This window comes from Somniosus microcephalus, unplaced genomic scaffold (assembly GCF_052327205.1).
Source record: "Somniosus microcephalus isolate GS21.2 unplaced genomic scaffold, FLI_Smic_1.0 unresolved_chr1, whole genome shotgun sequence".
NCBI classification, from domain to species: domain Eukaryota; kingdom Metazoa; phylum Chordata; class Chondrichthyes; order Squaliformes; family Somniosidae; genus Somniosus; species Somniosus microcephalus.
In genome coordinates, this window is record NW_028225179.1 from 19,769,380 (window position 1) to 19,913,558 (window position 144,179).

At 48.1% G+C, this 144,179-nt stretch overlaps 2 protein-coding genes and 1 long non-coding RNA gene across 10 annotated transcripts; 1 reads left to right on the plus strand and 2 right to left on the minus strand.

The window, feature by feature from the left end:
• Positions 1–3,824: 3,824 nt before the first annotated feature.
• On the plus strand, positions 3,825–35,066 carry LOC147093865 (uncharacterized). Of its 5 annotated transcripts, none has more exons than XM_085974366.1 (3): positions 3,825–3,879; positions 30,096–30,505; positions 30,777–35,066. In XM_085974366.1, exon 3 carries the CDS (start codon positions 30,959–30,961, stop codon positions 34,160–34,162), a length of 3,204 nt encoding a protein of 1,067 aa, XP_085830492.1. In that variant the 5' UTR covers positions 3,825–3,879; positions 30,096–30,505; positions 30,777–30,958; the 3' UTR covers positions 34,163–35,066. The 5 variants fall into 5 exon arrangements, with proteins under 5 accessions (XP_085830492.1, XP_085830494.1, XP_085830491.1 ...); XM_085974365.1 differs by lacking the exon at positions 3,825–3,879 and adding an exon at positions 17,811–17,973; XM_085974368.1 differs by lacking the exons at positions 3,825–3,879; positions 30,096–30,505 and adding an exon at positions 17,439–17,474.
• An 8,161-nt stretch (positions 35,067–43,227) lies between these two features.
• On the minus strand, positions 43,228–70,152 carry LOC147093866 (uncharacterized). Of its 3 annotated transcripts, none has more exons than XM_085974370.1 (3): positions 69,915–70,152; positions 69,729–69,813; positions 43,228–45,251 (listed from the first exon to the last, which is right to left on the minus strand). In XM_085974370.1, exon 3 carries the CDS (start codon positions 45,140–45,142, stop codon positions 43,913–43,915), a length of 1,230 nt encoding a protein of 409 aa, XP_085830496.1. In that variant the 5' UTR covers positions 45,143–45,251; positions 69,729–69,813; positions 69,915–70,152; the 3' UTR covers positions 43,228–43,912. The 3 variants fall into 3 exon arrangements, 2 of the variants coding, with proteins under 2 accessions (XP_085830496.1, XP_085830497.1); XR_015074727.1 differs by lacking the exon at positions 43,228–45,251 and adding an exon at positions 45,938–46,188; XM_085974371.1 differs by lacking the exons at positions 69,729–69,813; positions 69,915–70,152 and adding an exon at positions 69,386–69,715.
• Positions 70,153–76,176: 6,024 nt separating this feature from the next.
• Positions 76,177–117,716, minus strand: LOC147093867 (uncharacterized). 2 transcript variants are annotated; one of them, XR_015074729.1, is made up of 3 exons: positions 117,390–117,426; positions 82,111–82,205; positions 76,177–76,644 (listed from the first exon to the last, which is right to left on the minus strand). It is a non-coding gene; the product is annotated as an uncharacterized LOC147093867 (long non-coding RNA). The 2 variants fall into 2 exon arrangements; XR_015074728.1 differs by lacking the exon at positions 117,390–117,426 and adding an exon at positions 117,694–117,716 and having other exon boundaries at positions 76,178–76,644.
• Positions 117,717–144,179: the final 26,463 nt, after the last annotated feature.

Here is a 144,179-nt window from a genome sequence, read left to right on the forward strand (position 1 = left end):
GGCCAATGGAATGTTGGCTTTCATTGCTAGGGGGATAGAATATAAAAATAGGGAGGTATTGCTTCAGTTGTACAAGGAATTGGTGAGACCGCACCTGGAATACTGCGTACAGTTTTGGTGTCCATACTTAAGAAAGGACATACTTGCTCTCGAGTCAGTACAAAGAAGGTTCACTCGGTTAATCCCGGGGATGAGGGGATGGACATATGAGGAGAGGTTGAGTAGATTGGGACTCTACTCATTGGAGTTCAGAAGAATGAGAGGCGATCTTATTGAAACATATAAGATTGTGAAGGGGTTGGATCGGGTGGATGCGGGGAGGCTGTTCCCGATACATAGATACATAGAAGATAGGAGCAGGAGTAGGCCATTCGGCCCTTCGTGCCTGCTCCGCCATTCGATGAGATCATGGCTGATCCTTTAATTCAGTATCCCGTCCCCGCCTTCTCTCCGTAACCCTTAACCCCTTTTGCCCGTAGAAATATATCTAATTCCCTCTTAAATATATTTAATGAGCTGGCGTACACTGCCCTCTGTGGCAATGAGTTCCACAGGTTCACCACTCTCTGAGTGAAGAAATTCCCCCTCATCTCTGTCCTAAATGGTTTAGCCCTTATCCTTAAATTATGTCCTCTAGTTCTGTTCTCACCCGCCAAGGGAAACATTCCTTCTGCATCCAGTCTGTCTAGACCTGTCAGAATTTTATACACTTCTATGAGGTCCCCTCTCAATCTTCTAAACTCCAGTGTGTACATCCCTAAACTACATAGTCTCTCCTCATAGGTCATTCCCGCCATTCCTGGTATCAGCCTGGTGAATCGCCGCTGCACCCCCTCCATGGCAAGAACATCCTTCCTCAGATGAGGCGACCAAAACTGTACACAGTACTCGAGGTGTGGTCTCACCAGTGCCCTGTACAGCTGCAGCAAGGTATCCCTGTTCCTGTATTCTAACCCTTTTGCTATGAAGGCCAGCATACCGTTTGCCTTCTTGACCGCCTGTTGCACCTGCATGCTCGCCTTCAGTGACTGGTGTACAAGAACACCCAGGTCTCTCTGTACTTCCCCCTCTCCCAATCTATTGCCATTTAAATAATAATTTGCCCTCCCGTTCCTGCACCCAAGGTGGATAACTTCGCACTTGTCCACATTATAGTGCATCTGCCATTTATCCGCCCAATCGCCCAGTCTGTCCAAATCGCTCTGGAGCTTCCTGGTCTCTTCCTCTGAGCCCACCCCCCCTCCTAGTTTAGTGTCGTCTGCAAATTTGGAAATGCTGCATCCGACTCCCTGATCCAGGTCATTAATGTAAATTGTGAACAGCTGGGGGCCCAGGACAGATCCCTGTGGTACCCCACTTGTTACTGCCTGCCATTCAGAAAATGAGCCGTTTATTCCAACTCTCTGTTTTCTATCTGACAGCCAGTTCCCTATCCACGCCAAAACTTTCCCCTTTATCCCATGAGCCTCAATTTTCCATGCTAATCTTTTATGTGGGACCTTATCGAAGGCCTTTTGGAAGTCCAGGTACACCACATCTACTGGCTCTCCCCCATCTATTCTACCAGTTACTCCCTCAAAAAATTCCAATAGATTAGTCAAGCACGATTTACCCTTTGTAAATCCATGTTGACTCTGTCCTATCCTGTCCCCATTTGCTAAGTGCTCCGCTATTTCATCCTTAATGATGGACTCCAGCATTTTGCCCACAACTGATGTAAGGCTTACAGGTCTGTAATTACCTGCTTTTTCCCTACCCCCCTTTTTGAATAGTGGGGTAACGTTAGCTACCCTCCAATCCATCGGCACTGTTCCCGAGTCTAATGAATTCTGAAAAATCATCCTTAGTGCATCCGCTATCTCTAGGGCCACCTCCTTCAGTACCCTAGGATGCATGTTATCAGGCCCTGGGGATTTGTCCACCTTCAATCCCTTTAGCTTCCTTAACACCATATCCTTAGAGATATTGATTTGCGTCAGTTCCTCCTTTGCCAATGTCCCTATTTTTCCCGATATCCCAGGGAGGTTTTTTGTGTCTTCCTTCGTAAAGACTGACCCAAAGTATGCATTTAGTTGATCTGCCATTTCCTTATTTCCCATTATATATTCCCCCGTATCTGACTGCAATGGACCAACTTTGGTTTTCACCAGTCTTTTCCTTTTGATATACTTATAAAAGCTTTTGGAGTTAGTTTTTATATTTTCCGCCAGCTTGTTTTCGTAAGCTATTTTGCCCCTCTTGATTATGCCCTTTGCCCTCCTTTGCTCTATCTTAAACTGTTCCCAATCTTCCGCTCTGGCGCTTTTTTTGGCTATTTTATACGCCCTATCTTTGGATTTTATGCTGTCTCTAATTTCCCCTGTTATCCACGGTTGAGTCACCTTTTTAGATTTCCTTTTATGCCAGATTGGTATAAACAATTTTTGCAATTTTGTCATTCTATCTTTAAATGTTTGCCATTGTTTATCTACCTCCAGTCCTCCCAGGAACGTTGTCCAATCAGACCTACTCAGTTCCCGGTGAAACTAGAACTAGGGGGCATAGTCTTAGAATAAGGGGCTGCTCTTTCAAAACTGAGATGAGGAGGAACTACTTCACTCAGAGGGTGGTAGGTCCATGGAATATGCTGCCCCAAAAAGCTGTAGAAGCTACATCATTACATAAATTTAAAACAGAAATAGACAGTTTCCTAGAAGTAAAGGGAATTAAGGGTTACGGGGAGCGGGCAGGAATTTGGACATGAATCTAGGTTCGGATTGGTCATGGCCCTGTGGGTAGCAGAGCGGGCCCAGGGGCCGTGTAGCCTGATCCTGCTCCTATTTTGTGTGTCTAATTCTGTTAGTTTCAGGAGATGGTTCTGTGATAGTAGATTGGTGGTTAGGATCAGATCAGCCATGATCTTATTGAACGGCGGAGCAGGCTCGAGGGGCCGATTGGCCTACTCCTGCTCCTATTTCTTATGTTCTTATGTTCTTAAGTCTTTGTTTCTTTACTGATCTCACCAGCGACCTCTTCTAGCTGATGATTTATTGACATTACAAGAGGATTTGAGTACAGGACTAAAGAAGCCTTACTCCAATCGTACAGGGCCTTGGTGAGACCACACCTGGAGTACTGGGTACAATTTTGGTCTCCTTACCTAAGGAAGGATATACTTGCCACAGAGGGAGTGCAACAAAGGTTCACGAGATTGATTCCTGGGATGGCGTGACTGTCGTATGAGAAGAGATTGAGTAAACTAGGCCTGCATTCTCTTGAATTCAGAAGAATGAGAGGGGATCTTATTGAAGCATACTCAATTATTACAGGGCTTGATAGGGTGGATGCTGGGAGAATGTTTCCCTTGGCTGGGGAGTCTAGAACCAGGGGCCACAGCCTCAGGATAAAGGGTCGGCCATTCAGGACTGAGATGAGATGAAATTTCTTCACACAGAGGGCGGTGAATCTTTGGTATTCTCTACCCCAGAGGGCTGTGGAGGCTCAGTCATTAGGTATATTCAAGGCTGAGATCGATTTTTGGACTCTAAGGGAATCAAGGGATGTGGGGATCGGGCCGGTGAATGGAGTTGAGGTGGATGATCAGCCATGATCTCATTGAATGGTGGAGCAGGCTCGAGGGGCCGAATGGCTACTCCTGCTCCGACTGGGGACAGCCGAGAGTCCGCGCATGCGCACGCGGGGCGGCGGTTTGGGCCGAGTCCGGCACAGCAACCCCTCCCGGTCACCAAGGGCAATAACTGCGCATGCCCAGAGGAGACCAGCCCCCTCCCCCACTTGGAGCTGCGCCTGCGTGGTCGGATCCTGCCGGACAGAGTCGGTGCGGGGCATTCCGGGGAGGGGCCTTGGTGTTGGGTCCAGAGTCGCGATCGGTGACGCAAAGTGAGTTTTCTCTGCTCCGATTGGGTGGAGAATCGCGCGGGGTGGTGGGGGGAGGGGTGGATCGGGAGAGAATAAAGCGAAATAGAAAAACCCCGGCGAGGCACCGGACCGAGCGGCGTCAGTTGGACGGTGCCAGTTGGACGGTGCACGTGATCTCCTCGGGGACACGTGACCCGGGCCCACGGGCTGAGTGACGGGAGCTTCCGACCAATAGGGAGTGAGCGGGGCAGGGCTGGAGGAGTGAGCCGGCGGCTGTTCCTCCAACCAATCGGGGAGCCCGAGGGGCGGGACTAGCGCAGGCTGACTGTCTGATCCGCAGGGCAGCGAGTTTCTCCAGTCCCTTGTTCAGGGCCCGGGGCCAGGGGAGGCTGTGGGCCTTTATTCCCCTCATTGGACACAAGGCTCTTTGGCTCACAACACACTGGCTCAGGTTTTAATGGAGACTTTTTAAATTCATCAATAAAAGCAGATAAAACCCGTGCTTCTGTGGAACAAACTTTCTTAATGTTTTATAGAATCAGAGAATGGTGACAGCACAGAAGGAGGCCATTCGGCCCGTCGAGCCCGTGCTGGCTCTCTGCAAGACCACTTCAGCTAGTCCCACTCCCCACCCTTTCCCCGTAACCCTGCAAATTTTTTTATTTCAGGTACGCGAGGGGGCGAATGGCCAGCTCCTGCTCCTATCTTCTATGTATCTATTATCCGAGGCGCAGGTAGGCCCCACAGTGGTGGCAGACCTGTGTGGAGCGAGGCGGTGATATAAAGAGCGAGGCAGAGCAGGTAGGCCCCACAGCGGCGGCGGACCTGTGAGGAGCGAGGCGGTGATATAAAGAGCGAGGCGGCGGAGCAGGTAGGCCCCACAGCGGCGGCGGACCTGTGAGGAGCGAGGCGGTGATATAAAGAGCGAGGCGGCGGAGCAGGTAGGCCCCACAGTGGCGGCGGACCTGTGAGGAGCGAGGCGGTGATATAAAGAGCGAGGCGGCGGAGCAGGTAGGCCCCAAAGTGGGGGCGGACCTGTGAGGAGCGAGGCGGTGATATAAAGAGCGAGGCGGCGGAGCAGGTAGGCCCCACAGTGGGGGCGGACCTGTGAGGAGCGAGGCGGTGATATAAAGAGCGAGGCGGCGGAGCAGGTAGGCCCCACAGTGGGGGCGGATGGTGATATAAAGGGGGGAAAACTCTCCATTGGTTGGAATCATATCTAGCACAAAGGAAGTTGGCTGTGGTTGTTGGAGGTTATTCATCGCAATCACATGACATCACTGCAGGAGTTCCCCAGGGCAGTGTCCTAGGCCCAACCATCTTCAGCTGTTTCATCAATGACCTTCCCTCCATCATAAGGTCAGAAGTGGGGATGTTCGCTGATGATTGCACACTGTTCAGCACCATTCGAGACTCGTCAGATACTGACGCAGTCCGTGTCCATATGCAGCAAGACCTGGACAACATTGAGACAGGCAAGTAAAATTCGCACCACACAAGTGCCAGGCAATGACCATCTCCAACAAGCAAGATTCTAACCATCTCCCCTTGACATCTCCTGCTGAATCCCCCACTATCAACATCCTGGGGGTTACCATTGATCAGAAACTGAACTGGACCAGCCATATAAATACTGTGGCTACAAGAGCAGGCCAGAGGCTGGGAATTCTGCAGCGAGTGTCTCACCTCCTGACTCCCCAAAGCCTTTCCACCATCTACAAGGCACAAGTCAGGAGTGTGATGGAATACTCTCCACTTGCCTGGATGAGTGCAGCTCCAACAACACTCAAGAAGCTCGACACCATTCAGGATAAAGCAGCCCGCTTGATTGACACTCCATCCACCACCTTCAACATTCACTCCCTCCACCACCGGCGCACTGTGGCTGCAGTGTGTACCATCTACAAGATGCACTGCAGCAACTTGCCAAAGCTCCTTCAACAGCACCTTCCAAAGCTGCAACCTCTACCACTTAGAAGGACAAGGGCAGCAGACGCATGGGAACATCACCACCTACAAGTTCCCCTCCAAGCCACACACCATCCTGACTTGGACCTGTATCGCCGGTCCTTCACTGTCGCTGGGTCAAAATCCTGAAACTCCCTTCCTAACAGCATTGTGGGTTTACCTACACCATAAGGACTGCAGTGGTTCAAGAAGACGGCTCACCACCATCTTCTCAAGGGCAATTAGGGATGGGCACTAAATGCAGGCCTAGCCAGCGACGCCCACATCCCATCAATGAATAAAAATTTTTTTTTTTAAATATAAAGAGTGAGGCGGCAGAGCAGGTAGGCCCCACAGCGGCGGTGGACCTGTGAGGAGCGAGGTGGCAGTGATATAAAGAGCGAGGCGATGGAGCAGGTAGGCCCCACAGTGGCGGCGGACCTGTGAGGAGCGAGGTGGCAGTGATATAAAGAGCGATGCGACGGAGCAGGTAGGCCCCACAGTGGCGGCGGACCTGTGAGGAGCGAGGTGGCAGTGATATAAAGAGTGAGGCGACGGAGCAGGTAGGCCCCACAGTGGCGGCGGACCTGTGAGGAGCGAGGTGGCAGTGATATAAAGAGCGAGGCGGCGGAGCAGGTAGGCCCCACAGCGGGGGCGGACCTGTGAGGAGCGAGGTGGCAGTGATATAAAGAGCGAGGCGACGGAGCAGGTAGGCCCCACAGTGGGGGTGGACCTGTGAGGAGCGAGGTGGTGATATAAAGAGCGAGGCGGCGGAGCAGGTAGGCCCCACAGTGGCGGCGGACCTGTGAGGAGCGGTGGCAGTGATATAAAGAGTGAGGCGACGGAGCAGGTAGGCCCCACAGCGGGGGCGGACCTGTGAGGAGCGAGGTGGTGATATAAAGAGCGAGGCGGCGGAGCAGGTAGGCCCCACAGTGGCGGCGGACCTGTGAGGAGCGAGGTGGTGATATAAAGAGTGAGGCGGCGGAGCAGGTAGGCCCCACAGTGGTGGCGGACCTGTGAGGAGCGGCGGCGGTGATATAAAGAGCGAGGCGGCGGAGCAGGTAAGCCCCACAGTGGCGGCGGACCTGTGAGGAGCGGCGGCGGTGATATAAAGAGCGAGGTGGCGGAGCAGGTAGGCCCCACAGTGGGGGCGGACCTGTGAGGAGCGGCGGCAGTGATATAAAGTGAGGCGACGGAGCAGGTAGGCCCCACAGCGAGGGCGGACCTGTGAGGAGCGAGGTGGCAGTGATATAAAGAGCGAGGCGACGGAGCAGGTAGGCCCCACAGTGGCGGCGGACCTGTGAGGAGCGGCGGCAGTGATATAAAGAGCGAGGTGACGGAGCAGGTAGGCCCCACAGTGGGGGCGGACCTGTGAGGAGCGAGGCGGCAGTGATATAAAGTGAGGCGGCGGAGCAGGCAGGCCCCACAGCGGGGGCGGACCTGTGAGGAGCGGCGGCGGTGATATAAAGAGCGAGGTGGCGGAGCAGGTAGGCCCCACAGTGGGGGCGGACCTGTGAGGAGCGAGGCGGCAGTGATATAAAGAGCGAGGCGACGGAGCAGGTAGGCCCCACAGTGGGGGCGGACCTGTGAGGAGCGGTGGCAGTGATATAAAGAGCGAGGCGACGGAGCAGGTAGGCCCCACAGTGGCGGCGGACCTGTGAGGAGCGGCGGCGGTGATATAAAGAGCGAGGCGGCGGAGCAGGTAGGCCCCGCAGTGGGGGCGGACCTGTGAGGAGCGAGGCGGCAGTGATATAAAGTGAGGTGGCGGAGCAGGTAGGCCCCACAGTGGGGGCGGACCTGTGTGGAGCGAGGCGGCAGTGATATAAAGTGAGGCGGCGGAGCAGGTAGGCCCCACAGCGGGGGCGGACCTGTGAGGAGCGAGGTGGCAGTGATATGAAGAGCGAGGCGACGGAGCAGGTAGGCCCCACAGTGGCGGCGGACCTGTGAGGAGCGGCGGCGGTGATATAAAGAGCGAGGCGGCGGAGCAGGTAGGCCCCACAGCGGGGGCGGACCTGTGAGGAGTGAGGCGGTGATACAAAGAGCGAGGCGGCGGAGCAGGTAGGCCCCACAGCGGGGGCGGACCTGTGAGGAGCGAGGCGGCAGTGATATGAAGCGAGGCAGCGGAGCAGGTAGGCCCCACAGCGGGGGCGGACCTGTGTGGAGCGAGGCGGCAGTGATATAAAGCGAGGCGGCAGTGATATAAAGCGAGGCGGCGGAGTAGGTAGGCCCCACAGTGGGGGCGGACCTGTGTGGAGTGAGGCGGCAGTGATATAAAGCGAGGCGGTGGAGCAGGTAGGCCCCACAGCGGGGGCGGACCTGTGTGGAGCGAGGCAGCAGTGATATGAAGCGAGGCGGCAGAGCAGGTAGGCCCCACAGCGGGGGCGGACCTGTGTGGAGTGAGGCGGCAGTGATATAAAGCGAGGCGGTGGAGCAGGTAGGCCCCACAGCGGGGGCGGACCTGTGTGGAGCGAGGCAGCAGTGATATGAAGCGAGGCGGCAGAGCAGGTAGGCCCCACAGCGGGGGCGGACCTGTGTGGAGTGAGGCGGCAGTGATATAAAGCGAGGCGGCGGAGTAGGTAGGCCCCACAGTGGGGGCGGACCTGTGAGGAGCGAGGCGGCAGTGATATAAAGCGAGGCGGTGGAGCAGGTAGGCCCCACAGTGGGGGCGGACCTGTGTGGAGTGAGGCGGCAGTGATATAAAGCGAGGCGGCGGAGTAGGTAGGCCCCACAGTGGGGGCGGACCTGTGTGGAGCGAGGCGGCAGTGATATAAAGCGAGGCGGCAGAGTAGGTAGGCCCCACCAAACTCAGAGCTCCGAGAGCGTGAGAGAGAAGTAAAAAGTCATCGAACTGTAACGTCACCAGAAAGCAGGTACGCGATTGGTTGGTGAGTATTTCTTGCTTTCTCCTTTTTTACAAACTTAAATTTTGTGGTTTTTAGTTTATCGGGTGTCTGTGGTGTAGCGGGGACTGCTGGTAAACAAGGGCCCTTGAGTATATCATTTAATTGTTGTGTAATTGGTGGGATTGATTTGAATTAATTTAATTTGAATTAATTAAAGGGTAAGTCATGGCAGGAGAGCTCGGCCCCGTGGTATGCTCCTCCTGCGCTGTGTGGGAAATCTGGGACACTTCCTGTTTCCCTGATGACCATGTGTGCAGGAAGTGTATCCAACTGCAGCTACTGACAGACCGCATTGCGGAGCTGGAGCTGCGAGTGGATACATACTGGAGCATTAGAGATGCTGAGGAGGTCGTGGATAACATGTTTAGGGAGTTGATCACACTGCAGGTAAAGGCTGCACAGGCAGGAAGAGAATGGGTGACCACCAGGCAGAGCAGTAGGCGCAGGCAGGTAGTGCAGGAGTCCCCTGTGGCCACCCCCCTCTCATACAGATATACTGCTTTGGATATTGGTGAGGGAGATGGCTTATCAGAGGAAGGCAGCAGCAGCCAACTTCCTGGCACCAGGGGTGGTTCTGCTGCACAGGACGGGAGGAAAAAGAGGGATGGAGCTATAGTAATAGGGGATTCTATTGTAAGGGGAATAGATAGGTGTTTCTGCGGCCGCAAACGAGACTCCAGGATGGTATGTTGCCTCCCTGGTGCAAGGGTCAAGGATGCCTCAGAACGGCTGCAGAACATTTTGGAAGGGGAGGGTGAACAGCCAGTTGTCATGGTGCATATAGGTACCAACGATATAGGTAAAAAACGGGATGAGGTCCTAAAAGCTGAATATAGGGAGTTAGGAGGTAAATTAAACAATAGGACCTCAAAGGTAGTAATTTCAGGATTGCTACGAGTGCCACGTGCTAGCCAGAGTAGAAATAGAAGGATATTTCAGATGAATACGTGGCTAGAGGAATGGTGCCAGGGGGAGGGATTCAAATTCCTGGAACATTCGAAACAGTTCTGGGGGAGGTGAGACCAGTACAGACCGGACGGTTTGCACCTTGGCAGGACCAGGACCGCTGTCCTAGGGGGAGTGTTTGCTTGTGGTCTGGGGGAGGGTTTAAACTAAAATGGCAGGGGGTTGGGAACCTGAGCAAGGAGACAGAGGAAAGGGAAACCAGGATAGAAGCAAAAGGAAGGAGAAAAACAAAGGCAGCAGTCAGAGAAATCAAGGGTTTAAATCAAACATGGCCACAGTAAATAATAATTCTAAAAGATGTAAGAGTGTTAAAAGAAACAAGGCTGAAGGCCTTGTGTCTTAATGCAAGGAGCATTCGTAATAAGGTGGATGAATTATCTGCGCAAATCGAGGTAAACGGATATGATATGATTGGGATTACGGAAACATGGCTCCAGGGTGACCAAGGCTGGGAACTCAACTTCCAGGGGTATTCAATATACAGGAAGGATAGGCAAAAAGGTGGGGTAGCATTGCTGGTTAAAGAGGGGATTAACACAATTGAAAGGAAGGATATTAGCTCCGATGATGTGGAATCTGTATGGGTAGAACTGAGAAATACCAAGGGACAGAAAACGTTAGTGGGAGTGGTATACAGACCTCCAAACAGTAATGCGGAGGTTGGGGATGGAATTAAATGGGAAATTAGAGATGCGTGCAATAAGGGCACAGCAGTTATCATGGGTGACTTTAATCTACATATAGATTGGGCTAACCAAATGAGTAACAGTACTGTGGAGGAGGAATTCCTGAAGTGTATACGGGATGGTTTCCTGGGCCAATATGTCGAGGAACCAAGTAAAGATCAGGCCATCTTACACTGGGTATTATGTAATGAGAAAGGATTAATTAGCAATCTTGTAGTGCGAGGCCCCTTGGGTCGGAGCGATCATAATATGATAGAATTCTTCATTAAAATGGAGAGTGAAGTAGTTGACTCAGAGACTAGGGTCCTGAATTTAAATAAAGGAAACTACGATGGTATGAGGCGTGAGTTGCGTAGGATTGATAGGGGAATGTCACTCAAAGGGTTGACAGTGGATAGGCAATGGCAAACATTCAAAGATCGCATGGAGGAACTGTTGTGTATGTAATATGTGTGCTACTTTGAACCTATGGACAGGACTGCACTACTTGTAGGGCGTAGTGATACGCAGTACCACTCCTGGCCATAGGGGTATAAATAGTACTGTGGGTACTGATCTCCCCTCAGTTCCCGCCTGTGGGCATGAAGTAAAGACCTACGTATAGTCCCTACCTCCAACCAGTAAAGACCTGTTTGAGTTATATGTTTAAGTCTTTGTGTTAATTGTTCAATACAATACACATACTTAACACTGGCGACGAGTCAGGTTCTTACCCTGCGGCAGTTGAAGAGAGGGTTCAAACATCACCACCCCACTAGAAGCGACAGGCTTTAGGACTCTGAAGCCTCCATCAGCGACTGAGCACTGGAGTGCAGCAGCCATCCTGACAGCTTCCAGCGACTGACAGAAGTCTTTCTGCAGTTTCCTTGTTCAACCTAGGTGGTGGGGTAAGCCGTGCAGCGTTGGCTGCAAAGACAGGGCTGGGGAAGTTGGAGAAGATAAGGGCGATCGCAATCCCTGATAAGAGCCGCGGTGAAACGCGCGAGCGGGTAAGCCAGAGCCCGGGAGGGAGCGAGCAAGAGCCGCGCGAGCGGGTGAGCCAGAGGCCGGGAGCCGCTTCAAGTGCGAGGCGCAGCGCGGGCCAGCGATCGGGACCAAAGATAAGGGCCGCACTCGGACTGAAAGGCACGGCGGCTGCAGAAGCTCAAGGTGCGAGAGCCGCGGTGCACAGCGCGGGCTATCGATCGCGGCGAAGATAAGGGCCGCACTCGGGGGCTGAAGGGAGACGGCGTCGGGGGACGGGTGAAGACCGCCAAGCGAGGGAAAACCGCCATTTTGTGGGCGGAGGACAACGGCAAGAGCGGGAAGCCGCCATCTTTGATAACAAGTAAACAAAATAAAATCTGAGAAATTGCAAATCTACAATGCCTAAACATGGGAATATTAGCACCTTTGATAGTGACCTCGAAGATTGGGCCATATATGTTGAAAGAGTAAAAAATTATTGTAAGGCCAATAAAATTCGTGACCAAGATAAAGCTCTAACATTATTAAATTTAATGGGTGCGAAGACATACGGGCAATTGAAACACCTGTTATCACCAGATGAACCGGCGGATAAGACGTTCGATGAGATTGTTACTGTCCTGAAAGATCATCTAAACCCCACGCCGCTGATGCTAGCGGAACAATTTAAATTTTACGACAGAAGGCAGCTACAGCATGAAAGCAATGCTGAATATTTGCTGGAATTGCGTAAATTCGCGAAATATTGCCAGTTTGGAACGGGACTGACAGATGCACTACGAGACAAATTTGTGTGTGGTTTATTTAAACAGGATACACAAAAGCGACTGTTCGAGGAGAATGAGCTGACGTTTGAGAAGGCGGTCACTATGGCAGCAGCACACGAAGCCGCAGCGAGAGGCACGGCAGTAATGCAGCTACGGTCACCGGAGCTCAGTGCACACAAATTGGGTGTGAGTTCTGGCAAATGTTATCGTTGTGGAAAGACAACGCATGATCAGAACCAGTGTTGGTTTAAAAACCAAGAATGTAGAACGTGTGGTAGGCTTGGACATATAGCTAGAGTATGCAGGTCAGGGAAGAAGACCAGCAACAAGAAGTCACCGCAAGGAAAATACGCAAAGTTACACAAGGTGACCGAACAGGAGTCCGATTCAGACGCTAGCAGTAATGAACTGGCTAGCTTAAGCTGTAATGAACTGGCTAGCTTAAGAGTACTCAACGCTGGTAAGGGTGCAGACCTCCAGACAATTTGGGTCACTCTTCAGATAGAAGGAGTCCAAGTAAAACTGGAATTGGACACTGGATCGGCATTGACAGTCATAAATAAGAAAGATTACGGAAAGTTATTCCAACATATTCCCCTACAGGATACGGGGATTATATTGAAAACATACACGGGGCAAAGAGTGTACCCCATCGGGAAAATAGAGGTTGCAGTGGTCCACAAGGGCGAAGACAGTCAAATAATGGACTTATATGTGATATCTGAAGGAGGTTCTCCACTACTAGGACGGGAGTGGATTAGGAAAATGAATATGGACTGGCATTTCCTACAAACAATGACGAGTGAGAACTCGGTGAAGATAGTCGGCCCAGACTCTGGAACGGACGATGGTAAGCCCAACTCAGGTGCAAAAGACAAAGTTTCAGCACAGAATTCCACTGAGCAACAACAACATAGTTTAACTGTGGATTCTGAGTCTGGCAAGTCTACTGATGTGCCCATTTCTGAGGGACACCGTCTCGAACTCAACTCCATTTCAAACTACAACAGCAATTAGAACAAATGCTTCGCCGTTTTGAGCAAGAGTTGAATGCAACGAAAGAGTTCTTTGATATAGAGTTGGAGAATCTGGAAAGACAACAGAAGCAGCTGATGGAGAAAATGGAGCAGGAGCACACAAAACGTCTGATGTCAGAGGAGTTAACGGTCAGCCAACTCCTGCATATGCTGAAGGACAGGACTCTGAAATGGGAAAAACTTGAACACGAACTTCAATATTCAAACGAAAGGGGTTCGGAGCTCTCAAAGGTTATTGGAAGAGCTGAGGTGGCAACACAGACTGAGATGACTGTAACAGAGCAGCCCTTGGATGCCAAAAGTACGCTGACTCACGTCAACGTAGAACAACAGACTGCTGAAACATCTGCTCCGGTAGAGGGAATGAATAGTCCGATCAATCAATCTCCAAAAGAAGTTGAAGTAGTAAAATCTCAAATGAGGTCATTAGGAAACGACTTGCTGAAAGCCCAGAAAAAGCTGGATGAAGAGGTACGCATGAAGAAGTCTCTTCAGGAAAGATGTCTGGACTTGGAACAAAAGCTGGGTATGGAGGAAATAGAAGACCCTCTCGCTGGCCTAGATCAGGACGACACTGAATATTACTATGTCCTGTCCTGCCCAACTTGTAACTTCGACTCCCACCATACAGAAATCATGGAGGAGCACCGAAAGTCTACGGAACATCGGGAGAAGGTGGCTCTACTACGGAAAAAGGAGGAAGAGAAGGAGGAACTGCGCATGCAGCTGGCAGCTGACAGTGGAGCCCAGAGAGTCTCCAAGAAGCAGAAAAGGAAAAGTCGAAACAGAAGATGACCCATCTGAACCATTATTACCTCTACCAGATCACACACGTGGTCCCTCCGAATGGAGCCAATTCAGTTCGGAAGTTCAAACTGTTAAATCCATGGAAGGACTATTGAATGAGTCACTCCAGCAACGTGAACCGACTACACCACAGAGATTGAATCTGTGAACTGTTTTCCGCAGAGACTGAATCTGTGATCTGTTTTGACATGAAGTTATCTATGTATCTATGTTATTCTGTTATGTAAACCTGAAGTTATATATGTATATATGTTATTACGTTATGTTAAATGGGGAGATGACTGTAAAGCTAGGAAGGGAGGAATGTTGTGTATGTAATATGTGTGCTACTTTGAACCTATGGACAGGACTGCACTACTTGTAGGGCGTAGTGATACGCAGTACCACTCCTGGCCATAGGGGTATAAATAGTACTGTGGGTACTGATCTCCCCTCAGTTCCCGCCTGTGGGCATGAAGTAAAGACCTACGTATAGTCCCTACCTCCAACTGTTTGAGTTATATGTTTAAGTCTTTGTGTTAATTGTTCAATACAATACACATACTTAACAGGAACTACAGAATTTGTTCATCCCAGTTTGGCATAAAAATAAAACAAAAAAGGTGACTCAACCGTGGCTAACAAGGGAATTTAGGAATAGCATAAGATCCAAGGAGAGGACATATAAATTGGCCAGAAAAAGCAGTAAACCTGAGGATTGGGAGCAGGTTAGGATTCAACAAAGGAGGGTTAAGGGATTAATTAAGAGGGGGAAAATAGAGTATGAGAGTAAGCTTGCAGGGAACATAAAAACTGACTGTAAAAGCTTTTACAGATATGTGAAGAGAAAAAGATTGCTGAAGTCAAGCGTAGGTCCCTTGCAGTCAGAATCAGGGGAATTTATAATGGGGAACAAAGAAATGGCAGACCAATTAAATACATACTTTGGTTCTGTCTTCACAAAGGAGGACACAAATAACCTCCCAAAGATGCTGGGGAACATAGGGTCTAATGACAGGGAGGAACTGATAGAAATCAGTATTTGTAGGGAAATGGTGTTAGGGAAATTGATGGGATTGAGGGCTGATAAATCCCCAGGGCCTGATAATCTACATACTAGGGTGCTTAAGGAAGTGGCCCTAGAAATAGAAGATGCATTGCGGGTCATCTTCCAAAATTCGATAGACTCTGGAACAGTACCCATGGATTGGCGGGTAGCTAATGTTACCCCACTGTTCAAAAAGGGTGGTAGAGAGAAAACGAGGAATTACAGACCGGTAAGCCTGACATCGGTAGTGGGGAAAATGCTAGAGTCCATTATAAAAGATGTAATAGCAGAACACTTGGAAAAAAGTGACCGGATTTGACAAAGTCAACATGGATTTACAAAAGGTAAATCGTGGTTGACTAAACTACTGGAATTTTTTGAGGATGTAACTGGTGAAATAGATGAGGGAGAACCAGTGGATGTGGTGTATTTGGATTTTCAAAAGGCTTTCGATAAGGTCCCACGTAAGAGATTAGCGTGCAAAATTAAGGCACATGGGATTGGGGGTAATGTATTGACTTGGATAGAGAACTGGTTGGCAGACAGAAAGCAAAGAGTTGGAATAAACGGCTCTTTTTCCGAGTGGCAGGCAATGACTAGTGGGGTACCACAGGGATCGGTCCTTGGACCCCAGCTATTCACAATATATATTAATGATCTGGATGAGGGAACTAGATGTAATATCTCCAAGTTTGCAGACGACACAAAGCTCGGTGGGCGTGTGTGCTGTGAGGAGGATACCAAGAAACTCCAGTATTATTTGGTCAGGTTGGGTGATTGGGCAGAAGCATGGAAGATGCAATATAACGTGGATAAATGCGAGGTTATCCACTTTGGTGTCAAAAGCAGGAAGGCAGATTATTATCTGAATGGCAATAGATTGGGAGAAGGGGATGTGCAACGAGACCTGGGCGTCCTTGTGCATCAGTCGCTGAAAGTAAGCATGCAGGTGCAGCAGGCGGTTAAGAATGCAAATGGTATGTTGGCCTTCATAGCGAGAGGGTTTGAGTACAGGAACAAGGATGTCTTGCTGCAGTTGTACAGGGCCTTGGTGAGACCACACCTTGAGTATTGAGTGCAGTTTTGGTCGCCTTATCTGAGGAAGGATGTTCTTGCCATGGAAGGAGTGCTGCGAAGATTCACCAGACTGATACCTGGGATGGCAGGAATGACGTATGAGGAGAGATTGGGTCGATTGGGCTTGTACTCGCTGGAGTTTAGAAGAATGAGAGGGGATCTCATTGAAACGTATAAAATTCTAACAGGACTACACAGACTAGATGCAGGAAGCATGTTGCCGATGTTCATGGATTCCAGAACCAGGGGTCGCATAGAAACATTGAAGATAGGAGCAGGAGTAGGCCATTCGGCCCCTCGAGCCTGCTCCGCCATTCAATGAGATCATGACTGATCATCCAAATTCAGTACCCTGTCCCTGTCTTCTCCCCATATCCCTTGATACCTTTAGCCTTAAGAAATATATCTAACTCCTTCTTGAATACATTTAATGAATTGGCCTCAACTGCCTTGTGTGGTAGAGAATTCCACAGGTTCAACACTCTCTGGGTGAAGAAATTCCTCCTCATCTCTAAGTCTAAGGATAAGGGGTAAGCCATTTAGGACAGAGGCCGTAGGCAGTAGGCCAATTCATTAAATATATTCAAGAAGGAGTTAGATATATTTATTGAGGCTAAAGGGATCAAGGGATATGGGGAGACAGCAGGGACAGAGTACTGAATTTGGATGCTCAGCCATGATCTCATTGAATGGCGGAGCAGGCTCGAGGGGCCGAAGCGCCGACTCCTCTTCCTATCTTCTATGTTTCTTCTTTGTTTAATCTGAAGAACACATGAGAGAGGGGGAGGGAGTCCCTTTAAATGTAGAGGAGGTGGGTGTCCCATTAAATGTGGAGGGGTGGGTTTCCCTTTAAATGTGGAGGGGGTGGTTGTCCCTTTAAATGTGGAGGGGGTGGTTGTCCTTTTAAATGTGGAGGGGGTGGGTGTCCCTTTAAATGTGGAGGGGGTGGGTGTCCCATTAAATGTGGAGGGGGTGGGTGTCCCATTGAATGTGGAGGGGGTGTGTGTCCCTTTAACTGTGGAGGGGGTGGGTGTCCCATTAAATGTGGAGGGGGTGGGTGTCCCATTAAATGTGGAGGGGGTGGGTGTCCCTTTAAATGTGGAGGGGGGAGGGGGTCCCTTTAAATGTGGAGGGGGTGGGTGCCCCTTTAAATGTGATGGGGGAGGGGTCCCTTTAAATGTGAAGGGGGGAGGGGGTCCCGTTAAATGTGGAGGGGGAGGGGTTGGGGGTCTCGTTAAATGTGGAGGGGGAGGGGTTGGGGGTCTCGTTAAATGTGGAGGGGGTGGGGTGTCCCTTTAAATGTGGTGAGGCGGGGCCGCGCATGCTCATTCGGCCCCCTCACCACACCACCAGGCTGCCAGTGCACCTGTGCGGGGCCTCGTGGGAGTAGACGGAAGGCCGGGCCCGGGGAAAAGGCGGAATCAGCGGCCGGGGTAAAGTCAAGTGTTGGGGAATCGATTTAAATCGGGGTGAGGGGGGGAGCGGAGAGCGAGATTATAAAGTAAAATACGAGAAAAACCAAACCTGGGAGTCGGGGCGGGCGGACCTCCGCGGACGCCGAGCGGAGCGGATTGACCCGCGCGGAGTGGCGGATTGAGCCGGAGCAATGTGATTCTGACTGACGGGAGTGCTGACCAATAGGAAAAGGGCTGAGCTGGGAGGACTGAGCTGGGCGGCCTGATCCTCCAACCAATGGCGGCGCGGCTAGGGGGCAGGACCTTCCGCCCCGGCGCTGAGGCTGGGGCCCGATTGTGACGTCTTCAGAAGAAGAGGCCCAATCAGGTGGATGGAGGCCCGACCCGGCCTGTGACTGACGGGAGCTCTGACCAATAGGACGAGGGGGGGGCCTCCAACCAATGGCGGCGCGGCAAGGAGGCGGTCCTCCTCTCCAGCTCAGGAGAGCTGGGCCCGATTGTGACTCGCTGACCCCAGGTGAGAGCAGCTCAGGCAGCACAGAGCTGGGGCTGGAATCTGGGAGAGGGGCCACAGGCAGCACAGAGCTGGGGCTGGAATCTGGGAGAGGGGCCACAGGCAGCACAGAGCTGGGGCTGGAATCTGGGAGAGGGGCCACAGTTAGAACAGAGCTGGGGCTGGAATCTGGGAGAGGGGCCGCAGGCAGCACAGAGCTGGGGCTGGAATCACGGAGAGGGGCCGCAGGCAGCACAGAGCTGGGGCTGGAATCTGGGAGAGGAGCCGCAGGCCGCGGGCCTGGCAATGGGGCACAAGCTTCACAATACAAGCTTCTTTGAAATGCAAAATTGTTTCCTACAGACAGCCTTGGTCACTCGGCAAAAAAACTGTTTAACAATTCATCATAACTCTCCTGCTTTAGGAGAGGGGTAGAGTGCAAAAGCAAGGAAGTTATGATGAAACTGTGTAAAAGACTGGAGTCAGCTGTGGCTCAGTGGATAGCAGAGTCAGAAGGTTGTGGGTTCAAATCCCTCTCCAGGAATTTGAGCATATCAAGCGAGGCTGACACTCCAGTGCGGTGCTGAGGGAGCGCCGCACTGTCGGGGGGGGCAGTACTGAGGGAGAGCCATATTGTCGGAGGGGCAGTAATGAAGGAGCGCTGCAGTGTCGGAGGTGCCGTCCTATGGATGAGACGTTAAACCGAGGCCCCCGTCTGCCCACTCAGGTGGACGTAAAAGATCCCGTGGTGCTATTTCGAAGAAGTTATCCCCGGTGTTTTGAGCCCAACATTTATCCCTCAATCAACATGACGAAAAAACATTGTCTGGTCATTATCACATTGCTGTTTGTGGGAGCTTGCTGTGTGCAAATTGGCTGCCGCGTTTCCCACATTACAACAGTGAATACACTTCAAAAGTACTTCATTGGCTGTAAAGCGCTTTGGGACGTCCGGTGGTCGTGAAAGGCAGTAAAGAAGGCAAATGGTATGCTGGCCTTCATTACAAGAGGATTTGAATACAGGATTACAGAACTCTTACTCCAATTATATCTTCTTCTTTCTTCTTAGGCAGTCCCTTGGAACCGAGGATGACTTGCTTCCACATTAAAAATGAGTTCTCAGGTGTGAGGGTAAACCGGGAGAGCTTCTTCTCCCCGAGACGGACCCTCTGATATAAAGGGTCGACTGGATCCATGTTTATCTGTAATTTAAACAGTGGTCTGGTCGTCTTCCGAGCTCTTTACCCTAGAGGAGAGGGTAGAATGGGGGTCTTTAGTGTTAAATGGTTTCACTTGGGTCCATTGCTTCCATCGCATACCCATCGGTTCCTGTAGACAAACACACGTATCACTTGTCATTAATACAGTACATGGCCCCATCCAACGGGGCCCATTCCCTTTCTTCCGATAACTTGCGTCATTACTTGTTGACCTATTCTGGGCAACTCGGCTGGTTTAAGTCCAGCATTCTGCCTTTCTAGATGTTTAATCTGTTGTTGGTTCCTTACTTCTTTATTTAGTGCTTGTACCTCTTGATTTAGTTGTACTAAGTATCGCCTTAATCTATCTTGCACTGGTCCTGGTTCTCCCACCCCTCCAGCCAAATCCTCTGGTAGTCTCATAGCTCGTCCTGTAATTAATTCATGGGGGGTCAGTCTGGTCATTCGTCCTGGGGTGGCTCACAGCCTCATTAATATGCTGGGTAATAATTCCGACCATCGCTTCCCTGTTTCTTGGATGGCTTTTGTCAGTGCATTTTTCAGTGTCCTATTCATTTTTTCTACCATCCCCGAGCTCTGGGGGTGATATGGTATGTGGTATTTTTGTGTCACATGTAGCAGCTTACAGATTTCTTTCATTATTTTGCTGGTGAAATGGGTGCCGTTGTCTGAGTCAATTTGCAGAGGCACTCCCCAACCGGGTATAACCTCGGTAGCCAATATTAGTGCAACTGTTTTTGCAGAGCAGTCTCGGGTGGCAAAGGCTTCCACCCACCTGGTAAATTGGTCAATTATTACCAGGCAATATTTCTTCCCCCGGTCCTGCGCTAAGGGGCCGGTGAAGTCAATTTGTAAGTTTTCCCAGGGTCCTTGGGGCCTGGGTTGGTTTGCTACTCTAACTCGACATCTCTGTCCTACATTATTCTTGTGCATATTATACAGCGGTGGCAATATTTCACTACTTCCTGACCTATCTTTGGCCACCACCAGTACTGTGTCAGTAGGTGCAACATGTTACTTCTGCCAGTATGTGTTACACCATCGTATAGCGCCATCAGTTGTTGTCTACAACATTCCGGTGCTGCCACCCTGGTTACGTGGGCCCCATTTCCAAATTCCATCTTGTAATTGCGCGCCAGCTTGTCTCCATTTCTCCTTTTGCTCTTTACTAGTATTTTCTTGCAGCTCCATTATATTCACTTCCTGTAACCCAATGACTATCATGACCATATTTATTTCATTTTTGAACGCGTCCTCTGGTTGCATTTATTCCGCAGTTACTTTTGCGGCTAGATCTGCATAACTATTCCCCATAGGGGCCTGGTGCTGGGGTTCATAGAAACATAGAAGATAGGAGCAGGAGTAGGCCATTCGGCCCCTCGAGCCTGGTCCACCATTCAATGAGATCATGGCTGATTATCCAATTTTGGTACACTGTCACTGCCTTCTCCCCATATCCCTTTAGCCTTAAGAAATATAACCAACTCCTTCTTGAATATATTTAATGAATTGGCCTCCACTGCCTTCTGTGGTAGAGAATTCCACAGGTTCACCACTCTCTGGGTGAAGAAATTCCTCCTCATCTCAGTCCTAAATGGCTTACTCCTTTTCCTTAGACTATGACCCCTGGTTCTGGACTCCCCGGCCATCGGGAGCATCCTTCCTGCATCCAGTCTGTCCAGTCCTGTTAGAATTTTATAAGTTTCAATGAGATCCCCCCTCATTCTTCTAAACTCCAGCAAGTACAAGCCCAATGGACCCAATCTCTCCTCATACATCATTCCTGCCATCCCAGGTATCAGTCTGGTAAATCTTCGCTGCACTCCCTCCATGGCAAGAACATCCTTCCTCAGATAAGGCGACCAAAACTGCACACAATACTCAAGGTGTGGTCTCACCAAGGCCCTGTACAACTGCAGCAAGACATCCTTGTTCTTGTACTCGAATCCTCTCGCTATCAAGGCCAACATACCATTTGCCTTCTTAACCGCCTGCTGCACCTGCATGCTTACCTTCAGCGACTGGTGCACAAGGACACCCAGGTCTCATTGCACTTCCCCTTCTCCCAATCTATTGCCGTTCAGATAATAATCTGCCTTCCTGTTTTTGCCACCAAAGTGGATAACCTCACATTTATCCACATTATAGTGCATCTGCCCAATCCTCCAACCTATCCAAATCATACTGGAGTTTCTCGGCATCCTTCTGACAGCACACACACCCACCGAGCTTTGTGTCGTCTGCAAACTTGGAGATATTACATCTAGTTCCCTCGTCTAGATCATTAATATATATTGTGAATAGCTGGGGTCCTAGGACCGACCCCTCCGGTACCCCACTAGTTACTGCCTGCCACTCGGAAAAAGAGCCGTTTATTCCAACTCTTTGCTTCCTGTCTGCCAACCAGTTCTTTATCCAAGTCAGTACCTTGCCCCCAATCCCATGTGCCTTAACTTTACACGCTAATCTCTTATGCTGGACCTTATCGAAAGCCTTCTGAAAATCCAAATACACCACATCCACTGGTTCTCCCTTATCTATTTTATCAGTTACATCCTCAAAACATTCCAGTAGATTAGTCTAGCACGATTTATCTTTTGTAAATCCATGTTGACTTTGTCCAATCCTGTCACCGTTTTCCAAGTGCTCTGCTATTACATCTTTTATAATGGACTCTAGCATTTTCCCCACTACCGATGTCAGGCTTACCGGTCCATAATTTCCCGTTTTCTCTCTACCACCTTTTTTGAATAGTGGGGTAACATTAGCTACTCTCCAATACATGGGAACTGTTATAGAGTCTATCAAATTTTGGAAGATGACCAGCAATTCTGTCCCTCTAGTGCTACTTGTCTCTCCCAGTCCTCTCTTCACCTTGTTTCTCCTCTCTAATGTTTCATCCTGGTGCCCATCCCCCTGTCTAATTAATTTAAACCCTCCCCCCACAGCACTAGTTAATCGTCCCATGAGGACATTGGTCCCAGCTCTGTTGTGGTGTAACCCGTCCACCTTGTACAGGTCCCTCCTGCCCCAGAACTGGTCCCTCCTGCCCCAAGAATCTGAAGTCCTGCAATATTTCTCTTTCAGGGGCTTATCCAATTCCCTTTTGAAAGCAGTGATTGAATCTGCCTCCACCACCCTTTCAGGCAGTGCATTCCATAAGCACATAAGAAATAGGAGCAGGAGTAGGCCAATCGGCCCCTCGAGCCTGCTCCGAAATTCAATAAGATCATGGCTGATCTGATCCTAACCGCCAATCTACTATCACAGAACCATCTCCTGAATCTAACAGAATTAGACACACGAAATAGGAGCAGGATCAGGCTACACGGCCCCTGGGCCCGCTCCGCTACCCACAGGGCCATGACCGATCCGAACCTAAACTCATATCCAAATTCCTGCCCGCTCCCTGTAACCCTTAATTCCCTTCTTGGAAACTGTCTTATTTCTGTTTTAAATTTATGTAATGATGTAGCTTCTACAGCTTTTTGGGGCAGCATATTCCATGGACCTACCACCCTCTGAGTGAAGTAGTTCCTCCTCATCTCAGTTTTGAACGAGCAGCCCCTAATTCTAAGACTATGCCCCCTAGTTCCAGTTTCACCCATCATCGGGAACATCCTCCCCGCATCCACCTGATCCAAACCCTTCACAATCTTGTTTGTTTCAATAAGATCGCCTCTCATTCTTCTGAACTCCAATGAGTAGAGTCCCAATCTACTCAACCTCTCCTCATATGTCCATCCACTCATCCCCGGGATTAACCGAGTGAACCTTCTTTGTACTGACTCGAGAGCAAGTATGTCCTTTCTTAAGTATGGACACCAAAATTGTACGCAGTATTCCAGGTGCGGTCTCACCAATACCTTGTACAACTGAAGCAATACCTCCCTATTTTTATATTCTATCCCCCTAGCAATGAAAGCCAACATTCCATTGGCCTTCTTAATCACTTGCTGCACCTGCATACTAACCTTTTGAGTTTCGTGCACCAGGGCCCCCAGATCCCTTTGTACTTCAGTACTTTTAATTTCTTGCCATTAAGATAATAACTTGCTCGATGATTTTTCCTGCCAAAGTGCATAACCTCACACTTTCCAGTATTGTATTCCATCTGCCAAATCTCTGCCCACTTACTTAGCCTGTCGATGTCCCCTTGCAGGTTTTTTATGTCCTCCTCACTCACTACTTTCCCTCCCATCTTAGTATCATCTGCAAACTTTGATATGTTACACTCGGTCCCCTCCTCCAAATCGTTAATATCGATTGTAAAGAGTTGGGGACCCAGCACTGACCCCTGCGGAACACCACTAGTTACTGATTGCCAGTCTGAGAATGAACCATTTATCCCAACTCTCTGCCTTCTGTTAGATAGCCAATCCTCTATCCATGCCAGAATATACATAGATACATAGAGATAGGAACAGGAGTAGGCCATTCGGCCCTTCGAGCCTGCTCCGCCATTCAATGAGATCATGGCTGATCTTCGTCTGAGATCATAGCTGATCTTACCAGTTCAGTACCCCGTCCCCGCCTTTTCTCCGTAACCCTTAATCCCCTTAGCCTTCAGAAATATATCCAATTCTCTCTTGAAAATATTTATTGAATTAGCCTTCACAGCCCTCTGTGGCAGGGAATTCCACAGGCTCACCACTCTTTGAGTGAAGAAATTCTTCCTCATCTCTGTTTTAAATGATTTGCCCGCTATTTTTAGACTGTGGCCCCTGGTTCTGTGCTCCCCGGCCATTGGAAACATTCTCTCTGAATTCAGCCTGTCCAGGCCTGCCATAATTTTATATGTTTCGATGAGATCCCCTCTCAATCTTCTAAACTCCAGTGAGTACAAGCCCAAACTATTTAATCTCTCTTCGTAGGTCATTCCCGCCATTCCAGGTATCAGCCTGGTGAATCGCCGTTGCACTCTTTCCATGACAAGAACATCCTTCCGCAGATGGGGCGACCAAAACTGTACACAATACTCCAGATGCGGTCTCACCAGCACCTTGTACAGCTGTAGTAAGGTATCCCTATTCCTATACTCGAACCCCCTTGATATGAAGGCCAACATACCATTTGCCTTCTTAATCGCCTGTTGCACCTGCATGCTCTCCTTCAGTGACTGGTGCACAAGAACACCCAGGTCCCTCTGCACTTCCCCATCTCCCAATCTATTGCCATTTAGATAATAATCTACCCTCCTGTTTTTACCCCCAAAGTGGATAACCTCGCATTTATCCACATTATAGTGCATCTGCCACGTATCCGCCCATTCCCCCAACCTGTCCAAATCACACTGTAGCCTCCTGACATCCTCATCAGAGCCCACCCCTCCTCCTAGTTTAGTGTCGTCAGCGAATTTGGAAATATTGCATCCAATTCCCTGATCCAGATCATTTATATATATTGTGAACAGCTGGGGTCCCAGGACAGATCCTTGCGGCACCCCGCTGGTCACTGCCTGCCACTCCGAAAACGAGCCGTTTATTCCAACTCTCTGTTTTCTATCCGCCAGCCAGTTCTCTATCCACGTTAATACTTTGCCCCCAATCCCATGAGCCTTAATTTTGCATGATAATCTTTGGTGTGGAACCTTATCGAAGGCTTTCTGGAAGTCAAGGTACACCACATCCACTGGCTCTCCCCCATCTATTCTACCAGTTACCTCCTCAAAAAATTCCAGCAGATTAGTCAAACACGATTTACCCTTTGTAAATCCATGTTGACTCTGTCCGATCCTTTCCCCATTTGTCAAGTGCTCCGCTATTTTATCCTTAATAATGGACTCTAGCATTTTGCCCACAACCGATGTAAGGCTTACTGGTCTATAATTCCCTGCTTTCTCTCTACCCCCCTTTTTAAATATTGGGGTAACATTAGCTAGCCTCCAATCCACGGGTACTGTTCCCGAGTCAATGGAGTTCCGGAAGATGATCCTTAGAGCATCTGCTATCTCCAGGGCCACCTCCTTAAGTACCCTAGGATGTAGTTTATCAGGCCCCGGGGATTTGTCGGCCTTCAGTCCCCTCAACTTACCCAACACCATATCCCTAGAGATACTAATTTCTGTCAGCTCCTCCCTCTCATTAGTCCCTATGTTTGCCGATATTCCTGGGAGGTTATTTGTGTCCTCCTTTGTGAATACAGAACCAAAGTATGAGTTTAATTGGTCTGCCATTTCCTTATTCTCCATTATATATTCTCCCGAATCGGACTGCAAGGGACCGACTTGGGATTTTACCAGTCTTTTCCTCCTGATATACCGATAAAAGCTTTTGCAGTCTGTCTTTATGTTTGCTGCAAGTTTACTTTCGTATTCTATTTTCCCCTTCCTGATTAATCCCTTTGTCCTCTTTTGCTGTATCCTGTACTGCCCCCAATCTTCCGGTCTGGTGCTTTTTTTTGCCAGTTGATATGCCCTTTTTTTGATTTTATGCTGTCCCTAATTTCCCTCGTTATCCACGGTTGAGTCACCTTTTTAGGTTTATTTTTATGCCAAACCGGTATAAACATGTTCTGGAATTCTTCCATTCTATCTTTGAATGCTTGCCATTGTCTATCCACTGTCAATCCCCCCAGAAACACCACCCAATCAATCTTACCCAATTCCCGTCTCATACCCTCGTAATTCCCTTTATTTAAGTTCTGGACCTTAGTCTCTGATTCAATTTCCTCACTCTCCATCTCGACTGAGAGCTCGATCATATTATGATCGCTCTGACCCAAGGGGCCTCGTACAAGAAGATTGCTGATAAGTCCCTTCTCATTGCACAATACCCAGTCTAAAATGGCCTGATCTCGAGTCGGCTCCTCGACATATTGGTCCAGATAACCGTCCCGAAAACATTCCAGGAATTCCTCCTCCTCAGAATTTTTACTAATTTGGGTAGTCCAATCAATATGTAAATTAAAGTCACCCATGATGACAGCTGTGCTCTTATCGCACGCTTCTCTAATTTCCCTTTTTATGCCTTCCCTCACCTCCATATTACTATTTGGAGGCCTATATATCACACCCACTAACGTTTTCCTCCCCTTGCTATTTCTCATTTCTACCCATACAGATTCCGTTTCATCCGAGTTAATATCCTTCCTTTCCATTGCATTAATCCCCTCCTTTACCAGCAATGCTACCCCACCTCCCCTACCTTTTTGCCGATCCTTCCTAAATATTGTATATCCCTGGATGTTAAGTTCCCAGCCTTGCCCACCCTGCAGCCACGTTTCTGTAATCCCAATCAAATCATACTTGTTTACCTCTATTTCCACAACTAATTCATCCACCTTGTTCCTAATGCTTCTAGCATTAAGATACAAAGCCTTCAGGCTTGCTTTTTTCACACTCTCATTATGAATTAGTTTGGCCCTTTGTGTTTCTCTCCTTTGCTTATTGCTTCTCACCTTTCTACCATCTATTTCTGACTTCATATGACTTCCCTCTTTTCCACTACCTAGGTTCCCATCCCCCTGCCAAATTAGTTTAAATCCTCCCGAACCGCCCTAGAAAATATTACCCCGAGGACATCGGCTCCCTCACAGTTCAGGTGTAGACCGTCCCCTTGGTACAGGTCACTCCTCCCCAAGAACTGGTTCCAATGCCTCAGGAATTTAAATCCCTCTCCCTTGCACCACTGCTCAAGCCACGTATTTAGCTTATCTATCTTACTCTCTCTAAACTTATTAGCTCGTGGCACTGGTAGCAATCCAGAGATTACTACCTTTGAGGTCCTACTTTTCAATTTAGCTCCTAACTCCCTAAATTCAGCTTGTAGGACCTCCTCCCTCTTTTTACCTACATCGTTGGTACCTACATGTACCACGACAACTGGCTGATCCCCCTCAATCCCGTGATTTTTTATCTTAAGCAATAATCTTTTGTGTAGCACCTTGTCAAATGCCTTTTGGAAGTCTAAATACACTACGTCCACTGGTTCATCTTTATCCACCCTATATGTTACTTCCTCAAAGAACTCCAGCAAATTTGTCAAACATGACCTCCCCTTCATAAAACCATGCTGACTTTGTCCTATTAAATTATGATTATCCAAATGTCCTGTTACTGTCTCCTTAATAATGGACTCCAAAATTTTACCTACCACAGATGTTAGGCTAACCGATCTATAGTTTCCAGCCTTCTGTCTACTGCCCTTTTTAAATAAGGGTGTTACATTAGCAGTTTTCCAGTCTGCCGGGACATTTGCCGAGTCCAGGGTGTTTGGGAAAATTATTACCAATGCATCCACAATCCCTACTGCCACTTCCCTCAAGACCCTAGGATGTAAGCCATCAGGTCCAGGTGACTTATTCGCCTTGAGTCCCATTATTTTACCGTGTACCACTTCCTTAGTGATTTTGATCGTGTTTAGCTCCTCCCCCCCTTTAGCCCCCTGTTTGTCCAGTGTTGGGATATTCTTAGTGTCTTCTGCTGTAAAGACTGATATAAAATATTCATTCAGTGTTTTTGCCATCTCCATATTTCCCACCATTAATTTCCCGGTCTCATCCTCTCAGGGACCAGCATTTACTTTAGCCACCCTTTTTCTTTTTATATAACTATAAAAACTCTTACTATCTGTTTTTATATTTTTTGCTAATTTACTTTCATAATCTATCTTCCCTTTCTTAATCAATCTTTTTGTTATTTTTTGCTGTCTTTTAAAGTTTTCCCAATCCTGTATCCTCCCACTAGATTTGGCTACCTTATATGCCCTTGTTTTTAGTTGAATACTATCCTTAATTTCTTTACTTAGCCACGGATGGCTGTCTTTTCTTTTACACCCTTTTCTTCTCAGTGGAATATATATTTTTTGGAAGTTGTAAAAAAACTCCTTAAATGTACATCACTGATCATGTATCGTCTTACCCTTTAATCTATTTTCCCAATCCACTCTACTCAATTCCGCTCTCATACCTTCATAGTCTCCTTTATTCAAGCTTAGCACGCTTGTTTGAGATCCAACCTTCTCACCCTCTAATTGAATATGGAATTCAACCATGTTATGGTCACTCATTCCAAGGTGATCCTTTACTAGGACATTTTTAATTAATCCTGTCTCGTTACACAGGACCAGATCTAAGGTTGCTTGCCCCCTGGTCGGTTCAGTTACTGCTCAAGAAACCCATCCCTAATACACTCAATGAACTCATCCTCAAGGCAGCCCTGCCCAATTTGATTTGTCCAATTAATATGATAGTTAAAATCCCCCATAATTATAGATGTTCCCTTATTACAAGCCTCAACTATTTCCAGATCCTAACCACTCGCTGCGTAAAAAGTTTTTCCTCATGTCGCCTTTGGTTCTTTTGTCAATCACCTTAAATCTGTGTCCTCTGGTTCTCGACCCCTCTGCCAATTGCAAGAGTTTCTCTCCATCTACTCTGTCCAGACCCCTCCTGATTTTGAACACCTCTATCAAATCTCCTCTCAATCTTCTCTGCTTCAAGGAGAACAACACCAGCTTCTCCAGTCTATCAATGTAACTGAAGTCCCTCATCCCTGGAATCATTCTCGTAAATCTTTTCTGCACCCTCTCTAAGGCCTTCACATCCATCCTAAAGTGTGGTGTCCAGAATTGGACACAATATTCCAGTTGAGGCTGAACTAGTGTTTTATACAGGTTCAGCATAATTTCAACACTTCTGTACTCTATACCTCTATTCATGAAACCCAGGTTCCTGTAAGCTTTTTTAACTGCTTTCTCAACCTGCCCTGCCACCTTCAATGATTTGTGCACATATACGCCTCGGTCTCTCTGTTCATGCACCCACTTTAGGATTGTACCCTTTAGTTTAGATTTCCTCTCCTCATTCTTGTATCACTTCACATTTTTCTGCATTAAATTTAATCTGTCACATGTCCGCCCATTCCACCAGCCTGTCTATATCCTCTTGAAGTCTATCACTATCTTCCTCACTGTTCACTATACTTCCAAGTTCTGTGTCATCTGCAAATTTTGAAATTGTGCCTTGTACACCCACATCCAAGTCATTAATATATATCAAGAAAAGCAGTGGTCCTAGAACCGACCCCTGGGAACACCACTGTGTACCTTCCTCCAGTCTGAAAAACAACCATTCACCACTACTCACTGTTTCCTGTCACTTAGCCAATTCCCTATCCATGCAGCCACTGTCCCTTTTGCTCCATGGGCTTCAACTTTGCTGGTAAGCCTATTATGTGGCACTTTGTCGAACGCCTTGGAAATCCATGCACACCACGTCAACCGCAGTGCCCTCATCAACCCTCTCTGTTACCTCATCAAAAAACTCCAAGTTGGTTAAACACGATTTGCCTTTAACAAATCCGTGCTGGCTTTCCTTAATTAATCCACACTGTTAATTTTGTCCCTGATTTTTGTTTCTAAAAGCTTCCCCACTACCGAGGCCAAACTGACTGGCCCGTGGTTGCGGGGTTTGTCCTTACACCCTTTTTTGAACAAGGGTGTGACATTTGCAATCCTCCGGTCCTCTGGAACCACCCCAGTTTCTAATGAGGATTTGGAAGGTTATGGCCAGTAGCTCTGCTATTTCTTCCTTCACTTCCCTCAGCGTACTAGGATGCTTCCCATCCGGTCCTGGTGACTTATTTACTTTAAGTACAGCCAGCCTTTCTAGTACCTTGTCTTTATCAATTTTTCTCCCATCCAGTATCTCGTCTACTTCCTCCTTCACTATGTCTATGGCAGCATCTTCTTCCTTGGTGAAGACAGATGCAAAGTACTGATTTAGTTCCTCAGCCTTACCCTCTGCCTCCATGCGTAGGTCTCCTTTTTGGTCCCTAATCGAACCCCTCCTCTTACTACCTGTTTATTATTTATATGCCTATTGTGCTGTCTCTCCCTCTAACTTAACCTTACAGTATGTACATAACCTACTTATATATGTATAACTTACCTGTTAGGGCCGTTGCCCCTTTAACTCACCTTTTAGGGCCATTGCCCCTTTAAGACGCGCCTTAGCGTGCTGACGTCACGTACGACGTGACGTGCGTGAGGCGGCTGCCGGCCCGACTCGGCCCTCCAGAAAGGTCGCCGGCACAGCCCGGCCTAGCGTCTTCGGCCGCATCGATCAGCCGCCGGGAGCGCCGCTATCTTCCGCTCCCGCGGCAAGCACCGGCTCAGCCTGGCCTCCAGCTCCCGCTCCCGACTTAGGCCCCAACGGCCAGCGATACAACGACCGGCAAACGTGATGACGTCACAACCCCGAGCGTGATGAGGTCATCACGCTCCCCACGGGACTGCGAGCTCATTCCTCGTGGAGCCTCCGCCGGAACAGGACCTGCGCCATGGTGCTCCTCAGTTGTATTGTCCCCATGCTTGAGTCTTGGAAATTGTTTGTCTGTAAGTATTTTAGAATGCTATAGATGATTAGCGTACACTGTATGTTGTAGAAAATGTTTAGTTGCAACTTTTCTCTGTCTAGCTGGTTAACTAGTAGCCGTATTCGATACACTATGTACAGGGCTAATTTAAAGAGAATGCCTTCCAGCTTGCTAAATGTATATTCATTGCCAGATGTACTGTGTTGCCCAGGCGTACCTAAATTTGTGTATACATATCAGTTATGCGTTTGTATACTAATGTGTGCTTCCATTTCTGTGTTGTATTACAGTTTTACAATAAGAATCTTTCAGTAAAGTTTTACAAGAAAAGTCAAGCCTTGTGATTTTTATGGGAAGATATCAAGTTGTTCGCTATCTGTCTAGCTCTGCATAGGATCGCGTTGCGAGGGCAGAATAGTAAAAAGACAACAGCACAGCGGGCTCAAGCACAAGAAGATACCACTCAGCTACCATGAGTCTATGCTCAGGAAGACAATATACCATAGAGGACGTCGACCAGCCAATCGAGAAGTATGAGCCTTTCCGAGCAAACGCTGCCAAGTCACAGTCCTCTAAAGTATTCTCTAGGTCATCTCGGCGGTCCAGCAGACCGTCATCATCGACAGCTTCTGCAGCCGCCAAAGCACGTGCCAAGGCAAAAGCTACCCAGGCCCAATTGTCCTTTGCTGAAAAAGAAGCTGACCTTATGAAGCAGAGAGCCGACCTCGACGCTAGTGTGATGAAGCAGACAGCACAGTCTTCTAAAGTATCCACTAGATCATCTCGGCAGTCCAGCAGACCGTCGTCATCGACAGCTTCTGCAGCCGCCAAAGCACGTGCCAAGGCAGAAGCTGCCCAGGCTCAATTGGCCCTTGCTGAAAAAGAAGCTAGTGTGATGAAGCAGAAAGCTGACCTCGACGCTAGTGCTACGAAGCAGAGAGCTGACCTCGCTGCCATTCTCCACATTCTCCAAAGCCAGAGAGCTGCCGCTGCCGCTAAAGCCGAAGCCGCAGCTTATGAAGAAGGTAAGGAGAGCGAACGTGGGGAGCCCAGCCATGAAGCATATGATCTGGAACAGCCCCTCAGTCCAGTGCAACGTACAAGTGAGTATGTCCAACAATACTCCGAATTGTTCTTCAAGGGAAGATCCAGGTACCCCGACGTAGGACCAGCTACTCACCACAGCAACAAACAGCCTGTTTACGGAGACACTGAGCTTAAAAGAGAAGAAACAAGTAAGACTTACCTGCAGAGACCTCCACAACACCCGACCAATCCAGCCAAGCATTCCTCACCCGAGCCACAAGGTGCACAAGACCTCGCTAGGTACCTTACTCGCCGAGAATTGTTAAGTTCAGGCCTCCAAGAATTTGATGACCGTCCCGAAAATTATTGGTCATGGAAAGCGTCCTTCCTGAGTACCACCAAGGACTTGAATCTGTCAGCCAGAGAAGAACTAGACCTGATGACAAAGTGGCTCGGAGCTGAGTCGTCCAAACAGGCGAAGAGAATTCGCTCAGCGCTCGTCAGCAATCCCACAGCAGGCCTCAACCTGGTTTGGCAACGTCTCGAAGATTGTTATGGGACACCAGAAGCCATCGAACACGCACTGCTCAAGAAGATTGAGGACTTTCCGAAGCTAACCAACAAAGATAATGTCGAGCTCCGAGAACTGGGCGACATTCTCCTCGAACTGGAGTGTGCCAAGGGAGAAGGTTACCTGACCGGCCTCTCGTATTTGTATACAGCTCGTGGGGTAAACCCAATAGTGGAAAAGCTCCCCCACAACCTTCAAGAGAAATTGATATCTAAGGGATCCAAGTACAAGGAGGACAATGGAATGGCATTTCCCCCCTTCTCTCTCTTCTCCAGGTTCGTCCAACAACAGGCAAAGGTGAGGAATGATCCAAGTTTCACTTTCTCCACCTCCAGCAGTTACGCTCCTTCGAGAACAGAGAAATCCACAAAGTACAGCAATAAAGCCTCTGTGAGTGTGCACAAAACAGATGTTCCAGCCGACCCCTCAGTCAACCAATCCAGTTCTGCTGGGAATGAAGTGGATGACCCAGATCGTCAGTGTCCAATACACAAGAAGCCCCACCCACTCAAAAAGTGTCGAAGCTTTACAGACAAGCCTATTGATGAGCGCACATCATACCTGAAAAAGAACCACATCTGCTTCAGGTGCTGTGGGTCGACTATGCACATGGCAAAAGACTGCAAGGCGACAATCAAGTGCTTTGAGTGCAACAGCGAAAAACACATCGCAGCCCTGCATCCAGGTCCTCCTCCGTCAACCGCGGTCGACAAAGAGGATAGCGGGGAGCAAAGCACATCTTCAGTCACCTCCAAGTGTACAGAGGTTTGTGGAAATGCAAGCAGCCCACGCTCATGCTCCAAAATCTGCTTGGTTAAAGCATATCCTGCAGGGAGAAAGGAGAAGGCAATCAAAATGTATGCAGTGCTCGATGAGCAAAGTAACAACTCTCCAGCGAAGACAGAATTCTTCAATCTCTTCGAAGTCAAGGCCAGCGCCGCTCTGTACACGCTAAAAACCTGTGCAGGGACAACAGAGACTACGGGTAGGAGAGTTGGGAACTTCATGATCGAGTCCATGGATGGGAAACTACAGCTTCCCCTCCCCACCTTGATTGAGTGCGACATGATGCCAGAGGATAGGACGGAAATCCCCTCCCCAGATGTCGCATGCCATCAGCCCCACCTACAGCCAATTGCCAACAAGATTCCAGCTGTGGACCCGGACGCTCCAATCCTCCTGCTCTTGGGAAGAGACATCTTAAGGGTGCACAAGGTGCATGAGCATATCAACGGGCCCCACGATGCTCCTTATGCGCAGCGGCTTGACTTGGGATGGGTCCTCGTGGGTGGAGTTTGCCTGGGAACAGTCCACAAACCAGCGGATGTCAGCGTCTACAAAGCAAACGTGTTGCACAACGGTCGCACATCCTGTCTCAGCCCATGGCCAAACAGGATCCAGGTAAAGGAGGACTACGATGACATGACGCAGCATCATAGGTCAACCGCCTCTGTCTGTGAGGAAGAGGCAGGCCCCACCGTGAGCACAGATGGCCTAGGATGCTCAGCGTTTGAAAGGTCCAAGGACGATGGACACAGCTGGGTGGCACCCATGCCGTTTCGCTCTCCTGGACGCCGTCTTCCGAGTAGCGGGGAGCAGGCTGCGGGGCGCCTCTGCTCGCTCAGGAGAACCCTGGTGCCGGTGTCCACCGACCCAGACATGCCTGCAGTCCTCACCCCAGCGATGCTCCTGACTCAAAAGATGAGTTCTATTTCAGCTCCCTCTGGAAACTTCGACATGGCCGAGCTGCACGGGAAGCTATGGAAACAAGTACAGTGTCTTGCAGACACTCCTTGGAAGAGATGGAGAGGAGAGTATTTGTCCACCCTACAGAGCCGTAGGAAATGGACAGAAGACAAGCCGAATGTCAAAGTGAGAGATGCCGTCTTGCTGAAAGACAGCCAAGCACACAAACGAATGGCCAGTGGGACTGGTCGTCAAAACTCTGCCGAGCAGGGACAAGAGGGTCCGCAAGGTGGAGGTGAAGATCATCAAGAAGGGGACTGTCAAAGTGTTTCCGAGGCCAGTCTCAGAGATCGTAGTCCTCCTTTCCGAAGAAAGCCAGAGAACGGACTCTGAGTATGTCGCTGCCGAAGGACGTTCTCTTCAGGTTTATTTTGTGTCTGTAGTGGTACAAATGGGATTGTACCAAGCGGGGAGTGTGCTGTCTCTCCCTCTAACTTAACCTTACTGTATATACATAACCTACTTATATATGTATAACTTACCTGTTAGAGCCGTTGCCCCTTTAACTCACCTTTTAGGGCCATTGCCCCTTTAAGACGCGCCTTAGCATGCTGACGTCACGTCACATACGACGTGACGTGCGTGAGGTGGCTGCCGGCCCGACTCGGCCCTCCAGAAAGGCCGCCGGCACAGCCCGGCCTAGCGTCTTCGGCCGCATCGATCAGCCGCCGGGAGCGCCGCTAGCTTCCGCTCCCGCGGCAAGCACCGGCTCAGCCTGGCCTCCAGCTCCCGCTCCCGACTTAGGCCCCAACGGCCAGCGACACAACGACCGGCAAACGTGATGATGTCACAACCCCGAGCGTGATGAGGTCATCACGCTCCCCACGGGACTGCGAGCTCATTCCTCGTGGAGCCTCCGCCGGAACAGGACCTGCGCCACGGTGCTCCTCAGTTGTATTGTCCCCATGCTTGAGTCTTGGAAATTGTTTGTCTGTAAGTATTTTAGAGTGCTATAGATGATTAGCGTACACTGTATGTTGTAGAAAATGTTTAGTTGTAACTTTTCTCTGTCTAGCTGGTTAACTAGTAGCCGTATTTGATACACTATGTACAGGGCTAATTTAAAAGAATGCCTTCCAGCTTGCTAAATGTATATTCGTTGCCAAATGTACTGTGTTGCCCAGGCGTACCTAAATTTGTGTATACATATCAGTTATGCGTTTGTATACTAATGTGTGCTTCCATTTCTGTATTGTATTACAGTTTTACAATAAGAATCTTTCAGTAAAGTTTTACAAGAAAAATCAAGCCTTGTGATTTTTATGGGAAGATATCAAGTTGTTCGCTGTCTGTCTAGCTCTGCATAGGATCGCGTTGCGAGGGCAGAATACCTATAGAAGACTTTTGGATTACCTTTTATGTTAGCTGCCATTCTATTCTCATACCCTCTCTTTGCCCCTCGTATTTTCTTTTTCTCTTTTGCTCTGAACTTTCTATATTTAGCCTGATTCTCAGATGTATTCTCGACCTGACGTCTGTCATACATGCTCTTTTTCTGCTTCATCTTGCTATCTATCTTTTTTGTCATCCAGGGAGCTCTGACTTTAGTTGCCCTACATTTCCCCTTAGTGGGAATGTACCTCGACTGTACCTGAATTATTTCCTCTTTAAAGGCAGCCCATTGTTCCTCTACAGTTTTTTCTGCCAATCTTTGATTCCAATTTACCCGGGCTCGATCCATTCTCATCCCACTGAAATTGGCCTTGCCCCACTGTGCAGTGGATGCACTCTAGACTGCACTCTCCCCCCGAGGTGTCATCACCCTCACCGGGATTCAGCACTGAAAACCGGTTTCAGAGCGCCGCACTCCCGGGGGATTCCTGCACTGCCTTGCCTCCTCAAACCCTGCTGGGTGGCCACCCAGTTAAATTATATAGAAACATAGAAGATAGGAGCAGGAGTAGCCATTCGGCCCCTTTAGCCTGCTCCGCCATTCAATGAGATCATGGCTGATCATCCAAACTCAGTACCCTGTCCCTGCTTTCTCCCCATATCCCTTGATCCCTTTAGCCTTAAGAAATATATCTGACTCCTTCTTGAATATATTTAATGAATTGGCCTCAACTGCCTTCTGTGGTAGAGAATTCCACAGGTTCACCACTCTCTGGGTGAAGAAATTCCTCCTCATCTCTGTCCTAAATGGCTTACCCCTTAGACTGTGACCCCTTGGTTCTGGACTCCCTCGCCATCGGGATCATTCTTCCTGCATCTAGTCTGTCTAGTCCTGTTAGAATTTTATAAGTTTCAATGAGATCCCCTCTCATTCTTCTAAACTCCAGCAAGTATAAGCCCAATCGACCCAATCTCTCCTCATGCGTCATTCCTGCCATCCCAATTCCCACGAACTCTCTGCGGCTGCGGGGTGACCACCTCCTGGAACGTGCGCTCCAGGAAACTCTCAGCCTCCCGTCTGCCCAGCAGTGACTCCAGCCACTCCCCAAGCTCAGAGACCCTGAGCTCGAGTTCCAGCCACTGGAGGCACTTCCTGCACCTGTGGTTCACCAGGACACGTGAAGCGTCCCGGAGTTCCCGCATGGCACAGGAATTGCAGACATCGGTCCCATCGTTTGGCTTAAAATGTGTCTACTTAAGCTATAGATATATATGACGTGAGGTTAGTGTCCCCTTACCCCTGTTTATTATTCAATCAGTGATTGCCTTTTTGCCAAGCCCACTGCCTGCGGCCCCTCTCCCAGATTCCAGCCCCAGCTCTGTGCTGCCTGCGGCCCCTCTCCCAGCTTCCAGCCCCAGCTCTGTGCTGCCTGCGGCCCCTCTCCCAGATTCGAGCCCCAGCTGTGTGCTGCCTGCGGCCCCTCTCCCAGATTCCAGCCCCAGCTCTGTGCTGCCTGCAGCCCCTCTCCCAGCTTCCAGCCCCAGCTCTGTGCTGCCTGCGGCCCCTCTCCCAGATTCCAGCCCCAGCTCTGTGCTGCCTGCAGCCCCTCTCCCAGATTCCAGCCCCAGCTCTGTGCTGCCTGCGGCCCCTCTCCCAGATTCCAGCCCCAGCTGTGTGCTGCCTGCGGCCCCTCTCCCAGATTCCAGCCCCAGCTCTGTGCTGACTGCGGCCCCTCTCCCAGATTCCAGCCCCAGCTGTGTGCTGCCTGCGGCCCCTCTCCCAGATTCCAGCCCCAGCTCTGTGCTGCCTGCGGCCCCTCTCCCAGATTCCAGCCCCAGCTCTGTGCTGCCTGCGGCCCCTCTCCCAGATTCCAGCCCCAGCTCTGTGCTGACTGAGCTGCTCTCACCTGGGGACAGCAACTGGAGCCTGAAAATCAGCTTCAATGCCCCTGGGCTGGGAAAGGGGGACATGAGGCAACATTCTCCCTCTTACTACTTTCTACACTCCTTTTACAAGGTTTTAGAAGTGGAGCATTTACAGGCAGGAAGCTCAGACCAAACATCACGTCAGGATCAGACAGAGTCGCTCGATTCATCAGGACCTGAATATCATCGGCCTTTGCACATGGAAGGAGAGCAATGATCGCAGCGCCGACAGACCGCACACGTGTTCCGTGTGTGGACTCGCCTTCAGCCGATTGCCTGCCTTGGCGAGACACGTGCACCGTCACACTGGGGAGAAACTGGGTAAAGGTGGGGATGGCAGGAAGGGATTCAGTTCCCTGTCTGCGTCAGATGTTCATCGGCGCAGTCACACTGGGCACAGTCTGTTCACCTGCTCCGTGTGTGGGAAGGGATTTGTTTATTCATTCCACCTTCTGAGACACCAGCTTGTTCACACTGATGAGGAACCATTTAAATGTTCTGACTGTGGGAAGAGCTTTAAATGCACTGGGGACCTGAAGCATCACCAGCAAGTTCACACTGATGAGAAACCCTTTAAATGTTCTGTCTGTCAGAAGAGCTTTAAATACGCCGGGGACCTGAAGCAACACCAGCGAGTTCACACTGATGAGAGACCGTTTACATGTTCTGACTGTGGGAAGAGCTTTAAAAGCTCTGGGGATCTGACCAGACACCAGCGAGTTCACATCGGGGAGAGACCATTTCCCTGCTCTGTGTGTGGAAAGGGATTCTCTGATTCATCCAACTTGCTGACACACCAGCACGTTCACACTGATGAGAGACCCTTTAAATGTTTTGACTGTGGGAAGAGTTTTAAAGTCTCCGGGGCTCTGACCAGACACCAGTGAGTTCACACCGGGGAGAGGAAGTTCACCTGCTCTGTGTGTGGGAAGGGATTCTAGCAGTCCACCAACCTGCTGGCACACCAGCTTGTTCACACTGATGAGAGAGCGTTTACATGTTCTGACTGTGGGAAGAGCTTTAAAAACTCGAATGACCTGCTGAGACACCAGCGAGTTCACACTGTTCTGTAACGCAGGGCCCTGCAGACAGCTGGGGTGACATGAACGTGGAATGGATGAATGTTTTATAAATTCTTGTACTGCTGTTTAATCTTTCAATCTGTTGTGCTGATGATTCCCTTGATTTGACTGTTAATGTTATTTTTGTTTTTCTCCTTATCACAGGCAATTGCCCATTAAAAAAGTCAACAATCGGAACCAATAAAACCTGTAACATAACAAAAAAAGTTTAAAGGAAACTTAAATTAAATTAAAATTCTATTTTCGGTGGGGATGATGCACGCCAGTCCCTCCGGTACCCACCGGTCACGGAAGGCCTCGAGCGCGCCGGTGGACTGTTCAGGTTATTACATCGAATGTACAGCACAGAAACAGGCCATTCGGCCCAAGCCGGGGTTTATGATCCACGCGAGCCTCCTCCGACATATACTCCTAATGTTTATCTGGCTTCTCCTTAAATACATATATGCCATTGGTCTCAACTACTCCTTGTGGGAGCGAGTTCCACATTCTCATCACTCTCTGGGTAAAGACATTTCTCTTGAATTCCCTCCTGGATTTATTAATGACTATTATATTTATGGCCCCATAAATATGATGAGATTCTGTTAAGCTGACCAGTATGTTGTTGTACTTTGTCTTTTTCTGATGAATGAAACATTACTGAGCCCCTCTACCCGTGTTATGGGATGAAGTGCCAGACAAGTAAAGACACAACGTCTGGGTGTGAATCTGATAACCTCACGGACCGTATAGGTGTGATAACCAGACGGGCTTGTGGTTATAGTCTGGTCACAGATGGACTAAATTCCCTGAATTAGCAGGAGTTCAGGAGGCAGTCAACAGACAGGTCCAAACAATCCCATTTCCTGAGTGGTAACCAAGCTTGTGTATAAGAACAGGCCACTTAAGCCGTTGTCAGTTGGAACAGACTCGAGAAGATCGCGCATGAATCCACTGTACTTCTATTCTCCAGATTGATGGAATTATCACCCGATCTGCGTTATGCAGCGCTCTTAATAAAGCCTGGAGAGACAATTTGTGTTCTTGTGAGCTTGATTATCTGGTATCCGAAACCCTGGGACTCCTGATCATTAGAGTCAACGTCAGTGTGTGGAAAGGGATTCCCTGGTGTATCCCACCCGCTGACACACCAGAGTGTCCACAGTGTGACTGCGGTGGGTCGATTCCACTGTTTCCGATGCCTTTAATCACATCCAGGACTGAACCATGTTAATTCAGGCAACTGGGGCTTGTTAATGTTAAGAGCCCCCAATAACTGGGCTGGATTTAAAGATTATTCCCTGTTCTCTCAGTACTAGTGAGCAGAGAGAAGCTGATGTTATAGAATCATAGAGCACAGTAGGATGCCTTTCGGCCCATCGTGCTGGTGCCGGCTCTCTGAAAGAGCGATGCAATTAGTCCCACTGCCCTGCTCTTTCCCCACAGCCCTGCAAATTTCTGCTTTTAGTATATATCCAATTCCCTTTTGAAAGTTACTATTGAATCTGCTTCCACCTCCCATTCAGGCAGTGCATTCCAGATCATCACAATTCGCTGTGTAAAAAAAGTCTCCTCATTTCCTCTCTCGATTCTTTTGCCAATGATCTGAAATCTGTGTCCTCTCGTTACCGACCCTCCTGCCCGTGACAACAGCTTCTCCTTGTTTGCTCGATCAAAACCCCTAATAATTTTGAGCACCTCGATCACAGCTCCACTTAACCGTCTCTGCTCCAAGTTGTATTGCCATTGTTTTGTGAATTTTTGCTGTGATCGAGGTGCTGGATGTCCGTGCCTGGGGAATGGGACATTCTATACTCGTGAGCACCGAGTGTCAGCATCCAGCAATCTCTGGTCAGGGACTGTCTTTTTAAACTGCCTCACCTGAGCTTTTTGCCTCCCTGATTTCATTCTTAAACATTTCAGTGTTTTTGCAGAGTGACCAAGGCTGAACAGATAAATGTGAGGTATTACATTTTGGTAGGAAGAATGGGGAGGTCACTTATCACTGGGAGGGTGCGAGTCTAGGTGGGGTAGAGGAACAAAGGGATCTCGGAGTACAAATACACAAATCACTAAAAGTTGGGACAGGTTAGCAAGGCCATAAAAAAAGCAAACCAAGCACTAGGGTTTATTTCTAGAGGGATAGAATTGAAAAGTAGTGAAGTTATGCTAAACCTGTATCGAACCTTGGTTAGACCACACTTTGAGTAAAGCGTACAGTTCTGGTCGCCATATTATAAAAAGGATATAGAGGCACTGGAGAGGGTGCAGAGAAGATTTACAAGGATGATACCAGAAATTCTCCTCATCTCAGTCTTAAATGGGTGACCCCTTATTTTTAAACAATGACCCCTAGTTCTAGATTCTCCCACTAGAGGAAACATCCTCTCCACATTCACCATGTCCAGACCCCTCAGGATCTTATATGTTTCAATCAAGAAGGGTAGTAGGGATAAACCAGGGAATTACTGGCTAGTGAGCCTAACATCAGCTGCGGTACACGACTGGACACAGGCTTCCAGTCACAAAAACAACCTTCGACCATCACCCTCTGCCTCCTGCCACTAAGCCAATTTTGGATCCAATGTGCCAAATTGCCCTGGGTCCCATGGGCTCTTACCTACTTGACCAGTCTCCCATGCGGGACTTTGTCAAAAGCCTTACTGAAGTCCATGTAGACTACATCAACTGCATTACCCTCATCCACACACCTAGTCACCCCCTCGAAAAATTCAATCAAATTGGTCAGACATGATCTCCCCTGGCAAAGCCATGCTGGCTATCCTTGATTAATCCTTGCCTCTCCAAGTGGAGACTAATTCTGTCCCTCAGAATTTTTACCAATAATTTCCCGACCACTGATGATTCATTGGGGCCTGACCAGAGTTTGTGAACAAGAGGCCCAGAAATGAGTGATTTCCTGACAAAACACCAGATGCCAACTTGTTGATCATCCAGGGCCCATTGTCCCACTTCCTCTCGCTGTCTTCCGCCCATTGTGTTGACAAAGTTGTGGTCAAACAGGCAGGGATCAGACATCCAGGACTTCAGCAGGAAGCAAGCAGCACTGTCGGCTCAACTGTGAACGGATATTATCAAACCCGGAAACATCCTGGGAATGGACAATTTAACCCTTTCATCATTTCTAGCACAGCACAAATCCACAAGTCAACAGAAAGCAGAAAAACCTTCATCACGAGATTAAACCAAACCCTAATCTTACAGATATATGTATACACGACCAGGGTATTTTACAGTGTAGAGGGAGCTTTACTCTGTATCTAACCCGTGCTGTACCTGCCCTGGGAGTGTTTGATGGGACAGTGTAGAGGGAGCTTTACTCTGTATATAACCTGTGCTGTACCTGCCCTGGGAGTGTTTGATGGGAGAGTGTAGAGGGAGCTTTACTCTGTATCTAACCTGTGCTGTACCTGCCCTGGGAGTGTTTGATGGGACAGTGTAGAGGGAGCTTTACTCTGTATCTAACCCGTGCTGTACCTGCCCTAGGAGTGTTTGATGGGACGGTGTAGAGGGAGCTTTACTCTGTATCTAACCCATGCTGTACCTGCCCTGGGAGTGTTTGATGGGACAGTGTAGAGGGAGCTTTACTCTGTATCTAACCCCGTGCTGTACCTGCCCTGGGAGTGTTTGATGGGACAGTGTAGAGGGAGCTTTACTCTGTATCTAACCCGTGCTGTACCTGCCCTGGGAGTGTTTGATGGGACAGTGTAGAGGGAGCTTTACTCTGTATCTAACCCCGTGCTGTACCTGCCCTGGGAGTGTTTGATGGGACAGTGTAGAGGGAGCTTTACTCTGTATCTAACCCGTGCTGTACCTGCCCTGGGAGTGTTTGATGGGACAGTGTAGAGGGAGCTTTACTCTGTATCTAATCCGTGTTGTACCTACCCTGGGAGTGTTTGATGGGACAGTGTAGAGGGAGCTTTACTCTGTATCTAACCCGTGCTGTACCTGCCCTGGGAGTGTTTGATGGGACAGTGTAGAGGGAGCTTTACTCTGTATCTAACCCGTGCTGTACCTGCCCTGGGAGTGTTTGATGGGACAGTGTAGAGGGAGCTTTACTCTGTATCTAACCCCTGAGGTACCTGCCCTGGGAGTGTTTGATGGGACAGTGTATCTGGAGCTTTACTCTGTATCTAACCCGTGCTGTACCTGTCCTGGGAGTGTTTGATGGGGCAGTGTAGAGGGAGCTTTACTCTGTATCTAATCAGTGCTGTACCTGCCCTGGGAGTGTTTGATGGGACAGTGTAGAGGGAGCTTTACTCTGTATCTAACCCGTGCTGTACCTGCCCTGGGAGTGTTTGATGGGACAGTGTAGAGGGAGCTTTACTCTGTATCTAACCCGTGCTGTACCTGCCCTGGGAATGTTTGATGGGACAGTGTAGAGGGAGCTTTACTCTGTATCTAACCTATGCTGTACCTGCCCTGGGAGTGTTTGACGGGACAGTTTAGAGGGAGCTTTACTCTGTATCTAACCTGTGCTGTACCTGCCCTGGGAGTGTTTGATGGGACAGTGTAGCGGGAGCTTTACTCTGTATCTAACCCGTGCTATACCTGCCCTGGGAGTGTTTGATGGGACAGTGTAGAGGGAGCTTTACTCTGTATCTTACCCGTGATATACCTGCCCTGGGAGTGTTTGATGGGACAGTGTAGAGGGAGCTTTACTCTGTATCTAACCCGTGCTGTACCTGCCCTGGAAGTGTTTGATGGGACAGTGTAGAGGGAGCTTTACTCTGTATCTAACCCGTGCTGTACCTGCCCTGGGAGTGTTTGATGGGACAGTGTAGAGGGAGCTTTACTCTGTATCTAACACGTGCTGTACCTGCCCTGGGAGTGTTTGATGGGACAGTGTAGAGGGAGCTTTACTCTGCATCTAACCCGTGCTGTACCTACCCTGGGAGTGTTTGATGGGACAGTGGAGAGGGAGCTTTACTCTGTATCTAACCCGTGCTGTACCTGCCCTGGAAGTGTTTGATGGGACAGTGTAGCGAGAGCTTTACTCTGTATCTAACACGTGCTGTACCTGCCCTGGGAGTGTTTGATGGGACAGTGTAGAGGGAGCTTTACTCTGTATCTTACCCGTGCTGTACCTACCCTGGGAGTGTTTGATGGGACAGTGGAGAGGGAGCTTTACTCTGTATCTAACCCGTGCTTTACCTGCCCTGGGAGTGTTTGATGTTGATTCCAGGTGCTGAGAATGTTAAAATGTTCCATTCCCCCACAATGACTTCCAGAACCTCGATTGTAGTAAAACACAGAAAGTAACAGAAGCTTCTCTCCTGGACACAGATATTGAAAGGACAGGGAATGTCTGTAACAAGTCATCAATTGGCTCTCGTCTTATCTTAGAAACAAGGACTCAATCGATTGTATGTATCAAACGAAGCTGATTTATTTGTACAGAATATTAAAATGCAGCTCAGTCATTGGGGTTTTAACATCCACAAAATATAAGATGGTCACTAATAAATCCAGGAGGGAATTCAGGAGGAACTTGTTTACCCAGAGAGTGGTGAGAGTGTGGAACTCGCTACCACAGGGAGTGGTTGAGGCTAAAAGTATAGATGCATTTAAGGGGGAGCCACATGAGGGTGAAAGGGAGGCTAGAGCCGTTGGGCCAGATGGCCTGTTTCTGTGCTGCACCTTCTATGTAATACCATGAAAGGTCAAATGAAGGGAACCATCAGCTCAACAGGCTGACAGATTAACTAGCAGTACAAAATTTATAAAACATTTTCCACATTCACGTTGCCCCAGCTGCCGGCAGGGCAGAGTGAACTCGCTGGTGTCTCAGCAGGTCAGAAGACTGAGTGAATCTCTTCCCACACACAGAGCAGGTGAACGGCCTCTCCCCGGTGTGAAGACGCTGGTGTCTCAGCAGGTGAGATGACCGAGTGAATCTCTTCTCACACATGGAGCAGGTGAACGGCTTCTCCCCCGTGTGAACTCGCTGGTGAGTCAGCAGGTCAGATGACTGAGTGAATTCCTTACCACACACGGAGCAGGTGAATGGCCTCTCCCCAGTGTGAACTCGCTGGTGAGTCAGCAGGTGGGATGACTGAGTGAATCCCTTCCCACACATGTAGCAGGTGAACGGCCTCTCCCCCGTGTGAACTCGCTGGTGAGTCAGCAGGTAGGATGACTGAGTGAATCCCTTACCACACACGGAGCAGGTGAATGGCCTCTCCCCAGTGTGAACTCGCTGGTGAGTCAGCAGGTGGGATGAGTGAGTGAATCCCTTCCCACACATGGAGCAGGTGAACGGCCTCTCCCTGGTGTGAACTCGCTGGTGAGCCAGCAGGTCGGATGACCGAGTGAATCCCTTCCCGCACACAGAGCAGGTGAACGGCCTCTCTCTGGTGTGAACTCGCTGGTGTCTCAGCAGGTCGGATGACCGAGTGAATCCTTTCCCACACACGGAGCAGGTGAATGGCCTCTCCCCGGTGTGAAGGCAGTGGTGTGCCTTCAGCTCTTGGGAACTATTAAAGCTCCTCCCACAGTCACAACATTTAAAGGGTCGCTCATCAGTGTGAACAAGCTGGTGTCTCAGCAGATGGTTGGACCGAGAGAATCGCTTTCCACACACGGAGCAGGGAAACAGCCCCTCTCCAGTGTCAGCACGCTGGTGATTCATCAGATTCCCAGGACTTTTGAAGCTCTTCCCACAGCCATAACATTGAAACGGTCTCTCATCAATGTGAACGTGCTGGTGTCTCAACAGGTGGGATGACTGAGTGAATCCCTTCCCACACACGGAGCAGGTGAACGGACTGTCCCCGGTGTAACTGTGCCGACGAACCTCCGACACAGATGTGGAACTGAATCCCATCCTGTTGTCCCCACCTTTACCCGGTTTCTCCCCGGTGTGACGGTGCACGTGTCTCACCAGGTCAGGCGATCGGCTGAATCCAAGTCCACACACGGAACACGTGTGCGGTTTGTCCGCGCTGCGATCGCTGCTCTCTCCTTCCATGTGAAAAGGCCAATGATATTCAGGTCCTGATGAATCGAGCGACTCTGTCTGACCCTGACGTGATGTTTGGTCTGAGCTTCCTGTCTGTAAATGCTCCACTTCTAAAACCCTGTAAAAAGAGTGTAGAAAGAGTAAGAGGGAGAATGTTGCCTCATGTCGCCCTTTCCCAGCCCAGGGGCAGTGAAGCTGATTTTCAGGCCCCAGCTGCTGCACAAGTTGGTTAGCCTACCATCAGTAGTTGGGAAAATGCTAAAGAGTCTATTATAAAGATTGTGATAACAGGACACTTAGAAAATATCAACGGGATTAGACAAAGTCAGCACAGATTTATGAAAGGGAAATCGTGTTTGACCAACCTACTGGAGTCTTTTGAGGATGTCACTGGTAGAATAGATAAGGGAGAACCAGTGGATGTGGCGTATTTGGATTTTCAGAAGGCCTTTGATAAAGTCCCACATAAGAGGTTAGTGTGCAAAATTAAGGCAATAGGATTGGGGGTAATATACTGGCATGGATTGAAAATTGGTTGACAGACAGGAAACAGAGAGTAGGAATAAATGGGTCTTTTTCGGGGTGTCAGGCAGTGACTAGTGGGGTACCGCAGGGATCAGTGCTTGGGCCCCAGCTATTCACAATATATATCAATGATTTGGATGAGGGAACCAAATGTAATATTTCCAAGTTTGCTGATGACACGAAACTAGGTGGGATTGTGATTTGTGAGGAGGATGCAAAGAGGCTTCAAGGTAATTTAGACAAGCTGAGTGAGTGGGCAAATATCAAATCAAATCAAATCAACTTTTATTGTCATTGTTAGTGCACAAGTGCAGTACAACGAAATGTAGGCTTGCGGCTCCTGAGAGTGTACAATTTGGATTAGGACACTTAAACATTTCAACATGTTTATTTGTGGAGTTCAGTAGGATGACAGCCCTGGGAAAGAAGCTGTTCCTAAATCTGGTCGTACGGGTGTGAATGCATCTGTAGCGTCTTCCAGATGGTAGGAGGCAGATGCAGTATAATGTGGATAAATGTGAAGTTATCCACTTCAGTAGGAAAAACAGAAAGGCAGAATATTATTTAAATGGTGATAGATTGGGAAATGTTGATGTACAGAGGGACCTGGGTGTCCTTGTACACCAGTCACTGAAAGCAAACATGCAGGTGCAGCAAGCAGTTAGGATGGCAAATGGTTTGTTGGCCTTCATTGCAAGAGGATTTGAGTACAGGAGCAAGGATGTCTTACTACAGTTATACAGGGCCTTGGTGAGACCACACCTAGAGTACTGTGTGCAGTTTTGGTCTCCTGACCTAAGAAAGGATATACTTGCCATAGAGGGAGAGCAGCGAAGGTTCACCAGACTGGTTCCTGGGATGGCAGGACTGTCGTATGAGGAGAGATTGAGTTGACTAGGCCTGTATTCACTAGAGTTTAGAAGAATGAGAGAGGATCTCATTGGAACATATAAAATTCTGACAGGGCTAGACAGACTGGATGCAGGGAGGATGTTTCCCCTGGCTGGGGGGCCTAGAACGAGGGGTCACATTCTCAGAATACGGGGTAGGACATTTAGGACTGAGATGAGGAGAAATTTCTTCACTCAGAGGGTGGGGAACCTGTGGAATTCTCTACCACAGAAGGCTGTGGAGGCCAAGTCACTGAATATATTTAAGGGGATAGATAGATTTCTAGACACAAAAGGCATCAAGGGGTATGGGGAGAGAGCGGGAATATGGTATTGAGATAGAGGAACAGCCCGGATCATATTGAATGGTGGAGCAGGCTCGAAGGGCCGAATGGCCTACTCCTGCTCCTATTTTTCTATGTTTCTCTGCACTGCATACAATGCAAGTATATCCTTCCCTAAATATGGAGACCAAAACTGTCCGCAGAACTCCAGGTGTGGTCTCACCAGCGCCCTGTAAAGTTGCATCAAAACTTCCCTACTTTTATACTCCATACCCCTTGCAATAAAGGCAATTCCATTTGCTTTCCTAATTACTTGCTGTACCTGCATGCTAACTTTCAGAAGTTAGCATGCAGAAGCAACAATAAGGAGGCACATTCATAGGACAGAAACATAGAAGATAGGAGCTGGAGTAGGCCATTCGGCCCCTCGAGCCTGCTCCGCCATTCAATGAGATCATGGCTGATCATCCAAACTCAGTACCCTATCCCTGCCTTCTCCCCATATCCCTTGATCCCTTTAGCCTTAAGAAATATAACCAACTCCATCTTGAATATATTTAATGAATTGGCCTCCACTGCCTTCCGTGGTAGAGAATTCCACAGGTCCACCACTCTCTGGGTGAAGAAATTCCTCCTCATCTCTGTCCTAAATGGCTTACCCCTTATCCTTAGACTGTGACACCTGCTTCTGGACTCCCAACCATCGGGAACATCCTTCCTACATCTAGTCTGTCTAGTCCTCTTAGAATTTTATAAGTTTCAATGAGATCCCCTCTCATTCTTCTAAACTCCATCGAGTATAAGCCCAATCGACCCAATCTCTCCTCATATATCATTCCTGCCATCCCAGATATCAGTCTGGTAAATCTTCGCTGCACTCCCTCCATGGCAAGAACATCCTTCCTCAGATAAGGCGACCAAAACTGCACACAATACTCAAGATGTGGTCTCACCAAGGCCCTGTACAACTGCAGCAAGACATCCTTGTTCCTTTACTCGAACCCTCTCGCTATGAAGGCCAACATACCATTTGCCTTCTTAACTGCCTGCTGCACCTGCATGCTTACCTTCAGCGACTGGTGTACAAGGACACCCAGGTCTCGTTGCACTTCCCCTTCTCCCAATCTATTACCGCTCAGATAATAATCTGCCTTCCTGTTTTTGCCACCAAGTGGATAACCTCGCATTTATCCACGTTATACTGCATCTGCCATGCTTCTGCCCAATCGCCCAACCTGTCCAAATCATACTGGAGTTTCTCGGCATCCTCCTCACAGCACACACACCCACCCAGCTTTGTGTCGTCAGCAAACTTGGAGATATTACATCTAGTTCCCTCGTCTAGATCATTAATATATATTGTGAATAGCTGGGGTCCCAGGACCGATCCCTGCGGTACCCCACTAGTCACTGCCTGCCATTCGGAAAAAGACCCGTTTTTTCCAACTCTTTGCTTCCTGTCTGCCAACCAGTTCTCTATCCAAGTCAGTACCTTGCCCCCAATCCCATGTGCTTTAACTTTGCACGCTAATCTCTTATGCGGGACCTTATGGAAAGCCTTCTGAAAGTCCAAATACACCACATCCACTTATCTCCCTTATCTATTCTACCAGTTACAGTCAGGGTAGACAGTCAGGCTGATGGGATGAAATCTGGGTGGAGAACTGTTCATACAATCAGTTTCAAAATTCTCATCCTGGTGCAAATCCCTCCATGGCCTCACCCCCCTCCCCATCTCTATCTCCTCCAGCCACCCCCCCCAAAGAGATCTCTGCGCTCCTCCAATTCTGCCCTCTTGAGCATCCCTGATTTTTAATCGCTCCACCATTGGCGGCCGTGCCTTCAGCTGCCTGGGCCCCGAGCTCTGGAATTCCCTCCCTAAACCTCTCCGCCTCTCTTTCTTCCTTTAAGATGCTCCTTAAAACCCACTTCTGTGACCAAGCTTTTGGCCATCTCCCCTAATATCTCCTTATGTGGCTCGGTGTCAAATTTTTTGTCTTCTCATACTCCTGTGAAGCACCTTGTGACGTTTTACTATTTTAAAGGCGCAATATAAGTACTACTTGTTGGTGTAGATTTCTGTATTGTGAACCTGTCCATTTTTAGAGACTTCAGGCTTTCTTGAACAGTCTCTCTGTTTTCTGAAGATGAAGTTTAATTCCATTTCCCCCCCCACAGTTTCCACATGTACGCTGATGACACCCAGCTCTACATCACTACCACTTCTCTCAACCCCTCCACTGTCTCTGAATGGTCAGACTGCTTGTCCGACATCCGGTTCTGGATTAGCAGAAATGTTCTCCAATTAAATATCGAAGACCGAAGCTATTGACGTATATGATATGATTGGGATTACGGAAACATGGCTCCAGGGTGACCAGGGCTGGGAACTCAACATCCAGGGGTATTCAATATTGAGGAAAGACAGGCAAAAAGGAAAAGGAGGTGGGGTAGCATTGCTGGTTAAAGAGGAGGTTAACAACAGTAAGGAAGAATATTAGCTCTGATGATGTGCAATCTGTATGGGTAGAACTGAGAAATACCAAGGGACAGAAAACATTAGTGGGAGTTGTATACAGACCCCCAAACAGTAATGCAGAGGTTGGGGATGGCATTAAAAGGGAAATTAGAGACACGTGCAATAAGGGCACAGCAGGAATCATGGGTGACTTTAATCTACATATAGATTGGTCTAAACAAATTAGTAACAATACTGTGGAGGAGGAATTCCTGGAGTGTATACGGGATGGTTTCCTGGACCAATATGTCAAGGAACCAACTAGAGATCAGGCCATCTTAGACTGGGTATTATGTAATGAGAAAGGAATAATTAACAATCTTGTTGTGCGAGGCCCCTTGGGGCATAGCGATCATAATATGATCGAATTCTTCATTAAGATGGAGAGTGAAGTAGTTGACTCAGAGTCCTGAATTTAAATAAAGGAAATTATAATGGTCTGAGGAGCGAGTTGGGTAGGATTGATTGGGGAATGTCACTCAATTTGTTCATCCCTGTTTGGTATAAAAATAAAACAAAAAAGGTGAATCAACCGTGGCTAACAAAGGAAATTAGGGATAGCATAAGATCCAAGGAGAGGAGATATAAATTGGCCAGAAAAAGCAGCAAACCTGAGGATTGGGAGTTTAGGATTCAGCAAAGGAATTAATTAAGAGGGGGAAATAGAGTATGAGAGTAAGCTTTCATGGAACATAAAAACGGACTTTAAAAGCTTCTATAGATATGTGAAGAGAAAAAGATTGGTGAAGTCAAGCATAGGTACCTTGCAGTCAGAATCAGGGGAATTTATAATGGGGAACAAAGAAATGGCAGACCAATTAAATATATACTTTGGTTCTGTCTTCACAAAGGAGGACACAAATAACCTCCCAGAGATGTCGGGGAACATAGGGTCTAATGAGAGGGAGGAATTGAAAGAAATCAGTATTTGCAGGGAAATGGTGTTAGGGAAATTGACGGGATTGAAGGCCGATAAATCCCCAGGGCCTGATAATCTACATCCTAGGGTACTTAAGGAAGTGGCCCTAGAAATTGTAGATGCATTGCTGGTCATCTTCCAAAATCCGATAGACTCTGGAACAGTTCCCATGGATTGGAGGGTAGCTAATGTTACCCCACTATTCAAAAAAGGTGGTAGAGAGAAAACAGGGAATTATAAACCGGTAAGCCTGACATCGGTAGTGGGGAAAATGCTAGAGTCCATTATAAAAGATGTAATAGCAGAGCACTTGGAAAACAGTGACAGGATCGGACAAAGTCAACATGGATTTACAAAAGGTAAATGGTGCTTGACTAATCTACTGGAATTTTTAGAGGATGTAACTGGTAAAATAGATAATGGAGAACCAGTGGATGTGGTGTATTTGGACTTTCAGAAGGCTTTCGATAAGGTCCCGCTTAAGAAATTAGCGTGCAAAGTTAAGGCACATGGGATTGGGGGCAAGGTATTGACTTGGATAGAGAACTGGTTGGCAGACAGGAAGCAAAGAGTTGGAATAAACTGGTCTTTTTCTGAGTGGCAGGCAGTGACTAGTGGGGTGCCGCAGGGGTCGGTCCGAGGACCCCAGCTGTTCACAATATATATTAATGATCTAGACGAGGGAACTAGAGGTAATATCTCCAAGTTTGCAGACGACACAAAGCTGGGTGGGAGTGTCTGCTGTGAGGAGGATGCCGAGAAACTCCAGTATGATTTGGACAGGTTGGGTGATTGGGCAGAAGCATGGCAGATGCAATATAACGTGGATAAATGCGAGGTTATCCACTTTGGTGTCAAAAACAGGAAGGCAGATTATTATCTGAATGGCAATAGATTGGGAGAAGGGGAAGTGCAACGAGACCTGGGTGTCCTTGTGCACCAGTCGCTGAAGGTAAGCATGAAGGTGTAGCAGGCGGCTAAGAAGGCAAATGGCATGTTGGCCTTTGTAGCGAGAGGGTTCGAGTACAAGAACAAGGATGTCTTGCTGCAGTTGTACAGGGCCTTGGTGAGACCACACCTTGAGTATTGTGTGCAGTTTTGGTCGCTTTATCTGAGGAAGGATGTTCTTGCCATGGAGGGAGTGCAGCGAAGATTCACCAGGCTGATACCTGGGATGGCAGGAATGACGTATGAGGAGAGATTGGGTCAACTGGGCTTATACTCGCTGGAGTTTAGAAGAATGAGAGGGGATCTCATTGAAACTTATAAAATTCTAACAGGACTAGACAGGCTAGATGTAGGAAGGATGTTCCCGATGTCGGGGAGTCCAGAACCAGGGGTCACAGTCTAAGGATAAGGGGTAAGCCATTTAGGAATGAGATGAGGAGGAATTTCTTCACCCAGAGAGTGGTGAACCTGTGGAATTCTCTACCACAGAAGGCAGTGGAGGCCAATTCATTAAATATATTCAAGAAGGAGATAGATATAGTTCTTAAAGCTAAAGGGATCAAGGGATATGGGGAGAAAGCAGGGATCGGGTACTGAATTTGGATGATCAGCCATGATCTTATTAAATGGCGGAGCAGGCTCGAGGGGCCGAATGGCCGACTCCTGCTCCTATCTTCTATGTTTCGGTCCCCGCCACAAACTCCGCTCCCTGGCCACTGACTCCATCCATCTCCCGAACAATGGGTGACCACCAGAAGGAAAAGGAGGACCAGGCAGGTAGTGCAGGAGTCCCCCCGAGTGCATCTCGCTCTGGTGAGGGCGATGGTTCCTCTGGGGAGTACAGCCAGAGCCAAGTTATCGGCACTAAGGGTGGCTCAGCTGTACCGGAGTGGGAGGAAATCAGGAAAAGCAATAGCGATAGGGGATTCGATAGTTAGGGGAACAGACTGGTGTTTCTGCGGCTGCAGATGTGACTCTAGGATGGTATGATGCCTCCCTGGTGCCAGGCTCAAAGATGTCACTGAACGGCTGCCGGACAGGTGAACAGTCAGAGGTCGCGGCCCATATCGGTACCGACGACATAGGCAGAAAGAGGAATGAGGTCCTGCAGGCAGATTTTAGGGAGCTAGGAGAGAGATTAAAAAGCAGGACCTCAAAAAGGTAGTTATATCCGGATTACTCCTGGTGCCACGTGTGAGCGAGGATAGAAACAGGAGGATAGAGCAGATGAATGCGTGGCTGGAGAGATGGTGCAGGAGGGAGGGATTTAGATTCCTGGGACATTGGGACCGGTTCTGACGGAGGTGGGGCCTGTACAGGTCAGACGGGTGTAAGATTCGCGAAATTTTCATTAAATAATCACGCAGGAAAATAGGGTTAATAAAACAGCTTTATTGACCAAAGAAGCTTATACAGAGAAACCTTTGATAAAAGGGCACACAAAAATGGCCGCCAGGCCTCGTGACCAGCTTCTGGGACCATTTGAATTTCTGTTGCTGCAAGCCAGACAGGCTTGAGGATTGAGGGCATTAAAAGCCGGCGAAAACCAGTTTCGGGAAGCTGAAACTCATGGAACTGAGCATACATATTGATTAGATTATAAGTACAGGACAGATTTGGGTGGCAGGATGAGACCCATCAAGAAATGGGTGGACAATTGAGCGAACGCTTTAACCCATTTACACTGTACAAAGAGAAGCCGTTTAACAGCCATCCAGGGCAATCTCCAGACCGATCAATATACAAACCAAGTTACGGTAACAAAGCAAAGACATTATCGGCCCAGGAAGGCCAGTTAAGCTATCACCAACTCCCGTTATGAAGACAAAGCACCCCTGCAGAGAGTTCTGCCTGCCAAAATTATTACAAAGACAGGACTATGATTTGGCGGGAGATAAGAATGTTCCAAAAAAGTATAACTGTGAATTGAGTAAAGTCCAAGGACGCTTGGGGACAGACTCTTCGGTTAAACGGCACTTCAGTTCGGAACGTGTTCAGTGTTCGGCCAGGCAAGGCCCGGCCACGACGAGAAGAATTCGGCTTGGAAGCCAGCTCGGCTAGGAAAGGCCCAGCCATGACGGGAAGAAGACGAGGGAGGCCCGGGTACTTTTGTCGGGAGATCATCGACGACCCAGGCCGGAGAAGAAGACACTCAGGTCCCGGAGCCCAGGATCCAGTTCTTCAACATCACATCGGTAACGGATTCATCCGTGTGCATCCAGTTCTTAAAAATCACATCGGAAACGGATCCATCCGTGGCGAGCGCTCACCAAGGCTGTGCCGGCTGCCTACATCGCAGGAGAACCAAGAGGAAAACAAGCTGCGCCAGAAGCTTCCAAACCCACGTGACGACGGAAAGCTGTGTCGAAAGGCTGCAAAGCCTTTTTCACAATTCTTAAAGTGGTGAGCATGATCCCGGGTCCCTCAAATCAAAACTTAGTTAGGTTTAGGGGAGGGGGTTAAGGGTAATTGTAATGTGTTACCCCTTTCACGATGTGCCGTGTGTTCCCCATTTCTATAGAGTTAAGTTTATAGATGTGTGCATGCTTGTAGTTGCTCTAATCTGTGCATATGACATGTATTTTATAATGCTGCAAACTGTTCAATAAAGGCATCCATTTCGTGCTATTCGACCTGGTCTATTGAGTTTTTCTGCACTACAGCTCCCTGCACCTAAGTCCAAGGTCTAGAACCGTAGGGGCGAGTGGGTCGAACCACTCACGGGTAATTATTGCAAGAAGCCTGGCAGGAGACCAGAGCAAGCAAGAGAAACCCCCTACACGGGTTACACCTCAACAGAGCCGGGACCAATATCCTCACTGGGGGGTTTGCTGGTGCTGTTGGGGAGGGTTTAAACCAATTGAGCAGGGGGATGGGCACCAGGATGGCTATGATAAATTGACCCTTAGTGTTAGGGGGATTAAATACGTGGGGTTACGGGGATAGGGTGGGATATGTGTTGGTGTAGGCGTTACAGGGATCGGGTGGGATATGTGTCGGTGCAGGCTCGATGGGCCGAAATGGCCTCTATCTGCACTGTGGGGTTTCTGTGATTCTGTGATGTAGCATTAGCCAGGACAAACATGGTGCACAAAAGAGTGGGAGATACAAAGAGCACTAGAGTAAGAAATAGTACGGTATTAGGTGGGGTCAGTCTAAGAGAATACTGTGGCAGAGCCACCAAGAGACTCTTGCAGTAATGTATATAATTGCCTTTAACAGGGGTTCGTTACCTTTAATTGTTTGCTTTGTATAAATAGCGCAGGTTCGGTAAAATATCGATCCAGCGCGATGACGTCATCACGCAGGTCACGTGACGTTCCCAACGGCGGGAAACGTGATGACATCAGTGGGGGGAGGCGGTCTCTCTCTGTCCTCGTGGAACCAGTTTGAGTACAGACCTGTTTAGAGTTTCTCCTGCGTTTTTGTTTGAAACTTTTACCAGTTTGCATTAAACCTCATTTGGTTGGCTGATAGTCTCGATCTCAGTACTTTCGTTAAGAATTTGACAATTCCTACAATACAAGAATTTTACAGTGCATGTATTTAAACGCACAAAGTGTGGTAAGTAAGGTTGGTGAGCTGCAGGCACTAATAGCCACATGGGAATGTGATGTGCTGATAACAGAGACCTGGCTCAAAAAAGGGCAGGATTAGGTATTAAAAATTCCTGGATATCAGGTGTTCAGGAACGATAGGGAAGGAAAGAAAGGTTGTGGTGGTGTGGCAGTATTGATTAAAGGAGTATATTACAGTGCTCCTTGAAAAAGCCTCCTTGAAAAGATACAACATCCCCACCGACACCTGGGAATCCCTGGCCCAAGACCGCACAAAGTGGAGGAGAAGCATCCGGGAAGGCGCCGAACACTGAGTCTCTTCACCGGGAGCAAGTAGAAGCCAAGCACAGGCAGCGCACGTCAACCCAAGCACCCCACCCACCCGCCCCTTCAACCACCGTCTGCCCCACCTGTGACAGAGACTGTAGGTCCCACATTGGACTCATCAGTCACCGAGAACTCATTTTTAATGTGGAAACAAGTCATCCTCGGTTCCGAGGGACTGCCTAAGAAGGAAGAAGGAGAATATTACAGTGCTGGAGAGAGAGGATGTCCTGGAGAGATCAAGGACAGAATCTATTTGGTTTGAGTTAAGAAACAATAGAGGTGCCATTACACTACTACGTGTATTCTATAGGCTACCGACTAGTGGGGACAATATGGAGGAGCACATTTGCAGGGAAATTGCAGAGAGATGCAAGAACAATAGAATAGTGATAATGGGGTACTTCAATTATCCTAATATAGACTGGGATAGTAATAGTGTAAAGGGCAGACAGTGGGAAGAACTTCTGAAGTGTGTTCAGGAGAACTTTCTTGATCAGTACGTTTCCGGCCCAACGAGGAAGGAGGCATTGCTGGATCTGGTTCTGGGGAATGAGGTGCGTCAGGTGAATCAAGTTTCAGTAGGGGAATATTTAGGGAAGAGTGATCATAATATCATAAGGTTTAGGTTAGCTCTGGAAAAGGACAGGGAGCAATCTAGAGTCAAAATACTTAACTGCAGGGGGGCCAATTTCAGTGGGATGAGAACAGAGCTGGCCCGGGTAAATTGGAATCAATGATTGGCAGGCAAAACTGTCATCGAACAATGGGCTGCCTTTAAAGATGAGATGGTTCGGGTACAGTCGCGGTACATTCCCACGAGGGGGCAAGGTAGGGCAAATAAAACCAGAGCTCCCTGGATGACAAAAGACAGAGAGTAAGAAAGCAGAAAAAAGGGGGCGTATGACAGATGTCAGGTTGAGAATACATAGAAACATAGAAGATAGGAGCAGGAGTAGGCCATTCGGCCCTTCGAGCCTGCTCCGCCATTCAATGAGATCATGGCTGATCATTCAAATTCAGTACCCTGTCCCTGCCTTCTCCCCATATCCCTTGATCCCTTAAGCCTTAAGAAATATATCCAACTCTTTCTTGAATATATTTTATGAACTGGCCTCCACCGCCCTCTGTGGCAGAGAATTCCACAGGTTCACCACTCTCTGGGTGAAGAAATTCCTCCTCATTTCAGTCCTAAATGTCCTACCCCTAATCCTTCGACTATGACCCCTGGTTCTGGACTCCCCGACCATCGGGAACATCCTTCCAGCATCTAGTCTGTCTAGGCCTGACAGAATTTTAGAGGTTTCGATGAGATCCCCTCTCAATCTTCTAAACTCCAGTGAGTATAAGCCCAATCGACACAATCTCTCCTCATACGTCATTCCTGCCATCCCAGGTATCAGCCTGGTGAATCTCCGCTGCACTCCTTCCATGGCAAGAACGTCCTTCCTCAGATAAGGCGACCAATACTGCACACAATACTCAAGGTGCGGTCTCACCAAGGCCCTGTACAACTGTAGCAAAACATCCTTGCGCTTGTACTCGAACCCTCTTGCTATGAAGGCCAACATACCATTAGCCTTCTTAACCGTCTGCTGCACCTGCATGCTTACCTTCAGCGACTGGTGCACAAGAACACCCAGGTCTCTTTGCACTTCCCCTTCTCCCAATCTATTGCCATTCAAATAATAATGTGCCTTCCTGTTTTTGCCACCAAAGTGGATAACCTCACATTTATCCACATTACAGTGCATTTGCCATGTTTCTGCCCAATCACCTAACCTGTCCAAATCGTACTGGAGTTTCATGACATCCTCCTCGCAGCATACCCTCCAACCCAGCTTTGTGTCGTCTGCAAATTTGGAGATATTACATCCAATTCCCTCGTCCAGATCATTAATATATATTGTGAACAGCTGGGGTCCTAGGACCGATCGGTACCCCACTAGTCACTGCCTGCCACTTGGAAAACGACCCGTTTATTCCAACTCTTTGCTTTCTGTCCGCCAACCAGTTCTCTAGCCAAGTCAATACCTTGCCCCCAATCCCATGTGCCTTAATTTTGCACGCTAATCTCTTATGCGGGACCTTATCGAAAGCCTTCTGAAAGTCCAAATACACCACATCCACTGGTTCTCCCTTATCTATTTTACCAGTTACATCCTCAAAAGATTCCAGTAGATTAGTCAAGCATGATTTACCTTTTGTAAATCCATGTTGACTTTGTCCGATCCTGTCACTGCTTTCCAAGTGCTCTGCTATTACATCTTTTATCATGGACTCTAACATTTCCCCCACTACCGATGTCAGGCTTACCGGTCTATAATTCCCCGCTTTTTCTCTGCCACCTTTTTTGAATAGTGGGGTAACATTAGCTACCCTCCAATCCATGGGTACTGTTCCAGAGTCTATCGAGTTCTGGAAGATGACCAGCATTGCATCTACTATTTCTAGGGCCACTTCCTTAAGTACCCTGGGATGTAGATTATCAGGCCCTGGGGATATATCGGCCTTCAGTCCCATCAATTTTCCTAACACCATTTCCCTACAAATACTGATTTCTTTCAGTTCCACCCTTTCATCAGACCCTATGTTCCCCGGTATTTCTGGCAGGTTATTTGTGTCCTCCTTTGTGAAGACAGAACCAAAATATGTATTTAGTTGGTCTGCCATTTCTTTGTTCCCCATTATAAATTCCCCCGATTCTGACTGCTAGGGACCTACGCTTGACTTCACCAATCTTTCACTCTTCACATATCTATAAAAGCTTTTACAGTCAGTTTTTATGTTCCCTGCAAGCTTACTCTCATATTCTATTTTCCCTTTCTTAATTAATCCCTTTGTCCTCCTTTGTTGAATCCTGAACTGCTCCCAATCCTCAGGATTATTGCTTTTTCTGGCCAATTTGTATGTCCTCTCCTTGGATCTTATGCTATCCCTAATTTCCCTTGTTACCCACGGTTGAGTCACCTTTATTGTTTTATTTTTATGCCAAACTGGGATGAACAACTTCGGTAGTTCATCCATTCGGTCTTTGAATGTTTGCCATTGCCTATCCACCATCAACCCTTTGAGTGCCATTCCCCAATCAATCCTACCCAACTCACTCCTCAGACCATCGTAGTTTCCTTTATTTAAATTGAGGACCCTTGTTTCTGAGTCAACTACTTCATTCTCCATCTTAATGAAGAATTCGATCATATTATGAGCGCTCCGACCCAAGGGGCCTCGTACAACAAGATTGCTAATTAATCCTTTCTCGTTACATAATACCCAGTCTAAGATGGCCTGATCTCTGGTTGGTTCCTCGACCTATTGGTCCAGGAAACCATCCCGTAAACACTCCAAGAATTCCTCCTCCACAGTATTGTTGCCAATTTGGTTAGCTCAATCTATATGTAGATTAAAGTCACCCATGATGACTGCTGTGTCCTTATTGCACGCTTCTTTAATTTCCCTTTTAATGCCATCCCTAACCTCCGCCTTACTGTTTGGGGGTCTATATACCACTCCCACTAATGTTTTTTTCCCCTTAGTATTTCTCAATTCTACCCATACAGATTCCACATCATCAGAGCTAATATCCTTCATTACAATTGTGTTAATCCCTTCTTTAACCAGTAATGCTACCCCACCTCGCTTTCCTTTTTGCCTATCTTTCCTGAATATCGAATACCCCAGTCTTGGCCATCCTTGAGCCACGTTTCCGTTATCCCAACCAAATCATATTAGTTTACCTCTATTTGTGCAGCCAATTCATCCACCTTATTACAAATGCTCCTCGCATTAAGACACTCTGGGCCAGATTTTCAGTATAGGCAGTTTTGGGGCGCTAACCTTAGCGCCCGCCCAAAGTTAGCGCCCGCCCCAAAGTAGCGCCCCGTTGCCGGAAATTCAGTGGATTCGCCCTAAGAGGTTGGTGGAGCGCTAAAAGAGGCGTTCCACAACTATCTTTAGGCGCTAAGCCGGCGGTCCAGAGGGATAGCGCCCAGGCGGGGCGCAGCGCGGGTGCGGTCATTTTTGGACTGGCAGCAGACCCCGTGGCGCCGACCAGCTCTTAAGGGGGAAGGGGCGAATTGTTCTGCTGCCACACCCTGCACACTGCAGCCTTGCAAAGAGGCCTCAACACTGCTGCTCAGCCCCAGGGAGTCATGGCAACGCCAGATTAGGCCCGTGAGCGTGCCCTGCGCTTCTCAGAGGGTGATCTGGACATAATGGTCACAGCTCTGCAGCTGAGGTGCAAGATCTTGTTCCCAGAGAATGGGAGGAATCCAACCCACCACGACTACACCAAAGCCTGGAAGCAGATCGCCCAGAGGGTGATGTTCACCGGCGATGCCGCCAGGACCCACAATGTCGTAAAAAATGCAATGACCTGACCAGGATTGTCAGGGTGAGTACCCTTTCCAGTCTCCTCCTCATTCTTGCATGTACACCTGACATGATGGACAAAGGGAGCTCAAAGTCGTAATGGCCAGCCCTCAGCCAGCAGCATTGGGACAGTCATGAGCATCAATTGGCCATTCGGCACTCTACACTCTGGCCAAGCTATTCCACCATGGGAGGCAGTGCACACTACATCAGGGCTTCACTCTGTCCAAGCTATTCCACCATGGGAGGCTGTGCACACTACATCAGGGCTACACTCTGTCCAAGCTATTCCACCATGGGAGACAGTGCACACTACATCAGGGCTACACTCTGTCCAAGCTATTCGACCATGGGAGGCAGTGCACACTACATCAGGGCTTCACTCTGGCCAAGCTACTCCACCATGGGAGGCAGTGCACACTACATCAGGGCTTCAATCTGTCCAAGCTATTCCACCATGGGAGGCTGAGCACACTACATCAGGGCTACACTCTGTCCAAGCTATTCCACCATGGGAGGCAGTGCACACTACATCAGGGCTACACTCTGTCCAAGCTATTCCACCATGGGAGGCAGTGCACACTACATCAGGGCTTCACTCTGGCCAAGCTATTCCACCATGGGAGGCTGTGCACACTACATCAGGGCTACACTCTGTCCAAGCTATTCCACCATGGGAGGCAGTGCACACTACATCAGGGCTTCACTCTGGCCAAGCTATTCCACTATGGGAGGCAGTGCACACTACATCAGGGCTACACTGCGCACTTACAGCCCGTCCTTTCTCTTGCAGGCTAAAGTAGCCTATAATCGCCAGGCCCGTGCCAGGGGTGGCCGCGCCAAGCTGCAGAAGCTCAGTCGGCTGGAGGAGCAAATGTGTGTGCTCATGGGAGCCCGTGTGATCGTCCCCACAGCGTGCGGAGTAGCCAACCCTCCACTGCCCGGCAATGGTAAGGACCTCACCTTTTGGCCCTCTCACGTCGCACTGGCCCATCCGAGCTACCTCCTTTGCCACTGTCCCACCAATGCGCTGAATGCCACCAGTCCTAACTCCCTCGCTGATGCCGTCTCCTCACTCTGAAGCAAATCTTGTGCATTCCTGCTTTCAGCTGGTGACGACCAGGACCCTGAAGCTGCCAGTGACACCACCTCCGAGCAGGAGGAGGAGGAGGAGGAGGAGGAGCACTCACGTCCTGCAGGAGAGGAGGAAATGCTTGGCACCTCCTCACTGGACGAGTGCCTGGAGGAACTGTCGCAGGGGAATGCAGCTTCTGGGACCAGTGGCGTCAAGCCACCCAGGAGCCGTGCGCGTGGCCCGCGGCCATCCCCCCAAAGGGGGGAAGGATCGGAGGGGAGTGCTGCTAATCGGCACACTCGCCGCCACCAACGTGGCAAGGGCTCCCCAGCGGGAGAGTCGCGACTCCAGTCCGGACACCTTCACCTCGGAGGAGGTGCGGAAGCTGGATAAGATGGCTGAGGATTTGGACCGGCGCCACACAGAGCTCATGAGTGTGGTGGGGCGCATGCCTGAGGCCATCGAGTCGCTGGCGACCAGTGTGCGCGAGATCGGGGCAGCAACTGCCGTGAGTGGCGGCATGCTGACTGATGCCATCAAGACCCTGGCGGATGTGATACGGGCGCACACCAGGACAACAGGGGCACTCATTGCTGTCACACGTGCTGTCTCAGGCAGGCATCGCCAGGGCAGCCACCGCGCTGGACCATCCCAGCGAGCCTCCCCTCGGCTGATTGTTGTTGATCCTGCAGTGCGGGCCCGGCCGAGTGCCAGCGCGCCACAGCACCAGCCAGCGCATCCCATACGCCAGCTGGCCCACATTGCACCATCCGTTGCCGCCATTCCCCCACTGGGGCGTCAAGGGCAAGCGGCTGCAGCTGATGGTGGCCAGGCTCAGGTGGGCCACTCAGCAGACGGCCCCTCGAGGCCCAAACGCCATGTAGGCTGCCCTCCAGCGGCATCTGGCGGAAGGGCATCTTAGCCTCAGGCGCCTTCCCCCAGCCTCGCAGCAGCCACTGGGCAGAGCTTGCGAAGGAGCAGCAGGCCGGGCAGGGGAGGCAAAAGGCTGGGCAAGGTCTTGCCCTCGCGGGCCACTCAATAGAGGGTGTGGCCAGCTTTCCTTTTATATGGCGGTGGCCATCTTTATTTTGCCCATGGTTGTTTTGTTGGAGGGCTTATTTTTTGCGTTAGGCCGACGTTGAGGCCCGGTTTGAAGAAATGTGGAGTGACTCCTCCCCAGTTTGTGGGAGTGAGTCGTTTGTTGGGCTTTTTGTGGGGCCCGTTTATTGTTTTTGGGGATTTATGTGGGAAGGGGTTTTCATTTTTGTGTAATAAATAATTATCTTTATTCATGCAGTCTCCATGGCTGTTCTTCTTAGTGTTTGTTGGCTTCGCCGGATGAGGGCTTGTGGAGCAGCTGCATTCATCTTCCCTCATGGTCCCAAGGCATTCCCTGACAGGGGGCTTAGAAGTACCGTGTAATAAGGTTGCGTCGCGCGGTCCTTGGCCCTGGTCGCTCCCTCCTGGGAACGTACTCCTGCTCCTCCTCCTCCTCCTCATGCTCCTCCTGCTCCTCCTGCTCCTCCTCCTGAGGTGCTGCTCCAACGTCAGGTGGCAGTGCCTGAGTCCTGCGGATAGCCAGGTTGTGTAGCATGCAGCAAACCACCACAAATTGGGAGACCCGGTCCGGCGAATACTGGAGAGCTCCTCCGGAGCGATCAAGGCAGCGGAACCGCTGCTTGAGGACCCCAATAGTTGCTCGATGATGTTGCGGGTGGTTTGATGGCTCTCGTTGTAGGCCTCTTCAGCAGCGGTCCTGGGCGCGCGGAGCGGGGTCATGAGCCAGGTGCACAAAGGATAGCCTTTGTCCCCGAGTAGCCATCCTCTTGGGGGAGGCTGTGGCTGGAACATGTCATGCACAGTACTCTGCCGCAGGATAAAGGCATCGTGGCTGCTGCCTGGGAAGCTGGCATTGACAGCCATGATGCGCTGCTTGTGGTCACACACCAGCTGCACATTCAGAGAATGGTAGCCCTTCCTGTTGCGATACTGCTCACCATGCTCCAGAGGGGCCCGCAAAGCCACATGCGTACAGTCAATGGCGCCTTGCACCAAGGGGAAGTCCCCGAGTCTGGAAAATCCCAATGCGCGCTGATGCTGGCTCTCCAGGGCCATGGGGAAGGAGATGAATTGGCTTCTCCTTCTGAACAGTGCTTCGGTCACCTGGCGGATGCAGCGACGCGCACCGTACTGGGAGATGTTTGCTATGTCCCCAGCAGCGTATTGGAAGGAGCCGGTGGCATAGAAGTTCAATGCCACCGTCACCTTCACTTCCACCGACAGAGACGTCCTGCACCTGAGCTTTGGCTGCAGATCTCCGCGAAGCAGGTGGCAGATCTCTGCAATCACCTCCTTTTGGAATCGGAGCCTTTTAACACATCGCGCGGCACTCATGTTTAGGTAGGAGCGCTGCTGGCGGTATAGCCTGACTGGGTAAGGCCTACGTGGCCGATGCCTGTAGCCCCCTCTGCCTCTAGCCAGGGCTGCCCTTCTCACAATGCGTCTGCGAGCCCTACGGACATGGAGCTGCAGCTCCGCGTTGGCACCCCATGCAACCCCCATCAAATCCTGGCAAACACTCAAATTTCCAAAAGCCCACTTGCAGCGCTCTGGCCCGAGTCCAAAAATACCTGAGCTCTTGCTGCTTGAAACCAGTTAGCTATCCTCCTTGTTGTGTCTCCAGAAATGCGTTGCACAAGAGTGTTTGCTGAAAAATGGCTGGCCTTTATACTGGAGAGCACGTCCCCTTTAATTTGCACACCCCGGGGCCCACGCTGGTTGTGTTGCGTTCCTTTTTTCAAATGCTCCGGCCGCCAGCCGCACAATGGGATGGTCTGACTAAAGTTTGGAATTGGGGCGGCCAAAGGGCATTGCACGAGGATGTGACGTCATTTGCTGCGTGCGCATCCGGGCGGGCGCTAAACTTTGCGCCGGCGCTAACGGGCAACGTAATTTGGGGCGGGGCGCAAACTGCGCTGCGCACGGGCACTACACGCATAGCGCCCGAAAGTCACTTCTCTTAAGGCGCTAACTGCTGGCACAAGCAACTGAAAATCTAGCCCATAGCCTTCAGGCTTGTTTTTTTAACGCTCTTAGGCCTATTAGAATTATTATTTACTGTGGCCATGTTTGATTTAAACCGTTGATTTCTCTGGCTGCCACTTTTGTTTTTCTCCTTCCAATCTTTTGCTTTTATCCTTGTTTCCCTTTCCTCTGTCTCCCTGCTCAGGTTCCCAACCCCCTTCCATTCTAGTTTAAACCCTCCCCCACAGCACTAACAAACATACCCCCTAGGACATCGGTTCCAGCCCTGCCCAGGTGCAGACCGTCCGGTTTGAACTGGTCCCACCTCCCCCAGAACCGGTTCCAATGCCCCAGGAACTTGAATCCCTCCCCCTGGCACCATTCCTCTAGCCACATATTCATCTGAAGTATCCTTCTATTTCTACTCTGAATTGCACGTAGCAATGGTAGCAATCCTGAGGTTACTACCTTTGAGGTCCTGTTTTTTAAATTTACCTCCTAACTCCCTATATGCCGCTTTTAGGACCTCATCCCGCTTTTTACCTACATCGTTGGTGCCTATATGCACCACGACAACTGGCTGTTCACCCTCCCCTTCCAAGATGTTCTGCAGCCGCTCGGAGACATCCTTGACCCTTGCACAAGTGAGAACCAGGCTGAATACAGAAAGTTCAGAGGGGAAGTGAAAAAAGAAATAAGGACAAAGAGAGTATGAGAATAGACTGGCAGCTTACATAAAAAGAAATCTGAAAGTCTTCTATAAGCATATAAATAGTAAACGGGTAGTAAGAGGAGTGGTGGGGCCGATTAGGGACCGAAAAGGAGACCTACGCATGGAGGCAGAGGGTAAGGCTGAGGTACTAAATCAGTACTTTGCATCTGACTTCACCAAGGAAGAAGATGCTGCCATGGACATAGTGAAGGAGGAGGTAGAGGAGATACTGGATGGGCTAAATTTTGATAAAGAGGAGGTACTAGAAACGCTGGTTGTACTTAAAGTAGATAAGTGACCATGACTGGATGGGATGCATCCTAGGATGCTGAGGGAAGTAAAAGGTGGAAATTGCAGAGGTACCGACCATAATCTTCCAATCCTCCTTGGATTCGGGGGTGGTGCCAGAGGACTGGAGAATTGCAAATGTTACACCCTTGTTCAAGAAAGGGTGTAAGGATAAACCCAGCAACTACAGGCCAGTCAGTTTAACCTTGGTAGTGGGGAAGCGTTTAGAAATGATAATCCGGGACAAAATTAACAGTCACTTGGATAAGTGTGAATTAATTAAGGGAAGCCAGCATGGATTTGTTAAAGGCAAATCGTGTTTAACCAACTTGATGGAGTATTTTAATGATGTAACGGAGAGGGTTGATGAGGACAATGCGGTTGATGTAAGTCTGATATCGGTAGTGGGGAAAATGCTAGAGTCCATTATAAAAGATGTAATAGCAGAGCACTTGGAAAACAGTGACAGGATCGGACAAAGTCAACATGGATTTACAAAAGGTAAATCGTGCTTGACAAATCTACTGGAATTTTTTGAGGATGTAACTGGTAGAATAGATAAGGGAGAACCAGTGGATGTGGTGTATTTGGACTTTCAGAAGGCTTTCGATAAGATCCCGCATAAGAGATTAGCGTGCAAAGTTAAAGCACACGGGATCGGGGGCAAGGTACTGTCTTGGATAGAGAACTGGTTGGCAGACAGGAAGCAAAGAGTTGGAATGAATGGGTCTTTTTCAGAGTGGCAGGCAGTGACTAGTGGGGTACCACAGCGATCGGTCCTTGGACCCCAGCTATTCACAATATATATTAATGATCTAGACGAGGGAACTAGATGTAATATCTCCAAGTTTGAAGACGACACAAAGCTGAGTGGGCGTGTGTGCTGTGAGGAGGATGCCAAGAAACTCCAGTATGACTTGGAAAGGTTGGGTGATTATACTGCATTTGCCATGCAGCTGCCCAATGTGGATAAATGTGAGGTTATCCACTTTGGTGGCAAAAACAGGAAGACAGATTAATATCTGAATGGCAATAGATTGGGAAAAGGGCAAGTTCAACAAGACCTGGGTGTCCTTGTGCACCAGTCACTGAAGGTAAGCATGCAGGTGCAGCAGGCGGTTAAGAAGGCAAATGGTATTTTGGCCTTCATAGCAAGAGGGTTCGAGTACAGGAGCAAGGAAGTCTTGCTGCAGTTGTACAGGGCCTTGGTGAGAACACACCTTGAGTATTGTGTGCAGTTTTGGTCGCCTTATCTGAACAAGGATGTTCTTCCCATGGAGGGAGTGCAGCTAAGATTCACCAGACTGAAACCTGGGATGGCAGGAATGACATATGAGGAGAGATTGGGTCGATTGGGCTTATACTCGCTGGAGTTTAGAAGAATGAGAGGGGATCTCATTGAAACTTATAAAATTATAACAGGACTAGACAGACTAGATGCAGGAAGGATGTTCCCGATGGTCGGGGAGTCCAGAACCAGGGGTCACAGTTTAAGGATAAGGCGTAAGCCATTTAGGTCTGAGATGAGGAGGAATTTCTTCACCCAGAGAGTGGTGAACCTGTGGAATTCTCTACTGCAGAAGGCAGTTGAGGCCAATTCATTAAATATATTCAAGAAGGAGTTAGATATATTTCTTAAGGCTAAAGGGATCAAGGGATACGGGGAGAAAGCAGGGACAGGGTACTGAGTTTGGATGATCAGCCATGATCTCATTGAGTGCCGGAGCAGGCTCGAGGGGCCGAATGGCCTACTCCTGCTCCTATCTTCTATGTTTCAATGATGTGGTGTACATGGACTTCCAAAAGGCATTTGATAAAGTGCCACAGCCATGGGCTTCAACTTTGCTGGCAAGCCCATTACTAAAAGGGACAGTGGCTGCATGGATATGAAATTGGCCTAGTGACAGGAAACAGAGAGCAGTGGTGAACGGTTGTTTTTCGGACTGGAGGAAGGTATACAGTGGCGTTCCCCAGGTGTTGGTTCTAGGACCACTGCTTTTCTTGATATGTTCTGGACGAGCAAATATTTTCTCCAATTAAATATTGGGAAGACCGAAGCCATTGTTTTCAGTCCCCACCACAAACTCCGTTCCCTAGCCACTGACTCCATCCCTCTCTCTAACATCTGTCTGCGGCTGAACCACACTGTTCGCAACCTTGGTGTCATATTTGACCCTGAAATGAGCTTCTGACCACATATCTGCAGCATAACAAAGAGCGCCTACTTCCACCTCGGTAACATCGCTCCGTAACATCGCCTCAGCTCATCCGCTGCTGAAACCCACATCCAGGCCTTTGTTCCCTCTAGACTTGACTATTCCAACGCACTCCTGGCTGGCCTCCCACGTTCCATCCCACGTAAACTTGAGGTCATCCAAAACTCTGCTGCCCGTGTCCTAACTCGCACCAAGTCCCGTTCACCCATCACCCCTGCTCGCTGATCTACATTGGCTCCTGGTTAAGCAACGCCTCGATTTCAAAATTCTCATCCTTGTTTTCAAATCCCCTCCTTGGCCTCGCCCCTTCCTACCTCTGTAATCTCCTTCAGCCCCACAATCCCCCGAGATATCAGCGCTCCTCTAATTCTGCCCTCTTGAGCAACCATGATTATAATCACTCAACCATCGGTGGCCGTGTCTTCTGTTGCCGGGGCCCTAAGCTCTGGAATTCCCTCCCTAAACCTCTCTGCCTCGCTACCTCTCTTTCCTCCTTGAAGACGCTCCTTAAAACCTACCTCTTTGACCAAGCTTTAGGTCACCTGTCCTAATTTCTCCTTATGTGGCTCGGTGTCAAATTTTTTGTCTTAAAATCCTCCTGTGCAGCGCCTTGCGACGTTTTACTACGTTAAAGGCGCTATAGAAATACAAGTTGTTGTTGATATATATCAATGACTTGGACGTGGGTGTTCAGGGCAGTATTTCAAAATTTGCAGATGACACAAAACTTGGAAGTATAGTGAACAGTGAGGATGATAGAGATAGACTTCAAGAGGACATAGACAGGCTAATAGAGAGGGTTGGAGTACAGGAACAAGGATGTCTTGCTGCAGTTGTACAGGGCCTTGGTGAGACCACACCGTGATTATTGTCTGCGGTTTTGGTCGCCTTACCTGAGGAAGGACGTTTTTGCCATGGAAGGAGTGCAGCGAAGATTCACCAGGCTGATACCTGGGATGGCAGGAATGACGTATGAGGAGAGATTGGGTCGATTGGGCTTATACTCGCTGAAGTTTAGAAGAATGAGAGGGGATCTCATTGAAACTTATAAAATTCTAACAGGACTAGACAGACTAGATGCAGGAAGGATGTTCCCGATGGTCGGAGCGTCCAGAACCAGGGGTCACAGTCTAAAGATAAGGGGTAAGCCATTTAGGACAGAAATGGAGGAGGAATTTCTTCACCCAGAGAATGTATTCAATCTTTCCTTGCAGCTGAAATTCTCTAGTCCTGGCAACATCCTTGTAAATCTCCCGTCTCGAGCAGTCACATCTTTCCTGCAATGGGGACGACCAGAACTGCACACGGTGGCCTAACTGGTGTTTTTGTACAGTTCAAGCAGAAACTCCCTGCTCTTACATGATACAGAGAGAGGCACTGCCCCTTTAAATACCTGGGGACACATGGAAACATAGAAGATAGGAGCAGGAGTAGGCCTTTCGGCCCCTCGAGCCTGCTCCGCCATTCAACGAGATCATGGCTGATCATCCAAATTCAGTACCCTGTCCCTGCCTTCTCTCCATATCCCTTGATCCCTTTAGCCTTAAGAAATACATCCAACTCCTTCTTGAGTATATTTAATGAATTGGCCTGTACTGCCTTCTGTGGTAGAGAATTCCACAGGTTCACCACTCTCTGGGTGAAGAAATTCCTCCTCATCTCTGTCCTAAATGGCTTACCACTTATCCTTAGACTATGACCCCTGGTTCTGGACTCACCGACCATCGGGAACATCCTGTCTGCATCTAGTCAGTGTAGTCCTCTCCTCATACGTCATTCCTGCCGTCCCAGGTATCAGCCTGGTGAATCTTCGCTGCACTCCTTCCATGGCAATAACATCCTTCCTCAGATAAGGTGACCAAAACTGCACACAATACTCAAGATGTGGTCTCACCAAGGCCCTGTACAACTGCAGCAAGACATCCTTGTTCCTGTACACAAACCCTCTCGTTACGAAGGCCAACATACCATTTGCCTTCTTAACCGCCTGCTGCACCTGCATGCTTACCTTCAGCGACTGGTGCACAAGGACGCCCAGGTCTCGTTGCACTTCCCCTTCTCCCAATCTATTGCCATTCAGATAATAATCTGCCTTCCTGTTTTTGACACCAAAGTGGATAACCTCGCATTTATCCACGATATATTGCATCTGCCATGCTTCTGCCCAATCACCCAACCTGTCCAAATCATACTGGAGTTTCTCGGCATCCTCCTCACAGCACACACGCCCACCCAGCTTTGTGTCATCTGCAAACTTGGAGATATTACATCTAGTTCCCTCATCCAGATCATTAATATATATTGTGAATAGCTGAGGTCCAAGGACCGATCACTTCGGTACCCCACTAGTCACTGCCTGCCACTCGGAAAAAGACCGGTTTATTCCAACTCATTGCTTTATGTCTGCCAACCAGTTCTCTATCCAAGTCAATACCTTGCCCCCAATCCCATGTGCCTTAACTTTACACGCTAATCTCTTATGCATGACCTTATCGATAGCCTTTTGAAAGTCCAAATACACCACATCCACTGGTTCTCCCTTATCTATTTTACCAGTTACATCCTCAAAAAATTCCAGTAGATTAGTCAAGCACGATTTACCTTTTGTAAATCCATGTTGACTTTGTCCGATCCGGTCACTGTTTTCCAAGTGCTCTGCTATTACATCTTTTGGACATCCTCGTAAATCTCCTATCTTGAGCATTCACATCTTTCCTGCAATGGGGCGAGCAGAACTGCACACAGCCGACTAGCCGGTGGCCTAACTGGTGTGTTTGTACAGTTCAAGCAGAACCTCCCTGCTCTTACATGATACAGAGAGAGGCACTGCCCCTTTAATACCTGGGGGGCACCCATTCCCCTTTAAATGGCCAAGCAATTGCTTTTGTTGAAAAGGGGCCGCAGTCCCCTTTGACTCACCCCCCCACCCACCACAAATACTCACAAGAGAGAGAGGAGGAAGATGCTGGTCTTTGTCTCTATAAAAGTGGCTGCCCACCAAAATGTTCACAGCACCAGGGCTCTTTGTTCTGGATAAAAGGGAAAAAGAGAAAAGGTTCACTTATTTTTAAATGAATGCAGTTGATGAATAGCCTTGCAATAAAGGTAATGCAAAGGAATAAACACTCACAAGCTGGGTTTTTATCCACCTCCTCCTCCCCTTCCCTTTAACAGCTCCTGCAGACAATGAAAACAGGAAATAACAACAGAAAATGCTGGAAAAATTCAGCAGGCCAGGCAACATCCGTGGAGAGAAATTAGAGTGACGTTTCGGGACTAACCCTTTTTCAAACTGGAAAGGAAATAAAATAAATAGGAAATGAAAGCAGGAACGCGGCCTGCAGCCCATCGAGGTCCCGCCCCACTCCCTCCCGCGCCACCATTGCTTGGAGGACCGTCAGCCCGTCTCGGCCTCCCAGCGTTTTCCGCGCTCCTGATTGGCGGGCGCCTCGCGTCAATCAACCCCCCACCGCTTACGAGCTGACGCATGCACACAACGCCCAGTGGTCAGTTGGATTGGCACGTGCAGCCCACCGAGGTCCCGCCCCCCTCTCGCGCTGCCATTGCTTGGAGGACCGTCAGCCCGCCCGGTTCTCCCAGCGTTTTGCGCGCTCCTGATTGGTGAGTGCCTCGCGTCAATCAAACCCCCACCCCTCCGCTTACGCGCTGACGCCAGCACGCAACGCCCAGGGGTCGGTTGGATCGGCGCACGCCACCGAAAGGTAAAAAAAAGATACCCCACACAAATGAGGATAAACAAGAATAATAATGATCGCACTTTAAGGGGGAGGAGGTTGGGGGAATTAATGAGTTTTCAATTTGTTTCGGAAAAAAAAATTTGAAAAGCATCCGAACGGTGTGAGGCGGGCTGCGCATGCGCTCCAGCCAGCCTTTGACTCCCCCACGTGGGCCGCGCCCGGACACGCCCACCAATCACAGCGCGGGCAGGCGCTTCTAGCAATCGTCATCTGTCAATCACCCTCCCCTCCCCCTCGTGGTGTCGATTGACAGCGGTGTCAGCCAATGACGTGCAGGAAGGGGCGGGACCAGTGCCAGGACTGACAGCAAGCCTGAACTAACTCAATTAAATACCTGCATGCAACCAAAAAAAACCTTTTATTTTAGTCAGCCAAAAAACAGCAAAGCAAGTAAGGTTTCCTGAGTCAGCAAAGCCTATTTTAAAGAATTATAGAGCGATATCGCAGGGATCGGTCCTTGGGCCCCAGCTATTCACAATATATATTAATGATCTAGACGAGAGAACTAGATGTAATATCTCCAAGTTTGCAGATGACACAAAGCAGGGTGGGCGTGTGTGCTGTGAGGAGAATGCCGAGAAACTCCAGTATGATTTGGATAGGTTGGAGGATTGGGCAGATGCAGTATAATGTGGTAAATGCGAGGTTATCCACTTTGGTGGCAAAAACAGGAAGTCGGATTATTATCTGAACGGCAATAGATTGGGAGAAGGGGAAGTGCAACGAGACCTGGGTGTTCTTGTGCACCAGTCGCTGAAGGAAAGCATGCAGGTGCAGCAGGCGGTTAAAAAGGCAAATGGTATGTTGGCCTTTGTAGCGAGAGGGTTTGAGTACAGGAACAAGGATGTCTTGCTGCAGTTGGACAGGGCCTTGGTGAGACCACACCTTGAGTATTGTGTGCAGTTTTGGTCGCCTTATCTGAGGAAGGATGTTCTTGCCATGGAGGGAGTGCAGCGAAGATTCGCCAGACTGATACTTGGGATGGCAGGAATGACGTATGAGGAGAGATTGGGTCGATTGGGCTTGTACTCGCTGGAATTTAGAAGAATGAGAGGGGATCTCATTGAAACTTATAAAATTCTGACAGGACTGGACAGACTAAATGCAGGAAGGATGTTCCCGATGGTCGGGAAATCCAGAACCAGGGGTCACGGTCCAAGGATAAGGGGTAAGCCATTTAGGACAGAAATGAGGAGGAATTTCTTCACCCAGAGAGTGGTGAACCTGTGGAATTCTCTACCACAGAAGGCAGTAGAGGCCAATTCATTAAATATATTCAAGAAGGAGTTACATATATTTCTTAAGGCTAAAGGGATCAAGGGATATGGGGAGAAGGCAGGGACCGGGTCGAGTTTGGATGATCAGCCATGATCTCATTGAATGGCGGAGCAGGCTCGAGGGGTCGAATGGCCTACTCCTGCTCCTATCTTCTATGTTTCTATGCAGTGCAGGAGGAGGCCATTCAGTCCCTCGAGCCTGCTCCGCCATTCAATAAGATCATGGCTGGTCTGCAGCCTCACTCCATATAGCCGCCTTTGGCCCATATCCCTTAATACCTTTGGTTAACAAAAATCTATCAGTCTCCGATTTTAAAATGAACGATTGATCCAGCATCAATTGCCGTTTGCGGAAGAGAGTTCAAAACTTCTACCACCCTTTGTGTGTACTAGTGTTTCCTAATTTCACTCCTGAAAGGTCTGGCTCTAATTTTTAGACCATGCCCCCAGTCCTAGAATCCCTAACCAGCGGAAATAGTTTCTCTCTATCTACCCTATTTGTTCCCCTTAATATCCTGAAAACTTCGATGAGATCGCCCCTTAACCTTCTAAATTCTAGGGAATACAACCCTAGTTTGTGTATTCTCTCCTCATAACTTAACCCTTGAAGTCTTTGAAAGAGCTCTCCAATTAATCCCACTCCCCTCATATCCCTGCAAATTTTTCCCCTTAAAGTACCGATCCAATTCTCTTTTGAAAGCTACTATTGAATCTGCTTCCACCACCCTTTCAGGCAGCGCATTCTAGATCACAACAACTCGCTGCGTAATAAACATTCTCCTCACCTCGCCTCTGGTTCTTTTGTCAATGACCTTATATCTGTGTCCTTTGGTTACCGACCCCCCTGCCACTGGAAACAGTTTCTCTTTATTTACTCTATCGAAACCCTTCATGATTTTGAACGCCTCTATTAAATCTCTCCTTAACCTTCTGCTCTAAGGATAACAATCCCTGCTTCTCCAGTCTTTCCACACAACTGAAGTCCCTCATCCCTGGAACCATCCTGGTAAATTTCCTCTGCACCCTCTCCAAGGCCTTGACATCCTTCCTAAAGTGTGGTTCCCAGAACTGGACACAATACTCCAGCTGGTGCGTAACCAGTGATTTATAAGGGTTTAAGAACATAAGAAACAGGAGCAGGAGTAGGCCATTCGGCCCTTCGAGCCTGCTCCGACATTCAATGAGATCATGGCTGATCTTCGGTCTCAACTCCATTCACCGGCCCGTATCACCATATCCCTTGATGCCCTTACTAGTCAGAAATCTATCGACTTCTGTTTTGAATATACCCAATAACTGAGCCTCCACAGCCCTCTGGGGTAGAGAATTCCAAAGATTCACCACCATCTGTGTGAAGAAATGTCTTCTCACCTCAGTCCTGAATGGCTTACCCTTTATCCTGAGGCTGTGGCCCCTGGTTCTAGACACCCCAGCCAAGGGAAACATTCTTCCAGCATCCATCCCTATCAAGCCCTGTAATAATTTTGTATGCTTCAATGAGATTCCCTCTCATTCTTCTGAATTCAAGAGAATACAGGCCTAGTTTACTCAATCTCTTCTCATACGACAGTCCCGCCATCCCAGGAATCAATCTCGTGAACCTTCGTTGCACTCCCTCTATGGCAAGTATACCCTTCCTTAGGTAAGGAGACCAAAATTGTACACAGTACTCCAGGTGTGGTCTCACCAAGGCCCTATATAATTGGAGTAAGACTGCTTTACTCCTGTACTCAAATCCTCTTGTAATGAAGGCCAGCATACCATTTGCCTTCCTAATGTCTTGCTGCACCTGCACATTCACTTTCAGTGACTGATATACAAGGACAGCCAGGTCCCTTTGATCATCTGCATTCCCCAATCTTTCACCATTTAGGAAATATTCTGCCTTTCTGTTTTTTCTACCAAAGTGAATAACTTCAAATTTATCCACATTATATTCCATCTGCCATGTTCTCGCCCACTCACTGAGCCTGTCAAGATCCCCTTGAAGCCTCTTCACATCCTCTTCACAACTGACACTGCCACCTAGCTTTGTATCATCAGCAAATTTGGAAATGTTACATTTGGTCCCCTCATCCAAATCATTGATCTAGATTGTGAATAGCTGGGGCCGAAGTACCGATCCTTGCGGCACCCCACTAGTCACAGCCAGCCATCCTGAAAAAGACCCATTTATCCCTACTCTTTGTTTTCTGTCTGTTAACCAATTCTCAATCCATGCTAGTATATTGCCCCCAATTCCATGTGCCCTAATTTTGTTCACCAACCTCTTGTGTGGGACCTTATCGAAGGCCTTCTGAAAATCCAGATACACCACATCTACCGGTTCCCCTTTGTCTACTCCACTAGTTACATCCTCAAAGAACTCCAATAGGTTTGTCAACAGGATTTCCCTTTCATAAATCCATGTTGACTCTGCCCAATCTTACTATTAGTTTCTAAGTGCCCAGTTATTGCATCCTTTATAATAGATTCCAGCATTTTCCCAACTACTGATGTGAAGCTAACAGGTCTGTAGTTCCCCATTTTCTCTCTCCCTCCTTTCTTAAATAGCGGGGTTACATTTGCTATCCTCCAATCTGCAGGAACCGTTCCAGAAGCTATAGAATTTTGGAAGATGACAGCCAATGCGTCCACTATCCCAATGGCCACCTCTTTCAAAACCCTAGGATGTAGGTCATCCGGTCCTTGGGATTTATCGACTTTTAGTCCCATTAATTTTGCTAGTACTGTTTTATTACAAACTAGCTGGAGTGCCAAGCGGTGCCGAGGGTTCTTTGAGGGCATGTTGTTGTTGGAAGAGAGAGAGAGAGAGACTGAGGGGAGCAGAGAGAGACGGGGGGGAGAGAGAGAGAGACTGGGGGGCAGAGAGAGAGAGACTGCGGGGGGAGAGAGAGAGACTGGGGGGAGGGAGAGAGAGAGAGAGACTGGGGGGAGAGAGCGAGAGAGAGATGGGGGAGAGAGAGAGAGAGACTGGGGGGGAGAGAGAGAGAGAGAGACCGGGGGGAGAGAGAGAGAGAGAGACAGGGGGGAGAGAGAGAGAGAGACTGGGGGGGAAGAGAGAGAGAGAGACCGGGGGGGAAGAGAGAGAGAGAGACTGGGGGAAAGAGAGAGAGAGAGAGAGAGACTGGGGGGGAGAGAGAGAGACGGGGGGAGAGAGAGAGAGAGACTGGGGGGGAGAGAGAGACACGGGGGGGGAGAGAGAGAGAGAGATGGGGAGAGAGAGAGGCAGGGGGAGAGAGAGAGACGGGGGGAGAGAGAGAGAGAGACTCAGGGGGAGAGAGAGAGAGAGACTGGGGAGGGAGAGACTGGGGGGAAGACAGAGAGAGAGACTGGGGGGAAGAGAGAGAGAGAGACTGAGGGAAGAGAGAGAGAGAGAGACTGAGGGGAAGAGAGAGAGATGGGGGAGTGAGAGAGAGAGGCTGGGGGGAAGAGAGAGAGAGAGAGAGACTGGGGGTGTCGAAGTCTCGACTGCCAAGTAAGACTCTTTAAACACAATGTATCGTTATAGACAGGCTTTATTTGCTTGCAAGGGAAGAGTTGTGTAGTCAAGGGCTACATCAGACCTCTTCAAAGAAATAAAGAAGTTGTTCATATTTATACAGTATAGAAACAAACCAAGCTTTCTATGCTACATGACATAGTATGGAATCATACTTGATTACAAAGGCACAGACCTTGCGAATTATTGAAACAGCGTATTCCGGGCTGCGTTAGAATAGCAAACAGAAATACCTCGGGATAATATTAACTAATCCTTTATTATGGGATCCCTCTGTTCCTTCTGTTCCCTCACTATACCAGCTGGACCTGTAGGCCAATGTTTAACTTATCATGTCCTTGGCTAATTGTTTGGTGAATGAGGCTCTTTGTAAGCTTATAATAGATAAGGAGTACGTATGTAGCATTCCTAACTTGTCTCATCCCCTAGAGACTGGTTAGTGAATCATGCTGTCGGCCATTTCAGTTTTTAGTCTATGCCCAGGAAGCCATGTTGTGTCTAAGTGAGAAACTGTACTTCCACATTCTTCCCTTTTGTCCTTACAAGGACAACATAACTGAAATTAACCCTTTTTTTTCGGTCCTCATACCAAATTTAGATTTTAGCCAAGGATACCGACTTCTGTTTTGAACCATCCTCGAGATATACCTGTATTGATGGTTGACCTTATCTAAGATCGTCTTTCGTTTTTGTTTATTCTTAGTGTTTGGGCGTGTATTCTTGTAGGGGTTGAATTGTGTTTGATTTGATTTCAGGTTTATGTCTTTGTGAAGTTCTGCAGCTTATATTAGCCTGCAGGGAAATTAGAACACTGCAGGCTAACATAAGCTGCAGAACTTCACAGAGACATAAACCTGAAATCAAATCAAACACAATTCAACCCCTACAAGAATACACGCCCAAACACTAAGAATAAACAAAAACGAAAGACGATCTTAGACAAGGTCAACCATCAATACAGGTAGGTATTCACGTGTAATTCTCGTTTCTTTCGGGATCTTTCCCCATCTCCTTGGCATATTAGACTCAGTAGTCTGATTAGTATACAAAATATAAGTAACGTCTTCATTGTTAGAGTCTTTCAAAATTCAATTGTCTCTATTCGGTGCCTTCTTGCAGTGGGATGCGTGAATCCAGGAAGATCTTTCCTTGACTTTTACGGCTGTGTTTGTAGTCAGGAGCACTTGATATGGTCCTTCGAAGCGTGGTTGTAGACCGTTCTTCCTTTTAAAAACCTTCACGTAGACGTCATCTCCTGGTTTCAAGTCGTGGCACTTTCCCTCTGCTGGACTCGTTTGAGCTTCTTTTACCTGTTGGTGAAAGCTGGAAATACATTTAGTTAATGCAATGCAATAGTTTAGCATAGTCTCGTCCATTTTATGAATGTCCATTTGTTTCACCGTAAATGGTGCTGAGAATGGCAGCCTTAGGGGTCGTCCCATAACAATCTCATATGGAGACAGTCCATTTGTCCTGTTAGTTGCTGCTCGCATTATCATCAATGCTAAGGGTAATAGTTCGACCCATTTAAGTCCAGTTTCATTGCAAAGTTTAGAAAGTTTATTCTTCAGCACTCCATTATGTCTTTCCACCAGTCCTGCGGATTGTGGATGATAACTGCAGTGAAAATGCTGGTTAATCTGCAAAGCTTTACATAGTTCTTTTATAATTGCTCCAGTGAAATGCGATCCTCTGTCGCTTGAAAGCTGCATAGGTATTCCAAACCTGGGTATGACTTCTTTTAACAAGCACTTTGCTACTGTTACAGCATCATTCTTTTTACATGGGAAAGCTTCAACCCATCTTGAAAACATACCTATAATTACTAACACATACTTAAATCCTAAACATGGAGGTAATTCAATAAAATCCATTTGTAAATGTACGAAAGGGCCTGGTGGATTTGGGTGGGAGGCAGCTTGTACCTTCTCTGTCTTGCCTGGATTCATTTCCTGGCAAATGGTGCACCTTTCACTGATTTGTTTTGCAATTGCCGAAATACCTGGTGCATACCATGTTTGATTAATATAGTCTGCCATCCCCCCTTTGTCCGCATGCGTGAACACATGAACGCATCGGGCAATCCATGGAAGTAAAGATTTTGGAGCCACCATGCGGCCGTCATGGTGAACCCATACTCCTTCAGGCGTTTTAAAACAAAAATCCCTTGCCCAAGCTAACACTTCGTCCGGGTTAGCCTGTGGCTGAAAGGCTAAAACATCATTAATAGAAGGTGGGTCATTATCTGATTTCTGTTGACGCAAAACAAAGGCTGAGACCAGTGGCCCTGTATCTGACAGAGCGGCTGATTTAGCAGCTCTATCTGATCGCTCGTTACCCAAGGATATCTGATCCTGACTGTCTGTATGAGCCTGACATTTAATAACTGAAATCTTAGTGGGGCACACTAGAGCCTTTAAAAGATTATTGATTTGCTCGGCATTCTTAATAGTTGATCCTGAGGAAGTTAGAAATCCCCTTAATTTCCAGATCTGTCCATAATCGTGAGCAACTCCAAAAGCATACCTGGAGTCGGTATAAATGTTAACAGTTTGATCAGTAGCCAATATACAAGCTCTGGTAAGAGCGAAGAGTTCTGCTTGTTGCGCTGAAAATGATTGAGGTAGTGAGAGCGCCTCCATGACTGAATGATCATCAGAAACGGCATACCCAGCCCTAGGTGATCCTTTATCATCCCTAAGGGCCGATCCATCTACGTAGAATACCAAGTCACTATTAGGAACAGGAGTTCCAGATAAATCTGTTCGGGGCTTAGTAGCCAACTGGGTAACCGTGTCACAGCAGTGTGGGATACCGTCCTCTTCTGTGGGTAGCAGCGTGGCTGGATTCAAAACTGAACATCTTTGAATTATGAGATTGGAGTTGGATAACAGTTCAACCTCACATTTGCTGCTACGGGCTGATGTTAGATGCTGAGTGGCGTATTTTGATAACAGTACTTCCACTGAATGTGGTACAAACAAAACAGTTCGGTGATTAAGCGTGATGCCTTGAGCCTGTTGTACAGCGTAATAGGCAGCAGCTAGAATTGGCAGGCATCCAGGCAACCCACGTGCAACGGGATCTAATTGAGTACTGAAATACGCTAAGGGTCGCTGTTTATCCCCGTGGGATTGAGTCAGGACAGATTGAGCAAAACCCGATTTATGATGGACGAAAAGGTTAAACTGTTTCTGATAGTCTGGTAGCCCTAATGCTGGAGCTGATGTAAGGGCTTGTTTAACATTTTCAAAGGCGTCTTCTGCCTTTTTACTCCAGACGAGAGGATCTTCCCCTGTGGGTGCGGAGATATCTAGCAGTGGGCGTACCAGATCTGAATATCCCATGATCCATTGCCTACAGTATCCTGACATGCCGAGAAAATGTTTCAATTGCTGTTTAGTAGTAGGCAAGGGTGCCTCACAAATGGCTTTAATTCTTTCTTGCATCAAAGTTCATGTCCCAAATATTGTACTGTCTCTGACACAAACTGCAGCTTAGAACGTGATATCCTATGTCCTTTTGCCGCTAGGGTGCGTAGCATGATAAGCGAGTCAGTCTGGCATAACTGTGCGTCAGGTGAAGCTATCAGCAAATCATCGATGTATTGGATAAGCGTGGACCCTCCGGTAAAGTGTATGTCTTCTAAATCGCGTTTCAGGCTTTGTGAAAAAATTGTGGGGCTTTCTGTGTAGCCCTGCGGGAGTCTCGTCCAAGTGTACTGTGTTCCTTTGAATGTAAATGCGAACAGGAATTGCGAATCTTGGTGGATAGGGAATACTGGTCAGGATAGTGGCAGGATTTGGCACAACTGGATAAACGGGTAATACTGATTCGTTCACTGCTCTAAGATCCTGCACAAGTCTCCACCTTCCACTTTCTTTCTTTTCTACTGGAAAAATTGGAGTGTTGCATTGACTCTGGGTTGGGACAATTATTCCTTGCTCCAACAAAGAGTTAATGACAGGCTGAATTCCTTGTTCAGCTGCTGCTGAGATCGGGTACTGCGGTCTACGGGGCAATCGAACGGCTGGCTTTAATGTGATCTTGTATGGCTGAGCAGTTAGCATTTTGCCAACTTCATTTGTGTGACTGGACCATACCTGTGGTGGGATCTGATCGAGCAGTTGCTCCGTCTCCCGTGGGATAACTTGAGGGGAGCATTCGCGTAAGGGATACATGGTGCATCTGTCAGTAGGTATATACACCTGTAATCCCTTCTCTGAGCAAATTATTGTTGCTTGCATTTTGCACAACAAATCTCTTCCCAAGAGATTCATAGGGGTTTCCTCTGATAGGAGAAAGACATGTTGGCCATGGGAATTATCTGCTTGTATCTCTCGTGGTTGCGACCACGTCATAGTTTGTGAAGATCCGGAGAGCCCTATACATGAGACATTCTGTTCAGTACACGGGGTTCCTCTGGCATATTGCTTTGTCAATATGGAACGAGTAGCTCCTGTGTCGACGAGAAAGAGAACGCTCTTGCCCTGCATTTGTATAGACAGATATGGCTCCTCTCTAGCATTTACTGACACTAAGGGTAACTGCAGGAGGTGGTTAACGTCTGGGGCTGCGTCATGCTGAATAATTTTGCACTCCCGTATTTTGAGTTTCCCAAGGATTCCCTGTAGTGAAATTTGCCTGCGGACGATTGTGAAGCTGAGCTTGGGTACTCATATTGTTGGGTGTACCTTCCCAACCTTGATTGTGCGGTGTTGGGTAAGGGCAATTGGCTTTCCAGTGGTCAATCAGACCACAATTAAAACATGTGCTTGTATTTCCTCCTCCGTTCCAGTGGCCCCTGCCACCACCACCTCTACCCCTGCCTCTGAATCTACCTCTGTTATATCCTCTACCTCGTCCCCTGTTCTGACCCTGGTAGTAAATAGTAGTCTGGGCGGTCGGGGCTGGAGAAGTTGCTTGCTCCATTAACAAAGAAACTTTATTCTTTTGATCTTTATTCCTTTCCTGTATTCCTTTCAAGATTTGTGTCAATTCAGGAATGGGTTTATGTCTCCAGTCAAGGCAAACTAAAGTCAACGGTTCCTTAAGTTCTGTTCTGAGGCCGTTTACAAGGGCATTAATTAAAGGGATTTGATCATTTTCTTTTGTCATACCCGAATGCTGTCCCATAACCGCTTCCATTATTTCCATATAATCCTCAACGTCTTCATCCCTTTTGTGAGTTGTCTCAATTATCTTTGTCCAATTCATCCTTTTTATGGAATTTGACATGCATTATTCTGTACAATTCAGTCCAGAATGCATCATCAGGTAAGGTTTCTGGATTCCAGCCTTGATTTGTTCTATGGTTTTCGAAAAGCTGAAACCTATCCTGGCCTACGCCTTCCGTCAAAAGGCGGTATTTGGTATCTTTTAACCAAGCTCTAAATAGCTGGTCAACATCCACAATGGTGGGCTGGTGGCAGATAATGATACTTTTGAGTTCATTAATTGCCTTTTCTAAGTTCTCTGTGGGATCGGGTAATTCATGAATTATTGTCCTAAGCTCACCAGCTGTCCATGAGCGGTGGACAGCGACTGGAGCTCCGTCAACATTGTGGACATTGGGGAAACGTCTGCATGGAAAAGCACCAATTCGTTCAGCTCCTCCTTGGTTTGATTGACTGGCAGTCACAGACCTAGTGTTGGGTCTGTTCTCCTGCCTTGCAGCACCGGGGTCAGGTGGTTCAGCAGCTGGTGCGGCTGGTTGTTGTGCTTCGTAGTCAGGAGGTGGGGCTGGTCTTCTGAACCATCCCTCATCCTCGTCATTACTGGAATGAGTCGTGGGAAGGGGAGGATATTCACAAGGAGGGGCGGTGGGCTTCGGGATTTGTCTTAAAGGCATTAGTGTAATCTCTTCTTGTTTAGTCAATTTATTCATTAGATCTCTTTTCTTATTTTTGTTCTCAATTTTGCTAGTTAATATGCTGCGCTCTTTACGTTTTTCTGCTTCCCTTTTCCAGTCTGAGAAGGCAGACCAATTTATTGATTTTGCACCCCTTCTACGTGGGTCTCTGCCTGCTAGGCAGTTTTCTAGACACGTGATTCTATCTAGATTGAATGTACCATCCACGGGGAAAGGGTGTCTATCTTTCTTTGTCCATCTAGCCCACTTAGGTAAATCATTTGTGGATATCTGACCATAGTAGGTAAAGACATAAGAAGCGGGAGTTCCCTTTTCTGGGATCTTGCTCTGTGCAGCTCCCATCTTAGTTTGTTTGGTGTGTTTTTTTTTAAAACTAGGCTCTCTTCTTCTAGATCGCAAGTTTCACCCCTTACCCCCTCACGATTATTACTGACTGTCCAAAGGACCACAAGTGATGAAAAATAACAAGTAATAACAACCGTCAAAGAAAAGATAAGCAATGCAGCTGCCCAAACAGGCAAACAGACCAAATATTCAGACATTTATCTTATACTTTAAACTAAACAAATAGCCAATTCTCAGTTTGCGTTGTACGCCACTACAAGCTGAGTCCTTAACGTTTAACTTATACTTTATGTGAGAGTTTTCTGTCTTAATGTTGTCAATAGTCAACAAAAATGGAAAACAATATAGAATCCTTATGCTTTATTGCGAGGGGCTTGAACCCTCGTAGAAGGTATCTCAACGGAGAAAAATCCTGAGCCTGATAATACAGATCTTAAAAAATTACAGTGACAATTCTCAAATGATACTTTCTGCCGCGGGACTCAGCCCCGGCTCAAGGGACCCACCCTTGATCAAGGGACCCACCCTTGATCAAGGGACCCACCCTTGATACTGCAGTTTTAATTTGGTACCTTATCTGTCTGCGACTCAGCCCTGTCGACTTTCCTTTTGCCTTCTTTGCCCGATACTTTTTCTTTAAAGACTTGAGTTGTCAGTATTCTCCTCCCTTCAGTGGTCAACAATAAAAGAAGCAAATGTTACAGAATTCAACTCAACTCTAAAACATGAGTCTTAACTAGATCGCAGTACTCCCGTCGGAAGAAACAGACCACACCAACATAATATCGAATGAGAAATTCTTTTATGTGAAAAAATCACTGTGGCCATTCAAGATCTGTCATTAGAGATTCACGATGCCCTTGTCCGTGATTTACCGAAAGGCAGCAAGCGATCTCGGTGGAACCTCCAAGTTATACTGTCGAAGTCTCGACTCCCGAGTAAGACTCTTAAACACAAAGTATCGTTAACAACAGGCTTTATTTGCTTGCAAGGGAAGATTTGTGTAGACAAGGGCTACATCAGACCTCTTCCACGTAATACAGGAGTTGTAGTATATTTATACAGTACAGAAGCAAAACAGGCTTTCTATGCCACATGACATAGTATTGAATCATAACTGATTACAAAGGCACAGACCTTGCGAATTATTGAAACAACGTATTCCGGGCTGCGTTAGAATAATGAACGGAAATACCTTGGGATAAGATTAACTAATCCTTTATTATGGGATCTCTCTGTTCCCTCTGTTCTCTCACTGTACCAACTGGGCCTGTGGGCTGATGTTTACCTTATCATGTCCTTGGCTGTTTGTTTCGTAAAGGAGGCTCCTTGTTAAGCTTATCACAAACAAGGAGTATGTATATAGCATTCCTAAATTATCTCGTTCCCTTGAAACATGATTAGTGAATCATGCTGTTGGCCATTTTAAATTTTAAATGGATTTCGTTCTATGCTCAGGAAGCCATTTTATGTCGAAATGAGAAACTGTACTTCCACATTAGTTTGGGGATTGAAACAGGGCTGTGGGGAGAGAGCGGGGCATTGGGATTAGTTTCGGATTGATACAGGGCTATGAGGAGAGATCGGGGCAGTGGGATTAGTTTGAGATTGATACAGGGCTTTCGGGAGAGAGCGGGGCATTGGGAATAGTTTGGGATTGATACAGGACTATCGGGAGGGATTGGGGCAGTGTGATTATTTAGGGATTGATACAGGGCTATGGGGAGAGAGCGGGGCAGTGGGATTAGTTTGGGATTGATACAGGGCTATGGGGAGAGAGCGGGGCAGTGTTATTTGTTTGGGATTGATACAGGACTATGGGGAGAGAGCAGGGCAGTGGGATTAGTTTGGGATTGATACAGAGCTATGTGGAGAAAGTGGGGCAGTGGGATTAGTTTGGGGATTGATACAGGGCTATGGGGTGAGAGCAGGGCAGTGTCATTAGTTTGGGATTGATACAGGGCTATGGGGAGACAGTGGGGCAGTGTGATTAGTTTGGGATTGATACAGAGCTCTGGGGAGAGAGTGGGGCAGTGGGATTAGTTTGGGGATTGATACAGGGCTATGGGGTGAGAGCGGGGCAGTGTGATTAGTTTGGGATTGATACAGGGCTATGGGGAGACAGTGGGGCAGTGTGATTAGTTTGGGATTGATACAGGGCAATCGGGAGAGAGCGAGGCATTGGGAATAGTTTGGGATTGATACAGGGCTATTGGGAGAAACTGGGGCAGCGTGATTAGTTTGGCATTGATACAGGGCTATGGGGACAGAGCGGGTCATTGGGATTAGTTTGCGATTGATACAGGGCTATCGGGAGAGAGCGGGACAGTGGGATTAGTTTAGGATTTATACAGGGCACTCGGGAGTGAGCGGGGCAGTGGGATTAGTTTCGGATTGATACAGGGCTATGTGGAGTGAGCGGGGCAGTGGGATTATTTTGGGGATTGATACAGGGCTATGGGGAGACAGCGGGGCAGTGTGATTAGTTTGGGGATTGATACAGGGCTATGGGGAGAGAGCGGGCAGGCGGATTAGTTTTGGGATTGATACAGGGCTATGGGGTGAGAGTGGGGCAGTGTGATTAGTTTGGATTGATACAGGGCTTTGGGGAGAGAGCGGGGCAGTGTGATTAGTTTGGGATTGATACAGGTCTATGGGGAGAGAGCGGGGCAGTTGGATTATTTTGGGATTGTTACAGGGCTATGGGGTAGAGCGGGGCAGTGGGATTAGTTTGGGATTGATACAGGGCTATTGGGAGAGATCGGGGCAGTGTGATTAATTCGGGATTGATACAGGGTTATCGGGAGAGAGCGGGGCAGTGGTATTAGTTTGGGATTGATACAGGGCTATTGGGAGAGAGCGAGGCATTGGGAAAAGTTTGGGATTGATACAGGGCTATCTGGAGAGAGCGGGGCAGTGGCATTAGTTTGGGATTGATACAGGGCTAAGGGGAGAGAGCGCGGCAGTGTGATTAGTTTCGGATTGATACAGGACTATGGGGAGAGAGCGGCGCAGTGGGATTAGTTTGGGGATTGATACAGGGCTATGGATAGAGAGCGGGGCAGTGGGATTAGTTTGGAGAATGATACAGGGCTATGTGGAGAGCGGGGCAGTGGGATTTGTTTGGATATAACACAGGGCTATGGGGAGAAAGCAGGGCAGTGGGCTTACATTGGGGTTTGATACAGGGCGATGGGGAGAGAGCGGGGCAGTGGGATTTGTTTGGGATTGATACAGGGCTATGGGGAGAAAGCAGGGCAGTGGGATTAGTTTGGGATTGATACAGGGCTATCGGGAGAGATCGGGGCAGTGGGATTAGTTTGGGATTGATACAGGCCTATCGGGAGAGAGCGAGGCATTGGGAAAAGTTTGGGATTGATACAGGGCTATCGGGAGAGAGCGGGGCAGTGGCATTAGTTTGGGATTGATGCAGGGCTATGGGGTTTTGTATATTCCACATGTCCTGTGCTTGAAATCTCTGACATTGGCCAGACAATTTTTCAGCATTTCATTGTCTTGGGCTGTTTACTATGAACACCTTTACCTGTTTCTGATCTACACAGGATGCAACAGATCAGAAAAACCTCCATTCAACCATGCGATTCCTGTCTCTGCAAAGACATCATACTGTTCCACAATGCAGGAATGTCGCAAAAAGCTTTTGATAGCTGAGAACAACTTTAACCATTCAAACCTTTCAGGTAAAGAAGCTTCTAGATTCCGAGCCACAAATTGAATCGTTTAAGGCATAAAGAATGTCACAGAAATGTGATTTATTGCTGTTACTTTACAATTTACAAATATACACACAATTTGTGTCACTGAATTATAAACAAAAAGCAGGCAAAGCTATGACTTAACAGAAAAAAACAATTGTTTTTCTTCTTGGACAGCAAAACCAGTCAGACTGACTTGCAAATGTTTACTGATATGTTGACATAAAGATTTATAATTTACCAATTTCGCTTCTAATGTTTTTCTCTCAAACATTCTCCACAATATTAATCCCTGCTCTTGTCACAAGGAGTGTTGAATTATTTTAGGTACTTCGCAATTAAAAGCAGGATACAAACTTCATTATACTCACAAATTTTAATCTCCTATTTCAAACATTCAAACCAAATCGAAGTGTACGTTATCACTTTAATCAAAGTATTTTCTGTGTCTCTCTCAATAAACAAAGAGTGGTTTCTTCTAAATTAGCTTCCGGCAATTTTTATACATCATTACATAACTCTTGCTTCAATTAACACTCCACTAAATGTATAAGAGGATATCTATATTTACGTTATTCCTGCGACTTGTTAGGACTATCGAATGACAGACATTATAAAATGGTTTGTGTTTTTCCCCTTTCTTGGTTCTCTTCCTAAATGTCTTAATGGTATATTTTTAAAAAGTCATTAAAAAGTAATATGTAACTCCTACAAATCCTCCCCTACCTTCCCCCTCCTCAACACCATGATTGCATGTTTGTGTAAAGCTACTCACTTCAGGCAATCACTCAAAATCAAATCTTGATATATTTCAATTTGAAAACATTTTAACCATTTCAGAGCGTTTGGACTTCAAGACCTGGTTGAAACTTGTTTAGATGAGGGGAAAATTGGCTTTTGCTTCAGTCTCTTCCAAAATCATGCTCGAAACTTAGGGGGAGAAAGTGTTTCTTACACTCATTTTTGGTGAAATGTTCATTAAAAATCTTTAAATTCTTTCAAGTCTCACTGCAGCTTTGACAGAAGAAGTTGCTCCAAGTTTCTCTTTCCCCCTTCAATGCTGTCGTTAAACATCCGACAAACTAAAGTCTAATTCCAAACGGAGCTCCAATCAGAAAGTGAATAAAGTGGTTAAACTTCCTAAGAAGGCAGCGAGGTTATCTATCCCCAGCCTTGGAGATGAGCTGGGATCAGTTTTTGGAGATGTTGTTTCCTCTTTTTCTGTTGCCGCTCCCTCCGTCTCTCAGACTCTGAGGTACAAACTGGGGCACAAACTATTTCCCTTTCTCGCAACATGATTTAAATAACCCTGGCTGATTTCCCTCTCTCTGTAACCCAGAGGTCACTGGGCAGTGATCAGGAGCATGAACCCTGGCTGATTTCCCCTCTCTCTCTAACCCAGGGCTCACTGGACTGTGATCAGGAGCAGGAACCCTGGCTGATTTCGCCTCTCTCTCTAACCCAGGGGTCACTGGACTGTGATCAGGAGCAGGAACCCTGGCTGATTTAACCTCTCTCTAACCAAGGGGTCACTGGATAGTGATCAGGAGCAGGAACCCTGGCTGATTTCCCTCTCTCTCTAACCCAGGGGTCACTGGGCAGTGATCAGGAGCATGAACCCTGGCTGAAATCCCCTCTCTCCGGGCGGCACGGTGGCATAGTGGATAGCACTGTTGCCTCACAGCACCAGGGATCCTGATTCGAATCCGGCCTCGGGTGACTGTCTGTGTGGGGTTTGCACATTCTCCCCGTGTTTGCGTGGGTTTTCTCCGGGTGCTCCGGTTTCCTCCCACAGTCCAACGATGTGCGGGTTAGGATGATTGGCTATGATAAATTGACCCTTAGTGTTAGGGAGGTTAAATACATGGGGTTACGGGGATCGGGTGGGTTATGTGTCGGTGCAGGCTCGATGGGCCAAAATGGCCTCTATCTGCACTGTGGGGTTTCTGTGTTTCTGTGTGTTTCTCTCTAACACAGGGGTCACTGGACTGTGATCAGGAGCAGGAACCCTGGCTGATTTCACATGTCTCTCTAACCCAGGGGTCACTGGGCAGTGATCAGGAGCAGGAACCCAGGCTGATTTCCCCTCTCTCTAACCCAGGGGTCACTGGACAGTGATCAGGAGCATGAACCCTGGCTGATTTCCCTCTCTCTCTAACCCAGGGGTCACTGGGCAGTGATCAGGAGCAGGAACCCTGGCTGATTTCCCCACTCACTAACCCAGGGGTCACTGGATAGTGATCAGGAGCATGAACCCTGGCTGATTTCCCTCTCTCTCTAACCCAGGGGTCACTGGATAGCGATCAGGAGCAGGAAACCTGGCTGATTTCCCCTCTCTCTAACCCAGGAGTCACTAGATAGTGATCAGGAGCGTGAACCCTGGCTGATCTCCCCTCTCTCTCAAACCCAGGGCTCACTGGACAGTGATCAGGAGCACGAACCCTGGCTGAGCTCCCCTCTCTCTAACCCAGGGGTCACTGGACAATGATCAGGAGTATGAACCCTGGCTGGTTCCCACTCTCTCTAACTCAGGGATCACTGGATAGTGATCAGGAGCTGGAACCCGGGCTGATTTCCCCTCTCTCTAACCCAGGGGTCACTGGACAGGGAGCAGGAATCCTGGCTGATTCCCCCTCTCTCTAACCCAGGGGTCACTGGGCAGTGATCAGGAGCAGGAACCCTGGCTGATTCCCATCTCTCTCTAACCCAGGGGTCACTGCACAGTGATCACGAGCAGGAACCCTGGCTGGTTCCCCCTCGATCTAACTCAGGAGTCACTGGATAGTGATCACGAGCTGGAACCCTGGCTGATTTCCCCTCTCTCTAACCCAGGGGTCACTGGACAATGATCAGGAGCAGGAACCCTGGCTGATTTCCCCTCTCTCTCTAACCCAGTTATCACTGGACAGTGATCAGGAGCAGGAACCCTGGCTCCTTTCCCCTCTCTCTAACTCAGGGGTCACTGGGCAGCGATCAGGAGCAGGAACCCTGGCTGATTCCCCCTCTCTCTAACTCAGGGGTCATTGGGCAGTGATCAGGAGCAGCAACCCTGGCTGATTTCCCCTCTCTCTAGCCCAGGGGTCACTGGATAGTGATCAGGAGCATGAACCCTGCCTGATCTCCCCTCTCTCTTTAACCCAGTGGTCACTGCACTGTGATCAGGAGCAGGAACCCTGGCTGATTTCACCTGTCTCTCTAACCCAGGGGTCACTGGAATGTGATCAGGAGCAGGAACCCCGGCTGATTTCCCCCTCTCTCTAAACCAGGGGTCACTGGGCAGTGATCAGGAGCAGGAACCCTGGCTGATTTCCCCTCTCTCTAACCCAGGGGTCACTGGGCAGTGATCAGGAGCAGGAACCCTGGCTGATTCCCCTCTCTCTCTAAACCAGGTGTCACTGCACAGTGATCACGAGCAGGAACTCTGGCTGGTTCCCCCTCGATCTAACTCCGGGGTCACTGGACTGTGATCAGGAGCATGAACCCTGGCTGACTTCCCTCTCTCTCTCTAAACAAGGGGTCACTGGGCAGTGATCAGGAGCATGAACCCTGGCTGGTTCCCCCTCTCTCTAACTCAGGGGTCACTGGATAGTGATCAGGAGCTGGAACCCGGGCCGATTTCCCCCCTCTCTAACCCAGGGTCACTGGACAGTGATCAGGAGCACGAATCCTGGCTGATTTCCCCTCTCTCTAACCCAGGGCTCACTGGACAGTGATCAGGAGCAGGAACCCTAGCTGATTTCCCCTCTCTCTAACCCAGGGGTCACTGGACAGTGATCAGGAGGTGGAACCCTGGCTGATTTCCCCTCTCTCTAACCCAGGGGTCACTGGGCAGTGATCAGGAGCACGAACCCTGGCTGATTTCCCCTCTCTCTAACTCAGGGGTCACTGGGCAGTGACCGGGAGCACGAACCCTGGCTGATTTCCCCTTTATCTCTAACCCAGGGGTGACTGGGCAGTGATCAGGAGCAGGAAACCTGTCTGGTTTCCCTCTCTCTCTAACCCAGGAGTCACTGGGCAGTGATCAGGAGCAGGAACCCTGGCTGATTTCCGTCTCTCTCTAACCCAGGGGTCACTGGACAATGATCAGGAGCAGGAACCCTGGCTGATTTCCCCACTCTCTAACACAGGGGTCACTGGATAGTGATCAGGAGCATGAACCCTGGCTGATTTCCCCTCTCTCTCTAACCCAGGGGTCACTGGGCTGTGACCAGGAGCAGGAACCCTGGCTGATATCACCTGTCTCTCTAAACCAGGGGTCACTGGACTGTGATCAGGAGCAGGAACCCTGGCTGATTTCCCCTCTCTCTGTAACCCAGGGGTCACTGGACAGTGATCCGGAGCATGAATCCTGGCTGATTTCCCCTCTCTCTAACCCAGGGGTCACTGGGCAATGATCAGGAACTGGAACCCTGGCTGATTTCCCCTCTCTCTCTAACACAGGGGTCACTGGACAGTGATCAGGAGCAGGAACCCAGGCTGATTTCCCCTCGCTCTCTAACCCAGGTGTCACTTGGCAGTGAACAGGAGCATGAACCCTCACTGATTTCCCTCTCTCTCTAACCAGGGGTCACTGGGCTGTGATCAGGAGCAGGAACCCTGGCTGATTTCCTTCTCTCTCTAACCCAGGTGTCACTTGGCAGTGAACAGGAGCATGAACCCTCACTGATTTCCCTCTCTCTCTAACCAGGGGTCACTGGGCTGTGATCAGGAGCAGGAACCCTGGCTGATTTCCTTCTCTCTCTAACCCAGGGGTCACAGGGCAGTGATCAGGAGCAGGAACCCTGGCTGATTTCCCCTCTCACTAACCCAGGGATCACTGGGCAGTGATCAGGAGCAGGACCCCTGGCTGATTTCCCCTCGCACTAACCCAGGGATCACTGGACAGTGATCAGGAGCACAAACCCTTGCTGATTTCCCCTCTATCTATAACCCAGGCGTCACTTGACATAGATCGGGAGCATGAACCCTGGCTGATTTCCCCTCTATCTCTAACCCAGGTGTTACTTGACAGTGATCAGGAGCAGGAACCCTGGCTGATTTCCCCTCTCTCTAACTCAGGGGTCACTGGACAGTGATCAGGAGCAGGAACCCTGGCTGATTTCCCTCTCTCTCTAACCCAGGAGTCACTGGGCAGTGATCAGGAGCAGGAACCCTGGCTGATTGCCCCTCTCTCTAACCCAGGGGTCACTGGTCAGTGATCAGGAGCAGGAACCCTGGCTGATTTCCCTCTCTCTCTAACCCAGGAGTCACTGGGCAGTGATCAGGAGCAGGAACCCTGGCGGATTTCCCCTCTCTCTAACCCAGGGGTCACTGGGCAGTGATCAGGAGCAGGAACACTGGCTGATTTCCCCTCTCTCTAACCCAGGGGTCACTGGGCAGTGATCAGGAGCAGGAACCCTGTCTGATTTCCCATCTCTCTAACTCAGGGGTCACTGGACAGTGATCAGGAGCAGGAATCCTGGCTGATTTCCCCTCTCTCTAACACAGAGGTCACTGGATAGTGATCAGGAGCGGGATAAGCTTGGGATTGATCCGGGGCTATGGGGCGTGAGCGTGGCAGTGGGATTAGTTTGTGTTTGATACAGGGCTAGAGGAGAGAGCAGGGCAGTGGGACTAGTTTGGGATTGATACAGGGCTACGAGGAGATAGCGGTGCAGTGGGATTAGTTTGGATATAACACAGGGCTATGGGGAGAAAGCGGGGCAGTGGGCTTACGTTGGGGATTGATACAGGGCTATGGGGAGAGAGCGGGGCAGTGGGATTTGTTTGGATATAACACAGGGCTATGGGGAGAAAGCGGGGCAGTGGGCTTACATTGGGGATTGATACAGGGCTATGGGGAGAGAGCGGGGCAGTCGGATATGTTTGGAAATAACACAGGGCTATGGGGAGAAAGCAGGACAGTGGGCTTAAGTTGTGGATTGATACAGGGCTATGGGGAGAGCGCGGGGCAGTGGGATTAGTTTGGATATGACACAGGGCTATGGGGAGAAAGCGGGCAGTGGGATTTGTTTGGATATAACACAGGGCTATGGGGAGAAAGCGGGCAGTGGGATTTGTTTGGATATAACACAGGGCTATGGGGAGAGAGCAGGGCAGTGGAAATAGTTTGTGATTGATACAGGGCTATGGGTAGAAAGCGGGGCAGTGGGATTAGTTGGTGATTGATACAGGGCTATGGGCAGAGAGTGAGGCAGAGAGATTAGTTTACATAAGAACATAAGAACATAAGAAATAGGAGCCGGAGTAGGCCAATCGGCCCCTCGAGCCTGCTCCGCCATTCAATAAGATCATGGCTGATCTGATCCTAACCGCCAATCCACTATCACAGAACCATCTCCTGAATCTAACAGAATTAGACACACAAAATAGGAGCAGGATCAGGCGACACGGCCCCTGGGCCCGCTCCGCTACCCACAGGGCCATGACTGATCCGAACCTAGACTCATGTCCAAATTCCTGCCCGCTGCCCGTAACCCTTAATTCCCTTTACTTCTAGGAAACTGTCTATTTCTGTTTTAAATTTATGTAATGATGTAGCTTCTACAGCTATTTGGGGCAGCATATTCCATGGACCTACCACCCTCTGAGTGAAGTAGTTCCTCCTCATCTCAGTTTTGAAAGAGCAGCCCCTTATTCTAAGACTATGCCCCCTAGTTCTAGTTTCACCCATCATCGGGAACATCTTCCCCGCATCCACCCGATCCGACCCCTTCACAATCTTATATGTTTCAATAAGATCGCCTCTCATTCTTTGAACTCCAATGAGTAGAGTCCCAATCTACTCAACCTCTCCTCATATGTCCATCCCCTCATCCCCGGGATTAACCGAGTGAACCTTCTTTGTACTGACTCGAGAGCAAGTATGTCCTTTCTTAAGTACGGACACCAAAACTGTACGCAGTATTCCACGTGCGGCCTCACCAATACCTTGTACAACTGAAGCAATACCTCCCTATTTTTATATACTATCCCCCTAGCAATGAAAGCCAACATTCCATTGGCCTTCTTAATCACTTGCTGCACCTGCATACTAACCTTTTGAGTTTCGTGCACCAGGACCCCCAGATCCCTTTGTACTTCAGTACATTCAGGTTTCTTGCCATTAAGGTAATAACTTGCTCTACGATTTTTCCTACCAAAGTGCATAACCTCACACTTTCCAGTATTGTAATCCATCTGCCAAATCTCTGCCCACTTACTTTGCCTGTCGATGTCCCCTTGCAGGTTTATTATGTCCTCCTCACTCACTACTTTCCCTCCCATCTTAGTGTCATCTGCAAACTTTGATATGTTACACTCGGTCCCCTCCTCCAAATCGTTAATATAGATTGTAAAGAGTTGGGGACCCAGCACTGACCCCTGCGGAACACCACTAGTTACTGATTGCCAGTCTGAGAATTAACCATTTATCCCAAATCTCTGCCTTCTCTTAGATAGCCAATCATCTATCCATGCCAGAATATTACCCCCAATCCCGTGATTTACTATCTTAAGCAATAATCTTCTGTGTGGCACCTTGTCAAATGCCTTTTGGAAGACTAAATATACTACGTGCACTGGTTCCCCTTTATCCACCCTATACGTTATTTCCTCAAAGAACTCCAGCAAATTTGTCAAACATGACTTCCCCTTCATAAAACCATGCTGACTTTGTCCTATTAAATTATGATTATCCAAATGTCCTGTTACTATCTCATTAATAATGGACTCCAAAATTTTACCTACCACAGATGTTAGGCTAACCGGTCTATAGTTTCCAGCCTTCTGTCTACTGCCCTTTTTAAATAAGTGTGTTACATTAGCAGTTTTTCAGTCTGCTGGGACCTTTGCCGAGTCCAGGGAGTTTTGGAAAATTATTATCAATGCATCCACAATCCCTACCGCCACTTCCCTCAAGACCCTCGGATGTAAGCCATCAGGTCCAGGTGATTTATCCGCCTTGAGTCCCATTATTTTACGAGTACCACTTCCTTAGTGATTTTGATCGTGTTTAGCTCCTCCCCCCCTTTAGCCCCCTGTTTGTCCAGTGTTGGGATATTCTTAGTGTCTTCTACTGTAAAGACTGATGTAAAATATTCATTCAGTGTTTTTGCCATCTCCATATTTCCCACCATTAATTTCCCGGTCTCATCCTCTAAGGGACCAACATTTACTTTAGCCACCCTTTTTCTTTTTATATACCTGTAAAAACTCTTACTATCTGTTTTTATATTTTTTGCTAATTTACTTTCATAATCTATCTTCCCTTTCTTGATCAATCTTTTTGTTATTTTTTGCTGTCTTTTAAAGTTTTCCCAATCCTCTACCCTCCCACTAGATTTGGCTACCTTATATGCCCTTGTTTTTAGTCAAATACCATCCTTAATTTCTTTACTTAGCCACGGATGGCTGTCTTTTCTTTTACACCCTTTTCTTCTCAGTGGAATATATATTTTTTGGAAGTTGTAAAATAACTCATTGAATGTACACCACTGATCATGTATCGTCTTACCCTTTAATCTATTTTCCCAATCCACTCTACTCAATTCCGCTCTCATACCTTCATAGTCTCCTTTATTCAAGCTTAGCACGCTTGTTTGAGATCCAACCTTCTCACCCTCTAATTGAATATGGAATTCAACCATGTTATGGTCACTCATTCCAAGGGGATCCTTTACTAGGACATTTTTAATTAATCCCGTCTCGTTACACAGGACCAGATCTAAGGTTACTTGCCCCCTGGTCGGTTCAGTTACATACTGCTCAAGAAACCCATCCCTAATACATTCAATGAACTCATCCTCAAGGCTGCTCTGCCCAATTTGATTTGCCCAATTAATATGATAGTTGAAATCCCCCATAATTATAGATGTTCCCTTATTACAAGCCTCAACTATTTCCTGATTGATACTCCGTCCAACAGAGTTGCCACTGTTCGGAGGCCTATAGACTACGCCCACTAATGTTTTTTCCCCTTATTATTCCTTACCTCCACCCAAACTGTTTCATTATCCTGATCTTTTGACCCAATATCATTTCTCTGTATTACAGTGATTCCTTCCTTTATTAACATAGCCACCCCACCTCCCCTTCCTTCCTGCCTGTCCTTCCTGATCGTTAAATAACCTGGTATGTTTAATTCCCAGGCATTGTCACCCTGCAGCCATGTTTCTGTAATGGCCACAAGATCATACCCATATGTACTTATTTGTGCCATTAACTCATCTATTTTGTTACGAATGCTACGTGCATTCAGATAGAGAACTTTCAAAGATGTTTTGTGACACTTATTTCCTGCTATTGCCCTTTTTATTACTTTACCTTTTACTCCATATCTTCTGCCCCTTCCTGACACGCTCTGGTTTTTAATTTCCCCACTGCTACCTAAGTCTATGACCTTCTCTGTTGTCATTTTTTTATTTGCTCTCTAGGAACCTCCCCCCCCGCTAGTTAGTTTCAAGCCCTCTCTACAGCCCTAGTTATATGATCCGCAAGGACTCTAGTCCCAGCACTGGCCAAGTGAAACCCGTCCCAACGGAACAGCTCCCTCCTGCCCCAGTACTGGTGCCAGTGGCCCAGGAAGCAAAACCCATTTCTACCACACCAGTCTTTGAGCCACGCAATTAACTCTCTAATTTTATTTGTCCTAGTTTGGAATTGATGCAGGGCTATCTGGAGAGAGAGAGGCATTGGGAAAATTTTGGGATTGATGCAGGGCTATGGGGAGAGAGTGGGGCAGTGGGATTAGTTTGGGATTGTTTCAGGGCTATGGGGGAGAGCAGGGCAGTGGGATTAGTTTGGGATCAAGATAGAGCTATGGGGGGAGAGCGAGGCAGTGGGATTAGTTTGGGATTGATACAGGTCTATGGGGAGAGAGCGGGGCAGTGGGATTAGTTTGGTGATTGATACAGGGCTATGGGGAGAAAGCGGGGCAGTGGGATTAGTTTGCTGATTGATACAGGGCTATGGGGAGAGAGCGCGGCAGTGGGATTAGGCTGTGGACTGATACAGGGCTATGGGGAGAGAGCGGGGCACTGGGATTACGTTGGGGTTGATAAAGGGCTAACAGGAGAGAGCAGGGCAGTGAGATTAGTTTGGGACTGAGACAGAGGGTTGTCAAGTAGCTGTTCCCAGCCCACTTTGGACAGATCCTGCCTTATCATATTAAAATCGGCCTGTTGTTTGCTAAATTTCCCCACTGAACTCATTGTCAGTCTGCTTTATCAAAACATGCCTGGATCTCCTGGCATGTTTCAATACTGAACCTCGGTAGATTAAACAAAAGTGTTCCCGTGATTTGAATAATGCAGAGGAGGGATTCACATGTGGATGAATGTTGGTCTGCAGATATCTGGGTACACCTTAGAAAAATGAAGCAAATAAAAGACAATTAAAGTCTATTCTGGGTATTCTTACTGAGATTTGAATGCATTTTAGGCCGTGAGACTCACTGTCTTATACACAGGAGTGAAGGATTACATCAAGCAAAGATAATGGATCTGAAATCATGGTCTCCGTATCAACAACTTAGGCCTTGGTAGAGGCCCCGCAAGTTGCATGTTTCCGTCTGCACTGTGTATGCGCTGAATCCGCGGACTTGCAATCTGTCAAGGATTGCTAGAGAATCGATAGAGTAAAGCTCTCTTTAAACCAGCACATCAAAAACTCCCAGGGCAGGAACAACACGCTTAGATACAGAGTGAAGCTCCCTCTACACTGTCCCACCAAACACTCCCAAGGCAGGTACTGCACGGGTTAGATACAGAGTAAAGCTCCCTCTACACTGTCCCATCAAACACTCCCAAGGCAGGCACAGCACGGGTTAGATATAGAGTAATGCTCCCTCTACACTGTCCCATCAAACACTCCCAGGGCAGGTACTGCACGGGTTAGATACAGAGAAAAGCTCCCTCTGCACTGTCCCATCAAACATTCCTAAGGCAGGTACCGCACGGGTTAGATATAGAGTAATGCTCCCTCTACACTGTCCCATCAAACACTCCCAGGGCTATGGGGAGAGAACGTGGCAGTGGGGTTAGTTTGGGAATGATGCAGGGCTCTGGGCAGAGAGTGGGGCAGTGAGATTAGTTTGGATTGATGCAGGGCTATCGGGAGAGAGAGAGGCATTGGGAATAGTTTGGGATTGATACAGGACTATCGGGAGAGATCGGGGCAGTGTGATTAGTTTGGGATTGATACAGGGCTATCGGGAGAGAGCGGGGCATTGGGAATAGTTTGGGATTGATACAGGACTATCGGGAGAGATCGGGGCAGTGTGATTAGTTTGGGATTGATGCAGGGCTATGGGGAGAGAGCGGGGCTGTGGGATTAGTTTGCGATTGATGCAGGACTATGGGAAGTGAGCGGGGCAGTGGGATTAGTTTCGGATAGATGCAGGGCTATGGGGAGAGAGTGGGGCAGTGTGATTTGTTTGGGATTGATACAGGGCTATGGGGAGAGAATGGGGCAGTGGGATTAGTTTGGGATTGAAACAGAGCTATGGGGAGAGAGTGGGGCAGTGGGATTAGTTTGGGGATTGATACAAGGCTATGGGGTGAGAGCGGGGCATTTTGATTAGTTTGGGATTGATATGGGGTATCGGGAGAGAGCGGACAGTGGGATTAGTTTGCGATTGATACAGTGCTCTCGGGTTTGAGCGGGGCAGTGGGATTATTTTGGGATTGATACAGGGCTATGGGGAGTGAGCGGGGCAGTGGGATTAGTTTGGGGATTGATACAGGGCTATGGGAATTGAGTGGGGCAGTGTGATTGGTTTGAGATTGCTACAGGGCTATGGGGAGAGAGCGGGGCAGTGTGATTAGTTTGGGATTGATACAGGGCTATCGGGAAATAGCAGGGGAGTGTGATTAGTTTGGGATTTATACAGGGCTATGAGGAGAGAGCGGGGCAGTGGGATTAGTTTGGGGATTGAAACAGGGCTATGGGGAGAGAGCGGACAGGGGGATTCGTTTTGGGATTGATACAGGGCTATGGGGTGAGAGTGGGGCAGTGTGATTAGTTTGGGATTGATACAGGGCGATGGGAGAGAGTGGGGCAGTGTGATTAGTTTGGGTTTGATACAGGTCTTTGGGGAGGGATCAGGGCAGTGAGATTAGTTTCGGATTGTTACAGAGCTATGGGGTAGAGCGGGGCAGTGGCATTAGTTTGGGAGAGGGAGAGAGAGAGAGGCACAGAGAGAGAGAGGGACAGAGAGGCAGAGCGACAGAGGGAGAGTGACAGAGAGAAAGAGGGACAGAGAGAGAGGGACAGAGAGAGAGAGGGACATATAGAGAGAGGGAAAGAGACAGAGAGCGACAGAGAGAGAGAGGGACATAGAGAGAAAGGGACAGAGAGAGAGCGAGAGAGAGAGGGACAGAGAGAGAGAGGGACAGAGAGAGAGGGACAGAGAGAGAGGGACAGAGAGAGAGGGACAGAGAGAGAGGGACAGAGAGAGAGGGACAGAGAGAGAGGGACAGAGAGAGAGAGAGGGACAGAGAGAGAGAGGGACAGAGAGAGAGAGGGACAGAGAGAGAGAGGGACACAGAGAGAGAGGGACAGAGAGAGAGAGAGACAGAGAGAGAGAGAGACAGAGAGAGAGGGACAGAGAGAGAGAGAGAGACAGAGAGAGAGAGGGACAGAGAGAGAGAGAGACAGAGAGAGAGAGGGACAGAGAGAGAGAGGGAGACAGAGAGAGAGAGACAGAGAGAGAGAGGGACAGAGGGAGAGGGACAGAGAGGGAGAGGGACAGAGAGAGAGAGAGAGACAGGGAGAGAGAGAGACAGCGAGAGAGAGGGACAACGAGAGAGAGGGACAGAGAGAGAGAGGGACAGAGAGAGAGAGGGACAGAGAGAGAGAGGGACAGAAAGGGAGAGAGAGACAGAGAGAGAGACAGAGAGAGAGAGGGACAGAGAGAGAGAGGGACAGAGAGAGAGAGGGACAGAGAGAGAGCGACGGAGAGAGAGCGACGGAGAGAGAGCGACGGAGAGAGAGCGACAGAGAGAGAGGGGGACAGAGAGAGAGAGAGAGGGACAGAGAGAGAGAGGGACAGAGAGAGAGAGAGGGACAGAGAGAGAGAGAGGGACAGAGAGAGAGAGAGGGACAGAGAGAGAGAGAGGGACAGAGAGAGAGAGACAGATAGAGAGAAAGACAGAGAGAGAGAGGGGCAGAGAGAGAGAGAGACAGAGAGATAGAGAGACAGAGAGAGAGAGGGACAGAGAGAGAGGGACAGAGAGAGAGAGGGACAGAGAGAGAGGAACAGAGAGAGAGAGAGACAGAGAGAGAGAGGAACAGAGAGAGAGAGGAACAGAGAGAGAGAGGGACAGAGAGAGAGAGGGACAGAGAGAGAGAGGGACCGAGAGAGAGAGGGACAGAGATATATATATATATATATAGAGAGAGAGAGGGACAGAGAGAGAGAGAGGGACAGAGAGAGAGAGGGACAGAGAGAGAGAGGGACAGAGAGAGAGAGGGACAGAGTGAGAGAGACAGACAGAGAGATAGAGAGACAGAGAGAGAGAGGGACAGAGAGAGAGAGGGACAGAGAGAGAGAGAGAGAGAGAGGGACAGAGAGAGAGGGACAGAGAGAGAGAGGGACAGAGAGAGAGAGGGACAGAGAGAGAGAGGGACAGAGAGAGAGAGGGACAGAGAGACAGAGAGAGAGAGGGACAGAGAGAGAGGGACAGAGAGAGAGAGGGACAGAGAGAGAGAGGGACAGAGAGAGAGAGAGAGAGAGAGGGACAGAGAGAGAGGGACAGAGAGAGAGAGAGGGACAGAGAGAGAGAGAGAGACAGAGAGGGACAGAGAGAGAGAGAGAGACAGAGAGGGACAGAGAGAGAGAGAGACAGAGAGAGAGAGAGACAGAGAGAGAGAGGGACAGAGAGAGAGAGGGACAGAGAGAGAGAGGGACAGAGAGAGAGAGGGACAGAGAGAGAGGAACAGAGAGAGAGGAACAGAGAGAGAGAGGGACAGAGAGAGAGGGACAGAGAGAGAGAGGGACAGAGCGAGAGAGGGATAGAGTGAGAGAGAGAGACAGAGAGATAGAGAGACAACATGTCACAACCTGAGGACTGTTTAAAATTAAGACTGTTTAAAATTAATATTGAACGTACCAAATGAAGTACAAAGACTGTTTAAATTAATATTCTTTAAAAGTAATATTGTATGTACCCAACAATGTCAAATCGATTGACACCTACAGAATGTTGGAAAACTGTACCTTTTTGCTATGTAAGCTTTGGCAATATGGTTCTCTGTAAACTTTCATGCCAATAAAGCATTTGAATTGGAATTGGAATTGGAATTGGAATTGGACAGCGAGAGAGAGGGACAGAGAGAGAGAGGGACAGAGAGAGAGGGGGACAGAGAGAGAGAGAGAGAGAGAGAGAGAGAGGGACAGAGGTGTGTAACTTTCATGCCAATAAAGCATTTGAATTGGAATTGGAATTGGACAGAGAGAGAGGGACAGAGAGAGAGAGGGACAGAGAGAGAGAGGGACAGAGAGAGAGAGAGAGAGGGACAGAGAGAGAGGGACAGAGAGAGGGACAGAGAGAGAGAGAGAGGGACAGAGAGAGAGAGTTGGACAGAGAGGGACAGAGAGAGAGAGAGACAGAGAGAGAGAGAGAGGGACAGAGAGAGAGAGCGACAGAGAGAGAGGGACAGAGAGAGAGAGGGACACAGAGAGAGAGGGAAAGAGAGAGAGAGGGACAGAGAGAGAGAGGGACAGAGAGAGAGAGGGACAGAGAGAGAGAGGGACAGAGAGAGAGGGACAGAGAGAGAGAGAGGGACAGAGAGAGAGGGACAGAGAGAGAGAGGGACAGAGAGAGAAGGACAGAGATATATATATATATATATATATATATATATATATATATATATATATAGAGAGAGAGAGAGGGACAGAGAGAGAGAGAGGGACAGAGAGAGAGGGACAGAGAGAGAGAGGGACAGAGAGAGACAGACAGAGAGAGAGAGGGACAGAGAGAGACAGACAGAGAGAGAGAGGGACAGAGAGAGAGAGGGACAGAGAGAGAGAGCGGGGGACAGAGAGCGAGAGGGACAGAGAGAGAGAGGGACATAGAGAGAGAGGGACAGAGAGAGAGAGGGAGAGAGAGAGACAGAGACAGAGACTATATAAATGCGTTCTTTCCACATAAGCTGCTGGAATATCCAGGGCCTCCGCTCCTCAACTTTTGGGATGAAGAGTACAGACCCTGAATTCCTAAAAGCTATAAAAGACATTGATATAATTGTGTTAACAGAAACATGGTGCCAAAAGGACGTGCCGACCCACTGTCCTCCAATGTACCATGAAATCATTGTGCCCTCAGTAAAGAACACTAAAACACGCAAGTGCAGAACCTCCGGGGGAATATTGGTGTTGTATAAGGGAGAACTGGACAAACACATCTCACCGGTAAAACAGGGAAAATCACACGTATGGCTAAAACTAGATAAAAATATAGGAATAGCAAAAAAAGATGTTTACTTATGTGCGATCTACATACCTCCAATAGAATCGCCATATTTCGAAGAGGAGTTATTTGATACTCTCCACATGGAAATCAGCCATTTCCAGGCCCAAGGAAAGGTGATAATATGTGGGGACCTAAATGCAAGGACCGGTTGTGAACCTGACTTCATAGACCCACAGGGAAACAACCATGTGTTTGGCCAGACCCCTTTAGATGTCACACCAGCCATCGCAAATCGGAACAACCTTGATCGTGAAATAAATAAAAGCGGTAGGGAGGTAGTGCAACTCTGCCGAGCCTTAGGCCTGTACATAGTTAACGGTAGGTTCAGAGGGGACTCCCTAGGGAGACTCACATACTCCTCAAATCTTGGGTCTAGTGTGGTGGACTATACAATCACTGACCTGGACCCCTGCGATATCAACTCATTCACTGTCAGGCAGCAATCCCCCCTCTCAGACCATAACCAAATAAATATGTACCTTAAACTTTCTGCCCAAACTACAGACACGAAAAAGGAACCCAGTAAGCTCCATAAAATAAACCAGACATACAGATGGGCCCCAGACAGTGGAGAAAAATTCATCACAGCACTAAAGTCACCTGATCTCACAAGTAAAATATCAAAATTTAAAGAAATCCCATACGAGATCACCAGAGATGGTGTAAACATGACCATGGAGGATATAAATATGATCTTCCATGAGGCAGCTGTAAAAGCCGACCTTGTGAAACAGAAGAGGAAGCGTCACAAAAGACAAAATAAAAATAAGAAATGGTTTGACCACGAATGCAAAAATGCCAGAAAAGACCTGAGAAAAATATCAAACCAAAAGCATCGCCAACCAAACAATCCGGACCTACGTACTAGATACAATGAAACCCTCAAAAGATATAAACACACCATTAGGAACAAAACACAAAACTATACCCACAAAATACTCGAAGAAATTGAAAACTCCACCAATCCAAAACAATTCTGGGAAATGTGGAATAACCTGAGTACAACACAATTGCAAGCATTACCAATCCAAGATGGCGACATCTGGAGAACACATTTTGAAAACCTCTACAAAGACATCCCAATAAACAAAACAAACCCAAGTCAACATCAGGTCACAGAAAAACTCCACACATTAGAAGCAACAATTAAAGACAACCAAAACCCTCTAGACTCCCCAATCACATGGAAAGAACTGGCCACAAAAACAAAATCTCTCCACCTAAAGAAAGCCTGTGGCCCAGACAACATCAAAAATGAAATGCTCAAGTTCAGCAATATGGAGATGCAGGGTGCGGTACTCAAATTATTCAACATCATGTTACGTTCAGGCTGTTTTCCCGATATCTGGTGCCAAGGACTAATCTCCCCCATATATAAAAGTGGAAACAAATCAGACCCAAATAACTACCGCGGCATCTGTGTCAACAGTTGTCTAGGGAAGTTATTCTGCAGTATTCTAAATAGTAGATTACTTGATTTTCTTAACAAACATAATATCCTCAGAAAAAACCAAATAGGCTTTCTTCCAAAACACCGCACCGCCGACCATATCTATACCCTTCACACCCTCATTGGAAAACATATACACCAAACAAAAAATGGGAAAATATTCGCCTGTTTCATCGACTTCAAGAAAGCCTTTGACTCTATATGGCACGAAGGGCTCTATTATAAACTTCTTCAGTGTGGAATAGGGGGCAAAGTCTATGACCTTATTAAATCAATGTATCTGAAAAACAAATGCGGGGTCAAAATTGGAGACAAACGCACCGATTTCTTCACCCAGAGAAGAGGCGTCCGGCAGGGCTGCAATTTGAGCCCGACCCTGTTCAACATATACATAAATGAATTAGCAGACATACTGGAGCAAAGCGAGTCACCAGGTCTCCGTCTCCTGGATGGAGAAGTGAAATCCCTGTTCTATGCGGACGACCTGGTTCTGCTGTCTTCCACAGAACAGGGATTACAGCAACAACTAGACCTACTCGACAAATACTGCCAAAATTGGGCTCTAACAGTAAATCTAAAGAAAACCAACATCATGATTTTTCAAAAAAGGCCCAGATGTCAGGAAAACAAATACCAGTTTACCCTCAGTGATACCACTATAGGACACACTATGAGCTACACCTACCTTGGTCTAACTATTACAGCATCAGGGAGCTTCAGCATAGCAGTGAATGCACTAAAAGAAAAAGCCCGAAGAGCCCTATATGCAATAAAAAGAAAATTCTACAACATCCAAATCCCAATCAAAATCTGGCTCAAAATATTTGACAGCATAATCCTGCCCATTGCACTGTACGGTAGTGAAGTATGGGGCCCGCTAAATCACCAAAGCTACACTAAATGGGAAAAACACACAACAGAAGCCCTACATGCAGAATTCTGCCGAAGCATCCTTCGCACCCACAGAAAAACGCCAACAAATGCATGCAGAGCCGAACTAGGCAGATACCCACTGATAATAAACCTCGACAAACGAGCACTAAACTTCCTAAATCACCTCAAATCTAGCTCCCCAGACACCCTTCATTTCAAAGCCTTTCAAACCCAAGAGCTAAACCCAGAAAAGAGACCCCTGAGTCAGCTGCTACTGAAACTAAGTACTCAGCCGGACCCTGACCAGCCCCAGACCAACACAGCCGTCCAAACACCAATCCGAGTGAACCAAATCATTAAAAAATGCAAAGAAACCTACCTGGAACATTGGAACAAAATAACCGAAAGCCAAAGCAGATTAGAATGTTACCGGGCCCTAAAAAGAGAATATAAACTGGCAGACTACCTCACGACCATCAGAGACACAAAACAGAGACAGACCCTCACCAGGTACAGACTAAGCGACCACCAACTGGAAATTGAAAAAGGCAGATACAAGAAATCCTGGCAGCCTAGAGAGAATAGAATATGCGATCAATGTCTGGCCGGCGAGGTTGAAACAGAGATGCATTTCCTCCTAAAATGCGAAAAATTCAACACATCAAGAAACATATTATTCAACAAGCTAAGCCAAACAACCCCAGATTTCAAGGAATTGGATGACCTGTCAAAATTGAGATTAGTCCTAGGAGAAGGAGACAGACCATACCTTGGGGCCAAATATGTAACAACATGTCACAACCTGAGGACTGTTTAAAATTAAGACTGTTTAAAATTAATATTGAACGTACCAAATGCAGTACAAAGACTGTTTAAAATTAATATTGTTTGAAAGTAATATTGTATGTACCCAACAAATGTCAAATCGATTGACACCTACAGAATGTTGGAAAACTGTACCTTTTTGCTATGTAAGCTTTGGCAATATGGTTCTCTGTAAACTTTCATGCCAATAAAGCATTTGAATTGAATTGAATTGAATTGAATTGAATTGAGAGAGGGGGGCAGAGAGATAGAGGGTGAGAGAGAGAGGGACACAGAGAGAGAGAGACAGAGAGAGAGAGAGACAGAGAGAGATAGGCAGAGGGAGAGGGACAGAGAGAGAGAGAAAGAGAAAGAGAGGGACAGAGAGAGAGAGGGACAGAGAGAGAGAGGGACAGAGAGAGAGAGGGACAGAGAGAGAGAGGGACAGAGAGAGAGAGGGACAGAGAGAGAGAGGGACAGAGAGAGAGAGAGGGACAGAGAGAGAGAGAGGGACAGAGAGAGAGAGAGGGACAGAGAGAGAGGGACAGAGAGAGAGGGACAGAGAGAGAGAGGGACCGAGAGAGAGAGGGACAGATATATATATATATATATATATATAGAGGGAGAGAGGGACAGAGAGAGAGAGAGAGACAGAGAGTGAGAGGGACAGAGAGAGAGAGAGTGATAGAGAGAGAGGGACAGAGAGAGAGAGGGACAGAGTGAGAGAGAGAGATAGAGAGACAGAGAGAGACAGGGACAGAGAGAGAGAGGGACAGAGAGAGAGAGAGAGAGAGAGAGAGAGGGACAGAGAGAGAGGGACAGAGAGAGAGAGGGACAGAGAGAGAGAGGGACAGAGAGAGAGAGGGACAGAGAGAGAGGGGGACAGAGAGAGAGGGGGACAGAGAGAGAGGGGGACAGAGAGAGAGAGAGACAGAGAAAGAGAGAGAGAGGGACAGAGAGAGAGAGACAGAGAGACTCTTGGGTCTAGTGTGGTGGACTATACAATCACTGACCTGGACCCCTGCGATATCAACGCATTCACTGTCAGGCAGCAATCCCCCCTCTCAGACCATAACCAAATAAATGTGTACCTTAAACTTTCTGCCCAAACTACAGACACAAAAAAGGAACACAGTAAGCTACATAAAATAAACCAGACATACAGATGGGCCCCAGACAGTGGAGATAAATTCATCACAGCACTAAATTCACCTGATCTCACAAGTAAAATTTCAAAATTTAAAGAAAATCTATATGAGATCACCAGAGATGGTGTAAACACGGCCATAGAGGATATAAATATGATCTTCCATGAGGCAGCTGTAAAAGCCGACCTCGTGAAACAGAAGAGGAAGCATCACAAAAGACAAAATAAAAATATGAAATGGTTTGACCACGAATGCAAAAATGCCAGAAAAGACCTGAGAAAAATATCAAACCAAAAGCATCGGCAACCAAACAATCCGGACCTACGTACTAGATACAATGAAACCCTCAAAAGATATAAACACACCATTAGGAACAAAACACAAAACTATACCCACAAAATACTCGAAGAAATTGAAAACTCCACCAATCCAAAACAATTCTGGGAAATGTGGAATAACCTGAGTACAACACAATTGCAAGCATTACCAATCCAAGATGGCGACATCTGGAGAACACACTTTGAAAACCTCTACAAAGACATCCCAAAAAACAAAACAAACCCAAGTCAACATCAGGTCACAGAAAAACTCCACACATTAGAAGCAACAATTAAAGACAACCAAAACCCTCTAGACTCCCCAATCACATGGAAAGAACTGGCCACAAAAACAAAATCTCTCCACCTAAAGAAAGCCTGTGGCCCAGACAACATCAAAAATGAAATGCTAAAGTTCAGCAATATGGAGATGCAGGGTGCAATACTCAAACTATTCAACATCATATTACGCTCAGGCTGTTTTCCCGATATCTGGTGCCAAGGACTAATCTCCCCCATATATAAAAGTGGAAACAAATCAGACCCAAATAACTACCGCGGCATCTGTGTCAACAGTTGTCTAGGGAAGTTATTCTGCAGTATTCTAAATAGTAGATTACTTGATTTTCTTAACAAACATAATATCCTCAGAAAAAACCAAATAGGCTTTCTTCCAAAACACCGCACCGCCGACCATATCTATACCCTTCACACGCTCATTGAAAAACATAAACACCAAACAAAAAATGGGAAAATATTCGCCTGTTTCATCGACTTCAAGAAAGCCTTTGACTCTATATGGCACGAAGGGCTCTATTATAAACTTCTTCAGTGTGGAATAGGGGGCAAAGTCTATGACCTTATTAAATCAATGTATCTGAAAAACAAATGCGGGGTCAAAATTGGAGACAAACGCACCGATTTCTTCACCCAGAGAAGAGGCGTCCGGCAGGGCTGCAATTTGAGCCCGACCCTGTTCAACATATACATAAATGAATTAGCAGACATGCTGGAGCAAAGCGAGTCACCAGGTCTCCGTCTCCTGGATGGAGAAGTGAAGTCCCTGTTCTATGCGGACGACCTGGTTCTGCTGTCTCCCACAGAACAGGGATTACAGCAACAACTAGACCTACTCGACAAATACTGCCAAAATTGGGCTCTAACAGTAAATCTAAAGAAAACCAACATCATGATTTTTCAGAAAAGACCCAGATGTCAGGAAAACAAATACCAGTTTACCCTCAGTGATACCACTATAGGACACACTATGAGCTACACCTACCTTGGTCTAACTATTACAGCATCAGGGAGCTTCAGCATAGCAGTGAATGCACTAAAAGAAAAAGCCCGAAGAGCCCTATATGCAATAAAAAGAAAATTCTACAACATCCAAATCCCAATCAAAATCTGGCTCAAAATTTTTGACAGCATAATCCTGCCCATTGCACTGTACGGTAGTGAAGTATGGGGCCCGCTAAATCACCAAAGCTACACTAAATGGGAAAAACACACAATAGAAGCCCTACATGCAGAATTCTGCCGAAGCATCCTTCGCACCCAAAGAAAAACGCCAACAAATGCATGCAGAGCCGAACTAGGCAGATACCCACTGATAATAAACATCCAAAAACGAGCACTAAACTTCCTAAATCACCTCAAATCTAGCTCCCCAGACACCCTTCATTTCAAAGCCTTTCAGACCCAAGAGCTAAACCCAGAAAAGAGTCCCCTGAGTCAGCTGCTACTGAAACTAAGTACTCAGCCGGACCCTGACCAGCCCCAGACCAACACAGCCGTCCAAACACCAATCCGAGTGAACCAAATCATTAAAAAATGCAAAGAAACCTACCTGGAACATTGGAACAAAATAACCGAAAGCCAAAGCAGATTAGAATGTTACCGGGCCCTAAAAAGAGAATATAAACTGGCAGACTACCTCACGACCATCAGAGACACAAAACAGAGACAGACCCTCACCAGGTACAGACTAAGCGACCACCAACTGGAAATTGAAAAAGGCAGATACAAGAAATCCTGGCAGCCTAGAGAGAATAGAATATGCGATCAATGTCTGGCTGGCGAGGTTGAAACAGAAATGCATTTCCTCCTAAAATGCGAAAAATTCAACACATCAAGAAACACATTATTCAACAAGCTAAGCCAAACAACCCCAGATTTCAAGGAATTGGATGATCTGTCAAAATTGAGATTAGTCCTGGGAGAAGGAGACAGACCATACCTTGGGGCTAAATATGTAACAACATGTCACAACTTGAGGACTGTTTAAAAGTAAGACTGTTTAAAATTAATATTGAACGTACCAAATGAAGTAGAAAGACTGTTTAAAATTAATATTGTTTAAAAGTAATATTGTATATACCCAACAAATGTCAAATCGATTGACACCTACAGAATGTTGGAAAACTGTACCTTTTTGCAATGTAAGCTTTGGCAATATGGTTCTCTGTAAACTTTCATGCCAATAAAGCATTTGAACTGAACTGAACTGAACTGAGAGAGAGAGGGACAGAGAGAGAGAGGGACAGAGAGAGAGAGGTACAGAGAGAGAGGGACAGAGACAGAGAGAGGGACAGAGAGAGAGACAGAGAGGGACAGAGAGAGAGAGAGAGACAGAGAGACAGAGAGGGACAGAGAGAGGAGAGGGACAGAGAGGAGAGGGACAGAGAGGGAGAGGGACATAGAGGGAGAGGGACAGAGAGAGAGAGGGACAGAAGAGAGAGAGGGACAGAGAGAGACAGAGAGAGAGAGAGAGAGAGAGAGGGACGGAGAGAGTGAGGGACAGGCGGAGAGAGGAGAGGCAGAGAAGAGGACAGAGAGAGAGAGGGACAGAGAGAGAGAGGGACAGAGAGAGAGAGGGACAGAGAGAGAGAGGGGACAGAGAGAGAGAGGGACAGAGAGAGAGAGGAGACAGAGAGAGAGGGACAGAGAAGAGAGAGAGACAGAGAGATAGAGAGACAGAGGAGGGACAGAGAGAGAGAGAGAGAGAGACAGAGAGATAGAGGGGCAGAGAGAGAGAGGGACAGAGAGAGAGGGACAGAGAGAGAGAGAGGGACAGAGAGAGAGTGACAGAGAGAGAGAGGGACAGAGAGAGAGGGACAGAGATATATATATATATATATATATATATATAGAGAGAGAGGGACAGAGAGAGAGAGAGGGACAGAGAGAGAGGGACAGAGAGAGAGGGACAGAGTGAGAGAGAGACAGATAGATAGAGAGGGACAGAGAGAGAGAGAGAGACAGAGAGAGAGAGGGACAGAGAGAGGGACAGAGAGAGAGGGACAGAGAGAAGAGAGACAGAGAGAGAGAGAGGGACAGAGAGAGAGAGGGACAGAGAGAGAGAGGGACAGAGAGAGAGGGACAGAGAGAAGAGGGATGAGAGAGAGAGAGAGAGAGGGACAGAGAGAGAGGGACAGAGAGAGAGGGACAGAGAGAGAGAGAGACAGATAGATAGAGAGACAGAGAGAGAGGGACAGAGAGAGAGAGAGGAGACAGAGAGAGAGAGGGACAGAGAGAGAGGGACAGAGAGAGAGGGACAGAGAGAGAGGGACAGGCAGAGAGGGACAGAGAGAAAGAGAGACAGAGAGAGAGAGGGACAGAGAGAGAGAGGGACAGAGAGAGAGAGGGACAGAGAGAGAGGAGGGACAGAGAGAGAGAGGGACAGAGAGAGAGAGGGACAGAGAGAGAGAGGGACAGAGAGAGAGAGGGGACAGAGAGAGAGAGGGACAGAGAGAGAGAGGGACAGAGAGAGAGAGGGACAGAGAGAGAGGGACAGAGCGAGAGAGAGACAGAGAGAGAGAGGGACAGAGAGAGAGAGAGGGACAGAGAGAGAGGGACAGAGAGAGAGAGGGACATTATATATATATATATATATATATATATATATATATATAGAGAGAGAGAGAGAGAGAGAGGCACTGTACGGCAGTGAAGTATGGGGCCCGCTAAATCACCAAAGCTACACTAAATGGGAAAAACATACAATAGAAGCCCTACATGCAGAATTCTGCCGAAGCATCCTTCGCACCCAAAGAAAAACGCCAACAAATGCATGCAGAGCCGAACTAGGCAGATACCCACTGATAATAAACATCCAAAAACGAGCACTAAACTTCCTAAATCACCTCAAATCTAGCTCCCCAGACACCCTTCATTTCAAAGCCTTTCAGACCCAAGAGCTAAACCCAGAAAAGAGTCCCCTGAGTCAGCTGCTATGGAAACTAAGTACTCAGCCGGACCTGACCAGCCCCAGACCAACACAGCCGTCCAAACACCAATCCGAGTGAACCAAATCATTAAAAAATGCAAAGAAACCTACCTGGAACATTGGAACAAAATAACCGAAAGCCAAAGCAGGTTAGAATGTTACCGGGCCCTAAAAAAGAGAATATAAACTGGCAGACTACCTCACGACCATCAGAGACACAAAACAGAGACAGACCCTCACCAGGTACAGACTAAGCGACCACCAACTGGAAATTGAAAAAGGCAGATACAAGAAATCCTGGCAGCCTAGAGAGAATAGAATATGCGATCAATGTCTGGCTGGCGAGGTTGAAACAGAAATGCATTTCCTCCTAAAATGCGAAAAAATTCAACACATCAAGAAACATATTATTCAAACAAGCTAAGCCAAACAACCCCAGATTTCAAGGAATTGGATGATCTGTCAAAATTGAGATTAGTCCTAGGAGAAGGAGACAGACCATACCTTGGGGCCAAATATGTAACAAAATGTCACAACCTGAGGACTGTCTAAAATTAAGACTGTTTAAAAATTAATATTGAACGTACCAAATGAAGTACAAAGACTGTTTAAAATTAATATTGTTTAAAAGTAATATTGTATGTACCCAACAAATGTCAAATCGATTGACACCTACAGAATGTTGGAAAACTGTACCTTTTTGCAATGTAAGCTTTGGCAATATGGTTCTCTGTAAACTTTCATGCCAATAAAGCATTTGAATTGGAATTGGAATTGGAATTGGAGAGAGACAGAGAGAGAGAGACAGAGAGAGAGGGACAGAGAGAGAGGGAGACAGAGAGAGAGGGACAGAGAGAGAGAGAGGGACAGAGAGAGAGAGACAGAGAGAGAGAGAGAGACAGAGAGAGAGAGGGACAGAGAGAGAGAGTGACAGGGAGAGAGAGAGACAGAGAGCGAGAGAGAGACACAGAGAGAGAGGGAGAGAGAGAGAGACAGAGAGAGAGGGGGACAGAGAGAGAGAGACAGAGAGAGAGGGACAGAGAGGAGAGAGGGACAGAGAGAGAGAGAGGGAGAGTGAGAGGGACAGAGAGAGAGAGGGACAGAGAGAGAGAGGGACAGAGAGAGAGAGGGACAGAGAGAGAGAGAGAGAGGGAGAGAGAGAGAGGGAGAGAAAAATAAACTACGAAAAATGGGTTTGACTCCGATTGCTAAAACATGAGGAAAAAACTCAGAAAATTATCAAACCTAAAACACAGACAACCAGAAAACGAGGGAATTACGCCTTACTTATTGTCAGGCACTAACACAATACAAACGCACACTCAGAACCAAGAAAGAGCAGTATATTAGAATACACTCATCTCCATTGAGGAATCCATTGATTCCAATTGTTTCTTTGACAAGTGGAATATATTACACAAAAAACAACACGATGAATTGGCAATTCAAAACGGAGACACATGAGGAAAACCATTTTGAAAAATTATACCAGAAAAACACACTAAGCCCAGAGCAATACCAAATATGCGAAAAAACTGGCAAAGCTAGAATCTTCCATAAAAGATAACCAAAACCCGATAGACCCCATAATATCTGAAAAAAGAGCTAATGGAAAAACTCAAGGACCTGCGACCAGGAAAGGCTTGCAGGCAGAAGGCATCCTAAGCGAGATGATTAAACACACGGACGATAAAATGAGATTGGCTATACTGAAACTCTTCAACTTGGTTCTGAGTGTCGGTTACTTCCCTGATATCTGGAACAAAGGACTCATAACGCCCATATACAAAAGTGGGGATAAAGGTGACCCAAATATCTATCGAGGCATCTGTGTAAACAGTAACCTGGGGAAGGTTTTCTGTAGTATCATAAACAAAAGACTTATAAACTTCCTTGAGGAGCACAGTGTCTTGAGTAAAAGCCAAATTGGATTCCTGCCAAACTATAGAACATCAGATCATATCTTCACCCTACAGACCCTAATTGACAAACACGTTCACCATAACAAAAGCAAAATCTACGCATGCTTTGTAGATTTCCAGAAGGCTTTCGATTCCATCTGGCACGACGGCCTATTCCTGAAAATTATCGAAAGCGGGGGAGGGGGAAAAACATATGATGTAATTAAATCAATGTATAAAAACAACAAATGTGCAGTTAAAATTGGAGACAAACATACAAAATACTTCCCACAGGGGCGGGGGGGGGGGCGGACGCAGGGCTCGCCAATCTCACCAACACTCTTTAATATTTACATAAATGAATTGGCAAAACTACTTGAACAATCTACAGCACCCAGCCTCACCCTATATGAATCCAAGGTTAAATTCCTCCTCTATGCAGACGACCTGGTTCTGCAGTCACCAACTAAGGAGGGTCTACAGCAGAACCTGGATCTGCTGGAGTCGGTCTGTCAGACCTGGGCCCTGACAGTAAACCTCCAAAAAACCAAAGTCCTCGTGTTCCAGCAAAGATCCAGACATCAGGGACCCAAAATAAATCTCACACTAGGAACAACTAAAATCGAACAAACCACTAACTATACAGACTTGGGCATTAAAATCAGCCCTACGGGAAATTTCAAACTGGCTGTGAATGAACTGAAAAAGAAAGCAAGAAGGGCCTTCTATGCCATTAAAAGACCAATCCAAATAGAAATCCCAATTAGCATTTGGCTCAAAATTTTCAAATCAGTAATTGAACCAATTGCACTCTATGGCAGTGAAGTGTTGGGACCGCTAACACAACAAGAATTTGCAAAATGGGACAAACACCCAATTGAGATCCTACATGCAGAATTCTGTAAAAGTATCCTCCGGACTCAAAGGAAAACCATAAACAATGCATGCAGGGCAGAACTCAGCCAATTTCCACTAATAATTACTATCTAAAAAAGAGCCACCAAATTTTGGAAACACCTAAAAATGAGCAACCCCCACTGCTATCATTACGAAGCCTTGAAATGCCAAGAGAGGACCATAAAGAATAACTCCCTCAGTCAACTAGTCCTGGGATTCAGTGAAGCAACCACTAACACTACTAACAATAACCAGCCCCAGGACAGAGACATCGTAACACAGAGAATTCGACCCAACAAAATTGTCACTAAACAAAAGGAAAAATACCTGTCATATTGGGCAGAAACATCAAAAACCCAAAGCAAACTCAATTGCTACTTGGCACTTAACAGACAATACAACATGGCTGAGTACCTGACCATGGTAAAGGATAACAAACTGAGAAAAACCTTGACAAGGTACAGACATAGCGAACATAGCCTGGCGATCGAAAAAGGCAGACACAGGCAGACCAGGCTGCCAAGAGAGGACAGGATATGTTCTCACTGCAGTCAGGGAGTGGTGGAGACAGAGATGCACTTCCTCACAGCCTGTGGAAAATATCAGGGCATCAGGGAGAATTTCTACCAAAAATTCTCACAAATATGCCCTGAATTCAGAAATTTGAATGACGACCAAAAACTCCTATACCTACTAGGGGAAGAGAGAAACTGTGTAACACTAGTGGCACACTATGTTACAGCTTGCCATAAACAGAGGGACAACCAGTAAACCTAAGAAAAGAGTATATATAAATAATGCAAATGTATTGTTATACACTCAGGGATATATCTGTTTATACACTGTACGAATAGATCTGCGTTTATGTGTTCAACCATGAATGTATTTTGATGCGTTGGCAACATAAGATGTACCTTATCATGCCAATAAAGCGATTTGAATTGAACTGAATGGATTTGAGAGAGGGAGAGAGAGAGAGAGGGACAGAGAGACAGAGGGACAGAGAGAGAGGGACGGAGAGAGAGAGGGACAGAGAGAGAGAGGGACAGAGAGAGAGAGGGACAGAGAGAGAGAGGGACAGAGAGAGAGAGACAGAGAGAGAGAGGGACAGAGAGAGAGAGGGACAGAGAGAGAGAGGGACAGAGAGAGAGAGGGACAGAGAGAGAGAGGGACAGAGAGAGAGAGGGACAGAGAGAGAGAGGGACAGAGAGAGAGAGGGACAGAGAGAGAGAGGGACAGAGAGAGAGAGAGGGACAGAGAGAGAGGGACAGAGAGAGAGAGGGAACGAGAGAGAGAGGGACAGAGATATTTATATATAGAGAGAGAGAGGGACAGAAGATAGAGAGAGAGAGAGAGAGAGAGAGGACAGAGAGAGAGAGAGAGAGACAGAGAGTGAAAGGGACAGAGAGAGAGAGAGGGACAGAGAGAGAGGGACAGAGAGAGAGGGACAGAGAGAGAGGGACAGAGAGAGAGAGGGTCACAGAGAGAGAGAGAGAGGCAGAGAGATAGAGAGACAGAGAGAGAAAAACGCCAACAAATGCATGCAGAGCCGAACTAGGCAGATACCCACTGATAATAAACATCCAAAAACGAGCACTAAACTTCCTAAATCACCTCAAATCTAGCTCCCCAGACACCCTTCATTTCAAAGCCTTTCAGACCCAAGAGCTAAACCCAGAAAAGAGTCCCCTGAGTCAGCTGCTACGGAAACTAAGTACTCAGCCGGACCCTGACCAGCCCCAGACCAACACAGCCGTCCAAACACCAATCCGAGTGAACCAAATCATTAAAAAATGCAAAGAAACCTACCTGGAACATTGGAACAAAATAACCGAAAGCCAAAGCAGACTAGAATGTTACCGGGCCCTAAAAAGAGAATATAAACTGGCAGACTACCTCACGACCATCAGAGACACAAAACAGAGACAGACCCTCACCAGGTACAGACTAAGCGACCACCAACTGGAAATTGAAAAAGGCAGATACAAGAAATCCTGGCAGCCTAGAGAGAATAGAATATGCGATCAATGTCTGGCTGGCGAGGTTGAAACAGAAATGCATTTCCTCCTAAAATGCGAAAAATTCAACACATCAAGAAACATATTATTCAACAAGCTAAGCCAAACAACCCCAGATTTCAAGGAATTGGATGATCTGTCAAAATTGAGATTAGTCCTAGGAGAAGGAGACAGACCATACCTTGGGGCCAAATATGTAACAACATGTCACAACCTGAGGACTGTTTAAAATTAAGACTGTTTAAAATTAATATTGAACGTACCAAATGAAGTACAAAGACTGTTTAAAATTAATATTGTTTAAAAGTAATATTGTATGTACCCAACAAATGTCAAACCGATTGACACCTACAGAATGTTGGAAAACTGTACCTTTTTGCTATGTAAGCTTTGGCAATATGGTTCTCTGTAAACTTTCATGCCAATAAAGCATTTTAATTGGAATTGGAATTGGAATTGGACAGAGAGGGAGAGGGACAGAGAGAGAGAGAGAGAGAGGGACAGAGAGAGAGGGACAGAGAGAGAGAGGGACAGAGAGAGAGGGGGACAGAGAGAGGGAGAGATAGAGAAAGAGAGAGAGAGGGACAGAGAGAGAGGGACAGGGAGAGAGAGACAGAGAGAGAGAGAGAGAGAGAGAGACAGAGAGAGAGAGGGACAGAGAGAGAGAGGGACAGAGAGAGAGGGACAGAGAGAGAGAGGGAGACAGAGAGAGAGAGAGAGAGACAGAGAGGGACAGAGAGGGACAGAGAGAGAGAGAGAGAGACGGAGAGGGACAGAGAGAGAGAGAGACAGAGAGAGAGAGAGACAGAGCAAGATAGAGAGAGAGAGAGAGAGAGAGGGACAGAGAGAGCGAGGGACAGAGAGAGAGAGGGACAGAGAGAGAGAGAGAGAGACAGAGAGAGAGGGACAGAGAGAGAGGGACAGAGAGAGAGGGACAGAGAGAGAGACAGAGAGACAGAGAGAGAGGGGGACAGAGAGAGAGGGACACAGGGAGAGAGAGACAGAGAGAGAGAGAGACAGAGAGGGACAGAGAGAGAGAGAGACAGAGAGAGAGAGTGACAGAGCGAGATAGAGAGAGAGAGACAGAGAGAGAGGGACAGAGAGAGAGAGGGACAGAGAGAGCGAGGGACAGAGAGAGCGAGGGACAGAGAGAGCGAGGGACAGAGAGAGAGAGAGAGGGACAGAGAGAGAGAGGGACAGAGAGAGAGAGGGACAGAGAGAGAGAGAGAGAGAGACAGAGAGGGAGAGGGACAGAGAGAGAGAGGGAGAGAGAGGGAGAGAGAGAGAGAGAGACAGAGACAGAGACAGAGAGAGGGGGACAGAGAGAGAGGGGGACAGAGAGAGAGGGACAGAGAGAGAGAGAGACAGAGAGAGAGAGAGAGACAGAGAGAGAGGGACAGAGAGAGAGAGGGACAGAGAGAGAGAGAGAGAGACAGAGAGATAGAGAGACAGAGGGAGAGGGACAGAGTGAGAGAGAGAGACAGAGAGACAGAGAGATAGAGGGATAGAGAGAGAGAGGGACAGAGAGAGAGGGACAGAGAGAGAGAGGGACAGAGAGAGAGGGACAGAGAGAGAGGGAGGGACAGAGAGAGAAGGACAGAGATATATATATATATATAGAGAGAGAGAGGGACAGAGAAAGGGACAGAGAGAGAGAGAGGGACAGAGAGAGAGGGACAGAGAGAGAGAGGGACAGAGAGAGAGAGACTGTTTAAAAATTAATATTGTTTAAAAGTAATATTGTATGTACCCAACAAATGTCAAATCGATTGACACCTACAGAATGTTGGAAAACTGTACCTTTTTGCTATGTAAGCTTTGGCAATATGGTTCTCTGTAAACTTTCATGCCAATAAAGCATTTTAATTGGAATTGGAATTGGAATTGGACAGAGAGGGAGAGGGACAGAGAGAGAGAGAGAGAGAGGGACAGAGAGAGAGGGACAGAGAGAGAGAGGGACAGAGAGAGAGAGGGGGACAGAGAGAGGGAGAGATAGAGAAAGAGAGAGAGAGGGACAGAGAGAGAGGGACAGGGAGAGAGAGACAGAGAGAGAGAGAGAGAGAGAGAGAGAGACAGAGAGAGAGAGGGACAGAGAGAGAGAGGGACAGAGAGAGAGGGACAGAGAGAGAGAGGGAGACAGAGAGAGAGAGAGAGAGACAGAGAGGGACAGAGAGAGAGAGAGAGAGACGGAGAGGGACAGAGAGAGAGAGAGACAGAGAGAGAGAGAGACAGAGCGAGATAGAGAGAGAGAGAGAGAGAGAGAGAGGGACAGAGAGAGCGAGGGACAGAGAGAGAGAGGGACAGAGAGAGAGAGGGACAGAGAGAGAGAGAGAGAGACAGAGAGAGAGAGAGAGACAGAGGGAGAGGGACAGAGTGAGCGAGAGAGACAGAGAGATAGAGGGACAGAGTGAGCGAGAGAGACAGAGAGATAGAGGGATAGAGAGAGAGAGGGACAGAGAAAGGGACAGAGAGAGAGAGAGGGACAGAGAGAGAGGGACAGAGAGAGAGAGGGACAGAGAGAGAGAGACTGTTTAAAAATTAATATTGTTTAAAAGTAATATTGTATGTACCCAACAAATGTCAAATCGATTGACACCTACAGAATGTTGGAAAACTGTACCTTTTTGCTATGTAAGCTTTGGCAATATGGTTCTCTGTAAACTTTCATGCCAATAAAGCATTTGAATTGGAATTGGATTGAGAGAGAGCGAGATTGAGAGAGCGAGATTGAGAGAGCGAGATTGAGAGAGCGCGAGATTGAGAGAGCGCGAGATTGAGAGAGCGCGAGATTGAGAGAGCGCGAGATTGAGAGAGCGCGAGATTGAGAGAGCGCGAGATTGAGAGAGCGCGCGAGATTGACGGTCACACCTGGTCTGCGCCTCCTCCCGATCTCCACCCGTCCACCTGGAGCCACAGCTCAGAAATCTTCCTCCCAACACCTGGGAACACAACCCGAAGCAAGCAGGCAGCGTGGAGTGAAAAGTGAGTGAGTGAGTGAGTAAGTGAGTGAGAGAGAGAGAGAGAGATTAAAGATTGAATCTCACCATCCCACATGGCACCAATGGAACAGCCGGCCTGATCTCCCTTCCATCCATCCATCCTTTCACCGGGACCGAGCCTGCAGCAGTGAGAGAGGGGCTGGGAGAGAGAGAGATTGAGACAGGACTCGCTCACACCAGAGAATCTCACACACACTAACACAGAATGGCCAAAGGGACCCGGTTCACACAGACACACAGACCAACATTCATTACCTGGACACTCAGAAATGGTTTCAACACTAAAGAGACACAAAATACTACATTACCTGAACACTTACTGTAAATTACAGTCAAAACAGCCACTCACCAAATATGAAAGCACCATCCCGCAGTCAGAAAGACTGAAACGCACATGGGTCAACCTTTTTAATAGTCCAGACCTGTCACTCAAACTTACCTCCTCCCACTCCACAGCCCCCCAACCTATCAGGTTGCTGCTTCCTCCACCTGAAGCCCGCCCCCCAGGTGTGGGTCAGTCCAAGTTGAGTCTGCCTATCTCCGGGGGGTGGGGTAGTCCTGGCCATGTGCTGGCCTCCCAAATGGTTCCTTCCTGTCTCTGGCCAACACTGCCCTTCCCCCAGACCCCTAACTGCAGGCAGACAGACACAGCCGAGGACTGATGGACCTTGGGGAGGCCTCCCTCCACTCACCTGCAACAGGGACATCACCCTCCCTGTCTGAGGCTGCTGCTTCCTCCCACACCCCCTTTGCTCAAGAAATCTTGTTTAATGGTTCTTATTCCCAGCTCCAATTCTGTGCTTGCCTACCTCATTCTGTGTGTGGCTGGCTCCCCTGCTTAACCCTGAGTTCCCTCAGCTTTCCCCTGTGCAGTGTGTGTTGTGCATCCGTTTATCTGTGTCAGCACCTGGACATATGCCGTGAAATGTGGGTCACCAGAACCAAAGATATGCTCAACTTCCAATACATATTTTTGTAACTCTCTCGCTTGTCCTCTGTTGGTTTATCAATGTCACTGCACTACAGGTAAATCTCTCGCTCGCCCTCTGTTGTTTTATCAATGTCACTGCACTACAGGTAAATCTCTCGCTCGCCCTCTGTAGGTTTATCCAATTCCAATTCCAATTTCCAATTTAAATGCTTTATTGGCATGAAAGTTTACAGAGAACCATATTGCCAAAGCTTACATAGCAAAAAGGTACAGTTTTCCAACATTCTGTAGGTGTCAATCGGTTTGACATTTGTTGGGTACATACAATATTACTTTTAAACAATATTAATTTTAAACAGTCTTTGTACTTCATTTGGTACGTTCAATATTAATTTTAAACAGTCTTAATTTTAAACAGTCCTCAGGTTGTGACATGTTGTTACATATTTGGCCCCAAGGTATGGTCTGTCTCCTTCTCCTAGGACTAATCTCAATTTTGACAGATCATCCAATTCCTTGAAATCTGGGGTTGTTTGGCTTAGCTTGTTGAATAATATGTTTCTTGATGTGTTGAATTTTTCGCATTTTAGGAGGAAATGCATTTCTGTTTCAACCTCGCCAGCCAGGTAACTAGTCACTGTACTACAGGTAAACCTCTCGCTCGCCCTCTGTGGGTTTATCAATGTCACTGCACTACAGGTAAATCACTCGCTCGCCCTCTGTTGGTTTATCAATGTCACTGCACTACAGGTAAATCTCTCGCTCGCCCTCTGTAGGTTTATCAATGTCACTGCACTAGCAGGTAAATCTCTCGCTCGCCCTCTGTAGGTTTATCAATGTCACTGCACTACAGGTAAATCTCTCTCTCGCCCTCTGCAGGTTGGACCTCTGAACCCCTTGGAGGAAATGCCGGTTTCCCGCGCATGCGCTGTGCATGCTGAAATCTGGCACTTCCAACAGGCCCACGTGTGAGTACCCTGTCCGTACTCACGCGTTGGGACCGGAATTACTGGGCCCTTTACTTTGGAGGAGGTGAGTGGAGTCAAAGGAGAAGTTGTTAAATGTGAGAACAAGTTCAGCCAGGCGGAGGAGGGTGGTGGTGGATGGGGACTGGTTGGGCCTCTGTTCAAGGAAGAAGCGGAGCGCCCTCAGGCCATCCTGGTGGGGGATGGAGGTGTAGAGTGATTGTACGTCCATGGTGAAAATGAGATGGTTGGGGCCAGGAAACTGGAAACTGTTAAAGTATTAAACTGTTAAAGAACTTATCTCGTCCTATCTCGACTCTTGCCCCATGGAACTTATCTCTTCCTATCTCGACTCTTGCCCCATGGAACTTATCTCTTCCTATCTCGACTCTTGCCCCATGGAACTTATCTCTTCCTATCTCGACTCTTGCCCCATGGAACTTATCTCTTCCTATCTCGACTCTTGCCCCATGGAACTTATCTCTTCCTATCTCGACTCTTGCCCCATGGAACTTATCTCTTCCTATCTCGACTCTTGCCCCATGGAACGTATCTCTTCCTATCTCGATTCTTGCCCCATGGAACTTATCTCTTCCTATCTCGATCCTTGCCCCTTGGAGCTTATCTCTTCCTATCTCGACTCTTGCCCCTCGGAAATTATCTCTTCCTATCTCGACCACATCGTTTCAGCCTGTTCTTGCCCCACGGTACTTAACTCTTCCTATCTCGACTCTATTTTATCTCCCCTTGTCCAATCACTTCCCACCTACATCCGCGACTCTTCCGACGCCCTCCGTCACATTAGTGAACCAGATGGGTTTTTACGACAATTCGACAGTTTCATGGTTACCATTACTGATACTAGCTTTTTATTCCAAATGTATTTCCATTTCTGCCAGTTCTGTGTGAGCTGCCCTCTCTCACCCGGTGTGGTACTCAGCCCCACACAGAGAGCAGGAAGATCCCAGGCTCCATGACCGGCCTGTGCTAAGTGAGCTGCCCTCTCTCATCCTTTGTGTTACTGAGCCCCACACACAGAGAAGAAAGATCCGGTGCTCTATGGCCGGCCTGTGCCCAGTGAGCTGCCCTCACCCAGTGTGGTACTGAGCCCAACACACAGAGCAGGAAGATCTCATGCTCCATGCCCAGCCTGTGCCCAGTACCCACTGAATGGGGCCGGGCTTTCAGGCTGACGCCAGGGGGTTTGAAGAGTTGCCGCAACACCGCCACTGGCGGAAGCGGGGTACTGCAGCGTGACTTGTTTACATAGGAAGCTCCCATTGGAAACCCTGAGCCGGGGATTTACACCCGGGCCATGCAGGGTTTCCCGGCCCCAAACCCCTTCTTCCCCTCTGGAGTTCCCCTGCTGGATTAGGAGCCAGGGCCGTGGGCTGGGACATTGCCTGCTGCTGGCACTCAACACTGATCCATCGGCGCCGGAACGCAGACAATCCCCGCCCACTGAGGAGGTCTGGCGACCAATCGGAGCGGCCGGTATGTGACTGGCAGCGCTCTCAACCAATCAGAGCGCAGCGCGTAAGATGATGGACCAATCACAGTGCGGCTTAGCACAGTGCAACCGCTCGCAGACATTGTGACGGACAGCTCATTGAACCAATCACTGGGCACTGCGGCCGCACTATGACCAATTGGAGCACAGTCATGTGGTTTATCTCCACTATTGGGGAGACCAAACGCAGATTGGGTGACTGCTTTGCGGAACACCTCCGTTCAGTCCATAAGGGGGACCCCGAGCTTCTGCTCACCTGTCACTTTAATTCACCGCTCCACTCCCACTCGGACCTCACCATCCACGGCCTCTTGCATTGTTCCACAGAAGCTCAGCGTAAGCTCGAGGAACAGCACCTCATCTTTCGATTAGGCACTCTACAGCCTTCCGGACTCAAGATCGAGTTCAACAATTTCAGATCATAACCTCAGCCATTATCATATGTATATTTTGTATCCACGTTTTTTGTTTGTGTCCTTTCTTCTCTCCCACGTGGCAGCTGTCTTTCATTCCGCCAGCACAATTTACACTTCATCTAGAGCCATCCTTCGTCTCTTTACCTGTCCCATTACCATCTCCTGCCTTGAACATCTCTTGATCTGTCTGAACCTCTCCCACCTTCTGTCCTATCACAGGCCTTCCCTTTTGTTCTTTCATCCTCTCCCCCATTTCCCAGCCTCTACACTTGCTTAAAAATCTGTTCCATTTCCTGCTTTTTTCCAGTTCTGATGAAAGGCCATCGACCTGAAGCGTTAACTGTTTCTCCCTCTCTCTCTTCACAGATGCTGCCTGACCTGCTGAGTATCTCCAGCATTGTCTGTTTTTATTTGTGAATGGTCTTGTTCAGCCTCAGACAGTGTCCAGGGAGAGGGATGGAGTTGGTGGACAGGGAACAGAGTTTGTGGTTGGGACCGAAGACAATGGCTTCGGCCTTGCCAATATACAGTTGGAGGAAATGTCTGCTGATCCAGTACTGGATGTCGGACAAGCAGTGTGACAATTTAGAGACAGTGGAGGGGTCGAGGGATGTGTTGTGAGGTAGAGCTGGGTGTCGTCAGCGTACATGTGGAAATTGCCGCTGTGTTTTCATATGATGTCGCTGAGGATGAGAAATAGGAGAGGCCCAAGGATAGACCCTTGGGGGACACGGAGGTAATAGTGTGTGGGCAGGAAGAGAAGCCATTACAGGCGATTCTCTGCTTATTGTTAGAGAGATAAGAATGGAACCAGGTGATTGAAGCCCCACCCATCTGGTTGACAGAGGAGAGGCGTTGGAGGAGGATGGAGTGGTCAGTCATGTCAACGACTGTAGACAGGTCGAGAAGGATGAGGAGGGAAAGTTTGACACGGTCACAGTCAATATGGGCCATTTCTGGGCTGTGGCAGGGCGGAGACCTGATTGGAGTGTTTCAAATTTGGAGTTGCAGGAAAGATATGCATGGATTTGGGAGGTGACAACACGGTCAAGGAACTTGGAGAGGAAATGGAGGTTGGGGATGGGGCGGTAGTTGACTAGAACAGAGGGGTCCAGGGTGGATTTTTTAAGAAGGGGTGATGACGACAGATTTGAATGTGACGGAGACCAGGTAAGGCCTCACAGTGCCAGCGGGAAACTCGAGCGGCAGGGCGGGGCTATAAAACGCCCCAGAGACCAGGTAAGGCCTCACAGCATCGGCGGGAAACTCGAGTGGCAGAGCGGGGCTATAAAATGCCCCAGAGGCCAGGTAAGGCCTCACAGCATTGGTGGGAAACTCGAGCGGCAGAGCGGGGCTATGAAAGGCCCCAGAGACCAGGTAAGGCCACACAGCATTGGCGAGAAACTCGAGCGGCAGAGCGGGGCTATAAAAGGCCCCAGAGCCCAGGTAAGGCCTCACAGCATCGGCGGGAATCTCGAGCGGCAGAGCGGGGCTATAAAAGGCCCCAGAGACCAGGTAAGGCCTCAGAGCGTCGGCGGGAATCTCGAGCGGTAGAGCAGGGCTATAAAAGGCCCCAGAGACCAGGTAAGGCCTCACAGCATCGGCGGGAATCTCGAGCGGCAGAGCGGGGCTATAAAAGGCCCCAGAGACCAGGTAAGGCCTCAGAGCGTCGGCGGGAATCTCGAGCGGTAGAGCAGGGCTATAACAGGCCCCAGAGACCAGGTAAGGCCTCAGAGTGTCGGCGGGAATCTCGAGCAGCAGCGGAGCTATAAAAGGCCCCAGAGACCAGGTAAGGCCTCAGTGTCGGCGGGAATCTCGAGCGGCAGAGCGGGGCTATAAAAGGCCACAGAGACCAGGTAAGGCTTCAGAGCGTCAGCGGGCATTTCGAGCGGCAGCAGCGGGGCTATAAAAGGCCCCAGAGACCAGGTAAGGCCTCACAGCATCGGCGGGAATCTCGAGCGGCAGAGCGGGGCTATAAAAGGCCGCAGAGACCAGGTAAGGCCTCACAGCGTCGGCGGGAATCTCGAGCGGCAGAGCGGGGCTATAAAAGGCCCCAGAGACCAGGTAAGTCCTCAGCGTCGGCGGGAATCTCGAGCGGTAGAGCAGGGCTATAAAAGGCCCCAGAAACCAGGTAAGGCCTCACAGCATCGGCGGGAAACTGGAGCGGCAGAGCGGGGCTATAAAAGGCCACAGAGACCAGGTAAGGCCTCACAGCGTCGGCGGGAATCTCGAGCGGCAGAGCGGGGCTATAAAAGGCCGCAGAGACCAGGTAAGGCCTCACAGCGTCGGCAGGAATCTCGAGCGGCAGAGCGGGGCTATAAAAGGCCCCAGAGACCAGGTAAGGCCTCAGAGCGTCGGCGGGAATCTCGAGCGGTAGAGCAGGGCTCTAAAAGGCCCCAGAGACCAGGTAAGGCCTCAGAGTGTCGGCGGGAATCTCGAGCAGCAGTGGAGCTATAAAAGGCCCAAGAGACCAGGTAAGGCCTCAGTGTCGGCGGGAATCTCGAGCGGCAGAGCGGGGCTATAAAAGGCCACAGAGACCAGGTAAGGCCTCAGAGCGTCAGCGGGCATTTCGAGCGGCAGAGCGGGGCTATAAAAGGCCCCAGAGACCAGTCTCCAGTCTCGGAACTTGGAGGGAAGGAGAGAGGTAAAAAGTAATCCAAGTGTGACGTCACCAGAAAGCGGGTAAGTGATTGGTTGGTAAGTATTTCTCCATTTTTAAGCTTAAATCTCTTTGATTTATAGTTTCTAAGGTGTGATATTCACCATCTAGAATCGGGGCAGAGGGTATTTAAGAATAATATTAATAAATGTAATTAATTACATAGAATGGGAGATCAGGTGATGTGTTGCTGCTGCAATATGTGGGAGCTGGTGAACACCATTGATGCACACGGTGATCACATTTGCAGTAAGTGTTGGCTGGTCGAGGAATTCCGGCTCCGTGTTGAAGAGCTGGAGTCCGAGCTTCAAACACTGAGACACATCAGGGAGGGGGAGAGTTACCTGGACTCTGTGTATCACGAGGTATTCACACCAATTAGATTAATTAATTCAGATGTAGTCCGTGGCCAGGGTCAGGATGGTGTGACTAGAAGTGAGGCAGGTACGGGGATCCAGGAGGTAGTGTTGGAGGAGCCGCAGCCCTTGCACTTGTCCAACAGGTTTGAGGCTCTTACTCCCTGTGGGGACAGGAGCAGGGACTGCAGGGAGGATGAGCAACCTGGCCACAGCACCGTGAAGCGGGGGGCCATTCAAGTGGGGGGAGTTAAAAGAATTGTTGTAGTGGTAGGGCATAGTATCGTTTGGGGGATAGATAGAGTTCTTTGCAGCCGAGAGCGAGAGCCCCGAAGGCTGTGTTGCCTGCCCGGTGCCAGGGTTAAGGACATCTCCTCTGACTGGAGAGAAACTTGGAGTGGGAGGGGGAGGATCCAGTTGTCGTGGTCCACGTTGGTACCAACGACATAGATAGGACAAGGAAGGAGGTTCTGCTGAGGGAGTTTGAGCAGCTAGGGGCCAAATTAAAAAGCAGTACCACAAGGGTAATAATCTCTGGATTATTACCTGAGCCACGAGCGAATTTGGCTAGGACAAATAAAATTAGAGAGTTAAATGCGTGGCTCAAAGACTGGTGTGGGAGAAATGGGTTTTGCTTCCTTGGACACTGGCACCAGTACTGGGGCAGGAGGGAGCTGTTCCGTTGGGATGGGCTTCACTTGGCCAGTGCTGGGACTAGAGTCCTGGCGGATCATATAACTAGGGCTGTAGAGAGGGCTTTAAACTAACTAGTGGGTGGGAGGTTCCTAGAGAGCAATTAATAAAAATGACAACAGAGAAGGTCATAGACTTAGGTAGCAGTGGGGAAATTAAAAACCAGAGCGTGTCAGGAAGGGGCAGAAGGTATGGAGTAAAAGGTAAAGTAATAAAAAGGGCAAAAGCAGGAACTAAGTGTCACAAAACATCTTTGAAAGTTCTCTATCTGAATGCACGTAGCATTCGTAACAAAATAGACGAGTTAATGGCACAAATAACTACATATGGGTATGATCTTGTGGCCATTACAGAAACGTGGCTGCAGGGTGACAATGCCTGGGAATTAAACATACCAGGTTATGTAACGATCAGGAAGGACAGGCAGGAAGGAAGGGGAGGTGGGGTGGCTATGTTAATAAAGGAAGGAATCACTGTAATACAGAGAAATGATATTGGGTCACAAGATCAGGATAATGAAACAGTTTGGGTGGAGGTAAGGAATAATAAGGGGAAAAAAACAGTAGTGGGCGTAGTCAATAGGCCTCCGAACAGTGGCAACTCTATTGAACGTATTATGTCTGTGTATAATTGAGACACGGACAGCAGGAGTTGATTTAAACAAGTCTTTACTGAATGGAGTCAATCGGGAAACTGAAACTACAGAGGCTTGCTAGCGCCTTTTATACAGGGGTGGTCACTGCTGGTACTGCAGTCTGAGACCAGTTATTCCCTTAAAGGTACATACACAACAATTCCTCCCCTTTTAGATAAACAGTACATAACATTCATTTAACAACTAAATGATAACTAATTACAATCACAATTACGGTTGCTAGATACATTGGTTGAGGTTAAGCAATTATAAGTTCAGTCTTTGAGGAGGCTTCCTGATTCTGTCTGGATCAATGTCGTTGTTTGGTTCATCTGCTTCCAAGATCACTGATTCTGTGGTAGCTGCAATTGGTACGTCGGTTTCATCGCCAGGTGTATCAGATCGTGGTGTGGGGTTGACGTTTTCCAGTGACTCTAGAATCTGGTCAGCATAGCGTCTTACAATGCTCTCTCCAACGTCCACAGTATACATGAGAGGTCCTTGCCGTGTACAAATCGTTCCTGGCTGCCATTTCTCAGTGCGGTAGTCCCGGGCCAAAACTCGCTGCCCTATCTTAAAACTCCTGGTCGGACTTTCATTCATATTCTGAAACTGCCTGTTCTCCACATCTCTTCGGATGTTTGGCTTAAACAAATCCAAGCGGCATCGTCGTCTTCGATTGAAGAACGTCATGGCTGGAGTTTGGTTGGTAACCGCATGTGTCGCATTCCGGTAGGCAAACAAGAAGTTGTCCACCTTGTGTTGTAGGGTTATATCTTCATTACACATTGCCTTGATAGCCTTCTTGAATGTTTGAACAAACCTCTCGGCCAATCCATTAGTGGTTGGATGATATGGGGCAGATGTGTAATGCTTAACACCATTGTTCTTTAAGAAACTCCAGAACTTTTCAGACACAAACTGTGGTCCATTGTCAGAGCAAATCTGTTCAGGCAGCCCATTCCTGGCGAATATGGTTCGTAAAACTGTGATAGTTTTTTCTGTGGTGTTTGAGGACACTTCTATTACTTCTGGCCACTTTGAATGTGCATCCACCGTAATTAAAAACATCGAGTCCATGAAGGGACCAGCAAAATCAATGTGCACCCTTTGCCATGGAAATGAGGGCCACTCCCATGGATGTAGAGGAGCTTGTGGTGGGGCGTTTTGGACCTTCTGACATCCTGCAGAGCTCTTGGTCATCTCTTCGATTTCTCTATCGATTCCCGGCCACCACAATAACGCTCTGGCTAAGTTCTTCATTTTTACCCCTCCCAGATGACCCTCATGAAGCTCATTCAGCACTCTATCCTGCAATTTGGGTGGAATTACTACTCTGGATCCACACATCAAGGTTCCTCTGCACACTGACAGCTGTTCTCTTCTCGGCGAGAATGCTGGCAGCAGTGCTTCGCCATGTGCTGGCCATCCCTTCACCATTAAATCATTGTGGTAAACCACTGTTTGTATTCCACTGTGTACATGCTTGGACATGCCTCGGCTGACTCCTCCCACAAGTCCTAGTATAAAGGTGACTGCTCCCCAGCCCTTTGTATTTCTGGACCGGTCGACCACTCGAGGCAGACCTTCATTCTTTTGTTAATAAAAGCCTTTAGTTACTCTCTTAATTCTCAGTCTTTTATGAGTAATTGATAGCGCATCAATTTTATTAACAACATTTTTATAATGGAGAAGATCCTCACACCAGCATGCCTGGACTTAGATCATCGGGAGGCGGACTCATCCACCAAGTTTACTCACTGGCTTAAGTGTTTCAAAAAATTCCTGACCGCCTCCGCAGCAATCAAATCGGACGAGGACAAACTGGATGTCCTGACCTCCAAAGTGAAGCACCGAGTGTACTCAGTCATCCAAGACGCGACCTCGTACACGGACGCTATCAAGCTCCTCAAGGACCAGTACACACGCCCAGTGAATGAAGTGTACGCCAGGCACCTTCTGGGGAGTCGTAAACAACAACCTGGGGAATCGACCGTGGAATACCTTCAGGCACTGTCTGTGCTTGGCCGGGCCTGTGGTTGTAAGGATGTGAAGGCCGCCGTGTACACAGAGGAACTTATCCGGGACGCTTTTGTAGCGGGCCACAGATCCAATTACACCCGACAGCGACTGTTGTAGCAGAGTGACCTCGACCTCAACAAGGCCTCTGAACTCGCACTATCATTGGATGCAGCCTACCGGGGCATGGATGCCTACTCCTCTGCACCGTGGACGCCGCGGGGAATGACAGCCTGGGACACGGTAGGACAGCCTCATAGCACCGTGCCACACCCCAGCAACGGCCCAACTACCGCAGCAGTGTCCCAAGGCCAGACAGCAGTGCCCCAAGGCCAGAAATGCTACTTTTGTGGCCAGGCAAAACACCCCAGAGCGCGCTGCCCGGCGAAAAACGCGATCTGCTCGGGCTGCGGGAAGAAGGGACACTACGCTAACGTCTGCAGGGCCAAAGCCACCCCGAACCCCAGCAGCACCGCGTGTGGGCCATGCGGGCCGCCATCTTGGGCCTCCCCGGCCATGTGCGAACCACCGGTACAGCAGCCATTTTGGACGCCTCCAGCCACATGGGGATCATGGACGCCGCCATCTTGGATGACAGCCGGAACACAGCAGGCCCCCAACACCGCCTCAACTGATACCCGCAGCGACACACCGACCCCTACGCTGGCATCCGTTACACTGGACCAAGCGAGACCGCATCAGCTGGCCAGTTCCACAATGGACATTAAGGTAAATGGCCACGATACAATCTGCCTTTTTGACTCTGGGAGCACGGAGCGCTTCATCCACCCCGACACGGTGCGGTGTTGCTCTCTCCCAGTCCTGCCTGCGCACCAGCAGATTTCTATGGCCTCCGAGTCCCAGTCGGCGCACATCGGCGGCTACTGCGTAGTGACACTCGTAGTAGACGGGACCATGTACGATCATTTTAAACTTCTGGTCCTGCCCGACCTCTGCGCTGCCGTCCTGCTGGGGTTAGATTTTCAGTGCCACCTTAAAAATGTTACGATGGCGTACGGTGGACCCCTACCCCCACTCACAGTCCGCAGCCAGCAGCTCCCAAATTGCCCGCCGCGCACCAGGTGCAACCTCTCCACACTCAGAGTCACCCCCCCCCCACTGTTTGCTAACCTCACCCCCGACTGTAAGCCCATCACCACAAAGAGCAGGCGATACAGTGCCGGGGACAGGGTTTTCATTAAAACCGAAGTGGAGCGGCTCCTGAAGGAAGGGATTATTGAGGGCAGCACCAGCCCCTGGCGAGCCCAGGTTGTGGTCGTTTAGACCGGCGAGAAGCAGCGCCTGGTCATCGACTACAGCCAGACAATAAATCGCTACACCCTGCTGGACGCCTACCCACTCCCCCGCATAGCTGATATGGTCAACCAGATCACGCAGTACCGCATCTTCTCGACCGTTGACCTGAAATCAGCGTACCTCCAGCTCCCTATCTGCCCTGAGGACCGCCGGTATACTGCCTTTGAGGCAACCGGCCGCCTCTACCACTTCCTTAGGGTTCCCTTTGGCGTCACCAACGGGGTCTCCGTCTTCCAAAGGGAGATGGACCGGATGGTAGATCAAAATGCGTTGCAGGCCACTTTCCCATATCTGGACAATGTGACCATCTGCGGCCATGACTTGCAGGACCATGACGCAAACCTCGAAAAATTCCTCCGCACCACCCAACTCCTGAACCTGACATATAACAAGGAGAAGTGCATATTCCGCACAAACCGCCTCGCCATCCTTGGCTGTGTTGTGGAACACGGAGTCATCGGCCCCGACCCCGACCGGATGCGTCCCCTTATGGAACTCCCACTGCCCCACTGCCTCAAGGCCCTGAAGAGGTGCCTAGGGTTTTTCTCCTATTATGCCCAGTGGGTCCCCTACTATGCGGACAAGGCCCATCCGCTGATCAAGTCCACCTCTTTTCCCTTGACGGCAGAGGCCCGCTTAGCCTTCCACCGTATCAAGGAAGACATTGCCAAAGCCACCATGCACGCAGTGGACGAATCCATCCCCTTCCAGGTGGAAAGCGACGCATCCGACTTTGCCCTGGCCGCTACCCTCAATCAGGCGGGGAGACCCGTGGCCTTCTTTTCACGAACCCTCCAAGGCCCGGAGACCAGACACTCCGCTGTTGAGAAGGAGGCCCAGGCGATTGTGGAGGCTGTGCGTCATTGGAGGCACTACCTGGCCGGAAAACGATTTACCCTGCTCACTGACCAACGTTCAGATGCTTTCATGTTTAACAACAAGCAGAGGGGCAAAATCAAAAATGACAAGATCTTGAGGTGGAGAATCGAACTTTCCACCTACAATTACGAGATCTTGTACCGGCCCGGGAAGCTCAATGAACCCCCGGATGCACTATCGCGTGGCACCTGCGCCAGCGCGCAGATCGATAGACTGCGGGCCCTCCACAATGACCTCTGCCACCCGGGGGTCACCAGGTTCTTCCACTTCATCAAGGCCCGCAACCTGCCTTACCCTATTGAGCAGGTCAGGACCATGACCAGGAACTGCCAAGTCTGCGCTGTGTGCAAACCGCACTTTTATAGACCAGACAGGGCCCACCTGATAAAAGCCACTCGCCCCTTCGAGCGCCTGAGCGTTGATTTTAAAGGGCCTCTCCCCTCCTCCGACTGCAATGTGTACTTCCTCAATATTATTGATGAGTACTCCCGTTTCCCGTTCGCCATCCCCTGCCCGGACATGTACAGTGCAACGGTCATTAAATGTCTGAACGACCTCTTCACCCTGTTCGGTTTCCCCAGCTATATCCATAGCGACCGGGGCTCATCATTTATGAGCGATGGACTCCGTCAGTACCTGCTAACTAGGGGTATTGCCACAGGCAGGACCACCAGTTACAACCCCCGGGGGAACAGACAGGTGGAAAGAGAAAATGCGACAGTTTGGAAGGCCGCCCTGCTAGCCTTAAAGTCTAGGGGCCTTCCAACCTCCCGCTGGCAGGATGTGCTCCCCGATGCGCTCCACTCTATTCGGTCACTGCTCTGCACTGCCACTAACGCCACCCCTCATGAGAAAATGTTTGTCTTCCCAAGGAAGTCCACATCGGGGACATCGCTACCGCCATGGCTGACGTCCCCAGGGCCGGTCCTACTGAGAAGGCACGTGAGGACCCATAAAATGGACCCCCTGGTCGAGAGGGTCGACCTCCTCCACGCCAACCCCCAGTATGCTTACATTGCATACCCGGACGGGCGGGAGGACACAGTCTCCATAAGAGACCTTGCACCCTCGGGGTCCGCAGTAACCCACTACTCATTACCACCCCCCCCCCACGATCCGATATCCAGCCCCAGCAGACGGCAGGCCTGGGCCCCGCGACCCGCTCGACATCTACGAGGACGACACGCCTGTGCCACAGCCCACGCAGGACTCGACGCCGGAAGCTCCACTACCCCTGCCATCGCCACGCCGATCACAGTGGCAGACAAGACCTCCGGAGAGACTCCAATACACTAACTTTTAATACACTTCACCCCGCCGGACTCAATTTTAAACAAGGGGTGAATGCGGTAAACCACTGTTTGTATTCCACTGTGTACATGACTGGACATGCCTCGGCTGACTCCTCCCACAAGTCCTAGTATAAAGGTGACTGCTCCCCAGCCCTTTGCATTTCTGGACCGGTCGACCACTCGAGGCAGACCTTCATTCTTTTGTTAATATAAGCCTTTAGTTACTCTCTTAACTCTCAGTCTTTTATGAGTAATTGATAGCACATCAATCATAGACCCGGGATAGTGTCGGGTCATTTCGTGTTTCCTTTTCTATGTTTGCATTCATCACAGGGAGACATTCGACTATAGTCGAGTGGAATATCTCCATTGGATCCACTGCAAGGTCTTCTTCCACCGTCGGCAACGGTAGGCGCGACAATCCATCAGCATTCCCATGCTGTTTAGTTCCTTTGTACTCGATGTCATATTGGTGTGCCCCTAGGAAAAGGGACCACCTCTGCAGCCGTTGCACTGTCATTATCGGTACGCCCTTCTGAGGGTTGCAAATGGAGACAAGAAGTTGATGATTAGTTAGTAGAGTAAATGTTTGACCGTGCAGGTAGTGATTGAACTTCTTCACCCCCCACACTAGGCTGAGGGCCTCTCTGTCAATCTGGGCGTAGTTACGCTCGGAGGAAGTTAACGAGCGTGACGCAAAAGTTACCGGCCTCTCTAAACCATCAAGGAATTTATGTGACAGTACCGCCCCAATGCCGTAGGGAGATGCATCACACGCCAGTCTGATCGGCAGTGCTGGGTTGTAGTGAGCTAATACTTCTCTTGAAGTGATTAAGTCCTTACTCTTCTGAAAGGCCCGCTTACAGTCATTGCTCCATTTCCATGCTACTCCCGTTCGTAGTAGGGTGTTCAGTGGTTGCAGAATTGTGGACAAATTCGGTAAAAACTTATGGTAGTAATTCACCAATCCGAGGAATGACCTCAGTTGCGACACATTTTCAGGCACTAGGGCCTTAACAACCACTTCAATTTTGTCAGGGGACTTATGTAACCCCTCTTCACTAATCATGTGGCCACAATACGATATCTGTTTCTTAAAAAACTCGCACTTGGGGCAGTTGGCTCGTAGCCCATGTTCCCGTAGTCTAGTGAGCACCTGTTCTAGGTTGTTAAGGTGTTCACTGTCATCTTCACCTGTCACTAGGATGTCATCCAAGTAACACTGAGTCCCCGGAATCCCTTGCAGGGCTTGTTCCATCGCTCTTTGCCATATCGCCGGAGCCGATGCTACTCCGAATACCAATCGATGATACTGGTAAAGACCTTTGTGAGTGTTTATCGTGAGATACTTCCTAGAGGATTCTTCAACCTCCATCTGCAAATATGCTTGTGCTAGGTCAATTTTTGTAAAATGCTTCCCTCCAGATAGTGAGGCGAAGATGTCTTCTATCCTTGGAAGAGGATATTGTACTGTGAAGGACTGGGTTCACTGTCACCTTGAAGTCCCCACAGATGCGAACCTTCCTTGGCTCCTCAGGCTTATTGCTTAACGTTTTCTTCATGACAGGAACGATGGGTGTCGCCCACTCGCTCCATTCAGCCTTAGACAACACGCCTGCCTTCTCCAGATTCTCCAGATCTGCCTCGACGGCTGGGTGAATTGCATATGGTACCGGTCTTGCTTTGAAAAACGTGGGAATTGCAATCTCTTCTATTTTTATCGAGGCAGTTACGCCTTTAAGAGTGCCCAGTTCTTGTTGAAATACCTCTTTGGCGTTAGCTAAGATTGTTGACAATCGCCCAGGAGTGACGTCTTCATCTTTTTTACCATCCACCGTCATTGCATGAATGGAGTGCCAATCTAAGCTTATCTTCCTGATCCATTCACGTCCCAATAACGGTGGTCCACCATTTTGCAGTATGTAGAGATACAATTTCCGTATTTTCTTGCCGTTGTATTCGACAGGCACCCTTATTTTCCCTCTGGGGTATACTTTTTGCCCCGTATACGTCGTCAAGACGATGGATGTCTCTCTGAAGTGTATGTGTGAGAATAGCTGCTCGTAGTCTCGTCAATTCATGACGGTTAGCGCTGATCCTGTATCCAATTCCATTTTAACTTGGGACCCTGCTATCGTGAGGGTGACCCAAATGGTTCAGTGATCCTCTTTTGCGATTACATTGTGAAGTTTGAGACAGCTTAGTCTCTTGTTCCCGGATTCACTATCGCTCATCTGGTCTTCGGAACTACTGTCCGTCATCTTTTGTACTTTCTTGTACGGTTCCTTAGTAGCCTTTTTGTCGTCACTGGTCTTCTTCCCAGACCTGCAAACTCGTGCAATGTGTCCCATCTTTCCGCATTGCCTGCATATTTTGTCCTTGGACCAGCAGTCCTTCTGGTCATTGTTAGTTCTGCCGCAGCGATAACATTTTGCAAATCCCCATGTCATTTCGTGGGTGCCGTATTCCTGTGGCTTTTGTTGTATTTCCACAGCTCCCCTGGCTGCTGCTTCATACGATACTGCCACGCTGAAAGCCTTATCTAGCGTCAGCTCTTTCTCTGAGAGTAACTTCTTCTGTGTTCCTTCATTCAGGAGTCCACAGACAAATTTGTCCCGTAGGATATCTGCCAGTCCTGCTCCGAACTGGCAGTGCTTTGATAGCTTGCGTAGTTCCGTAAGGTACTCAGCATTGCTCTCATCTTTAAGCTAAGTTCTCCTGTGGAATTTAAATCTTTCTGCTATCAGCAGCGGTGCAGGGTTTAGGTGTTCCTGTAGGACAGCAACAATTTCGTTAAACCTCTTCACCTTCGGTTTGGCTGGAGTAATCAGGTCCTGCAATAGGCCGTACATTCTAGCGCCCATTAAGTTTAGCAATACCGATGCCTTTTTCTCATCGGCTATTTCGTTTGCCTCGCAATATACCTCGACTCTTTCCACATACGTGGTCCAGTCCTCTATTGTATTATCAAAGGCAGTGATACAGCCAGTCTTCGGCATCTTGAAAATCTAAAATGGCACCTCCCGCGCTTTGCCTTCTTCCCCAATTTAACAAAATGGTGCCTCCCGTGCTTTGCCTTCTTCCCCACTGATTAAGATGGTTCCTCCCGCGCTTTGCCTTCTTCCCTGCTGTTGCTAGTGCTGCTTTCTGCGGTTTCCGTTGCAACCTGCAGCTCCTCGCGGTTTCCTGCGCATTTAATATTTGTTTTGTTATTATTTTCCCATCATGGAACAACCCTGTGGGACTCTTGCCTCCCTCTTCTCGGGTCTGTACGCTGCCCGGCTTCGTAGCACCGGCCGCGTCCTGTGTGCTCCACCCTCTCTCTCTCTCCTCTGCCCGACAATGCTGCTTGGCCCCATTGCAAGCCACCCACTTGAGTTCACGACCGCCGCAGCCCGATTAGCTGAAGCACCGTCGACAGGAACCAGGCCCCGCTCTCGACAGCTTCTCCAGCAATCTTCAACTCAGCTGACTCAGGGGCGGATGCCCACGGTCGACACCCATTTCTACTGCTTCTTTCTTCCTTCTGGCCTCGACCTCTGCTCACTTCGCTTCAGGAATGGATCCCAGGAGGTGGTGCAGACTGTAGGTAATTTCGTATCTGCTCGTCGCCAATATTATGTCCATGTATAATTGAGACACGGACAGCAGGAGTTGATTTAAACAAGTCTTTACTGAATGGAGTCAATCGAGAAACTGAAACTACAGAGGCTTGCTAGCGCCTTTTGTACAGGTGTGGTCACTGCCGGTACTGCAGTCTGAGACCAGTTATTCCCTTAAAGGTACATACACAACAGGACGGAGTATCAATCAGGAAATGGTTGAGGCTTGTAATAAGGGAACATCTATAATTATGGGGGATTTTAACTATCATATTAATTGGACAAATCAAATTGGGCAGGGCTGCCTTGAGGATGATTTCATTGAGTGTATTAGGGATGGGTTTCTTGAGCAGTATGTAACTGAACCGACCAGGGGGCAAGCAACCTTAGATCTGGTCCTGTGTAACGAGACAGGATTAATAAAAAATGTCCGAGTAAAGGATCCCCTTGGAATGAGTGACCATAACATGGTTGAATTCCATATTCAATTAGAGGGTGAGAAGGTTGGATCTCAAACAAGCGTGCTAAGCTTGAATAAAGGAGACTATGAAGGTATGAGAGCGGAATTGAGTAGAGTGGATTGGGAAAATAGATTAAAGGGTAAGACGATATATGATCAGTGGTGTACATTTAAGGAGTTATTTTACAACTTCCAAAAAAAAAATATTCCACTGAGAAGAAAAGGGTGTAAAAGAAAAGACAGCCATCCGTGGCTAATTAAAGAAATTAAGGATAGTATTCGACTAAAAACAAGGGCATATAAGGTAGCCAAACCTAGTGGGAGGATAGAGGATTGGAAAAACTTTAAAAGACAGCAAAAAATAACAAAAACATTGATTACGAAAGGGAAGATAGATTATGAAAGTAAATTAGCAAAAAATATAAAAACAGATAGTCAGAGTTTTTATAGTTATATAAAAAGAAAAAGGGTGGCTAAAGTAAATGTTGGTCCCTTAGAGGATGAGGCCGGGAAATTAATGGTGGGAAATATGGAGATGACAAAAAAACTGAATGAATATCTTATATCAGTCTTTACAGTAGAAGACACTAAGAATATCCCAACACTGGACAAACAGGGGGCTAAAGGGGGGGGGGAGGAGCTAAACACGATCAAAATCACTAAGGAAGTGGTACGCAGTAAAATAATGGGACTCAAGGCGGATAAATCACCTGGACCTGATGGCTTACATCCTAGGGTCTTGAGGGAAGTGGCGGTAGTGATTGTGGATGCATTGGTAATAATTTTCCAAAACTCCCTGGACTCAGCAAAGGTCCCGGCAGACTGGAAAACTGCTAATGTAACACACTTATTTAAAAAGGGCAGTAGACAGAAGGCTGGAAACTATAGACCGGTTAGCCTAACATCTGTGGTAGGTAAAATTTTGGAGTCCATTATTAAGGAGACAGCAACAGGACATTTGGATAATCATAATTTAATAGGACAAAGTCAGCATGGTTTTATGAAGGGGAAGTCATGTTTGACAAATTTGCTGGAGTTCTTTGAGGAAGTAACATATAGGGTGGATAAAGGTGAACCAGTGAACGTAGTGTATCTAGACTTCCAAAAGGCATTTGACAAGGTGCCACACAAAAGATTATTGCTTAAGATAAAAAATCACGGGATTGGGGGTAATATTCTGGCATGGATAGAGGATTGGCTATCTAACAAAAGGCAGAGAGTTGGGATAAATGGTTCATTCTCAGACTGGCAATCAGTAACTAATGGTGTTCCGCAAGGGTCAGTGCTGGGTCCCCAACTCTTTACAATCTATATTAACGATTTGGAGGAGGGGACCGAGTGTAACATATCAAAGTTTGCAGATGATACTAAGATGGGAGGGAAAGTAGTGAGTGAGGAGGACATAAAAAACCTGCAAGGGGACATAGACAGGCTAAGTAAGTGGGCAGAGATTTGGCAGATGCAATACAATACTGGAAAGTGTGAGGTTATGCACTTTGGCAGGAAAAATCGTAATGGCAAGAAACTGGAAAGTACTGAAACACAAAGGGATCTCGGGGTCCTGGTGCACGAAACTCAAAAGGTTAGTATGCAGGTGCAGCAAGTAATTAAGAAGGCCAATGGAATGTTGGCTTTCATTGCGAGGGGGATAGAATATAAAAATAGGGAGGTATTGCTTCAGTTGTACAAGGTATTGGTGAGACCGCACCTGGAATACTGCGTACAATTTTGGTGTCCATACTTAAGAAAGGACATACTTGCTCTCGAGTCAGTACAAAGAAGGTTCACTCAGTTAATCCTGGGGATGAGGGGATGGACATATGAGGAGAGGTTGAGTAGATTGGGACTCTACTCATTGGAGTTCAGAAGAATGAGAGGCGATCTTATTGAAACATATAAGATTGTGAAGGGGTTGGATTGGGTGGCTGCGGGGAGGATGTTCTCGATGATGAGTGAAACTAGAACTAGGGGGCATAGTCTTAGAATAAGGGGCTGCTCTTTCAAAACTGAGATGAGGAGGAACTACTTCACTCAGAGGATGGTAGGTCCATGGAATATGCTGCCCCAAAAAGCTGTAGAAGCTACATCATTACATAAATTTAAGACAGAAATAGACAGTTTCCTAGAAGTAAAGAGAATTAAGGGTTACGGGGAGCGGGCAGGAATTTGGACTTGAGTCTAGGTTCGGATCGGTCATGGCCCTGTGGGTAGCGGAGTGGGCCCAGGGGCCGGGTAGCCTGATCTTGCTCCTATTTCGTGTGTCTAATTCTGTTAGATTCAGGAGATGGTTCTGTGATAGTGGATTGGCGGTTAGGATCAGATCAGCCATGATCTTATTGAATGGCGGAGCAGGCTCGAGGGGCCGATTGGCCTACTCCTGCTCCTATTTCTTATGTTCTTATGTTTAAGATGCTCCTTAAAACCTACCTCTTTGAACAAGCTTTCGGTCACCTGTCCTAATATCTCATTAGGTGACTTGGTGGTAAATTTTATCTGATAATCGCTCCTGTGAAGCACCTTGTGATGTTTTGCTACGTTAGAGGCGCTAGGTAAAGGCAAGTTGTTGTTTATCGATATGTATATCAATATGAGAGTGTTTTGAATTAAGTATCCACAGCATATAATTCAATGCTTTATATGTATACTTCAAATCAGTATTTATATAATTTAAAACATTAAGTATGAACAAAATGGTCTCGCTGTAACTCACAAGATTGGAAATATAAATCCAAGCAACATGTATATAATCAAAGGCAGCCTGTGTACAATGTAACTGGGTAATCTTATCTCTCAACATAGTGTATATCGGCAATATTTTATTTATAAGCTAACATTAGTGGAAACTATATATATATATGCGTGTGTAATTTAATGCAACATATCTATATATTGAAATGGCATGTCTAAAATTTCAGAAAACGAGTCTAACTTTAAACAGTGGATGAATAATTTTAAACCATGGATCTATTAAAACAGTTTGTGCCTATTTAAAGTCGTTTTCTTGTAATTGAAAGCTGCCACATTTACACACCATATCCATCATTTAAACCAGCATGTGCCTATCGATCGATATCATCGCATTTCAAAATACTTGTTCCAGTGTTTCTTCCTCTTTATCTGCCCAGGTTCAAGGTCGCGGGACACTGACCGGTTCAATGGGAACAGGAGAGAAAGGATGACTTTCAAATGGGGTTCAATCTTCACTCCCTCAAATAACAGGGAGATGCTGAGAATTGTTTTTTATACAGCGGGTTATTATGATCTGGAATACACTATCTGAAAGGGCTGTGGAAGTAGATTCAATAGCAACTTACAAAAGGGAATTGGATATCTATCTGGAAGCGGAGAAACTTGCAGGGCTTTGCAGAAATAGCAGGGGAGTGGGACTAATTGGAGAGCTCTTTCAGCGGGCACAGGCACGATGGGCCGAATAGCCTCGTCCTGTGCTGTATCACTCCAGGAATATTGAGTTGTAATACTCCCTGCTACCAGGAGGCGGCGCCATTGCCTAACACATCCCCTCTCCCCCTAGAGGCCTGTTGGTGAAATGCAATTGACCCTCCCCATTGAACAGTAACTCTGGTAATATCAGTGATGAATTTACATTGATCTCTCCTTTCTTTCTGCCCCCCTCACCCTCCACAGGTAGGTCGAAGCACCAGTCGCTGAAGGTAAGCATGCAGGTGCAGCAGCCGGTTAAGAAGGCAATTGTTATGTTGGCCTTCATAGCGAGAGGATTCGAGTACAGGAACAAGGATGTCTTGCTGCAGTTGTACAGGGCCTTGGTGAGACCACACCTTGAGTATTGTGTGCAGTGTTGGTCGCCTTATCTGGAGAAGGATGTTCTTGCCATGGAGGGAGTGCAGCGAAGATTCACCAGACTGATACCTGGGAAGGCAGGAATGACGTATGAGGAGAGATTGGGTCGATTGGGCTTGTACTCACTGGAGTTTAGAAGAATGAGAGGGGATCTCTTTGAAACTTATAAAATTCTGACAGGATTGGACAGACTAGATGCAGGAAGGATGTTCCCGATGGTCGGGGAGTCCAGAACCAGGGGTCACAGTCTAAGGATAAGGGGTAAGCCATTTATGACAGAAATGAGGGGGAATTTCTTCACCCAGAGAGTGATGAACCTGTGGAATTCGCTACCACAGAAGGCAGTAGAAGCCAATTCATTCAATATATTCAAGAAGGAGTTGGATATATTACTTAAAGCTAAGGGGATCAAGGGATATGGGGAGAAGGTAGGGACAGGGTACTGAAATTGGATGGCCAGCCATGATCTCATTGAATGGCGGAGCAGGCTCGAGGGGCGGAATGGCCTACTCCTGCTCCTATCTTCTATGTTTCTCCCCCCAAGGATCTGATCTCCTATGTCAGCCCAGACACTCAGTATCAGCACCTTCCAGCAAGGAGCACTGCTGACCAGGAGTGATAGAAAAAGAGGGATGGAGGGAGGGAGGGAGGGAGGGAGATAGTGTGTCAGAAAGAAAGAAATCAAGAGAGTGTGAGAGACAGAGAGCGAGACAGAGTGACATAAGGGAAGAGAAACAAAGAGTTGGCGTAGAGATAGAATCAGAGAGCTGAGAGAGAAGAGGGAGAGATAGTGGCAGAGACTTAGACAGAGCGACAGAGGGTGGTAAAGACAGACATTGATAGACAGGGTGAGAACAAAATAAAGACAGAGAGATAATGACAGGGGGAGATACAGAAGGAAAGAGAAGAAGGGGAGACAGAGGGAGAGAAAGATAGACAAGATAAAGGGACAGAGGGACATAGGGATAGTGAGAAAGACAGAGACAAGATGGTGGGACCGAGGGACAGAAGGATAGTGAAAGAGAGACAGAGACAAGAGGAAGGGAGAGAGGGAGAGAGACAGATACAGAGAGGAACAGAGAGAGGGCAGAGTGAGATGGGAGAGAGAGAGAGATGGGCAGAAAGAAAGAGATCAAGTGAGACAAAAAGTGACAGTTAGAGAAAAACAGAGAGACAGAGAAGGAATGCGAGTGAGAGGAAAATATAGAGAGAGATGGGAGAGACAGAAAGGAGGAGAGAAAGACAGAGAGAGAAAGTGAGACTGAGGGAAAGAACAGAGAGTAAAGCAGAGGGACAGAGAATGAGAGTGTGAGGGAAATATAAAGAGAGAGAAAGACAGAATGCGATATAGAGAGACAGTGAGAGAAAAGAGAGAGAAGGGGAGTGAGACAGAGAACAGAGAGAGAGAGAAACAGAGCGAGAGGAACAGGGAGAATCACACAGCAGAGAGAAATGCAGGGAGGGATACAGAAAGAAAGACAGGAGAAAGCGAGAGACTGACGGGGTGAAAAATAGGCAGAGATAGAAACACAGCAAGAGAGACAGACAGAGACAAGAGGGAGAGAAGAATAGGCAAGATGGAAGGACAGCGGGATAGCGACAGAGAGAGACGAAGATTAGGGGGAGACAGAAAGCGAAACACAGGCAAAAAGACAGAGATAGAGGACAGAGAAAGAAAGAGTGGGTGAGAGAGATGGGGCAGAGTGACAGAAATGGAGACACAGAGAGAGGGGACAAGAAGAGAGAAAGTGAGACAGTGAGAGATAAAAAGAGTGGTGAGAATGTGGAACTCGCTACTACAGGGAGTGGTTGAAGCGAATAGTATCGGTGTATTTAAGTGCAGGGTAGATAAGTCCAGGAGGGAGAAGGGAATAGAAGGTAATGTTGATAGAGTTAGATGAGGAAAAGCGGGAGGCTCGAGTGCAGCATAAATGACAGCACGACTGGTTGGGTCGAATGGCCTGTTTCTGTGCTGTATATCCTATGTAGAGAAAGGGGGCAGAGAGAGAGAGAGAAAGTGAGAGCGTGAGAGAGCAAAAGAGAGAGAAAGAGGGCTGTAGAGATGTGTGTCGTTGGCCAGTCCCAGTAATAAATAGCACTCTTGGATGAAATGTACATTATAATGCTGCATTACTTGTGGCCATTTTCCAGTGAAAATCCTCAAACCTATCGGCATCTTGGCTTTCCTCAGGAGTGAGCGCACTGTTGTGGAGTATTTTAAACCAGCACTCGACACAAGTGTATTAGATCATTATTCAAATGGTCTTTAATACACCGGTGGGGAGACAATCTTTAACTGGCGCACCAGTAAGAACTTCTCCGAAATTACACAGTAAGCGTTACATATTTATACGTTCAAAAGTCGTGGTATCCTCGTGCATATTCCGTTACACTGTTTTAATTGGCTTAAGGCCCGCGTGCACAGTTGCTGTCTGGCTAATTCCCTATCTCGCGTCACACAATCTTTCGCCTATATTTTATTGTCACATGATCTTTATGATCTCACCTGTTGATAACCTTTAGTAAAACCACATGACTGCATTTCTGTCTTGCTGTGCCCCGTGTGGTTTTACTTCCATAGTTTGTGGTTGGTGCTTCGGAGCTAACTTCATCTGATCTTGCAAAAGCATCGAAACCTTGTGGTCAATATATCTGATCTCTGCCGGTCACTGTCTCAACTGTGTCTAGTGTGCAAGCTGCATTGTTAACCCCTTAATTCATGAAGGGCGCCGCTGCTTCACTTCACTAGTCTCTAATGCGGGACCTTTATCGAAAGCCTTCTGAAAGTCCAAATACACCACATCCACTGGTTCTCCCTTATCTATTCTACCAGTTACATCCCTGCCCCTGGACACAGGTCCCGCCCCCTGGACACTTGTCCCACCCCTGGACACAGGCCCTGCCCCCTGGACACCGGTCCCGCCCCACTGGACCCAGGCCCTGCCCCCCTGGACCCAGGACCCCACTGGCCCCGCCCCTGGACACAGGTCCCGCCCCTTGGACACTGGCCCCACCCCTGGACACTGGCCCCACCCCCTGGACACTGGCCATAGAAACATAGAAGGTAGGAGCAGGAGTAGGCCATTCGTGCCCTCGAGCCTGCTCCGCCATTTAATGAGATCCTGGCTGATCATCCAAATTCAGTACCCTGTCCCTGCCTTCGCTCCATATCCCTTTAACCTTAAGAAATATATCTAACTCCTTCTTGAATATATTTAATGAATTGGCCTCAACTGTCTTCTGTGGTAGAGAATTCCACAGGTTCGCCACTCTCTGGGCGAAGAAATTCCTCCTCATCTCTGTCCTAAATGGCTTATCCCTTATCCTTAGACTGTGACCCCTGGTTCTGGACTCCCCGACCATCAGGAACATCCTTCCTGCATCTAGTCTGTCTAGTCCTGTTAGAATTTAGTAAGTTTCAATGCGATCCCCTCTCATTCTTGTAAACTCCAGCGAATATAAGCCCAATCGACCCAATCTCTCCTCATACGTCATTCCTGCCATCCCAGGTATCAATCTGGTGAATCTTCGCTGCACTCCCTCCATGGCAAGAACATCCTTCCTCAGATAAGGCGACCAAAACTGCACACAATGCTCAAGGTGTGGTCTCGCCAAGGCACTGTACAACTGCAGCAAGACATCCTTGCTCCTGAACTCGAATACTCTCGCTACGAAGGCCAACATACCATTTGCCTTCTTAACAGCTTGCTGCACCTACATGCTTACCTTCAGCGACTGGTGCATAAGGACACCCAGGTCTCGTTGCACTTCCCCTTCTCCCAATCTATTGCCGTTCAGATAATAATCTGCCTTCCTGTTTTTGCCACCAAAGTGGATAACCTCGCATTTATCCACATTATACTGCATCTGCCATGCATCTGCCCAATCACCCAACCTGTTCAAATCATACTGGAGTTTCTCAGCATCCTCCTCACAGCACACATGCCCACCCAGCTTTGTGTCATCTGCAAACTTGGAGATATTACATCTAGTTCCCTCGTCTAGATCATTTAAATTGTGAATAACTGGTGTCCTAGCACCGATCCCTGCGGTACCCCACTAGTCACTGCCTGCCACTCAGAGGAAGACCCGTTTAGTCCAACTCTTTGCTTCCTGTCTGCCAACCAGTTCTCTATCCAAGTCAGTACCTTACTACCAAACCTATGGGCTTTAACTTTACACGCTAATCTCTTATGCGGGACCTTATCAAAAGCCTTCTAAAAGTCCAAATACACCACGTCCCTTATCTATTTTATCAGTTACATCCTCAAAAAATTCCAGTAGATTAGTCAAGCACGATTTACCTTTTGTAAATCCATGTTGACTTTGTCCGATCCTGTCACTGTTTTCCAAGTGCTCTGCTGTTACATCTTTTATAATGGACTCTAGCATTTTCCCCACTACCGATGTCAGGCTTACCAGTCTGTAATTCCCCGTTTTCTCTCTACCACCTTTTTTAAATAGTGGGGTTACATTAGCTACCCTCCAATCCATGGGAACTGTTCCAGAGTCTATAGAATTTTGGAAGATGACCAGCAATGCATCTACTATTTCTAGGGCCACTTCCTTAAGTAACCAAGGTGTAGATTATCAGGCCCTGGGGATTTATCGGCCTTCAATCCCATCAATGTCCCTAATACCATTTCCCTACAAATACTGATTTCATTCATTTCCTCCCTCTCATTAGATCCTATGTTCCCGAAATCTCTGGAAGTATATTTGTGTCCTCCTTTGTGAAGACAGAAACAAAGTATGTGTTAAATTTGTCAGCCATGTCCTTGTTCCCCATTATAAATTCCCCTTATTCTGACTGCAAGAGACCTACGCTTGACTTCGCCAATCTTTTTCTCTTCACATATCGATAGATGCTTTTACAGTCAGTTTTACAATTCAGCGGGGGGAGGCGGAATTCAGCGGGGGGGGGACTCACTACTGGAAACACCACTGTTCATGGACACCGGGACAGGGGACTCACTACTGGAAACACCACTGTTCATAGACACCGGGACAGGGGACTCACTATTGGAAGCATCCTTGTTCATAGACACAAGTGCAGGGGAACTCGATGCTGGAAGCAACAACAATAACAGCAACTTTTATTTACATAGCACCTTTAAAGTAGTAAATCGTCACAAGGCACTGCGCAGGTGCATAAAAAGACAAAAAACGACACAGAGATGCATAAGGAGAAATTCGGGCAGGTGAATAAACGCTTGGCCATAGAGGTAGGTTTTAAGGAGTGTCTTAATGGAGGAAAGAGAGGTAGAGAGGCGGAGAGGGTTA

Coding starts and splice junctions, on each gene's coding strand:
- LOC147093865 (XM_085974366.1), top strand. CDS start 30,959: ATGAGTCTATGCTCAGGAAGACAATATACCATAGAGGACGTCGACCAG.
- LOC147093866 (XM_085974370.1), bottom strand. CDS start 45,142: ATGGAAGGAGAGAGCAGCGATCGCAGCGCGGACAAACCGCACACGTGT.